The following is a 144,179-nucleotide window of genomic DNA, read 5'->3' as shown; positions in this document are numbered from 1 at the left end:
CCCAAGCAACCCCCCAAAGTCAAAAAGCTCTTACACAACCCATGCTTTTCTTACACCTTTAGCCAAAAAAGTCCAAAAGTTCTTACACACCCATCCCTCTCTCTCCCATCCATCACCCATCACTCCCTCTCTCTCTCTCCCTTACAAGTCTCTCTCTCATTTCAACTCTCCCTTAAGCAATTCCATACGTATGAGACCCTCTCCCATTTCTCCCAAGTTTCAAGTGTGGCCCATTTCCTACCCCTTCATCTCTCATCTCAACCATCCATTTCTCATCTTCCTCCATCAAAGAGGAGCTCAAGGAGCTAAGGAAGCCAAGGGAACAAGAAGATCAAGTGGTGGGTGCCTTGATAGGGTAGATTTTGATATTTTTAAGATGGGCCAAGTGAGGCCAACCGATCAATGGTTTGGATCTCACTTTGGACCCTAAGATGTGGCCGATGGCCCACTTGGATCATCATGATCATTCCATGATGGGGCCATTCTCCATGGACCCCATCATGATGTTTATTTCCTTACATGCTTAGGGTCATCTAGACCGTTTATTTAAGTGGAGAAGGGATCTCCACCGTTGGATTTCAATTCCATGGACCCACTTGTAATGGGACCACTTGATGTATGATTTAGTGCAAGGGAGGGCCCATAGTGCCGGGGTCCCTCCATCACATGGTCTCACTCTCTATCTCTCTCCCTTTTATCTTATTTATTTTTGTTTATTTTATTTTTTTGTAATAATGAGGTTATGTGGCCCACTTGAATGGACCCCACCAAGAGGTAGGTATTTTATCCAAATCATTTAAAAGTGGGGCCCACCTTATATGTGTAGTTCCATGCCATCCATCACTTGGTGGCCCACCTAAGCAGGGCCCATCTCCCAGGGAATATGGAACGTCCAGCGTCCCTGGACGCTTGCTGGAAAGAAACACAAGTATCAGCTTTTTTTTTTTTTCCAAACTTTGGGGTGGTCCATTCATGTAGGCCCCACCTTGATGTATGTATTAAATCCATGCCGTTCATTCCTTTCCCAAGATGGTTTTAGGCGTTGAACCAGAAGGTGGGATCCATCAGACCTTCAGGCGGGCCATACCATAGCAAATGGTGGTTTTTACCATTAAAAACTTCCTTGATTGGTTATACATTGAAATATGTCCAATATTGGACTTGTTTTGCTCGTGGTGAGCCATGGAAGAACATTGGACGGCGTAGATTCACTGGATATGGACCCCACCTGCGAAATCCCTACAAAAACAGAAATCAAAAAAAAAAAAAAAATTTCAACACAGCAGCCGCTGCTGCTGTGTCAGGCGGCAGCAGGCGCTGCCTGCGCCAGCGTCCGGGCGGACGGACGCGTGTACAGCCACCCACGGCTGTAGCCGTGGGCCCCACCTTGATGTTTACATGTCATCTAACCCGTTCATCGGGTGGGCCACTCTCTGAAGTGGGCCCACCCCAAAAACCAGCGTGATCCAAGACTCAGGTGGCCCACACCGTATGAAACAGTAGGATTGAACCTCTACCTTTGAAACCCATTTGGGGTCCACAGAAGTTTTGGATCAGGGTGAAAATTTCTCCCACCCTCTATTAAGGCCCACTCGGCCTTGTCAACGGGTCGGATGGCATAGAAACATTGCGGTGGGCCCCACATGGAGCCCACACAGATGTATGTGTTTTATCTCCACCGTCCGCCTGGACGGTGGAGCCCACTGTGTGTGTGTGTGTGCGCCCGTGTGTGTGTGGGTGCGTGTGTGTGTTGGTGTGTGTATATATATATTTATATATAATATTATATTATATATAATATTATATGTTATATGTATATATATAATATTATATTATATATAATATTATATGTTACATATATATATATATATATATGTATATATATATATATGTGTGTATATATATTATATTATATATAATTTATTGATGGTGGGAGGCCCACCTCAGTACTTGTGACCCATGGTTGAGGCCCACTTTGATGTATATATAAGGCCCATTTAATGTATTAGGGGCCCATGGGTCGAGGCCCATTAAGATGTAATGGGGCCAATGAGTTGAGGCCCATTTGATGTGCATATGGGGCCCAATTGGCGAGGCCCATTTGATACATATAAGGCCCAGGTGAGTAGGCCCATTTGATGTACATATGGAGCCCAACTGTCGAGGCCCATTTGACACGTGTAAGGCCCATAAGCTTAGGCCTATTTGATACGTTCTAAAGCCCACGGGTTATAGCCCATTGCAATGAACATAAGGCCCATTGGTGCGGCCCATTGATGTGACCCACTTAATGAATATAAGGCCCATGTGATTTGGCCCATTTGATGTATTTAAAGCCCAATGGGATGTACCTAAGGTTCATTGCAATGTGTAGTCCCAACATGATTTATGTAATGATGTTTACGTCAGGGCTATGCCTTGGGAGCAATGATGGTTTGACGTCCACATTGCAAGTATAGTGTGGTTAAATGTCCGCATTATGACTTTTCCTAGGGCCCATTGTTAGGCTCATACGTCTGATGTGTAGGCCGTCTAGGCCCATCTTTGTTATGATTATCATCCATTCTACATAGCATGCTCAGTTCCATGATTCATGACCATATGCATCATACGTATGCTTGATATGAGAAATGACTGATCATCGCACATGCCTTCGGGCAGATTGATTAGGGGCTCCCGTATAATGAGTGTTGCCCTACATGAGCGCACGATACGCGCAGGATTGCTGCATGACTGAATAGTGTGATTCATGCATTCGCATTGTATGATATGGTTACTGTATGCCCTAGCGACATCAAGGCCGTAGCCTCCACAGACGTATCGTGGTTGGCAGGATTGGATACCGGAAATACTGTTCTACATGGGGTGCGATAGATATCCCTGGGTGAAAGTCCCTAAACCCTTATGGTACCAGGAGGTTGCTCCAACGCTGACCGAGTGGATGCATGAGCGAGCGTGGGCCAGAGGTTCCGCTTTCCAGCGTGTCGTGGTCGGTTGGAAGGGGGTGCGGCCTTACACTTGCCCGAGAGTAGGGGCAATGCTAGGTTGGTTCGACCAGCTCGAGGAATGGGTCCGCTATTGACGAGCCGAGCCCGATATTGGCAGGCGGATAGCGAGGTCTTTTCCACTCACCTTATTGCGCGCGATGGGGCGGCAATCTGGCTTAGAGTGTACTAGACCCCGGTGATATTCCAGATTTGAACTATATTGACATGTGGACTTAGATGAGGATTTGTATGCTTGACTTGCATTTCGCATTGCATGGCCTTGGTATGGCCGACATCATTCCTTGCACCGCATGGCCTTGGTATGGCTATAGTATTCTTGGCATTCATCAGCTTGTTCCGCATTACTCTGATACTGTATAGCTGCATTACCACCTTGAGCATACACTTTCACCACCCTCTAAGCTTTCTATAAGCTTATGCACGACTGTTGCGTGCAGGTGACGTTGGATCGCAGCAGCGCTGAGGCTTAGGCGCGTGGCAGATCATTTTTGGAGTTTTGTTCATCTTCATTGTATTTCCCTTATGCTCATTGTACTTGTAAAGTTTTTTATTATAGTGGAAATGTGATGGAGTTTTTGGTTGTTGTGTGTGGGTTATGCCTTTGGTTATGCTTATTACGAATTAAACTGATGTTGAAAATCCTCCTTGTAGCATCCCAGGATCGGAATCTGGCGAATGGGCGCTGGGAGCCGAGAACGGGGTTCTACGGAGGCTGTTGGCGCCAGATTCGGCGATCGGGAATTTTGTGAGCCCGGTCTCCGAGTTTGGGGCGTGACATACTATGCCACAGACATGTCTCCCTGCACCAAGGTCTCAAACTATAACGCTCTTTGAGATAAATGTGGTCAAAAAAGTACTGCTGCTCGAATCGATCAATAAAATCCTCTTATGTCCACAAAAAATTAGGCCCTGCAACACGAGTAACAAAGGTCCACTAGTGCTCAGCCTCACCCTAGAGAAGAAATACTGCCAACCGGACTCGCTGTTGGGTCGTACATGCCATAGTATCAAAAATCTTCTCCACATCGGAGCGCCACCTCTCGGCTGTTATCGGATTTGGCTCGCCCTGGAAATGTGGAGGATCGAGATGTCGGAACTCTCGAAGAAGGGCGCTCGCGCACTCTTACTCTACCTGTGCTGGAGAAATAACTGGGTGCCTACCCTATCCCTGAAGCGCAGCCGTCACAACCTGTAACATCTGCTATAACTGGGAGGCACTCACAAGTACGGTCGGATCCGTACCGGTCTCAGGTGGAGGAACAACATCCTCATGCTGGCGAACAGGGATCTCTGAGGGTGGAGCGGGAGTCGCTCGGGTCACTCTCCTAGGCGGCATGTACTATAGGAAAGAATAAGGATGCCGATCAACCTTGAGAATCCCTCGAATGCACGCACTTAGACCTAATTGTTTTAAACTCATAGCAAACATGTGATGTTGGTCTCGGTTATTTCCAACTTATGCTCTAATACCAACTTCTGTCACGCCCCAAACTCAAAAATCGGGCTCACAAAATTTTCTATCGCCGAATTCGGTACATGAATGCAATCAGTCATACCAAGGCTATGCAGTGCAAGATATGAATGTTATCAACCATACCAAGACTATGCGATGCGAGATGCAACTCAAGCATGCCAAACCTCATCCAAATCCACATATCAATGCAGTTCATTACTAGAGCATCAAATATCAGTATGGTTCTCATTCTAGATAATCACCGGGGTTTAGTACACTCCAAATGACACTACCCCTTTCCCAGGCGCATAGTCCAAGTGAGCATAAGAAACCTCACTATCTGTCTAACCAATAGTCTGCCAATACTTATCCAGCACGTCGATAGCGGACCCATTCACGAGCTGGTCAAACTCAACCTAGCAATGCCCCCTGCGCTCAGGCGGGTAAGGCCACACCCCTTTCCAACCGACCATGACACGATGAGAAATGCAGCCTCCTGGTATTTGGCCTTTGTGTGCCCATGTATCCACTCGCTCTCGATGTTGGAGTCATCCTCTAGTACCATCGGGTTTAAGAATTTTCACCCAAGGACATCTATGGCGCCCCAATGCCAGTAACAATATTTCTGGTATCTGATCCTACCATCCACAATGTGTCTGTGGAGGCCACAGCCCTGATGTCGCTAGGGCGTACAGTAATCACAATCACACAAATGCAAAGTGCATGAGTCACGCAGTCTAATCACGCATCAATCCTGTGCTTACCGTGCACTCATGTGGGATAACTCTGCCTATCAGGGAGTCTCATAACTACCTGCACTATGGCATATGCAATGGCCAATCACATCACATAACAAAGATACAAATGATGCGTATGAGCATGTATCATGATGCTATGCTATCACAAACTCATAATCGGCAATGGTAGCTGTTATCGGCAATCGATAATCAACCTCGACGCAAGGCAAGGTCTATAAATGGACGGCTGATGATGGAGCAATTAAAATCAATAGGGCCCAAGCGTTTGGGTTAACCCACTAGAGAATGATGAGAAATGCCCTAACAAGGCCTAAGGTAAGGTCACAATGTGGACGTCCAACCATCATTACCCATCAATGTGGACTTTTAACCAACATTACTCCCAAGGAATGGTGCTCATAGGGCCAATCATATAATGGGCCCACAGTCTCATGCAAGGGCCTAATACACTTCATCATAGGCCTCGCTTATGGGGCACATATGCATCACATTGGGCCTCACTCATGGCCCAATACATATAACATCGAGCCGTATCAAATGGGTCGAATCAAATAGGCTGAATCAACGGGCCAAATCAAATGGGTCGATTCAAATGGGCCGAGTCAAATGGGCCGAGTCAAATGGGCCAAATCAAATGGGCCGATTCAAATGGGCCGATTCAAATAGATGAATTTAAATGGGCCAAGTCAAATGGGCCATTCATCCATTGTTAGAGATCATTTTAGAGCATTATATATATATATATATATATATATATGTGTGTGTGTGTGTAATGAATCATATGCAAAGGATCATCTGGAGCATACTACACATAACAATAGTGATAATAATTCTCACAGTTAGAACTTAGAGGGCCCACCATAACATTTATTTCGCATCTAGACTGTTCATAAGGTCATAAGGACCTGAATTGTGAGGAAAATAAATATCATGTTGGTTCAAAACTTCTGCAACCCAAAAGGGGGTTTCAATGGTAGGCATTCAATTCCACTATTTTGGCAGTGTGGTCCACTTGATATTAGATCTACCTTATTTTTAGCCTCAAGCGTTAAACGAGCTGCCAAAAAGATGGACGGTTCAGATGTAATACATACATCAGTGGGTAGGAACCACTGTCTAGCCATCTGGACAGTGCCGCTAAGACCCATACATCATGGTGGTCCCTATGAAATTGAATGGACGAAGCAAAAGAAGGGTCCCCATCCAGACCGCTGGATGGTTTAGATTGGATGGATGGATGGTCCATGTAAGGAGGGTCCACCTGATGGTCATCCCATTTCAAAATGGGTGGGTCCCCACGTGGGACCCACCATATATTTATTATAATATATATATATAATATTATATATATAGCTAGTTTAGTCCAGCGTCCAGAGAGTCTGGAAGCTGGATGGGCGGTTGTGTGCAACGGGGTAGGTCTGCGTGGTGTGACCCACCATATATTTTTATATTATAATATATTTTATATTATATTATATAATATTATATATATATATATATGCATGTACATGTGTGTGTGTGAGAGAGAGTGAGGGGTATCAGCATCCAGCGTGCAGAGACGCTGGACGGTCAGCCTGATGAAACACATTCATCATGGTAGGCCCAACATGAATGGATGGTCTAGATGTAGTACACATCCATCATGGTAGGCCCCACATGAATGAACGGTTACACACATACAATGATTGGGGCCCACATGGTGGCCCACTAAAGCTTTGGATCGGCAGGTATTTGTGTTTTTACTTCATCCAGTCTAGGCCCATCCATTGGACAGGTAGTGAGGTGGGGCCCAACACATGGACGGCCTAGATCAGGTGGGCCACATACATCATTATCACATAATTAAAAAAAAGGTGAGAGAGAACAACGTGAAAGGGGATGGACCCCGCCACTAATGGGCCCACCCTTATACAATGCCTACATTATGAGGGTCCCACATCAAGTGAGCTCCAAAATTTAAATCAACGGTGGATCACCCACTTATGGCCTCCTTCTTTAGTTCCTTGGACTCCTATGCTCATTGACTTCTATTTTAATAGAGGTTGATAGAGAATTAATGGTTGAGATGGGAGATGAGAGGGTAGGAAAGTGGGCCACACATGTTTTTGGGAGAGAGAGCTTGGACGTTGGAAGCTCTCATGGGAGTTGGGAGGTTGCTTAGAAAATGAGGGAGAAAGAGAGGTGATGGATTCATATGGGATGGTGGGATGGGTGTTGTAAGGAATGGGGATGGGAAGGTATGGGTTTAGTTGAAAATTGTATAAAAGAGGAATGGGTGGAGAGAGAGAGTTGACTTGGGGAAAAGAGGAAATGGGTGCTTGTCCTTGCAATAGGGTAAGGTGGCATTGAGGTATGGAGGGTGCACTTGACTTGATTGATGGGATATGGTGTAGAGATTCTCTCAGAATTCACAACACGCGGCGTTTCTTCAAAATGAACGCAGGCCCACATCTCCTAGCCCGAGTATCGGATTAGTGCGCGAGTCACGATGTTGGAACCACAGCGACGACACGGTCGTAAGGGTACAAGTTTCGGGTTAAGCCAACTTTGGTACGTAGGACTCAGCTTAGGATCGCGTGCAAACGTCGGATACAGGTCAAGGGTTGCCGGAATTCAACTAGGAGAACCGCGGAAGCCTACGGAACAGTACGGACTAGGGTACGGGCCTTATAGTTGCGATGCAGTAATAACTTGGTAAGACCATGATCGAATTCTTAGGTAATGGGGAACACAACCTAGAACTACTCTAATGGTAATAGTTTGTCTGGGTTTCTAATTCAGCGAAGTAGGTTAAAGTGTTTTAAAAACTAAAGATAAAATACTAAAGATCCAGGATTCTACTTATAGTAATCACAATATCTCATTCATTGATTAAATTCTTATAACTCAATTAGAATCAAAGTCATATCCTATCTAATCAGAAACCAATCATCAATATCAATCAAAATATGATTTCGATTAAACGATTCTATCTTAAAGCATTCGGACATCAATCGCATGGAATCAAGAGCGTCTAAAGTACCCTTAGGAGACAATAGATCAATCAATTATAAAAATTGATTCATTCTCTAATTCAAGATAATCAATTGTTAAATCAAAGCATTCATTGTAATCATAGTTCACAACAAATTCAGAAATCAACAACTCAAAGACTTTAAAGTAAAATTCAAATCAATTTCAATCTACTATCATCATACAAACCATTGTTTATTGAATCAAATAAACTAAATATTATAATTAACTATAAGTTTCATCCCTTAGCCTTAGCTAAGAGATTAGCCTAGTATGACTAACATCTTTAAAAATCAAAATAAAAATATAAACTAAAAATCTACTAAAACCCGTGAAGAAATCAAAGTGAAAGTGTTAATGCATCTTATTTGTCAATCACGTGGGTCTATGTGTCAGTGAGTCAGTTGAGCCTCCATTAGAAGACAAGGAACACCAAAGATAAGACATGGAGCATCTAGGAGTGAAGAAACAAGTAAACATGAGGTGCCTTTATGTATCCTAACCTTAGACCCCTTTAATCCCAAAACGACATACCTCTAGATGCTCCATTCCTGATAGGAAAACCTTGTTTGATCATCTAAAGCCTTAGGAATTCATTTGAACATGTTCTGTTAGGCTTTAGAGCAATTTTAGGTAACTTTCGGTCCTATCAATACCCCCCTTGGGTCCCACCAAGGTGTTTAAAACAGGACATCAAGAAAAGCCCTTAAATTCATGTAATTCGGCTCAAGCCGAAGAGTTCTTCCAGTGCAACCGAAGCCAACTTCGGTCCGACCTAAGCTTAAACCTACAATTTTTAAAAATGACCTTGTCTTGATAATTTCGGTTGAACTGACCCTGCCCTGCCAATTTTGATCAGACCAACTCTATTTTCAGTCTAACCAAAGACTAGCCATTATAGATTCATTGGAGCCTAGCCATTATAGATCCGTTGGAGTCTTTTTCTTATAAATCTAGCAACTAGATCTTTATAGAGATGATATTTTTGTGTGACAAAAAGATCTAAGACTGTCACAATACTTTTAAATTCTTTTAGGTCTCACCCATTGAGATTCATGCCCTCTTCCAAGTTATTCATTACTTTATAAGCATTCAAATATTCCATTTGTGGAAGAACTTGGCATCTCACATTCTCTAGAGATTAGACTAAATCCAATAGGTGTATCATTTGTCTAAACAACCTCTAAAATGACCATCTATGTGAATCCCTACTAGGAACCTAATTCTATCATTAGTTGTAGGAGATTCACCCAACTCCCATCATCTTCATCACCTCAAATGAGCATCGCATGTAAGGTATTTAATCATAGAGCTAAACCATTCACTTTAAAGATCGAGGGAGCAACGAGAAGTTGATTCAAGGCATGAGAGAGTATTAAAGAAGCATCTTGAGAAGCCACATCAATGGGGCTCAATCATACAAGGTTGTCATTTATAGAGTCCATGTACACTCCTTCCTTTTATAGGATTAAGTAGAAGAGTTTGAATGTTAAACTCGATTAGGTTCTTGTGTAGGACCTAAATCAAGTCCTTGTATAGGCCACTAATTTGGGGGTGTATGTGTAGGTTCTTAGATAAGATCAAGGTACGTGGCTAGCCTATAAAAAACCACGTAAGTCTCTGAGGGAGCCGGTCCATATGTAGGATTGTAAAGGTTAGATGTGAACCTAATTTAAAACATCTAAGATAGTGAATACTGGTACATTCTAAGAGAGAGTGCATCCGTTGATAGTGGACTAGGAAAAATGAACCACTATACATACTTGTGTTTGAGATTATCATTTCAGCACATTTCTAATTATGCTTATATGATTAATTAGTATTATATGTGCATGATTAAATGAATGTTATGATTGAAATTGTTAGCACATCCCACACACATGTACACTATATTTTATAGACTGGTTGCTTAAATTGGAATATCTATTGTAGTTTATATGATTAGACCCACTTATGGCTTGAAAACTTTAGTGTTAATTGCCATAATTGATTTGAATTGGTAGATTGTATAATTAGGCAATTAGTTTTAAAATTTACATAATTTTTAATTGGTCCTATTCACCCCCCTCAGGATATAGCCACTATCCTAAGCTCTGACAGGCTTCTACACATAGTCGTGGTGTCATATCAGACAACTCCACGTGCTCCACCCAAGCTTTCTCTCTCCCCAAAACTTAAAAGATGATTAGGAACATCCTAAAGACCCCTTTAAATAAATCAGGAACTCCATCTTTGGCACTGACTTGAAATTTTCACAAATCGACTTTGAATTTACACAGCCACTCGCACCTTCGATGATATCTTAATGGCATCAAGCTTCCATCAAACAACTTGTTGATGGCATCGAAGATCTCCTCGAGGGATCGAGTAGGAACATAAAAACTGTCTAGCAACTATTTTTTTAAAGTTTGAAAGTTTATCAATGGGATCGAAGCTCCTCCGATGGCATCGAGTAGTGAGTCTAGAAACTAATTTAAAAAATTCATGAATTTCTCAATTTGTACTCAAGGGATTAAACACCCATCGAAATCCACTTGATGGAATCGAACTCCCATCGATGGGATCGAAAGTCTCTGAATTTCTTTTGTTTGTAACTTTGCTTTGAATCTTCGATTTTTCTTCCTTGTTCACTTGAGTTCTTCAGTCCTTTGGCACTTTAATTCTTTCTTCATGACCTTGAAATATTCAATTTTTCATTGTCTTCTTCTGAGCTTTAAATCATAACTTTAAGCACATAACTAACTTAGACTCTTAAATCTTCCTGTCAATAGAAAACATACTCAAATAGGCCATATTAATATGAGTTTACATAGGAAAGCACTATGAAATAGAAGATATTTATACAATATTTGAGCCTTGTCACCCATCCACTATGAGGACAATCATGTGAATAATTTGGGTTACTTTTCACAATAAAAAAATATGTTTTTAAGGAAGAAGTTTATTCGATTATGTATTCCAATAGTTATACATCATTAAGATTTTTGGAAGATCTGAAATAAGAATTCCAACGGCCTTACGCTTTGAAATGGGGGAGGACACCTTAGCTACTAAAGCCATCCATCTATTAATAAGTTACGTGAAGGTCTCATTGGATTTATGCATAGTAGCATGCAGATCGGCTAGACTCTAACTACTAAATCCCAACATATCCTATTGCAATAATGTTATTTAGGGAAAATTGTGATTAGAGAGAAATTTCCCTCTAATCCTAATATTTTTTTAGGAAAATGTATGGTAGTCTACAAGACTACCAAACAACTCAAGCACAAGAATAAGCCTAAAAGGCCACTAACACTTCTAAAGCTAAAGAATAGAGACCTGGCATGGATATAATTTTAGAAAAACACAACAAGGAAACAACTTTAATATAAATATTGGCGAGTGATTAAACCCAAGGGTTCACAACCCCAAGTGCAGGGTTGCGATGCAGTAATAATTCAGTGAGAAAGAGGACGAATCCTCATGGAATGGGGAATACAACCTACAACTAATTTAAAAGTAATGGTTTGTCTGGGTCTTAATCTAGCGAATTTGTTAAAGGTTTCAAACAATGAATAAAAGACTAAAGATCAAGGAATCCACTTATAGAAATCACAATATCTCATTCACTGACTCAATTTTTATAACTCAATTGGAATTGAAGTCCTATCCTATCCAATTGGAAGATAATTCTATTAATCTCATCATCAATAATAATCAAAACATAATTTCAATTGAACGATTCTCTCATGAAGCATTCGGACATCAATCGCAGGGAATCGAGAGCATCTAAAGCACCCTTAGGTGACAATATATCAATCAATTATATAGATTGATTCCTTCTCTCAATCAAGTTAAGCAATTGCTCATTCAAAGCAACCATTATAACCATAGTTTACAACGAATTAAGGAAATAAACAACTCAAAACTTTCATAAAGTAAATTCAGACCAATTCAATCTAATATCATCATTTAAACCATTGTTATTAAATCAATTAAACAAAATAATGCAATTAACTATAAGCTTTATTCCTTAGCCTTATATAAGAAATTAGCCTAGCATTGTTAACATCCTAGAACAAAAGAAAAACATTAAAGACAAATTAGAACTGAATAACTGAAGAACTATGACGGCTCCGTGAAAGCTCCGCTACCACCATCTCTCTCTCTCTCTTAAGCCCCAATTCGTATCTAAAATAGTTTAAAATACCCCTTTAAATAAGAAAAATTCGCACAAATTTCAGACCGAATTCAAATTATACACTTTTGTTATGCTTCGATTGCACCAACGATAGCCTTTGGTTGCACCAACTGGATTTTTTTAGTCGCATCGATGATAGCTTTCTGTCGCATTGAACATAACTTCAGCCACACAGAGTGAATTTTTTAGTTAAGGCCAAATTTTTTCAATGTACATCTAAAGTCTCCATCTCCCTCAGGTCACACTAAACACTCCTTCGATGGCATCGAATATCTCTTCGGTCAGACCCAACTTCAAACCGAATTAACTCTGAAAATCATAATTTCTTACTAGATTATTTTGGGCACCTTTGGTCGGATCAAACTAACCTCGAGTGGGACCAAACAGTTTGTTATATTTGTTATTGAACTGTGTGATTTTTCAGCCTTTTCTCCATCCTTTGTACTTGTTTTCTTAAATCTTTAGCACTTAAAATCTTCAATATTACCTTCCAAACATCCAATTCTTCACTTGATCATTTTTTTATCTTTAAATCATCCTTTTAAATACATATTCAACTTTATCTTTTGAATTACCTCACATGTGTAAAACGTATCTAATTAAATCAAATTATCACCTAAATACAACTGAAACTAGTGCAATTGAGAAGATAAATATGCAATATTTAGGCGTTATCAGCAATCTAATATTGGAATTATAAATTAGGAGTAGCAATAATACTAGTAGACAACTTCTCACGAATGGAGTAACAATAAACCTATATATGCTTGTGCATGCATGAAATATTGAGTTAGAAGCAATGTCTATAGCAGCTTGATTGATTGTCACAAAACAATAAAATCGATAAAGTCACGTGAATTCCAAAGTCCTATAAAAGAGAACGAAGACACATAATCTCACTAGTATAATGTCCCACACATCAGTAATTAACTCAACAAAAGAATGCACCACAACTTACTGTTTCTTATTCTTTCAAGAAATTAGATTACCACTAATAAACATACAAAAGCTAGTAGTGGAATGTCTATCATTGTTTAACTAATCTATAATATAGAAGCACTAACTTAAAGATGGCCATGATAATAAATATATATATATATATATATATAATAAATAAAACACCATTGTCTGTGACAACCATGAGTTATCGAAGAATGCAGTGAACCACCTCTAAGTGGTAAGCACATGGAGTATGGCGTGACCTAACGCACAACACTAATAGCAAAGGAAATATTTAGATGAGTTGTTAACTGATAGATTTTCCTACCAGCTAATGATACAAATCGAATCCTCTAATGTATCAGACTCTTTAGAGAATAAGTGATGATTTACTTCAAGAAGGGTTTCAGTAGGGCATGTGATTATCACGGAAAAGATCAGGAGTATATTTTCATTAATATAAAGATGCTCTTGTTAGAGTGAGCAACTTCAATTGAAGGAAACAATGGAGAGGAACCAGATATTTCATCTCAAAACAAAAATAAAAAATAAAAAATAAAAAATCTTTAAACTAAATATTTTACCATTATTATTACTAGTGACAATGATGCCATCAACATAAACTATTAGCGCAGTGAGAGATGACATGTTTTTCTTTATAAAAATAAATGATCTGAAGCACAATGCTAAACAACAATTTGAAATTTTGCATTATTAAAATGCTCAAACCATACACTAGAAAATTGCATAATACCATAAAAGACCTTTAACTTACACACCTTGCCCTAAAAGCCTTAAGTTCAAAAACCAGGGGAAGGATCATAATGGAGTGCATTCTGATGTCAAGTTGATGAAGAGACCAATGCTAATAGGCGGCCAATGAAAGAATGGCTTAAACAAAGTTCAACCTGGCCTTGTAATGAGTTATAGATCCATCATTATGGTATTTAAGGGTATAAACCCATCTACACCATACCACATGATTGTCTACCGGCAAGTCAATGAGTTCATAATTCCCTTAATTTTCAAGAGTTGTTCTCTTTTAAGATAGCTAGCGACCTTCCATGTGTATCAACCATAACGCCTGCCACTTTGGAAGGAACCATGAAAGATGAAATAACGTATAAAAAGAAATAGGAAGAAGGAGAAATCAAATACTAGGAAATGAAGTTACCAATTGGATGAAAAGTACTTTTGCAATATCAAGTAGGAAATAAAATCACCCACTTAGCTTTATGAATTGCAAGAGGAAGGTCAAGAGAAGGAGAAGAAACATCAAGTTCTAACACTAAGTCATCGTATAGGGAGTGAACAACACCTTTTGAGTTAAGTATTAGTTCCATCATCTATAACGGAAAGAGGAAAAGACAACTAAGAGAGAAGGAAGAAGACCTCATCTCTAAGAAGAAGGGAACACTTCAAGGAAGGTGGCATCTTTCGAACATACTATCATTTTTTTGTAGACAATAACACTTTATTGACATGGAGTTTTACACGCTATGAAACGGGCCCTCATGCGTCCAATGGCACCATTGCACCTGCCCAACTCATCACCATTTCACTTGCACCAACATGTTGGCTTTAGGTTTATTCATTAAGGGATAGATCATTTGGAAGAGACTCTGAGCCATGCATAGAGCCCCTAGTGCCAGACTACCAAGGCATGTACTGGGGCTATGACCAACGAATCTCTCATATTTTGTCATCTAGTCATGAGGCATCATGTGTTCACTACCTCTTTCACAAGAAATCCAGACCCCATACGCCTATAAATACCCCCTTACACTCATTGTGAGGAGATTAATTTGCACTAACTCAGATTCTCTTAAATTGTAAGGGATCTCAAGCGCAGACACTCACCAAGGTGAACCTCACTTGCCTAAACACTACCACTCCCATTAGGAGGGTCTTGCGCCATGTGCTAGGCCTTTGAAGGGAAGTTAGGGGAGTCATGCACTAGGCTACTAAAGGATTGGGCTCTACGCCAAGAGCAGACCAATTATAGTATTTGTGCCTAGCTAGATGCGAAGTACTTCCTCAGCTCATGTTCAAAGACCATGAGCACAAATGACTTGAGGCCAATCTCTCTCTCTCTCTCTCTCTCTCTCTCTCTCTCTCTCTCTCTCTCTCCTGCTCTCAAGCGTAGACCTATTGCATCATCCATGCCAGGCACAAGGAGACTTGTCACTAGATGGAGGGTGCTAGAGGGTTGATCTCTACTTCACCTCTAGCATGTGAAACTCATGGCATTGTTGGACCAATCAAGCTTGTGTATGATAAGGCTATGATGAGTCCCTCTTAGCCAAATCGATGATCCAAATGATCTAAAGAGAATGATTGTATATTAGTGTTAATAAAATTATTTTGTATATTATGTACTATATAACATAGTAGTTTACTCTGGTTTTAGCTTTTACTTAAGGGTTTTCCATGGGGATATAATTAAAGCTCTATTTTAGACCACAACCTACATTGTAACATGTTCTCAAATATTAATGAAAGCCACTCGGCATGGCATATTTTAGGCACATATATATCTCACATATCCTTATGAATGGTCACAATCACTAATGTTATTCTAACATTAAATCCAAACAAAGAAAAGACTTTTTTTGGTTATGAACACACTTGTATCCCTTTTTACTAGAGGCATACTTAGAAAAACACATTTCATGGCATCCCATTAATCATATAGGCAACCAATAAATCTTGGAAACTACAACTACCATTTTAATCAAATGGACCTACGACAGATGATGATTTCTACATTGGCCAATGCCATTTTTTTAACACACTCTCACACCCACACACACCACAATGGGTACTCAAACCCATGACCTCTGTGTTGAAACTCTTATGAGTCTACCGCTGAGCCAACACCATTTCTTGAGGTGTATATAGGTAGAAAATTTAAAGTTTAATAGCAGAGCTGTTATAGAATGTGGGTAATTCATGACAAGTATATTCCTTAGCATTATTATGTCTAAAAACTTTCTCACAAGTCTTAAAATTGTGTGTGGATGTAGTTACAACAAAACTAAACAAGTGAATGAACTTCACTACTCTTCATTAGATAAATTTGAAATGGTCATCAATTGATCAACTAAAACACTTATATCCAAATACAAAAACTAATATGCAACTCCAACACATCTAAATTAATCAAGTCAAAAGTCATAACAAACTAAATGTTATTGACAGGATAAGAAGTACAAAAATGCTTAGACAATTAGCAAGATTCACAACGAAGTAAACCAAAAAAATAAAAAATAAAAACACTAAATTTATTTGAAAATAAAATACTTAGAGAATGAACTAAAAAATACCTTAAACAAGAATGCCAACGACGAACTCTATCCAACTCCGACTGTAACACCCCAAACTTTTCAATACCTGAGTATTGAAAGCTCTTGAGTGTTACCATGAAATTTAACTTATTATGTACGTACATACGATACCAATCTAACTATGCTAACCTTACATCTATTCTCTAACATAAATATGACCGTTGAGAATAATCTCCATTCATAGATCAAGCTATCTGACTGTTGATTTTAAAATAGGATCATTATATACCTAAATATTCTCACTTGTCTATTATAACCAGTTGCTCAGTCAAATATGCACTGCTAGATAGAGACATCTAACCGTTCATTTTGATTTTGGACCACCCGATCGTAGTAAACTAGCTACTCGATCTCTACATCCGCACGTACACATATCAAGTTAATATTTTGATCTGTTCATCTTGTTCATCACCTATGAATATGCTTAACTCACTATCAAAACTACAATATGAGAAACTTACACATGTGAACAAGATACTCGAATCTAACGATACACATGTTCTACCCCCTAATTACTCCATAAACCCACCTTGTGTTCTTCCGTTTACAAAACTAGTCATACCTATATACACTGTTAAAGTAGCAACCATCAAGTTTTTCAATTTAAACATGTCATCTGACCATTCATTGTGTGGTTTGATATATGTACATTCCTGAATTAATTTGGTGAATAACTCTTTATTCATAATGATTTAGATATAAGTCATTTTGTAAGAATTACTTAGAAATATACCTATAAGTATTTAGAACCATTAGATATTTCAAAACTCTCATTTCAAAAATAATTATGAAAATGCCATTAACCTATGGCCTGAATTCTAGATCACATGGTTCCCACGATCCATTTGATGTGAAATTTTATATCATTCTTATATATCATAAATTAACCATACATGTCAAATTTTGGCCCTTAAAATATTGTAAAAGTGACCTAATTGACAAATTAGCCCCTTAACCGTTGATTTTAATGTCCATCAAGTAATGAAACCTCGTGAGTAGTCATAGTAGGATATTTTCCTTTATATAAACCACTTAGATTGCCCATAATATGGATCAAGTACAAAATATGAAGACCCCACTTTGGTAGATTTTTCCTTAGGCGTGAAGTTATCCTTTCAAAATTAGGCCCTGATCATTAAGTGTGGACTGTTAATTGAGATCAAGTTTGTTTTGACACCCGTTAGGAGAATTTTCAAGATTGGCCAATCTAAATTTCAGATCACCAAGAAAATCATATACCCCAGCTCTATTCGACTACCCTGATACAATGGACGAATTAGATTTAAAAAAAGATCGTCGAAAAATGAAAAATTGGAGAAACTCAATCCAAGTGTGATGTGAAACACACCACTCTCATACATCCACTCCCGGGGGCGTGCGTTCCCCTATCTATTCACACACCCACCTCTCAAACTCCAAGGAGAGAGAGAGAGAGAGAGAAAAGAGAAAGTGAAAGAGAGAGAGTGTGAGACCCGTATCCTAGACCGTACCATTTCGAAGGCTTCTGCGATCCTCCCGGTCGATTTCCGGCGACCCACGATCTATAATCAGTATTTACACGTAATCCTGAGTCATATCCCATATTCCAGAGTCGACTCAAGCCAAGGCTTGTACCCTTGCGACCGCGCCGTCGCCGCATCTCAAGCGCCAATGCGATACCTAGGCCAGGAGATGTGGGCCCGCATTCAGTTCAAGAAAAATACCGCGCTTTACAATCCCAAGAGAATCCATCACATCAAATGTCAAGTACACATCCCATCACTCCCATCATAACCAACCTCCCTAAAGTCAACTCTCTCTCCTACACATCCCTTACATGTCAAGTACACCCATCACTCCATCACCTTCCACCCATCCCTCTCTCCCATCTCCTCTCTCTCTCTCATTCTCCCAAGCAACCAAACGCTTAAGCCTTTCCATGAAGAAGAGAGAAAGCTAGTGTGGCCCACCTTCCTACCACCTAATCCCACCCTCCAAAGATCATCTCAACCATTGAAATACATCCGTGGGAGCTCTAAAATGCATCGGTGGATGGAGAAGTCCATGATCAAAGGTAGGTGATTTTATGTTGTGATTTTATGACTTAAGGGCCCACTTATGGTGGGACCCATCTTGATGTTGTATAGGGAGGGCTCATAGTGGCGGGGTCCCTCCCCTTCATCTCTCTCTCTCTCTCTCTCTCTCTCTCTCTCTCTCTCTCTCTCTCGACGTGTGGCCCACCTGATGGTGTGGTGTCCGCACTGTCCAGCAAAGGACAGTGGGACCCACCAGACATATATGTTTTATCCACACTGTCCAGGCTATAGGGCCGGACCACATAATGAATGTGTTTTATCCATACTGGCCATCAGCAGTGGGGCCTGCCTTGATGGCATGTGATGGGCCACACGTGTGGGACCCACCATGCTGTGAGTATTCCCCCTGATCGTCCATCCAAACTAGAGATGGTGGATCCCACGCAGCTCAAAGCTGCTGCTTTGACGCCAACAAGCTCTGTGGCACCATAATGTATGTGGTTCTCCATCTGTCCATCCAGCAGATGTGTGGGGCCCACCCCACACGTGTTGCACGTGTGGGATGGGACCCACCTTGATGAATGTATTACATCCCTGCCGTCCATCCTTTTTGGACGGTGGGCCTCCCTGCCAAAGACATCAGCAAGTTCCATGAGTCTGACCATAAGGCTGTGTTACATCCAAACCGTTCACCCATTTGAGACGTGGGGCCCACCCACACATGTCACAAGTGTGGGGTGGCACCCACCTTGATGTATGAATCATATATCCACACCGTCCATTTCTGGATGATGCAGAGAGGAAAGGGCCGACCGTGATGTATTTTTCATCCAATCGGTTCAGCCAAATTGGAAAGGGCAATAGGCCAGGACGCTGTTTTTTTATAATATATATATATATATCTGGTGGGCCACACGTGTGAACCCACCTTAATGTATGGGTCTTACCTGCGCCATCTAGCAGGTCTGGAGCAATGTTGGTTAAATGTCCACATTGATGAGCGATGATGGTTAAATGTCCACATTGTGACCTTCCCTTGGGCCCTTTGTTAGACTGATTACCAATTCCAATTATCGAGCCTGATTATCAAGGCTGATTCTGATTATAGAGGCCGTTCCGATTATCGAGGCTGATTCAAATTGTTGAGGCCGATTGTCGAGGCCGATTTCAATTGCTGAAGCCGATTATCAAGTCCAATTCTGATTGTTGAGGCCGATTCCGATTATCGAGGTCGATTTTGATTATCGAGGCCGATTCTGATTATCGAGGCTGATTGTATAGGCTGATTATCAATGCCGATCATCGGTGCTGGTTGTCGATACCGATTATGTGTGACAGTATAGCATTATGATACCTATACCTTAGAGCCCACCTTGTGTATATATTGAGCCTCATATGGAAGTCTAGTTTATTGCGTAATAGAGAGGGTAAGGAAGCCCACTTATTGCACTTAGACTCGGATCTGCCCTCGGTGGGGGATATTGTGACGCTCCATCACTATGATCACATGTGGGCGGGCACCCGTGAGTTGACCCTGAGTGGGCAGGGCATAAGGACCTGAGCGAGCTACCAGTGATTGGCATACTACTGTGCACACAGTTAAGGCAGAACTTTATCCCACATCGGGAGCATCGTCCGATGTTGTGGTGGTTATAAGTTGGATTCTTTCCTTAACTATCGTGACGCATTTTAAATCAGTGAGCCTATCTTAATATTTGGACTAGATCTGCCGTCCTCTGTGGACCCTCATCATTCGTATGCATGTTGTGATGGATGATTGATTAAAGTAGATGTCATTGGGCTGAGATGTTTATGGGACTTCTTGTGAGATGGAGTTATCCCCATATGATCGCGCGATACACGCAGTTTTGATGTATGACCTATATGAGGTTGATGGTATTCGTGGCTCTTCAGAATTTGCATATTGCATTGCATCATCAACATCTGATATTTAACTCTCTATGATTCCGCATTTGTATAATCGATCTGTATTACATATTCTGATATTGAATGATTTATAGACTTGCCAATATTTCTACTTACTCTGATATTTACGTGCTTGGCACTTACCTTGTGCACACACTTACACCACCCTCTAAGCTTTTTATAAGCTTATATATGATAGATGCGTGCAGGTGACGTTAGGTTACAGCAGCGTTGAACTTGGAGCGTGCAGTGGTCTTCTGGAGCTTTGATTTCGATATATGTATTTCCCTTTCAGCACTGTATTTAACTGTTTATATTAGTGGATATGTGATGATGATGTTGCCTTTGTGATTTGGGTAAACTTGTGGTTATGCTTCTTATGAGACAAATGTACGTTGGAAAATTCTCCTTGTAGGATCCTAGGATCGAAATCTGGCATATGGGTGCTAGGAACCGAAAATGGGGTACTACGGAGGCTGTCGGCACCGGATTCGGCAATCGAGAATTTTGTGAGCCTGATTTCAGGGTTTGAGGCCTGATAGAGAGAGAAAGAGAAAGAGAAGTCTAAACGTCCATCATCTGCTTCCTTCTCCAAACATCTTGTATCTCCCTCTTGCTCAAGCAATGTCGTAATTCATGAAGAAGCTTTCCTACATGGATATCTACCTAGGGTTTAGATCTAAGACTAAGGTAAGGGATTCCTTTAAGCTTATATTAACTTGAGTTAGTTTGATTTATTTTGTTCCCTCACATCCTTTGAATCTTCCCGGCCACCATCAATTATTTATCCTTTGAGAATAATGGTTAAGGTGTGATGTTAATTATGCGTGATCTTTCCAAATTTATATAAGGGATTCCTTTAAGCTTGTATTAATTTAAGTTGATATGAATTATCTTACCTTTTACATGTTTTCATGATATTATGATTCTCTCCCTACAATTGTTAATTTACTACCAATAATTATTTATCCTTGAGAATTATGGTATGATGTTAATTACAAGTGATCTTCATTATTTTTGTGGGGCGATGGATACAAGCCTTGCCCTTGCCCTTACCAATTTTGTTGAGTTGGCCCTTGTTACTCTCCTCTTTATTGAGTTGGCCATTGTCACTCTCTTTTTTATTGAGTTGGTCGTTGTCACTCTCCTCTTAATTGAGTTAGCTATTGCTGCTAATTTTCTCCATATTTTATTAGTCGTGTGATATTTAACTTTATGGCTTGGGCATGTGCCTTGGAATTTCAAAACTCCCATGACTTAAATTATTCCTCTATAAATGCAAGTAATGTGTTAGAGGCATCACAACTAGTGATTCAAATATCTATCGTAGACGTAATGCGTTACGGATAGTGGCCCTCTTCATCGGCACGTAATTCCGTGGGTTGGTTAGCGTGGTGCACAATCGATGTAAGTAAATCTTCATGCGTATTACATCACTTCTCAGGATCGGATGTCATAAATAGTCGCTCCATGAATTCATTGTGTTACATAAATCTTTCAACCGTGTTGTTGTGTCACCTTGAGATATTCGTATAAATCCAAATTAATAGTGGACATGCCGGCTAATATCTGTAGTTATGGGATGCGGGTCGAGTCGGATTTTCTATAAATTGTATTCCGCATTGTGATAATCAATATGTATGATGAGTCGCACCCACTTTGCTAGGCATGCATCTCATGTAAGTTGTTTGCGCATACTGATATCCCTCGTAGTAGTGGAGTACGTGATGTATCAGAACTCTTACATTACTTTTATAAATCTCTTAAATTAATGTTAATTTTAAAGGATAATCATCACTATGAATAGGGCGTTAACCTTCTCCAATCGTACAGATGATGCAGGTGACGTATATATTGAAGACTTAGAGGACCATCTCCCTATAAAAGATTATACTGAAAAAATAAGAAGATATTTTATGAATTAGTTTTATACTTCCGCTACAAACTCAATAAATGTAATGATCTCCCATTAAGAGGGCATTTGATTATTTACTAAATTCTTTTACTCTAATGAAATAATCAATAAAGTCGATTTTATTCTCATGAATATTACCTTCATGAATATATCTGAATGTGATCTAAATGAAAATAATAATAATAATAATAATAATAATAATGTGTGATTTTTAAAGCATCCAATTTATACATTATTAACACCCAATTTTCTTGAGCACGGGTCTAAACTCTGGCCGTGAAAATTCGGGATGTTACATTAACGCAACAAGATGAGTAGATAAACTATCCACATTAAGTCCCTACTCATGGCTTGGTAGTAGGCTCACAAGAGTTTCAATACTAAAGTCATGGGTTCAAGTACCCACTATGGTGTGCGTGGGTGTGTGTAAAATAAAGAAAATAAAAATAAAAATAAAAAGTAAAGCTCATTAGCTTCATGACCACCACCAATTGTCTACTAGGTCTGCAGATCCTAAACTACACAATAAGATGAGAAAAATATAATAAAACAATATAACTGCTTAGCGAAGGTACTAATTGAAAGAAAAATAATATAAAACGATGGAACACAAAGAACATACGACAACTCAAAAGAAGTGTCAAGTTGGTAGGATCCTCTTCCAACAACTCTAGAATAAGACCCGCCAGCTAAGTTAACACCATGCGAGAAATGAGAATACAAAAGAAAGTTACCTCCTGACTTGTAATGTGATCAATGGAACATGAGATCATGATGTATGAGAGTGAGACGCATGGTTAGCAGATATACCTAATTAGTCACCTGATGTACCAGTAGAATATGTAAACGAATGAAGATCAGCGAATATCAAAAACTGCACTGGGCTGAGCTATACCATACTCCCCTACAACGATAGCGCTATGAACACCACTTTTAGGCTTGGGTCAGTGACAAATGAGAATGTTAAGTCAGAAATGAAGTCCCAAGTATGTCAAGGACAGACCACACAGTGAGCACACACTAATTTATCTAGATCAAAATTTCATAGGGCCACATGATTAGTCTTCTCATTATACCACTTTTCGCTAGACCGCTGGTATAATTAGGTTTGCAGCCATCTAAAAATGTAGAACATTCGGGAACGAAATTGGACGAAGACATCATGGATATACACCAATTGACTTCACTGCTAAGATTGTCAATGGCTCACAATTCAGAATATGTACTCTTTGGGGCTCAAAATTAGAATGAAGGTTCAAAGGAACTTGAATATATAGAGGTTTTTTTGTACCATTTACAAAAGTTCTCAAGAATCATGACTGATGGCATATAATGGTCAAGTTCCTTCCTTCTCTAACAATAGCAGCCACTACTATTGTGGCATGCGGAGATAGCGATTGCTGTTGATGTTGTGGCATGTAGTGTTAGTGAGTGATGCTACAAGATGGGTTTTGGTTCCCATTGTGGTGGTGGCAGTAGAGAAAGGAAGGAAGAAGAAGAAGAAGAAGAAGAGATGATAATTAGGGTTAGGTTTAGAGCTCTGATACTATGTTATTCATAGAAATGGACTTAGAGAGTAATTTCCTTGTAATCCTAATACAAGATTAGGAAAAAGTGTCATAATCTGTAGGACTGCCCAACAACTCAAGCACAGAACTAAATCTATACAAATTAAGCTCAAAAGCCCACTAATAAATAAGTCCTAATGTATTCTAGCACGGGTCTCAATTGGATCCCTAGGTTCCAAATTTGAGTGTTATCTTCTGTTTTGATGTAGGTTCGTTATTAAAATTTTGAGATCTACATTTGAGTCCAATCCGCTCATTCAATGGTCAATGGTCCTTGATAATCCCATTTGGGCTCATCAAATAGGCTCATAAACACCAGTAGAAAATAAGAAAGTGGTCCAGAACCAAAAGCCAATCTGGTCCCACTTGCATGGGAAAGCGAAGTTTGATGTGAGATAGTGGAAAGTCAGAACTAAAGCAAGTACTTTCAAAGGTCCAGGCATCATAAATAAAAGGCACAACCCAGCTAAGCTAAACTCAACAAAAAAGACATCAGACCCAAGTCCAGGCCTAATCCAATTGTTTTCTGGTCTTAAGGGCCTGTTTCAAAAAGGGATTTCGCAAATTCCTTTTTCGTTTGTCTACATTTCCATGGACTGGCGTGTTGATTCTATGTATGTAGGCTATTTACAGTCCATTTCAATAAGTGGGGACCAGACAGGTTTGAAAAGGTGCATTCAAACATTAAGGGGAAATGGTGTTTGGCTCAAACCTGGCATTAAGCTGTCGAAGGGATTCTAGGATCATTAGTTTCAGCTAAGGCATGTGCGTGCGGTGGCCTACCAAATGAACATCTTTGATCATCCTAGATGATTCACGTGATTTTCCGTTTTATTCCTCACCTCTACTTATTTCCTCAAATAAGTAGAAGTGAGGAATAAAACGGAAAATCACGTGAATTTGTATACACATGCATGTCTGTGGATGCATGCTTGGATGCCCATGCAAGACTCATGCCTCAGTAGCAGACTCCTAAAAGTTTTAAAAGGTTGTGTGTCCCAGTACCCAATGTGGTGTGAGTGTGTCTAAAAATAAAGCATTTGAAGCAGTTACGAGTATGTAACCCTATTAATTAAAGATAGGATGCTAACCATAGGTCTTGTCTTGGGTCAACATGGAATGTATCTTTCATCAAACCCCAGCAAGGATGAAGTGAAAAATACATAAATCAGCTCAATCCAAAACTCAGGTCAACCACATCACGTGAATTTAAAGGTTTTAGGAGCAATTTTACATTATTCCATTGATGTGCCCCATTTAAATCTTTAATCTGGCTAATCTTTTTATGTACATTTCAAATAAGGATTCAAACTTGATGGACGGAGTAGATGTACATATAACATGGTGGGCCCCACTGATCCTGGATTGCCTTTGCAGCTGCTGAAATATGTGTGGGACAATTCCAGTGCACATCCATCAAATGCATGCTGGATTGGCAGACGCAGACATTGGGAATGGATGCAAGTTTCCTGTAACATATGGTATGGAATTAATGCAACATAAAGCCCTGTGGGGTCCACTGTGATGTCCGTATAAAATTCACTCTATCCATATGACCTAAAAATAAAGCAGGTAAAATACCCAAGTAGGCCGCATCACGTGAGGATGCAGACACCACCCACGATTGAAACTTTCCCGAGCCTTAGCATAACCCTAATGTGCCACCCATGCATAAGGTGATTCCCACTTTAAAGGGAAAACACAAATATCAATCTCATCCAAAACTTCTATAGGCTTCAATAAAATTTCAATGGTGGCTATGTTCATTTTTCTTCGTAACATGAGCTGCTGGCACTAATGGACGGAGTAGATTTCATGAGGATAACACAGTGGGAACCACAGGGCTTTTTGTGAGGACGTGGATTGCCTATTTACGCTTGTTGGTAAACAATATCTATTAGACGACAGTAATTTGTGGGGTCCACCTTGATGTATGTGTCTTATCCATGCCATCCATCCATTTTTACATATCATTTTAGTGCATCATCAAAAAAATGAGACAGATCAAAATCTCACGGGAGCCACACCATAGAAACCATGGTGATTGAAAGCTCACCATTAAAAACTTCTTCGGGGCCACAAAAAGTTTTGGATGAAGCTGATATATGTCTTTTTCCTTCATCCAGGTCTGTGTGACCTAATCAACAGGGTAGGTGGCAAATGAACATTACAGTAGGCCCTAGAAAGTTTTTAATTGTGGGCGTTCAATCACCACTATTTTCTTACGGTGTGGTCCAATTGAGATTTCAATCTGCCTCATTTTTTGGATCATGCCCTAAAATGATCTGAAAAATAGATGAAGGGCTTGGATAAAATACATACATCATGATGGCCCCACAGAACACCATCCAGCGGCCACCTAGCTACTGAGAGCATCAGCAGGCAATCCATGTCCTTTTTGTCAGAGGAAACTCATCTACCATTTGAATCTACGGTTTGTACGTGTGATTTTGACAGGAATGGGCCACTAAGGCTTTAAGTAGAAGCCCTTTCCCTTTCACTTTTCTTTTTCCAAGTCTTCTATGAGGCAGCCTTTTGCTTGATTTTCACTCGTACATAAATATTACTGGGGCCTTCAAAAGGCCTTCAATCACTCCACCGCCCTTACCATTCCTTGCTTTTAAGTTATCTTTTGCTTTTCACTTCCATGATCCAAAAGTGAAGAGCCAACGTGGAAAGCTCCCATCTTCAAATCCCTACGTCTCAATGACCTATGAAAAAATGATCCGGTGATTTTAGTGTACTATAAGTTATGGTGCTCCTGGTTGTAATGGTAGAATTGAACAGTACATTCAATCAATCCCACCCGTCCAATAGGTCCAATGACCTTTCAAGGGATCCCATGCAAAAGTTGCAATTTATTTGATGATCTCGTCCATATGTAGTTGGCTTTGTTTGTCGGACGATCCCTTTTCAAAGACATGGATGGGATGGTTAGGATTGCCTGATAATAGTATTTCTTTGGTGAATCTTACAAGTAGATGGCTGTAATATGCTGGTTAGACCTACTTTTAGATAAATGATCTTAACCGTCCATTTTAGAGGCCACTGATAGGATGGTTAGAATGATTTGATCAATGTGAAGTTCACACGATAGGCTCTGAAATGTGTGATGGATGTAATGAACACTCCAGATTGATCAATCCGAGTATCAACCAAGTTTCCCTGCTGCAACGAGGACATTATAACTTTATAGTACTCTAGAAGCATTGGATGATTTTTCTCACTTATGTTATCTGCCCTAACCTCCTTACAATAATTTGAAGAAGGTTTTAATAGTCGTTAAAGAATAATACATGTGTTCACACACATGACTAGATGCATGTCCAATTAGTTAGTGTATGGGCCCACCATGATCTTTGCTTGACCTCTCATCTGTACGACAAGGTTGTCCCACTGTAAAAATGGGACACCTCGAATGTAAGGCGGACACAACTACCGGGTTGGGGACGCTGTAGAAAACCATGCATAATTACCCAAAAAATTCACATTCATATATATATGTGCACATTTAATGGCTGGATTGACTTGATTTTTTAGGGATATCTCATTTTGTGTGAGCATCTCTCTCAAGTGGGTCAAGCCATTTGAAATGGTGTAAAATCATGCCCAAAACATCTAAAAGTGCTCGGTGGGGCCTACTTGAGTTTTGCATATGATTGAAACTTGGTGTGACCCCTCATCCAAGTGGGACACATATAATGGATGGGCTGAATGTTTGAACCACTCAACAAGCCCCATAAATGATCGTGAAGATTTCACCGAGTGAATATCCACTCTAAATTGTTGTATGTGGTGTGACTCACCTAAGTCGTAGATTGGCTTGATTTTTAGGCTCGTGACCCACCATAACAACCTCATGGGAAGCTTCAGTGAGGTGTCCACCTCATGTTTTCTATATATATATATAGAGAGAGAGAGAGAGATGCTCACCTAGGCGAGAGAGAGAGAGAGAGAGAGAGAGAGAGAGAGAGAGATGCTCACCTAGGCACCTACACACGTGTCATAGGCGTCTAATCCAAACAATCCATGGTGATGTGGAATCCCATGAAATCCTAAAGGGAAAAATTTTACCCTGATCTACAATTCTGGTGGGCCATAGTAAAGAGAAATGAAATAAATGGAGGAAACTGTTTTCATTTCTCATGGCTCACCAAGTTTTGGATCAAAGTAAAAAATTGGGCCCATGAGGTTTCATGATCAAGTGCTTCTTCACAGGCCAAAGTTTTGGATCAAAATAAAAAAATTGGGCCCATAAGGTTTCATGAGGTGCTTCTTCACGTGGACTGTTCGGATTTTGGATTAACATCACCTATGATAAGTTCTCAAAAATAGTTCACAATATATATATATATATATATATAGAGAGAGAGAGAGAGAGAGAGAGAGAGAGAGAGAGAGAGAGAGCCAGTTGGACCATTAATTTATAGTCCACCTGGTGAATGACCCCGCCATGAGAATTTCCTCCATAGAAAACAACTTTTAACCATTGATAATTAACAAAATACAATTGTGGCCCACTTGGCAAGTAGATGTGGCTGATGTTTATACAAAATAATTCCAATGATTGGGCTAACCTATTCAATGGGTTGGATGTCTCACACACATATGAAAGGTTGGACTTAAAACGTCTATGTGTGTGTTGTTCAATTGGTGAAAATACTGCACCCTGTCACACCTACAACTGGGCCACCAAACGAACAGCAAACATCACTAATGGTGGGCCTCACATACGGAAGGTGTTCCTTGATCCAGAAATTCTGCATTGTTGCACTAACAATTTCAGGCAGATCATCAAAACTGCAAGCGTAACAAGTGAGTCAAAACGCAGTGAAATTGTACTCTGCCAGTTACGTTCTCTAGATCAATGTAAGATCCACTTCACTTGATATACCCCAATGGATAGATGATGTATGGTTCTCATTTTCTGCGATAATTAATGATCTTAACCATTCGGAAGCTGGACCTGAACAGAAACCGTTGAGCATTCCATGGTTTTATCTATCTATTGATTAAGTGTCTGGGTTTAGTTGCAGCAATCTATACTTTGCTCATGGACTATTTATACTGTGGCCTACCTATTGAACGATTCTGATCACCCAATAAAATGACCCAAGTGGCGATGGAGGAACTAGCAGGCTACATATATATTGGTAGTCCGCGGACCACTAGAACAGGCCTCTCTTTAATGAGAAGATTGGCACTTTAGAATAAAATGATATGATCCGTGGCATGACAGTATAGAATGAACGGTGGAAAAGAATATCGGCAACAATCGTTGAATTGAAAGAGTCTACAACTGGAATTAAATGTAAAATAAGGGTTTATCATTCAAGAGGAATGATAGGATGCAACGCTGTCAATCAGACCTCTTGATCGAGTGGATTAAGTGTTACCCGACATGTGAAAGTTGGTGGGCCCTCTTGACAGTTTCTGCAATCAAATGTTATCCGATAACACCTAATCGGCTTCCCTCTGAACGACGTGGATTAGGTGAAGCAGATGTAACTTACCGGGGGGGATGAGGCCCTGACCGTGGGGCCCATCTTGATCGATGTTTTCTATATCCATGCTGTCCATCCGTTTTTCCATATCATTTTAGGACATGATCCTGAAAATGAGCCAGATCTAAATCTCAGCTGGGCCACAAATTAGAGTTGAATTTCTACCATTAAAAACTGCATAAAGGCAACAAAAGTTTTGGATCGAACTGTCATTTATGTTTTCCCTTCGTCTAGGTATGCGTGACTATCAAGAGGTTGGACGAAAATTAATATTAAAGTGGGTCATAGGAAGTTTTTAATGAGGGGCATTCCATCACACTATTATTTTCCTGCGTGGTCCACCTCAGGTTTGGAACTACCTTATCTTCATGACTATGTCTTAAAATGAGCTGCCAAAACGGATGGGTGGCTTCCATAGATTACATGTAAATTGAGGTGGAGACGAAAAGTCCTGTGATTGGAAAAATCCAATGTCCATCGTGAGTTTTAAAAGTTCATTGTAATCCCATTGATTTTTGGGATATGACTTATCCACGGGATGGCCCACCTTCGAATGAGGCCCTGATTGTGGGGCCACCTTGATCGATGTTTTCTGTTGGGGAAAAAACACAAATTTCGGAGACCCGGTTATGGAATGGACTAACTCAATCGGCACCGTCTGAGAGTCCAAGGCAACGTGTTGGACCGAGACAAGACAAAGCCTAGAGGAGAGACTTAGGTCGGATTCCTGGGAAACAAATCCCGACTGAGACTTTAAGAGTCAGGAGCCATAGGCAAAGTAAGACACATAAAGTTGGCTCGGTTAATGAGGTAGTAATGTCTAAAGACGCCGATTGAGGCCCTAAAGCTAAAAGCAACCTGACCGACCATAAAACCGACCCAAACAAGGCCGGTTATAGTGTCAGTTATTAGATTAAGGAAAAACGTCGGCCATAAACCGATCTTATTCCGTCCGACAAGAGGCAGAAAGCTTTATCCTTGCAGTCAGCCGAGACTCGTCTGTTACTTGAGTCGGTTAAGGCCGAGCCGAGCGAGGAAGAAACGGTATAAGCTTAAATACCGTTCTGAAAATCTTGTGAAAGGATTCTTAATCTCAGAATCAAGAAGCATCCGTAAGTAGATTACGACTAAATCAAATCTCCTAGAAATCAGGGAGAGAATCCCTGTACGGCGGGATCGTCCCTCTTCTATAAATGAAAGACACTTTAAGGGTGAAAGGTACGCAAAAACTCTCTCCCATAAACCTTCAATACTATAAGACCCAGATTCCTAGTTTGACTTTGGCATCGGAGAGTCCTCTGCTCTAGCTAGGGTCTCCTTTGTCTTCTTCCTGTGCAGATACTCGAAGGTCTAAAGAGGGTGGACCAGATTTTTGCATCAACAGTTTAGCGCCGTCTTTGAGAAACGATACAAAAAGTCGTTTTCCAGGCTCTATCCAGAAATGTCAAGTGAGCGTTAATGGCAAGAACAAAAAAACTGGTCTTAGCGAACCAAATGAGGCCGATAACGCTGGACCATCAGGTCTAGACGGAGCCCAAGGAACTCAGAACCAACCTGACAATCAACAAGGTTCCGTGGCTCGTCCTGCAGCATCTGCCGCAACTAGGAATACCCAACGGAATCGAGGAAATGGATGGTTGGATCGGGAGGTCCAGGAACTCAGAACCGATATAAACGTTATGAAACAAATGTTGAAGCAGATGCACCGTCAACAGACTCAGCAGCTTCAACAAGAACAGCCAATGAATATTCCGCAACAAGTTGTCGACCTTCATCCCACTGCCCTGCGATCGCTGGCACAGCCAAGTCAGCCCCATGGGCCGTCCGAGTCAGCGTCCGCTCATTCCGCGACTGTCGTGCTACCTCCCACTGATCTCCGACACGAGATAGATCGGAGGAGGCGCGGCCGGCCTCCGGTTGAAGGGGTGGCAGAAAGTAACGAGCCTTGGAAAGCTGACCTTTAGGACTTTAAAAAAGAAGTGCTAGAAGAGATGGCGGACATGAAGCATAGTCAGGATGCATATTCAACCAGGACATAAACAAAAACGTCCCCGTTCGTCGATGAAGTGATGCAAGCTCGGCTGCCGGAAAGGCTTCGCCTCCCACAGATTACACCTTTCACAGGAAAAACCGACCCAATTGAATACATCGAATGCTTCCGAACGTACATGAAACTGCATGATGCCTCAAATGCCATGATGTGTCAGGCTTTCTCCCTCACCTTAGCCGATGTAGCCCGACTTTGGTTCAAGCAGCTGAAACCAAAGTCCGTTAGCACGTTCGCAGAACTCAGCGATGCCTTTCTCACCAATTTCATTAACGGGAAAAAGAAGTTGAAGCCCCCTGCTCATCTGAACAACATAGTTTAGAAGGAGGGAGAGCTACTGAAAGACTACATTAAACGTTTCAATTTTGAATCACTCCAAGTTCGGAAACATTCAGAGGAGACGGTACTCAATTTCATCATGCAAGGCGTTAGGGATAAGTCGTTTCTGACATCCCTGGACAAGAATCCGCCTGAGACTTTGGCTAAATTCATGACTCGGTCAGATAAATACGCGGACGCTGAGGAAACACGAAACTTGGGTGAGGCCGCCCAGAACGTAAAAACCCCAGCCAAAGAGTTAGCCAAAAAGGAAGTTGACTCAACCGGAGGAAAGAAGCATAAGGACGACCGAACACGCGATGAACGTAAGTCGGGCAAGCGACCCGACTGAAGGTTTCTACATACACCCCGCTTAATGAACCTCAAGAGCAAGTGCTGATGGAAATCAAGAGTGAAGGATTTGTCAGCTGGCCGAATAAGCTTCGGAGTAATCCGAACCGACGGAATAAGAATAAATATTATTACTATCATCGCGATCATGGCCACAGTACGAGTGATTGTTATCACTTGAAGGAAGAGATCGAAAGGCTTATCCGAGAAGGCCGGCTCAAAGAACACGTCGAAAGAACCGGGACAGCAGAACAACGCTTGAGGGACAACCGACCCACGGAGGAAATTCGGACTATTGTCGGTGGTCCCCGCGGCGAAAGCGACTCAAATAATGCTCGAAAAAATCTCGCCAAGAGCATCATTCGACCCGAGTCTGAGATCCTGATCATAGCTCGGCCTTCGAAGGAAAAGAAGAGAGAAAAATATTGCATCTCGTTCACCGATGAAGATGCTCGAGGCATCCATCATCCTCATGATAATGCATTAGTTATCACTCTAACCATCGCAAACCGAAGGGTGTTCTGCATACTCGTCGACACAGGATCATCTGCTGACGTACTGTTCACTCAAGCATTCGAAAAAATGGGTATTGAACAATCGATCTTACGGCCGGTGCGTACCCCATTGATCGGATTCTCGGAGGACAGATAATCCTAGAAGGTATCATCTCGCTGCTACTTACTGCTGGAAACCCTCCGCATCAAGCGACAGTAATGGTCGACTTTCTGATAGTCGACCAGTCGTCCGTTTATAATGCGATACTTGGACAACCCTCTCTGAGTCTTCTTCAAGCCATGGTATCCACATACCATCTCTCTATGAAATTTTCGACTGAGTTGGGAGTAGGAGTCGTTAAAGGAGATCAGCAAGACGCAAGACGCTGCTACGCAACAGCCGTAAAAGTCCCGACCGAGGTATCAATGATCGAGTCACTGGATCTCTAAGTCAAAACTCACGAGCGAGGGCAACCGGTGGAAGACCTTGTTTCAGTACCTTTGGTTGAGACTGACGGATCTAAAACGGTACAAATTGGCTCATCTCTGCAATCGCTATTAAAAAACAATCTAATAACCCTGCTCCAATGATACGTTAACGTATTTGCATGGAGCCATGAACACATGCCAGGAATTGACCCATCCATTATCACACATTGACTTAACATCGATCCGACCTACCGGCCGATCTGACAAAAGCGACGTCCGCTTGATCCTGAAAGATACGCAATCATTGAAGAAGAGGTTAACAAGCTTCTCAAGGCCAAATTCATAGAAGAGATATACTACCCGGAATGGGTAGCCAACGTCGTACTTGTGAAAAAAGCCAATGGGAAGTGGCGTGTCTGTATTGACTATACCGACCTAAATAAAGCCTGCCCAAAGGATAGTTTTCCTCTTCCGAGGATCGATCAGTTAGCGGATAGCACTGCGGGGCACGAACTTCTTAGTTTTATGGATGCTTATTCAGGGTACAATCAAATTGTAATATATCAGTCTGATAAATCTAAGACTACCTTTCTCACCGACAAAGGTCTTTATTGTTACCGAGTGATGCCGTTTGGTTTGAAAAATACTGGAACAACTTATCAAAGATTAGTGAACAAAATCTTTGCTCGGTTAATCGGCTGAACCATGGAAATGTACATTGATGACATGCTCGTCAAAAGTGTGCATGTGGCCGACCATATAGCCGACCTAGAAGAAATGTTCATGATTTTACGCAAGTTCCAAATGAAGTTGAACCCGAGCAAGTGTACCTTTGATGTGAGCTCTGGAAAATTCCTCGAATTCCTAGTCAGCCAGCGAGGAATCGAGGCAAATCCAGAGAAAATTAAGGCATTACTCGACATGGAGTCTCTGAAAACTATAAAAGACATACAAAGATTGACTGGACGAGTAGCAACACTCAACCGTTTCCTCTCCCGAGCCATCGATAAATGTCTCCCGTTCTTTAAATGATCGAAGGGACGACAAACGGTGGATTGGACGGAAGAGTGCGAAGCAGCGTTCTAGCAATTAAAATCTTACCTTGGATCTCCGCCTCTCTTATCGAAACTCGAGCCGGGAGAAGCCTTGCTGTTGTATCTTGCGGTGTCCAAGGCTGCGGTTAGCTCGGCACTAATACGGGAGCTCAAAGGGAAACAATTGCCGGTTTACTACGTCAGCAAAGCACTACTACCGGTAAAGACGAGATACCCACTCCTGAAAAAAGTGGTGTTGATTGTCTCATCGCAACGACTTCGGCCATATTTTCAAGCTCACACAATTATCGTCATGACTGATCTCCCACTACGTCAGGTCCTAAAGAAACCAAAAGCTTCAAGCTGACTCACGAAGTGGGCGATTGAACTCAACGAATTCGATATCCAATTCAAGCCGAGAGTAGCAGTTGAGGGGTAAGCCGTGGCCGACTTCATTGCTGAGGTGACACCACGAGCAGATTCAATGACTTGGAATACCGAGCCTACTGAAGAATTGACGACCGCTTCTCCCAAGTCAGCGCCCGACCCAATCCCCTGGAAGCTGTATGTCGATGGCTCCTCCAACTCTAACGCAAGTGGGGCAGGAGTAGTGCTAGAAACTCCTGATCAAACCTACATGCAGTATGCCTTAAGACTTGGATTTTAAGCTTCGAACAATACAACAGAATATGAAGCTTTATTGCTCGGCCTCCGACTCGCGACCGGTTTGGGCGTTACACATCTCAATGTTTTTAGCGATTCACAATTGGTCATCAATCAAGTCGCTAGTGTGTATCAAACATATAAAGAGCAATTGAAAGCATACGTGGAGAAAGCCAAAGAGTTAATCGATGGATTCTAACAGTGTGTGGTTACTCGGATCCCTCAGACAGAAAATGCCAAAGCTGATCTATTAACAAGACTTGCCTCAGCCGACAAGGACGACATACCTAGGTCCATTCCAATCGAGTACGTCATGAAGCCGAGTATCGGTGAACCAGTTAGCTCGACCATGCATACAATCGATTCGGAACTCATTTGGCTCGACTCGATTATCCGATATCTCGACAATGGAGAGTTGCCCGAAGATCACGCCGAGGTTCGATGATTAAAGATCTGAGCTTCTCGCTACACCATACTCAACAGGGTGCTGTACAAGAAAGGTTATTACGCTTCGTTACTACGATGCCTAAACCCCAGTGAAGCCAATTACGTACCGTGAGAAATATATGAAGGAATATGTGAAAATCATTCAGGAGGACGATCACTCGCGCATAAGGTTCTTTGTCAGGGGTACTACTGGCCGACCATCCAGTACGACGCTCTTAAACTCGTCCACAGATGTGACAAATGCCAACGATTCGCAGCCATTCCGAGGCAACCCCCGGAGGAGCTAACTCCAATGACTAGTCCTTGGCCCTTCGTGCAATGGGAAATCGATATTATCGGACCACTACCCATGGGAAATGGACAGACCAAATTTGTTGTCGTAGCAGTGGACTACTTCATAAAGTGGGCCGAGGCTGAGCCACTGGTAAAAATAACCAAGCAGAAGATCACAGACTTCGTATAGAAGAACATTGTCTGTCGGTTCGGGATACCCCGGACCATTGTTACCGACAATGAGAAGCAGTTCGTTAATAGGAGATTTCGTGAGATGTGCGATAATCTCGGAATCAGAAATGTATACGCATCACCCCATCATCCTCAGACAAACGGACAAGTTGAGGCGGTCAATAAGATCATCAAATAGCATCTCCGAACTAAACTTGACTGAGACAAAGGAGCATGGGCCGAAGAACTCCCAAAGATACTCTGGGTATACCGAACCACGGTTCGAACCGCTACAGGAGAAACCCCTATCTCCCTCACTTATGTCTCGGAAGTCGTTACCCCGATCGAGATTGGGCTGCCCTCAGCCCGAATCAGTTCGTTTAACGAAGAGGATAATGAAAAACTCTTGGCCCTCGAACTTGACCTTGTGGATGAACAAAGCGAAAGAGCTCGGTTACGAACTATGCCTCGACAGCAATAAGTAGCTCGGTTTTATAATGCCCGAGTCAAGGTCAGACAATTTCGAGTCGGGGATATGGTTCTCCAAAAAACGTTCCTCAACACTAATAAAGTTGGTGCGGGCACACTAGGACCCAACTGGGAAGGACCCTATGTCATCTGAAGCACCATCCAACCAGGAACGTATCGATTGGAAAACTTAACCGGATAGTTGCTACCCCAACCGTGGAATGCCGAGCATCTAAAAATCTACTATCCCTAGGTTAGCCCAATGAAGCATCTAGAAAGATTCAAAACTAACAAGTATGTAAACTGAATCAAGATGAATAAAAGAAAACTGAGTATATTTATTTATCAGTACGTTTGTTACACTGAGTTACATCTTGTTGTGGCATTACATTGACAAAGTAAAAGGCTTAAAAGCAAAATGAAAGGTCGGCCATGACATGCAAACATCTTCTTTGGTCGTGGATACTCTTAAGCCTGCCCTGGAGCTCGGTCTGTTTGGAGAGCTGGTATGAGTGCCAAAAATGGAGCTGATGATGGTACCAAAAGAAGTGGTTCAGACTCAGCTACCACCATTGGGAGCAACCTCAGGAGCTGCTCGGCCTCGACCTCGACACTAGCCACAACATTAGCAGACTCGGCGCCCTCGGCCTCCATGCCTTCAGGACCGGATACATCATCATCGAATCCCGACATATCAAGGTTGGGAAAAGATTGCTTCATCAATTGGATGCAAGATGTATATCCACTCTAATATAAGCAATCCCTTTCTTCCTCAAACTCTTGGGATTCAAGAAAGGCCTGCACAGCCCGATTCTTGGCCTCCTTAGCCTCCGTAGCCTCGTCGATGGCCTTCCGAATGGCTGCCTCAGCCTCACCCTTGGTCCGAGCCAACTTATCCGCGCAAGAGGCATGAGCTTGACGAATTCGTCGACTCTCTTCTTAAGCCTTCGTCAGTAGCGAAGTCACACGAGCACACTCGGCTTTGGCGTCAGCAGTGGCCTTTCTAGCGAGTCCCAACTCGCCCGACAGAATTCCAGCTCGAGCCAAGGAAGCCTCGACCTTTGAGCTGTCTACTTTTGAGCGGTAGTCAGATCCGAGCAGGCCTTAACCAAACAAGGGGTCAACTGCAAAAGGAAAATGTGAGGCTAGACTGAGTCACCAATAGAAGAAATCACAAACACAAAAAAAGAGAGAAAAATCACCGACGTTACCTCAAGAAGTATCTTCGCCGCATGACCAAGAGTTTGCAGTGAAGAGGCGTTATAAAGACTAGTGAAGTCTCTCTCGCTCTCATGAGCGATGGCCCAAGGGATCATCCCCGATACTACTTGCTGGAAAGGTGAAGGCTCCTGTTGAGTCATCCTCCCTCCTGAAGTCTCCCCTCTCTGCTCCTCTCTTAGTTCCGAGACTCGCTCTGCAACGGGTCCCGGCTCAGAAGCCACTTGAGACTCGGGAGGAGCCGCTCCTGCCTCTTCCGCCCTCTTTTCGGGGTCAGAAAACATGACAACGGTCAGGACGACCGGAGCAAGGGCGATTGGGCGGATGGCTCCTTAGCCTTCGGAGCCGTCTTCACTTTCTTTGAAGGCCGAGGCTCCGACAGAAGCACCGACCTTGGAGGAGCCTTCATTTTTTACGCCGGTTTAAGAAAGGATCTAGCTTCAGCCATCTTTGTATCAGATAAGGAAAAGAGTTAGGAAAAATCCAATAGAAACGTGTCAGAATAAATAGAGGATACTGTCACAGCAGAGTCTAGGCCCGAGAGAAGAAGACGCGCTGGTTAAAGAAGAGCCTTCCAAGACCGATCCTCTGGACCTAGCGCCCTCAGATCCTTGATCCGAGCTAGAGCACCAGCTCCTAGCTTCGGCCTTCTCTTGGAGATATCTGCAAAACGCGTTCAGTCAGACTCAGGAATGTCAAAACAAAAAAGTATGGAGAAAGGAAATGCCGAGCCACCTACTTCAAAAAACACCCGGGGAATACGAGACTCGAAGAGCCCAGGCTCGGCAGTCTCCTAGTGACCGCATGCCCAGAACCACCTCTCTCTCCAGTGTTTGTTGGAGGTATAAGAGTCGGTTATTAAAGGACCGCCTTGTTTCGCCAAGCGCACAAGAAGTACCAGCCGGGTTGTTGAGGGTTTGGCCGTACTTGGTACAGATAAAAGAACTCGTCCATAGTCAGTGGGGGTTGCTCTGTCTCGACCCACAACACTGAACATCTGAACAAGTTCCTCCACCCGTTCGGCACTATCTGCCCAAGAGCGATTCGGAGTTGGGACAGAAAATTCCGAGCAACGGGTTGGAGGGGCAGACGTAAGCCACATTGCATTGCACTTGAAAAATTACGACCATCCCAGTAGGAGGATGGTCAGGCAATTCACTTGGAAGGGGGAGACAAATAATAACCGAGTTGGGGGCATGATACCTAACTCGAATCCTGTCTAAATCCGCTTCAATTAAAACCGAAGGGACCGGACCCCTCTGATCGTCTCCAACTTCTCCTCCCTCGGCAGCATCTCCCTCTTCATCTGACGACTCAACAGCCCTGGCCGACCTTCTGAGAGGAACCGATTCAGTGGTTTCTTCTAACTCCTCATCCTCTTCTTCCAAGTCATCCCCAGGAAAACGGGGGTTAGGTCTCCCAGGGGCAGTCACCAGAGACGCCCCTCCGCTAGAAGGACCTGTCGAAGCAGGACGTTCCGCTGAAGTTCCAGACGTTCTTACAGAGAACTGGAAAGCTTCATTGGCACTAATCGTCATCTCTGCCAGCAATGAGGGCGATTCCGAGACATTCCAGAGATGTCCCGTTTCGTCCTCATTACCAAAAATTCCTTCCCGGGGACTTGAAGAATGCGTTGCCATTAAAGAGTCAAAAAGAAAAGGGAGGGAAAAAAAACTCACCGGAGAGGCGAAAAGCGCACAGTTAAGGAAGTAAAACGGAGAAGACGTGCGAAAATAATGGAGGAAATAGCGAAACGCGAAGACAGGCAGGGAGAAGAAAAAAGGAAGAAGAGAAAACGGGAAGGGAAAGCACGCGCGAAAATGGGAAACAAATCCCGCTCTCCCCTTTTATACCCGAGCCACGTGGCAACGACATTTAAGGAGGAGTCAAATCGACGCCTGCTTCGACTCCCCCACCCGACACTTGGCACACGCCGACTAACACAAGTAACACCCTCACCACGCATTCGATACTCATAAGCGGACGAAACGTTCTGACGGCTGTCCGCTCGTGCAACCTCGAGAATCGAACCGACGCCAGTTAAGAACGACACAAGAAGCATTAAATGCCCCATCATAACCTTGGTCTCCAGGGCACACCGACTCAAAAAAACTCATTACTCCTTAGTGTCGACATAGCTAACACAAGGAGTAGGGGGCTTACTATTGGGAAAAAAACACAAAGTCCGGAGACCCAGTTATGGAATAGACCAACTCTATCGGCACCGCCCGAGAGTCCGAGGCAACGTGTTGGACCGAGATGAGACAAAGCCTAGAGGAGAGACTTAGCTCGGATTCCTGGGAAACGAATCCCGACCGAGACCTTAAGAGTCAGGAGCCATAGGCAAAGTAAGACACATAAAGTTGGCTCGGTTAACGAGGTAGCAATGTCGAAAGAGGCCGATTGAGGCCCTAAAGCCAAAAGCAACCTGACCGACCATAAAACCGACCCATACAAGGCCGGTTACAGTGTCGGTTATCAGATTAAGGAAGAACGTCGGCCATAAGCCGATCCTGTTCCGTCCAAAAGGAAACAAAAAGCTTTATCCTTGCAGCTAGCCGAGACTCATTTAATACTTAAGTCGGTTAAGGCCGAGCCGAACGAGGAAGAAACGGTATAAGTTTAAACACCATTCCGAAAATCTTGTGAAAGGATTCTCGATCCTGAGGATCTCGGGATCGGGAAGCATCCGTAAGTAGATTACGACTAAATCAAATCTCCTAGAAATCAGGGAGAGAATCCCAATACGTCGGGATCCTCCCTCTTCTATAAATGAGAGACACTTCAAGGGTGAAAGGTACGCAAAAACTCTCTCCCCTAAACCTTCAATACTATAAGACCCAGATTCCTATCCTGACTTTGGCATCGGAGGGTCCCCTACTCTAGCCAGGGTCTCCTTTGTCTTCTTCCTGTGTAGGTACTCGAAGGTCTAAAGAGGGTGGACCAGATTTTTGCATCAATATTTTCTATATCCATGTTGTTCATCTGTTTTTCCATATCATTTTAGGGCATGATCCTGAAAATGAGGCAATTCCAAATCCCAGATGGAACATAAAATAGAGTTCAATTCGTACCATTAAAAACTTCCTAAGGCCACAAAAGTTTTGTATCAAACTGTTATTTACGTTTTTCCTTCGCAGGTATAAGTGACTATCAATAGGTTGGACGGAAAATAATATTTAAGTGGGTCTTAGGAAGTTTTTAATGATGGATATCCAATCACACTATTGTTTTCGGATGTAGTCCACCTCATATTTAGCACTTTATTACCATGTCTTAAAATGAGCCGCCAAAATGGATGGATGGCATGGATATATATCATATAAATTGAAGTGGAGACCAAAAGATTACCATGTCTTAAAATGAGCCGCCAAAATGGATGGATGGCATGGATATATAACATATAAATTGAAGTGGAGACCAAAAGTTACTTTGATTGGAAAAATCCAATGGCCGTCGTGAGTTTTAAAGGTTCATTGTAATCCCATTGATTTTTTGGGATATGGCCTATCCACGTGATGGCCTACCAGGGGATGAGGCCCTGACTGTGGGGCCACCTTGATCCATGTTTTCTATATCCATGCTATCCACTCGTTTTTCCATATCATTTTAGGGTATGATACTGAAAATGAGGCGGATCCAAATCTCAGGTGGACCACACAATAGGGTTGATTTCCTACCATTAGAAACTTTCTGGGCACAAAAGTTTTGGATCAAGCTGCTATTTACGTTTTCCTTTCAGTCAGATCTGCGTGACCTAATTAACAGGTTGGACGGCAAATAAAATTAAAGTGAGTCTTAGGAAGTTTTTAACGGTGGGCATTCAATCACACTACTATTTTCCTGTGATGTAGTCCCCCTGAAGTTCGGATCTGCCTCATTTCTATGACCATGGCTTAAATTGAGCCGGCAAAACGGATGAATAGCATGGATATAAAACATATAAATTAAGGTGGGCCATGATCAGGGCTGGATAGGCTGTAGACCAAAAGTCACTATGATTGAAAAAATCCAACCATCCAGAACCCATCGTGAGTTTTGAAGGTTCATTGTAATCCCATTGATTTTTGGGACATGACTTATCCACGTGATGGCCCACCAGAACAACAGTTCTGATCCCCACACGTTTGCCATGTGCAAGATGAGATGGGCAATGCATAGTAATTTTATGCAGATCGCCTTGCATGAGCAGGATCCTTATCTTACATTGTCAGGACGAAATTGTATATATTTCAATCTGCAGAAGTGGGCCCATGGTCCAACAATCCTAGACGTTGTTACAAAGGCCCCACCGTGGATGCCTAGTACTAACAATCTCTGTATGAAAAATCTTCAATGGGTGGCCATCAGATGGACGGTTAAGAAAAAACAAATACATCACACGTTCATATTCAAATAATAACGGCCAAGAGCTTTGCTAAGCTCACATGTCAAGAGACCTGGGGTTCGTTTGGTAGCTTATATTTGGAATGAATTTGATACAATCACAATTATGGTAGAATCAAGATGAATCCAAATAGTTGGCAGTGTTAGCTTGTATTTGAAATTCACTGGAATTCAATCTTAAAATTTGTGAGCTTCTAATGAGCTCATGAAGTATATAATTGGCAAAAAAAGAGGAAATTCCAAGCCTCGAGGGGGCCACCGGTGTAAGGATTGTAGACATGTGATTCACCGACTTTTTTTCACCATCCATTTATATGGCCAATGTTTGAACAATTTCAATCATTCTATTAATGTGATTATAGTGTTGCAGCCGATAATTGAATTGTTATAGGGTATTATCTGGGTGTGCCATGTACAACGGATTAATAGCCTAGCAACAATTTTGTCAGACACACGGATTAATAGCCTAGCAACAACTTTGTAAGACATACAACTCCTTACCTTTAAAGGAGACTAACAAGTCATTTCACTCATATTCCACCTAAATCACAATAAAATCCTAGGATTTCGAAACATACCAAAATTATATGTTTCAAATATCTCCGATTCTATTTACCTCCAATGACATGGCGCCAAACAATAGATTTAAGACAAAATTCTCCCAAATCCTCTCAAATGCACTCAAATACAAGGTGCTAAAATGATCAAAATTAAAAATTAAAAAATATATATATTATTTAAAATATTGAATAATTGTTTGGTTATTTATCATTGAGTATGGCTTTAAATTTATTCAAGAAGAATAGCCTTTAAAAAAATTGCAATGAAATAAAATCTATTCTAAATTAATTACACCGTAATCAAAACTCGATACGAAAGTGTGTGTGTATATATACATATATAAACACGGGAATCATATCATTCTTTAATATTCCCCCTCAAGTTGGTGCGTGAAGATCCGTAACACCCACCTTGCTAAGCAAGAGATGAAAGTGGTCACGACCAAAAGATTTGGTGAAGATATCCGCAAGGTGTTGATTGGTGGGAATGTAAGAAATGTGGAGAACTCCATAAGTATAATCTTTTCACGGATAAGATGACAATCGATCTCAATGTATATTGTTTGTTCATGAAAAACGAAATTGGTGACTATGTGAAGGGTAGCTTGATTGTCATAATGGAGGCACATAGGCCAGGGATGTTGAACACCGAAATCTTATATGAGGGTTTTGAGCCAAGTGAGTTCACAAGTAGCATTAGCCATGGCGTGGTACTTGGCTTCGACAAATGACCAATAGACAATGGTTTGTTTTTTGGTTTTCCAATATATAGGAAAGCTCCCAAGCATTGTAAAGTAATTTGTAGTAGAATGACAAGTTTTGGGGCAACTGGTTCAGTCAGAATCACAAGTCAATAGTTGGAGGGAGCTATTAGAGGAAAAAAAGATGCCCTTGCCAGGAGAAGACTTAAGATAGCAGAGCACCAAATAAGTACATCATAATAAGGCTGGGAAGAGTGTGATCAACTGGCTGGGAATATTGACCATATAAATAATGTCGGGTCGAGCCATGGTTAAGTAGACGAGGCATCCAACAAGACAGATGTTGATACATGGAGGGATCTGGAAGAAGAGTGCCAAGTTGATCTATCAAACACAAATTCTGTTACATAGGGAAAGTAACAAGCCGATCCCCAAGATGTCCACTATCTTTAAGAATATCGAGAGAATATTTGTGTTGACTTGGAAAATTCCTTTCTTAAAACAGGTCACCTCAATGCCTAAAAGTATTTCAGTGGGCTGAAATCTTTAATGTGAAACTTGGTTTGAGGAAATGTCTTTAAAGCTATAATAATGATTAGATCATTTACTGTCAGGATAATATCATTAATATAAACGAGGATTGTCGTGAAGAGAGGTCCATTTGAATGTGTGAATAGAGAATAAACCATTAATGATTGATGATAGCCAGCTTCTTTGAGTGGAGAAAAGAATTTCTCAGACCAGTTTTGTGATGCTTGGCAAAGACCATGGAGTGATTTGTTAAAGCGACAAACACATTTCTCCCCCTATTTCGGAAAATCGAGGGATCATCATGTAAACTTCTTCATGAAAGTCTCTATGAAGAAAAGCATTGTTGACGTCAAGTTGATTGAGTGGTCAATAATGAATGACGGCTATAACTAAGAGACAAAATATCGCAATGAGTGCAAATGTTTCATGAAAATCGAAAAAATCAATCTAATTGTATTATTTTACCATCAAACATGCTTTAAAACGTTCAACAATTCCATCAACGCGGTATTTGACTTTGTACACCCATTTGCACCAAATGGACGTTTTTCCTTGTGGGAGGTGTTGTAAGGTATAGGTATGATTCTGCTTCAATGCTTTAATTTCTGCTACCAATGATTCATGCCAATGAAGAATTTTAATAGTTTGAGAAAATGATATCGACTCATCATGAGAAGAAATAAAGGAAAGAAGGTTAACATGATTAGCTAAGAAACGAATACATGAGACAAAGTTTGATAAATGATAGAGAGTACCTGCAAAGGGCTATAAATGAGGTTAAGTAGGAGAGGATGTGAGCAGAGGGTGGGATAAACATAGTCATGGAGACGAATTGGTCGGGTTATGTTATGGGCGGAACGACGAGGATCACCAGGTGTTAGTGCATTGTTTGAAGGTTGAGGTTCAGGAGCGCCAATGGGAGGAATGGACAAGTGAGCATCTTGACTTTGGTCAGTAATAGGTATAGGAATGACTGGAGATGATATATCAGGTGTGAGATTTGTTTTCTCAACAGGGGAAGATAAATTCAATAAAGGTGACATCCCAACAAGTGAAGATGCATTTGCATTCTGGGTCATAAACTCGATAGCCATGCTGACCAAATAGGTAACCAACAAGGAAACATTTAGAGGCACGCGGAGCAAATTTATGTCAATGACTATGGATGATATGAGCATAGCATAAGCAGCTAAAATGCACACATAATATTTGGATGATAGATGTTTGAACAACATTTCATATGGGGTTTTACCATTCATAAATGAGGGCGGGTATCCGATTTGATGAGGTAAGTGGCTTTCAAGACACATTCCCCCTAAAAGGACTAGTAAATTGGCTTAAAAACGTAAAGCACAGGTAACCTCAAGAAGGTGTCGATGTTTACACTCGAAAATCCTATTTTGTTGTGGTGTTTCAACACAAGTATGTTGATGAAGGATGCCATGTTCATGAAGAAATTTTGCATGGAGTTGGAGAGGAATTCTATCCCATTATCAATGTGAATTTGACGAACATGGCATTTGAATTGAGTTTGAACTATTGCACATAAGTTATTTATATATATAAGAGTGTGTTTCATATTTGAAACGCATTAGACAAACCCAAGTGTAACATGAGTAATCATTGACAGTAGTGAGAAAATAATGTGCATTAATATCGGATGGTGTGAGATAGCCACCCTAAATATTAAGGTGAACCAAATCGAAAAGATTTGTGCTTCAAGTGTAACTTAATGAAAATGGATGATGATTAATTTGCTTAGCCCATTGATACATATCATAAGAACAAGGGTTTGTATTTAAAATGGACAAAATCTGAGATTAACACGATGCATACGGGTGACCATGATGCATATGTCTAAGGTTAAAGGTGAGAGATTGACTAGCGAGTATGGCCAATGGTGCAAGGACGGGGTGCGAGCTATAGTGGTAGAGAACATCTCGTACTTCACCTACTCCAAGCAACTTCCTCGAAGACAAGTCCTGAAAAATACAGAAGATGGGAAAGAAAATGATAACACAATTTGAACTTTTTTGCAACTTAACTAACGGACAAGAGATTAAACCGAAATTTTGGAACACTGAGAACATCATGGAAAATCAAGTATGGAGATAAAGAGATTTAACCGACATGAGTGATTGGGGTGACTTCTCCAGTTGGTAAAGTGATAGCAGAAGTATTTGTAAAGTTTGTAAAGAGTGAGAGATTAGGTGTCATGTGAGCAAAGGTTCCATTGCCAATTATCCAAGTGGTGAGAGGAGAAAAGTGGCCAAAAAGGCTGACATGCAAGATGAAGTGACCATGAAGTAAGAAGAAATGCACATGAAAAAATAGCCTGAATGGATGGAAAGAAGCACCGACAGCGGACGAATGAAATAACAGATCCAGCAATTGGAGCAATGTTGTACTACGTTGTATTAATGGGCTAACCAATGATATGCATATCTACATCTGCAGCTAACAGGCTCGATCATCAATCAACAAGCCTAAATACTTGACAAGTAAGATGGGCTAGGAACAATCTAGTAAGGATGTAACCCCCTGCAAAAAGAATACCGATGGTTTTGAATGAGCAATTAAGGCTTGTAAACCAATCCAATCCTTGTGATGACAAAGGCCATTTAATAGCCTTAAAATGATAACAGCCCACTGGTTCAATAAAGATAAAATATGGATTATATGCTGATGAAAAGGAAGGGGCGTTCTTGGTTGTTAGGCCCTAACATTGGGCTTCATCAACGAATGTGTTCACACCCCAAGTATAGGGTTGTGATGTAGTAATAATCTCGGTAAGACCGAGGTCGAATCCACAAGGACTGAACCTTGTACGTAATCTGAAAGTAATTTGAACTAGAACTAGGCAAAGATGTAATCTAAATCAAGGAATTTTAATAGAATAATGGTGAACTAATTAACTAAAACTTGTAGAATTCAAAAGTGGGAAACTAGGGTGCCAAGGATCCACTTGTAGAGATCAGGGAGATCTATGCTCGATTCATAAACACAACTAGAATCATAGTCTCATCTTCATCCAATTGGAAGATAATTCATTAAAATCCAAATCTGAACTTCCTTTAATCTAGTTTTCAATAGAAGATAGGTATGAGAATTAGAATTAATTCCATCACAAAACCATGTCCATGAGACAAAGTAAACAACAGAATTTACCAATCCACAACTAATCTAAGAGAATTGTGAGAGTTAGGGAGGATTCCATCATCCAACCAGGCCCAAGGGACGATGGTGAACAACAAGATTTCCTAAATTCACAATCTCAATAATGAAAAGAACATACTCAAAGCTATCGCAGATCCATTGTAATTTAAGTCACAACAAATCATTAAAAACTAAAAGTATTCCTTATAATCAAACTAGAATAAAAGAAAATTTAATATAAACATGAATCAAGCAATAGAAAACATCCCATTATGCTACAAGCTTCACCTCTTGGCCCTATCTAAGAAGTCATAGACATGATTTAACTAAAATCTCTTTATAAAAAAAAACATAAAGAAAAATAACTAAGGAAGGAAAGAGTTCCTTCTTTGTGACAGCCTCCCCACGCTTTCTGCTCTCCTCGATCCGTTGCTCTTGCTTCCGTTTTTCCCTTTTCCTCAAACCGGATGGTCGGTTTTATAGGCCTGAGAGGCTCACGCAGCATGCATGAGCTTCTGTTTACACAAGACAACTTACAGGGAAGGGGAGAACTTGCGTGGGAAAGAGGTGGAGCGGTCCTCATCTTCGATCTTTTGATGAATCAGCATCGATCATTGGCTTCATATGGGTCGATGTAGGCCAATATTCCAGATTTGAAGTGGATCCGAGTTTAGGGTGGACCACACCACTAATCGCCATGGCGACATTTTCCTTATTGCTGTGACCTTGAATGCATGCATAGATGCATGAAAATGACTAGGGTTTGGTCGAAACCTTCGTCCGGACAAGTTGGACAGGTCAGATCATTCATTTAGATGACTGTGGTGGGCCACTACTCGTCCCAACGGACGGTCGTCCGCACGGATGCAAGAGAAGAGAGAGAGTCCCTCTCGGACGTTTGTTTTTTTCCACACTACTGACTATGGTGCATGCTGTGGGGTCCACTCCTGATGATTATTTGAGGAATCCACTCCCTTCATTAGCTCTGTAGGGCCACGTTAGGCCATGGGCTGATCTGTCTGTTGGGCCACTTTCATAAAGATCCAATGGCTAAAATTTTATGTGTATGGTAACTTTATGGTCCTCAGGCCAGATATAAAGTTTCGAGCCAAATGGATGGTGGGAACCATGTGATCTTGTATTCAGGACGATTTTCGGGCCTCTTGGACTTCAATTACTTGATTTTCTCAGATCTTTAGTATGTAATATCCTCGATCTTGGTCCCCTGGGGTCCGTCCCTTTCCTTGGTAACTTCAGAGCGTTAAATCCATGCTTTTAGTATCTTTTTTCAGTCCAGGCTCCTAAATTCACCTTGCAACACAAACATAATTAAAATAGGTCGTTAAACAATATCATGTTTGTAAAATCAAGTAATAACTGGGGTCTAATATGCAATATTTGACCCTCAACACAATCCTCAACCAGCATTTTGCTAGTCCCGAGCAAAGTATGCGAAAAATAATTTAAGAATTACGGGATAATTCCTCTAAACCCGAGTGATTTTTGAAAAATAATTCGGTCAATAGAATTCTAAGATTCATGAATGGTGGGCATTACTTTCTCCTAGACTCAAGCGTATGGTAAACTTCATAGTCAAGTTCAAAGTATTAATCCATCCATTAGAAAAAAATTCTAAACATTGAGTTCCATGGGTGTGTAGTGCAACCTTGACTTATCACGATTAAAGGTCCAATCGTCAATTTGCATGATAACATTGATAACCAAAAGGAATATTCCGGATAAACGAACCTAAACCAAAACTTGCCTTACAGTTCAAAATTTTTATTATTATTATTTTTTATTTTTTTATCGGCGGCTTTCACGCCGTGTCAACCTTAGGGAATCGAATCCTCACTTATAGGGAGCAAACCTATGGTGAAGACCATTCGCCCAACCCTTTCCAAAGAAAGCTGTTTTTTAGCTGGGTATTGTTTTTTTTCCTTTAAACATGATAGGCAAATTCCCCAGGTTGGTTCCTTCCATGCCTAGTGACTACCAGGTTAACAATTCAATATCGAACTGAAGCTTTAACGTATAAGCTAGGTGTGACATATGAAATCATGACTCAATTAATGTTTAAAACTTCTAATCATAAATTAACAATTCGAACTTAACTATGAAATCTAACAGATGGCTGAATCCAAGAGTCATAAAGTACCAATATTACGTATCTTATAATTCTAAATCAAAGATAGCAGTCAAAATCATTCGAATTCACAAAATCTCTAGAAAATTTTTAAAAAAAAATTTCACAATTTTTGCTCAAGACCAAGAAAACACTAATTAGGTCACCTAATATCCCATCCCCAACCTAAAATCTACATTGTCCTCAATGTAAATGATATAAGCATGTACTGCACATGAGACAACGAAAGTAAAGGAGAAGTGATGGAAAGATAGTACCTGATGTCGAAATTAAGCAGGTTTTTCCAATAGAGATTTCAGCGGGAAGGTGGCTCGGCACGAGAGTTAATCCAACAAAAGCAAACAATCCTAAAACAACTGGGAAGTAAACTAACCTAGAATGACAAAAAGCAAACTACCCTAGTCCTATGAAAGCAATAAACCTACCTATACCTCCATCAGACTAGGAGATCAATCCCGGTAAATAGGATCCTTCAGAGGCATGGACATGTCCTCTGAATCAAATTTCTCAACTAATGGCTTTAATCGATGTCCATTTACTTTTTAAACTCATTGTCATTGTCTGGATTCCGAATCTTGACAGCCTCATGAGGATAAACATTGATAACAATGAAGGGGTCGATCCAACGAGATCGGAGCTTACCCGGAAAGAGATGTAACCAAGAATCATACAAAAGGACTTTACGACATGGCGTGAATGATTTTCGATGAATACGTTGGTCATGAAACACCTTCATCCTGTCTTTGTAAATTCTTGAGTTCTCGTACGCATCGTTCTAGATTTCTTCAAGTTCATTCAACTGAAGTTTGCGTAGCAAGCCAGCATTGTCCAGATTGAAATTCAGATTTTTGATTGCCCAGTAGGCTCTATGTTCCAACTCCATAGGCAAGTGGCAAGTCTTCTCATAAACGAGTTTAAAAGAAGACATTCCAATAGGGGTCTTAAATGCAGTACGGTAAGCCCATAAAGCATCGGTCAATTGAATTAACCAATCCTTACAATCGGGGTTAACCATTTTTTTCAAAATATGTTTAATCTCCTTATTAGAAATCTCAGCTTGCTCACTTGTCTGTGGGTGGTATAGGGTGCTCACCTTATGAGAGATACCGTATTTTTTCATTAAACTCTCGAATGGTCTATTACAAAAGTGTGAGCCCTCGTCACTAATGATGGCTCGAGGCATTCCAAATTGGGAAAGGATATTCTCTTTTAAGAATTTAATGACCGTGCGATAGTCATTGTTCCGACACGGAATCACTTCAACCCATTTAGTGACATGGTCGTAACAAGCAAAATATATAGATTTCTAAAGGATGGGGGAATGGTCCCATGAAATCGATGCTCTAGCAATCAAATGCCTTTATATTAAGAATGGGGTTCAAGGGTATCATATTTCGATGGGACAATGCTCCCAATTTCTGACAACGCTCACAAGCCTTGCAAACCTTATGAGTGTCCCTGAACATAGTGGGCCAGTAAAAGTTAGACTGCAGAATCTTGGCCTTAGTCTTTTTAGCAGAAAAGTGACCACCACAGGCCTGTGAGTAACAAAAGGAGATGACACTCTGATGCTCATCGTCTGGCACACATCTCCTTAAGATTTGATCTGGGTAATATTTAAACAAATATGGATCGTCTCAGAAGAAGTTGCGCACCTCGGTGAAAATTTTCTTCTTATATTTCGCAGTCTATTGTGTCGGTATGAAACCTATGGCAAGATAATTAACATTATCAGCGAACCAAGGTGAATGGGAGACTCTGAACTATTATTCGTCAGGGAACATGTCATTGATATGTGCCGTCTCAAGAGAATCAAAGGAATTAAGGCGGGAAAGATGGTCAGTCACTACGTTCTCTACTCCTTTTTTATCTTTTATTTCTAAATCAAATTCTTGAAGTAGAAGGATCCATCTTATCAGGCGAGGCTTAACATCATTCTTAGCAAGAAGATACTTGAGCGCCACATGATCTGTGTAAATGATGATCTTGGATCTGATCAAGTAGGACCTAAATTTGTCCAAAGCGAACACTACAGTTAAGAGTTCCTTTTCCGTAGTCGAGTAATTCACTTGGGCAGGATTTAAAGTCTTACTTGCATAATGAATAACGTAGGGCTTCTTTTCTTTTCTCTGGCCTAAAACTGCCCTAAGAGCATAATTAGACACGTTGCACATAAGTTCAAAAGGAAGACTCCAGTCAGGTGGCTGTATGATAGGTGCAGTAGTTAACATGCCCTTAAGCTTAGTGAAAGCTTCCTGGCATTATTTAGTCTACTTATATGGTACATCATTTTGAAATAGATTATATAGAGGACGAGAGATGAGACTAAAGTCCTTTATAAATCGTCTGTAAAACTCGACGTGTCCTAAGAAGGATCGCACGTCTCGTATGCTCTTGGGTGGAGTAGGTTAGAGATAAGATTGATTTTATCCTTATCTACCTCAATTCCTTTAGACGAGATGATATGTCCAAGGACAATTCCCTTATGAACTATGAAATGACACTTCTCCCAATTAAGTACCAAGTTCTTTCTTCACATCTTTTCAACACACACTTAAGACTCTCTAAGCACTCATTGAAAGATGGACCAATAATAGAGAAATTGTCCATGAAGACCTCTAGTTATTATCACACCATATCAGAAAAGATACTCATCATACATCGCTGAAAAGTGGTAGGGGCATTACAAAGTCCGAATGGCATCCTTCAGTAAGCAAAGGTGTCATGAGGACATGTAAATATAGTCTTTTCCTAGTCTTCAGGGGCTATCTGTATCTGATTGTAGCCCGAATACCCGTCAAAGAAATAGTAATAGGAATGACCAGCTAACCTTTTCAGAATTTGATCAATGAAGGGCAAAGGAAAGTGGTCATTCCTCGTGACGGTATTCAACTTCTTGTAATCAATGCACATTCTCAACCAATAGTAACTCTAGTTAGCATGAGTTCGTTATTGGCATTGGATACGATGGTGATTCCAGACTTCTTGGGAACTACCTGAGTTGGACTCACCCATTGACTATCGGATATAGGGTATATGATACCCACATCCAATAGTTTAAAAACCTCGACGTTAACCACTTCCTTCATGTTTAGATTTAGTTTATGTTGTGATTGCCGAGAGGTCTTCACATTATCCTCAAGATAAATGCGATGAGTACAAATCGAAGGGTCAATTCCCTTGAGATCCACAATCGTCCATCCAAGGGCTCCCTTATACTTAATGAGAGTAGATATGAACATACTCTCCTGTTCTTTCTCCAGGTGGGCAGAGATCACCATCGGGTATGTCTCATCTTGACCTAAATAAACATATTTCAAATCAGAAAGCAAAGGTTTTAGTCAAGCTTCGGTGCCTTGAGTTTAGACGGCAGAGGCACTTCTTCGATTTGGGGCAATTCTTCAAATTGTGGCCTCCACCGGTTAACTTCAAGTACCGATGCAGTATCAAGCATGACAACCATCTTCTTAATCATGTCATCATCGAAATCATGGGAGTGGGCCAGGCATATCTCTAGAGGGTCAGAGGATAAGGTCAAACGTGTCCTATCTTTCACAAAAGAGTCAATCATGTTAATGTCGTGGAAATTGTCATCATCCTCTAACCGTCTGCATGTGTTAAAAAAGATGTTTAACTTCAATATCATATTCCCAAAAGACATACTCATGACACCATTCCTGTAGTTGATAATTGCGTTAAAAGTGAAGAGGAATGGGCGACCAAGAATGACTGGAATCTGAGTGCTCATGTTGCTGATGGGTTCAATATACAGGGCGATAAAATCTAAAGGGTAGAAGAATCTGTCAACCTGGACCAACACATCCTCAATTATCCCTCTCGGTACACAAATAGAGCGATCAACAAGTTGTAATGTGGTTAAGGTGGGTTTTAATTCACCTAATTCTAACTGCTTGTACACTGTATAGGGAATCAGATTGACGCTCACTCCTAAGTCAAAAAGTATGTGCTCAATTCGATAGTTCCTCATTACACATGATATGGTTGGGCTGCCGGGATCTTTGAATTTTTACGGCACATCTTACTTTAGGATGACACTCACTTTCTCAGTCAAGTAGATTTTCTTTTGAATATTTTGCGGCCTTTTGGTCATGCACAAGTCTTTCAAGAATTTGGCATATGAAGGTATTTGTTTTACGGCATCAAGTAGAGGAATATTAACCCTCACTTATTTCAACACCTCTAGAATGTCCTGAGAGTTAGAGAGAGGTTTTAGTACAACCAACCGTTGGGGAAATGGAACAACCGGCTTCCCTTGAGGTTTTGGTTCTAATTCCTGTGGAGCATGGTTAGATCCATTATCTTTGTCCTCTTCCGGTTCCTTAAGCTTTTCAACCCTAATCGGAATAGTTTTGTTAATGATCTTCCTACTCCTGAGAGTGGTGATAGATTTAGCTTGCTCCATCTGATTTGAAGAGCTTGGGTTGCTAACTTCATATTGTAGTTTTGGATTGGGAAGAGGTTGAGCTGGGAGGCTCCCCTTATTCCCAATCGTATTTTCAGCCTTAAGTTCTTGCATCGCTTTTGTAAGATCTTGAAAAGCTTGTAGCATACCCTAATTGAAAAGCTCTTGCTTTTAAAAATGTTGTAGAACCGAGTCCTCTTGAGGTTTATCTTATTGTGGAATTTGATTAAATAATCCTGAGGGGTAGTAGTTTGTCCACTCCTCCAACTGAAGTTTAGATGATTTCTCCAACTAGGATTGTATGTATTGGATGTAGGTCCATTGAAAGGTCTTTGATAATTGTTCACGGCATTGGATTGCTCATTCAACACCCCTCGAAAGGCAAGTATTGTTAGACAATTTTCAGTTGTGTGAATATTGTATTCACAGATACCGCAAACAGTTTCATTAACCTTATCCTTCTTTAATTCCATGGCCTCGAATTTCCTTATGAGATTAGTCACTTTATAATTGATATCATCGTCCTCTTTCAGGATATACATTCCACCCCTCTCCTTAGATTGAGTCGGCCTAGACATGGTGCTTGATTTTGGGTATGTGTCCCATGATTGTGCATTTTCAGCAAGTCTATCCAAGTAGTCCCACACATCATCGACATTTTTATTCATGAATTCCTCATTGCACATTGTCTCGACCAATTGGCTTATGGAAGATGTTAGTCCATCATAGAAAAAGTGTGTAATGCACCACATTTCAAAACCGTGTTGTAGGCATGAACTGACAAGATCCTTGAACCTTTCCCAACATTGGAAGAATGTTTCATCTTCCTTTTGGGCGAAGTTCATGATTAATTTTCTAAGGGTGTTCGTTTTATGATGTAAAAAAAAAATTTCTTTATGAACTCTCTTTGCATATCATTCCATGTGACAATAGATCTAGGATGTAGTGAATGCAACCACGTCTTAGCTTTCTCTTTCAAAGAAAAGGGAAAGAGTTTCAACCTGACTGTGTCCTCAGACACGTTTGGAAAATATAAAGTGGCTATGATCTCATCAAACTCTTTCAGGTATATATGTGGATTCTCTGACTCAAGCCCATGAAATTTAGTATGGAGTTGGATTACCCCTAGCTTGATATCCATATGTCTCGTATTCTCAGGAAAAACTATGCATGAGGGTGTACTCACCCCCGCTGGTTGTAAATAATCTCATAAAGTACGAGGCGGGGGTGCTTGATGCACCTCATTCTCATCCTGGATGTCCTCCACCCTAGGTTGGGGTAGAAGATGTTGGTCTGCAGCCATTACTTCAATTAACTCTGGGGTCTCGAGCAATGTCTAGTCCTGCGATGAATAGTCAACTTATCAACCAATCTTCCTTCAGTCAAGAGACGTCGAGTGTTATCACGAACCCACTTCGACATGAAACACTCGCAGCCCTCAATTTAGATTCTAAACCTAAACCTAAAAGAAAGAAAGGAAATAAAAATCTAGAAAGAAAGAGAGTTAGAAAGAAGTTACCAAATTGGAGTCCCTAAGTTAAAACCTGTAAAACAAACCAAGTATAGGGTTGTGATGTAGTAATAATCTCGGTAAGACCGAGGTCGAATCCACAGGGACTGAACCTTGCACGTAATTTGAAAGTAATTTGAACTAGAACTAGGCGAAGATGTAATCTAAATCAAGAAATTTTAACAGAATAATGGTGAACTAATTAACTAAAACTTGCAAAATTCAAAGGTGGGAAACTAGGGTAACAAGGATCCACTTGTAGAGATTAGGGAGATCTATGCTCGATTCATAAACACAACTGGAATCAGAGTCCCATCTTCATCTAATTGGAAGATAATTCATTAAAATCCAAATCTGAACTTTCTTTGATCTAGTTTTCAATAGAAGATAGGTATGAGAATTAGAATTGATTCCATCACAAAACCATGCCCATGAGACAAAGTAAACAACAGAATTTACCAATCTGAGAGAATTGTGAGAGTTAAGAAGGATTCCATCATCCAAGCAGGCCCAAGGGATGATGGTGAACAACAGGATTTCCTAAATTCACAATCTCAATAATGAAAAGAACATAATCAAAGCTATCGCAAATCTATTGAAATTTAAGTCACAACAAATCATTAAAAACTAAAAGTATTCCTTATAATTAAACTAGAATAAAAGAGAGTTTAATATAAATATGAATCAAGCAATAAAAAAATATCTTATCACGCTACAATCTTCACCTCTTAGCCCTATCTAAGACGTTTAGTCAACCATAAACATGATTTAACTAGAATCTCTTTAAAAAAAAACATAAAGAAAAATAACTAAGGAAAGAAGGAACTCTTTGTGACGGCCTCCCCACGCTTTCTACTCTCCTCGATCCGCTGCTCTTGCTTCCATTTTTCCCTTTTCCTTAAACTGGATGGCCTGAGAGGCTCACGCAGCATGCATAGCTTCTGTTTACACAAGATAACTTACGCAGAAGGGGAGAACTCACGTGTGAAAGAGGTGAAGCGGTCCTCACCTTCGATCTTTCGATGAATCAGCATCGATCATTGGCTTCGTAGGGTAGATTTAGGCCAATATTCCAGATTTGAAGTGGATTCGAGTTTTGGGTGGACCACACCACTAATCGACGTGGCGACATTTTTCTTATTGTTGTGACCTTGAATGCATGCATAAATGCATGGAAATGACTAGGGTTTGGTTGAAACCTTCGTCCAGACAGGTTGGACGGGTCAGATCATTCATTTGGATGACCGTGGTGGGCCACTACTCGTCCCAACGAACAGTCGTCCGCATGAATGCAAGAGAGGAGAGAGAGTCTCTCTTGGACGTTTGTTTTTTTTCGCACTGCCAACTGCGGTGCATGCTGTGGGGTCCACTCCTGATGATTATTTGAGAAATCCACTCCCTTCATTGGCTCTCTAGGGCCACATTAGGCCATGGGCTGATCTGTCCATTAGGCCACTTCCACAAAGATCCAATAACTGAAATTTTACGTATACAGTGACTTTATGGTCATCTGGCCAGATATAAAGTTTCGAGCCAAACGGATGGTGGGAACTATGTGATCTTGTATTCAGAATAATTTTCAGGCCTCTTGGACTTCAATTACTTGATTTTCTCGGATCTTTGGCGTATAAATTCCTCGATCTTGGTCTCCTGAGGTCCGTCCCTTGCCTTGGTGACTTCGGAGTGTTAAATCCATGCTTTTAGTATCCTTTTTCAGTCCAGGCTCCTAAATTCACCTTGCAACACAAACACGATTAAAATAGGCCATTAAACAATATCATGTTCATAAAATCAAGTAATAACTGGGGTCTAATATGCAATATTTGACCCTCAACACAATCCCCAACCAATATATGAAAATCATGAAGTAGATTTGATAACAGACCACACGGTCGTGGCAGCAATGAAATGAGAAAATCATTTTAACAGGACCGATCAAAACAGATTGTATGTTGATCGGCAGAATCAACACGAACAATAAGAAGTAGAGATTTAAGGAATTGGCGCGAGCAATAGGCTTGTCAATGTAGGAGGAGACGTGTATAGATGTCACAACAGAGAACAACCATTGAATCGGGATAACGTTGTCCACTAAGGTAAAGGTTGCATAGCTACGAGTAACAGTAATGGATGTCAGACTATGTTGTGGGCATTGTAAAATTGTCTTGAGTTAGGGAATCAAAGACTCCCTAATTGAAATAACTTTTATATATGGTTTATGGCTGAAAATTCTAAGAAAGGACCTTAGTGGCAGAGAAGGAATGGGTTATGCATTATTCTTTACTCGCACTGACATGCAGTCTCTACTTTATGAGATTTTAGAATTTTTAGGAATTTTGAAGGTTTTGAATGTCTTTATTTAACTAACTAGTCGGTTGCAGATAATGACAAAAACTGACTCGAGAACCACTACTCAACCCAAGTTGCTACTAAGGAGATCACACTATCTCAACCTAGGTGGAAGTTCAAGGAGATGTTAGTTGCAGATAGAAAAGAGAAAGTAGAGGACGAATAAATAATAAACTAATACACAAATAAAGAAAAGAACATAATTAAATGACACTTAATTTATGATACACTGGCATCTAAGGATTTGATAACGTGTAGAGCATACAGTCAAGCATCACTTAAAACTGTAACAGGAGTATATGAGAAGGCAGATGTACAATATTTTTTTTAAAAAAAAGTAAGTAAAATCGACGGTCAGATCGTCGCTCATGCACGAGGAGATATAGGAGAAGGAGAAGAGGGCTACAAGACTCATAAGAGGAGATGATCGTGGATCTTAAGTCTCGACTCTACTCCTATCAACTTAAACCATAGAGATGAGTTGAATGTTTGAAGAGGCTAGGTTGGCATGCTGGGATGAAGTGGATGACTTTGATGGACACTCACTCCCTCTCTTTTGATCACTCTCTTTTCTTTACTCTCACATTCTTCTGTTTATACTCACTCCCACTCTCCTTAGGTAGAGAATTAATTCTTAGAGATGAAGAGGAGATGAATTGTTTTTAGAGAAGGACATGGCACTTGTGGTAATAAGTAGCAACTTGATGGCAAATTTACCATGTGGAGTGATTTCATTGGCTGAGAAATACATGGCATTATGCGATTGCTTTGATAAGTGGTAAAACAAGTAATTCAACCACTCTAGAAAGGTAAAATGGTTGTTGTACACTTAGGTAATAATATTATTGAGGCCCAACCACTAAATCTTCTCTACGGCTATCTTAGAGATCTTCTAAGAGATCCTGGGATCTTTACGGATACGTATGGATATGAGAAACAATAATATTGCCCCACCTTCACAAAATTTACATATAACGACCTCCAATGATACTTAGGTGATCTTCTGCAGGTTTAAATTGTTGAAATAGGTGTAAGTGCAATATTATTACCGCCTATGTAGATTTTTTCTTCATTTGATCATAACAGCTTGTGATACTTTCCTGATGTTGCAATATGTTTCTCAATTCTAAAAACAAGCTTAGGTGTCAATATGATTACTGCCCATATAGAGTTTATGTTAGTGTCTCGGTTTTGTCAATGATGTGAGGTAGGAGTCTTGAGTCGATTAAGCCTCCATAAAAAGACATTGAAGACTGAATACTCAAATATTTAAAGCATTAAGGTCAAACACAACAAGTAAAACGTGATGTGCATTGATAATCCTAGCCCTAAACCCCTTTAGTTCCAAAACAACCCACCCTAAATGACTTGTTATAAATAAGAAAACCCTTAGTCATCAGGTTTGTGCAAACTAAATCATATACATAAGAAAGATAACTCAAATGCACAAATTCGATTGATCTTTGATCAATCGAGCGAACCTTCAATCAGTCTTGATTGATGGAAGGCCCCTCGCTCTATCAATCGAAGATGGCTGAAATATTCTAGCAAGTTTTTTGCACTATTTTTGTAGAAACCTCGATCAATCAACATATCAAGTTCGATCGATTGAAAGTGCTCAAAAGTGTCTAGCAAGCTTCTTTCCTCATAATTGAATTAAGTTCGATCGATCGAAGGGGTCGCTCAATCAATCAATACTTATAAATCCATTGGAGTCTTTTCTTCATAAAACTAAAAACTGAATCATTGCAAAATTGGTGGTTTAAAGTGAAATAGAAGACCTAGTGTATCTCAATACTTTCCAACACTCCTAGGTCATCACCCAAAGAGATTCACGCTTTCTTTATTGTGATTAACCAATATAATGAGCATTCCAAGCTCAATTTAATGAGAACATGATATATTACATTCTCTAGAGTTTAGACTCCATATCCATAGGTAAATATTTGTCTAAATATCCTCTAGAATGCCCATCTAGATAAATCCCCATTTGAAAATAACTATCTCATAGTTGCTGGAGTTTAACCTCTCTCTCTCTCTCTCTCTCTCTCTCTCTCTCATTGCCTTGGTAGCATCATTGGAGTATCAAGTGTAAGATTACCGATTGAAGGAAGTGGAAGAAGACCAACTTTAAAGATCAAGAGAGCATAAGAGAAGCAGACTTAATAAGTGAAGACGCATCTTAAGTAAGGCGCTATAATGGGGCTCAATTTGATAAGTAAGGTTGTCATTTTAAAGTTGATATACTCTTTCCTTGTGTAGAATTGAGTATAGAGTTTGTTATCCAAACTCAATTAGATCCTTGTGTAGGACTGTCTCTAGCAGGAGTATGCGTACGTTCTTGTGTAGGACCGCCAACGGGCATGGGTGCATATGTGTTAGTCTTTGTGGGAGCCTTCAGCGAGAGTATATGTAAGTCCTTGGATTAAGACCGTAGTGGTTGTTGGTTACCCAATAGAAAACTACACAGGTGGAAACGTGGTCCACCGACATAGGTGTGTACATGTTCCACCAACACGGGTGCATAGTTGTAATGACCTGAGATTTTGGTGTGCATGCATGCATATGCATACATTCACACTTGCATTCATCTAAGTATTCATTTATAATCCTTCCATTTATTTATGCATATACGTATCCATAAAGTGCGTAAGTTATGACAATTGATATGCATGATCGATTTATTTAGTATGTATCATTGATTAATAATTGTATGGTTTTGGTGTATATATGTATATGTATATGTACACTCTGTTTACTCATACACTTAAGATCAATTGTTTATTCATTAACCAGCTCAAATCTAATCACGAAACATACACTAAACCCAAGCGTTTAGAAGCCATGTATGGTATGCAATCACCCACTTATCCATCCATTTATAGGATAATAGTTCAATCATTTAAGTCATTTATCTGATGATCCACCTATCAGATTAACAAAAAACACATCTTGCACTTATCTGAGTATGAAATTAATTGTACATTAACCTGTATATCAGATTAAACTCTTAATCGTTTGATTATTTTACTTATATCTTATCATCCAACCGTACATCGTACCTGAATCCGCCGATTGGATCACGCAAAAATCAAACAAAAATCACTGTGAAGATTCTCGTATTTCTCCCAACAAATTTATTGAAGTACTTCTTATATTGGAACATAATTTAACAAGTTTTAAAGGTTCATAAACCATATACGTGTTTTGGTAACAAACTTGTAATTTTTTAAAAGAGGAAAAAATCATACATATATCCATATGTACAATTGTAAATCTGATGCCCCATATCTCACAACCAAGTAACTCGTTCATAAAATTAATTATACGTCGACCTCTCTACTCGTTGAGGTGACATATGGTCCACTTAAATCTTATTTTTAATATATCACAACCATCCATTCATGTACGACATAACTCTCTAATGCAGCATATCTTAAATGTATATATATCATGGCCATTTAAGTTTCAATATTTTAAAGAGTTAATAGCATGTATTAAATATTATTTTTTAAGAAAAATATCAATATATTAATTAATAGTAAAGTTATTATCACGTGAGTGTAGGATTTTACGAAACAAAAGGCATGTACCTATAATAAAAAAATCAGTAATCTATACCATCAATCACAATTAGCAACCTAACCATTTCAAATCGTACGAGTTCTATTACAAGATCAATTGACCACCCGTTCATTAACTTAAATTAATAGAATGAAACCGTTAAATTCATACACAATATTAGCACCGTGCATAAAACTTATCAACTCACCACCCGCCACCCAAATTTATCCATCAACTCACACATCTGATCACCTATCCATTGTACATTAATGATTTTACATATACACCTATGTATACACTGCTCACATATAAGTACCATACACATGCACAATAAACATCACTTCATATATACATGTAAAACATTTTTTCTAATAAAGAAAACTAAAGGATGGTGGGTGTTTTACTTAAACAAGGTGCCATTTAAAGAAAACCTTTTTTTTTAATGTGTATATTATGTATGGTGGGACCCCTCTATTAGAAATATAGTCATGGGTGTAGGCACCAAAAGGGAAAGTGTGAGAAAAAGATAATAAAGAAAAAAATTAAAAAATAAAAATGATAAAATACAAAAAACTTTGTGAAGCTTTTGTCAAGGTGGGTGATCCATCCCTGATCTAAAATTTTTATAATTGTTGTTATTAAAAATTATTTTTTTATTGTTATAGTTAATTGATTTTAAATTCGAAATTGTAGGAATTTATTGTTTATCGTTGATATTTTTATTGTTGGAATATTCTTTTTTTTTTAAGATGGAAAAAAAAAGAATTTATATAATAAGATCAAAGTAAAATCTAAGTTAGATTCCTAAGTTATTGAATTTAATGAGAAATAATTTTAAATTATTTGAATTAAGTGGGAATTAAATTCAAATTTATTCTGAATCCTACTTAAGTTATATTTTAAATTAATTTCGCTGACGTAAATATGTAAAGTGACTCAAGTTATTAATTTTAGATTTTATTTATTTATTCAAGACTAGTTATAAATAATATATCAAAATAATTCATACTAATTAAAAATAATAATATTTATAATATTGGGTAAATTTTAATAATAATTAAAGTCCAAACTTAATAATTTTAAATAGTTTATTTGATTCAACTATGCACTCAGAAAATTTTACATATGGCATATGATTAACTAATTTAAACTTAGATTTACTTTTGCATTATTCAACTTAATTTAATTAATAGTAATTTAATTAGATTATGAATTTTATATATTTTATTATAATATTTGGATATAAATAATTTTTATTATATAAATTTAAATTCTGAATTTAATGTTAAATAAGCAAATAGATAATAACTAATTGTAATTTTAATAAATTGAGATTTAATCAATCAGATTTTAAATCTTAAAAATTAATTATTAGTATATATTTTCAATATATGTAGTTACCTAACCTTAATTGGTTGAAGTGTACTAATATAGGATATTGAATTAAGATATAATAATATCTCTCTTAATTCAACTATTATGGTTTGAAATAAATAGAAAGAAGAGAGAGAGAATTTAATTAATATGTTTAATAAATATTTTCTTTCAATTTATTAGAAGAAAGTAAATAATCATTATAAAATAATTAAATTTTATTCATATATTACTAAATTAATTAAATTAGAATTGTTAAGATCTAAATCATACGTTAATTTATTTATATTCAGGATTTAACATGGGTTACTTTTTGGAGTTCTTACACTTTGCTGATTTACAAGTTCATAAAGAAATTTTAATTCGAATTTAAATAAAACTAAAATTTTAATTTTAATAAATTAATTATTAAGTTATATTAAAAATTAATTCTAAAATTATAATAGAGGATTATCTCTATTGTGAAGTTAAGCATTTATTCTCATTATTTGCTTTTAGCCCTAAATTTAATAAATTAAATCACCACCAATTAATAATGTACGAATTCAGATTAAATTAATATTTTCTAAATTCTTAAGGTTAACATATTTGAAAATTTAAATAATTTAGATTAAAAAATAAATCATAAAGAAATTTTGTAATTCGAGTTAATAACTATCCAAAAAATTACACACGATAATCTTATGAGATTAAAACTGTGCCTCATTGAAATCCTAAAATGTATAGGGCCTCTTCTATAATATTTTTAAAAATTCAACAAATATCTTTGACTGAAATTAATTATTTTAAATATAAAAATTTTGAATTCTTAATTTATTTTGGAATTTTTATGTTGTCTCTTAAGAGATTTGTATTGTAATATATTTTTTCTACACACAATTGCACGTTAGAGTAAATCTCAAGAAAAACGGTGTGACAATATTTACAAATTAAAATTTTAAGTATTCGATTACAATAAATTTTTTATTTAATAGTTATCGAACCTTACAACGACTTCTATGCATAATTTGAGAATAACAAATAATATGTGATGTGATGCTACGTAGTTTGCAATTAACCTGCAGTGAGTTGCATATTTAATAATTTCGATTCGAATGGATGGTAATCACTCATATCATGTGCATATTTATTTTTAATTAAGAATGGTGGTTGGAATATTAGTGCACTGCCCTAGAGCTGGGGATGTCCGTAAAAGGCATAAACATGTTGGGTGATTGTGTCCCTTAAGTGAAAGACTCTAAAGCCAACAAGTATGGTGATTATGTTCTTTGGGTGGAAGACCATAAAGTCAGCAAGTAGGGCGATCGTATCCTTTGTATGAAAGACCGTAAAACTACTTGATCCTTTAGAATCTCATTTGTGTATAACGTATGAGTGCGATTTGTTGGGGGCCTTGCACAAAACCTTAGGATCTAGCCTCCCAAAACAAACCAGAATTATGGGATAATAAAGTAATGAAATAAATCAAAGCATAAACCACACCACATAAGAGATTTTTACGGGAAAAACCCTCAAAGAGGTAAAAACCATGAGACTTCATCCAGATCAACAATCCATTATGAAGTAGAACGTTACAACCTTTTTCACTCACAGAGGAGTGGATAAACAATAAGAGAATGAAAGAAAAACGGAGAGATCTCACCGATTACGAGGACGTGGAAGCGTTGAGATATAGTAGATCACCTCTACGAGCATAACCTCCCTTCCACAAGCTTCCTCTCTCTTTCTCTCTCTCTCTCTCTCTCTCACCTTTGATAGCCCTAAACCTTTTGACAAACCCTTGCAAAGCTTTAGAAAACCCTCTTATATTACCTCTTGCATACCCTAGAAAATCCTAGGAACCTCTTATTTATAGTTTAGGAAACTCTCTTTCGCACCCTTGTGAAAGCGGCCTCAAAATTCTGCATCCCGCATAAAATCAGACTTAAAACTGCGTAACCAAGACTGGCGGAGCACTGTTCACTCAACTGGTTGAGCACTGTTCACTGAACTCGTTGGACTTTGAGTCAAGTGACCCTCGACTAGTCGAGCACTGTTCACTCGACCGGTCAAGCAGTGCTCTCGACTGGTCAAGCAGTGCCGTGATTCCACTATTTGTGGCATCCGAACCACACCTCATCTCCTCTGACCTGAGGAGGAAAACCCCATCACGATTGTGTGCATGGATATACGTCAAAGTTATAACTAGAGCAGTAGTCTGACCAACTAACGTATAAATGAGTTACTATAAGGTATCGGTGAGTGGGCGTTAATGTAACATAGTTATCCACTTGGGTATGGTGTTGTAAGAGATGATAGTTATTTAATTTTGTTATTTATGGAATTCATAAAAAATATGACACTCAGTGCATCTTTACGATTCCAATATTACATTCATGTCATCTTTAAGATTTAATATTTTGATTCGTGATATGAACTTTAAAGAAAGTATTTTCATTATTTATACATTTAATATAAGTCTATAAACTTCATATTTTAGTTAGATATGATCCTATGAGTTGTTATGCTCACACCCACATTATCAGTGTTTTAGGGTTTAAAGATTAGTCATGGGTAAAGTGGAGCAAAGATTTAACTGTCCATCTAGCCATCATAATTTTTTCTATTTGTGCTAGAAAAAATATATGGCAAAAAACTCAGAAGTGAGTCTAGACATTGTATTGAGTGAAATTTTTATTATGTTGTGCCAGTTAATGTTTAAAAATTAAAGCATGACCTGGAATTTGGAATCGAGACTGGCCAACTCGGGCATTGAATTTCGGAGCGTGACACGTGTAGGTTCTTGTGTATGACCAAAGGTTTATGGTGAACCTATTAAAAGCATTGTAAATGTTAGAGGTAAATCTATTAGAAATCTACGAGATAGTGAAATCTAGTACATTCGATGAGAGTGCATCCGCCAAGAGTGGAGTAGGCAAGTAGCTGAACCACTATATATCATTTTATTTGCGATTATTAATTGTGTACATTTCTATTCATACATATGAGTTTAATTAGTTAAATTATATGAATGCTTGAATGGATTATATGTTAGGCATCTAATTGATTACATACACACAAGATATATACCTCTCATGGAGTCTCAACTTATTGTATCATTTGTAGTCTATGTAATTGGACCCACTTAGCTTGGAAGCATAAGTGTTAATTGATTTTAATTTACACATAATTTTTATGTGGTCTTATTCACCCCCCTCTAAGAATCAACCATAAATCTAAGTTCTACTAAGCTTCTGCATAGCGTGGTGTCATGTTAGACAACTAACGTAGTTCCAATTTATCGTCTAAATTTCCTTTTGAATTTAATGGTTTAGTCAAACCTTAGACCTTATTATGGATTTGGGTTATAGGATGGATGAGTAGGCTTAACAAGTGTTCCAAGCTCTTAAGTCATTCGTCTATATTCAAGATAAGTGCATGGTTTATTGGGGTGGGATGTCTACACTAACCAAGGGCACCAACTGGCAACATCTAAATCATGTGTTATAAGTTGGGCATGGAATAAACTAATGCTCTATCTTGAGAGGGAGTGTTGAGAAATACATTATTTATATTTTCTTATGTTTGCTTGTGTATATTTTGGTACTTGAATATCGTATTCTCATTTCATAGATATTGTTAGTCTTTGGGCTAATACAAGCAACTTTCCCTAAACTCTACTCTTTCCTTCTTCTTCTTCTTCTTTTTTTTTTTTTGAAAGTAAAGAAGATCTAACTCTCTTATTACTTACATAGGGCAAAGCTCGAAAGGAGTGCAAACAAAAAATGGAGCAAAACATCCAGAGAAAAAGAAAAGGAAAAGAAGAATAAAAAGAAAATAAAATAAATCCTACACTTCAGGCTAGGGAGAAGAGCCCACATCCCGGGCAAAGAATAAAACACCCACACCTTGGGCCAGAGAGGAGAAGGAAAAAGAGGGAAGAGAAGTCCATATGATGGTCTAAGAAGAAAAGCCCACATCCTTGGCCATGAATCAAACAAAAAGCTAACTCATTTGTTGTGATAAAGGTGATAGGGGGAGGCAAAATGAGCATTGGCTGGCTTCAGGACATGGCTTTTATGATGCCTTAAGACAATGCTAGCCTAACACCAAATATAAGAGATGAAGGGATGAATCCCACCAGCATATAAGATAAAGGGTCAGACAAAGTGGACAAGCACTTTCCATTATGGACTTGGATAGAAGCACCCGCAATAAAAACTTATATTAGTCTAGAAGTGTCCATAAGCAAAAAACTTTCCTCTTTCTTCTTTCTCCCTCATAAGTAAGGTTGACTTAAACTCTCCTCTTTCTTCTCTCCTCACATAGGATGGCTCCATAAGAATAACTATAAGTCTGTCCTGAAACCTGCTAGATGGTCATGACCAAATAAAGTATTGAGATCTATGGCTCAAACTTCTCCCTTGTCTAGTGGCCATTATATCTACTCTTAGGCTCCTAAGAATAACTAGAGGAATACATTTCTTTAACTAATATAAAGTATGATTTGAAGTTCCATATACAATATAATGCAAAATAATGAATGATTCGTTAATAATGATATTAAACGTCACTAACATAAGCAATGGTTTTCCAAGGCACAAATCTAACATGCAATTTATACGACCTTGAGTGACAATAATTTACAAGTAATTCTAGTTATAGATTTCTCTTTTATTTATAGGAACTTGACAATATCCACATGACCACATGAGATCCTTACTATCAAATTTGAATTTTAGAAAAAAATTAATTTTTCTTTATTTAAAAAACTTTAACAGCTACTTCATTCATGATAAAGTCTCAAAGGAAGTTTGCTCACCTTGTAAAAAATCAACTAGCTTACTGTAAACACTCCATCATACATGAAATGGCTAATTGCAGCAAGATCTAATAGTTGATGACTTTCAAAATTTCATACTTAAACCAAGCCAAAAATAAAGCACAAGCTAAATCTTAAGCCAAGCCAAGCTAAGTCCAATCCAATTCCAATCCAAGCCAAGCTAAGTCCAAACCAAGCCAAATCATAAGCTAAGCCAAATTAAATTTACAACCAAACCCTAAAATAAATTGAAGTCAAATTCAAGCCAAATCCAAGATGTGCACAAGGGAAGGTTTATCAAGGGAGAACACATCCAAAAGTTCACTTTCTTCCAAAAATATCCTTAGATTTCTTCTTAATTACACATTCTATCAATCCTAAAGCAAATGAAGGGATAACATGTGGTACCAAACCCTTCTTAGCCAATAAGAACCTTACATTTGTTATTTTTAACCCATACCTAACATTTAATTACACCATTACCATCCCTTCAACTATAACATGGGTCTCCCATCTCATTCTCTGCACACCGAAGAGAGGGAGAAAGGAGTGAGCTCATTTACACACTTCTTTTCTTTAAGCTCTAAAGCATACCCACCCAACCTAGCCACCTAACCTAGCCCAACCTATCCTAACTTAGGCACCCAGCCTTACCCAACCAATATCAACTTAGCCACCCAACCTAACCCAACCTATCTCAACCTAGCCTAGCCTATCTCAACATAGCCTATCCAAACCCTCCAACCAATCTAGTCAATCCAAGCCACTTATCTAAATCTGAGCTCATATCCAATCCCGTCCAATCCAATCCATTTGAAGCCATTATGCAACCCATACAAGTCATGTCAATAGTTTTGATCTTGCGGAGTAGGGTAATGATTGAAGATGTGATAATTTTTTTTAATTTTTTTAATTTTATTTTTTATTTTTAACGAAGAGTGTTGGGTCTCTTCTTCCTTCTTCCACATTTCCATTTTGTTAGTCATCTCACATGGTACATTACTGTTTATTTTTATTTTGCTTATAACTAGTTGCAACACTCACTCCCTTCTCAACCCTCTTGCCTTCTCAATACATCTAGATACATGGTCTGTGACTTGTCAGAATCCCGAATCCTGTCCATAAAAAACCCAAGTCGACTGAGATTTTCTATGTTTTGCTATCTCGACTTAACATTGCACTCACATCATCCTTACATTCCATATATCCATATACCTTGCATCCACTGTGCTACTTTATATGAGTGTATGCTCCACGGGTTGTTAGAACCACTCGATAGATAAATTAAATACAAATGTCCCAATTTGACATATGCATTATACATAAAAGTGTTATTTAACATACATATGGTGCACAAAACCTGGTATCATTGCTAGAATAATTAACATATGTTTAACATACACATTTATACTGTTAAAACTAACTCAACCCGACTTGACTCTACCTGACCTGATTTTAATTGGGTACAAGTTGTGGGCCCGATTCGAACCCACTAGAGCTGATTTTAACCGGGTCTGAAAGGTGAGACCCGGACCCAATCCAATTATCTCAACGGGTCCAAAAAGCGACCCGGATCCATTAAAAAATGGAATGGGGCCCGCAGCCGCTCGATACATCTGTACTAGGACACTGTGCTGGTAGAGTTAGATTTGAATTACTTGTATATCACGCATTCAATTTCTAAATGCCCGGGTATTATCTACCGCACTCGGTCCGCCGAGAGTCTAACGAGAGTCTTTCTCTTCTCATAAGCACATCCATCCGCCTCTGCTACCAACATTAAAGCAGCCTCCAGAAAGCGAGAGGGAGTGAGAATCATGTGATCATCCCTTTCACCTCACTACCTTTCCCTTTTTTGAAAAAACCAGACCCAAAAGAAAAACCCAAACCTCCTCCTTTCATCATCTTCCATCATTGCCTTTTTCTTTCATTTCATTCATTCTGAGAGAAGAATGAATGTTTAGCAAGATACAGAGGTATAGAGTTTGTTAGAGAGAGAGAGAGAGAGAGAGAGAGAGAGAGAATGGGATCAACAAGCGCTTCAAGATTCATAAAATGTGTGACTGTCGGAGACGGCGCCGTGGGCAAGACTTGCATGCTCATCTCCTACACCAGCAACAAATTCCCCACTGTATTTTTTCTTTTCGGGGTCTTTTTGTTTTCATTTTTTTAATCTCCTTTTTCTTTTCTTTTAATGGTTTCCTTTAATCTTCTCTGTTGTCAGGACTACGTACCAACAGTTTTCGATAACTTTAGTGCGAATGTTGTCGTCGAAGGGACTACTGTGAATTTAGGCCTCTGGGATACTGCTGGTATGATTTTGCCACTTCCCAATTGAATTTTGATTTTTTTTTTTTTTTTTAATTTTTGAGTATTTGAGGTTCAAAGTGAAGTGGGTTTCTCTTCTTCGAAAAAAACAAAATAAATGCTCAATTGGTTTTTTTTTTTTTTTTTTGGTATAGGAATCTTGGTTTTCCAGATTGATTTTTGGCTTTCTGGAAGGGTATCTCTTTTTTCTCTTTCTTTCTTTTTTTTTTTTTCTTTTGGGATAGGATTCTCAAATGTGATGGATTTTCTTGAAATTACATGATAAATTGGAATATCTGTTTTGAATGCAATTTTACTTTTTCTGTATTTAGCAAGAGGTTACACGTCAGGCTGTATTTTGAGACTTTCCAGTGTATTTCCGGCTAGTAATACCTTATACACGTCTCAAGTGGTCTGATTCCATTTCTTCTGAGGAAATCATTCCTCCAAATTCAAAATATTCCTTCCTTGAGAAAAACAGTCATAGGCATCTAGATACAGGGAAAGAATCTAAGACTCTTGACACCTCTTGACCGAGAAGGACAGTAGTTTCGATAGCAATCCTCCATGGGGAGGCATGAAGACATGTTAAATAAAATGATAGAGCAGTGTGACAAATGTGGTTTGAACAACAATATCGTGAGAGATGCACTAATGATATTATTGGGAGATTTTCAATATCTTGGAAGATTTTAAAATATTGCGTTTTCGTCGAGATATTATCATGAAAAATGGTAAAACCTTAAGGATCTTCTTATATTATTTATTAATTTAAAATAAAAATTTTTAAATAGTTTTACAAGATTTTTCCAAAAATATCCCGAGAAGAAACCTCAAAATTTGAACATCTACCGAGAAATTTTCGGGCAACAAGTTGCTAAGAAGGAGATTTGTCACTATGTGGTAGAGAGAGGGTTTGAGTCATTCCCCTCCCCTTAACCAAATACTTGTCCCTCAAGGGTTGAACTTGAAAAATCACTTCACAAAAGCAGGTCAATCTTCCATGTTGCATCTTCAGGTGGAGCGTCCATCCATTGGACCAACACCTGGTTAGAGCCTTGCTCCCCCATTTGACAACGCGTTGATCCTATAGATTGTGGAGATGCTTGAATCACTCTAATGTTAGTAAATTTTGATAATTCACTCGCCATCACAACATTGCTCCAAGCTTCTTTTTAAGGTAAGACACATGAAAGACTGTATGTAGTTTTGCACCCTCTGGCAGCTGCAACTCATAAGCAACTGGTCCGAAGTGCTTAATCACCTTCAAGGGTCCGTAGAATGTGGAGAAAGTTTCATGGACCTACACATAACAATAGAAGATTGCCTATATGGTTGAAGATGCAAATACACCCAATCTTCAACTTGAAATTCACTCAGTCCTACGTGTGTCAGCTTGTTATTTCATTCCCACTGCAGGTTTTCCTTCAACAACTGGAGAACCTTGTCATGAACATAGAGTTCAACATCTAGTTGATTAACTGGAGAATTTCCGGAGAGTAGCGGAGTCGCTTTGATGTATGCTGTCCATAATCGGCCTCATACGGTGCCATTTTGGTAGCTTTATGGTATATGGTATTCTACCATCATTTAACCAAAGGAATTCGACTGACCGAATGCTTTGGTCAAGCACCTGCAAAGCACCTCAAAATATGTTTCTAAAATATGATTAAGCACTTCTATTCGTTCATCTGTTTCTGGGTGGAATGTCATACTCATTTTTAGTTGTTTGCCTTGCATTCTCCATAGTTCCTTTCAAAATACACTAGTGAAAAAGAGCCTGTGATCGCTTATTATGAGAATAGGCATGCTATCTAGCCCGAAGATCTTATTAACAAAAGCCTCAGCTACAGTAGCTGCCAAATGTGGATGGGAGAGGTACGAAATGGGAAGATTTGGACAGCCTGTCCACAGCCACAGAATGACGCTATGCCCTTGATGTAACCTTCCATGAAGTCCATCGAAATCTCTGTCCAAAATTTATTTGGCATTGGCAATGGCTGTAGTAGACCAGATAACTCACATTTCTACATTATTAGTTATTACACTGATATACATATCATTCCACTAAGTAGCAACAAATGTCCTTCTTCATCCCAAGCTAGTTAAAGGTCTGATTGACCCTCTTGTAAGTCGTTTTTTGCAGCCTGAATGACTAGCCACGGTGGAATCATGCAACCTGCACATAATAAGCTCGAGCTTCAGGACCCTAGTTGAAGGAATCTTTCTTTAGTAAAGATATTAACAATGCACTTATTTTGCAGTAGTTTTAGATAAAATTTTGACGGTAACCAGTTAACCCGACAAATCCTCATGCCCTCAATTTTCTTAGGCACTAGTCAATTTTTTCACCACTCAAATCTTCTTTAGATCAGCCTTCACCCTATTGCAAGATATGATGTGAATGATCAATTTTGCTCTCTCAAAAGGAGCATTTGGACTTCTTCACATGCAAATGGTTGTTTTGCAGAATTTGTAAAGCTTGTCTAACATGTTCACATGTTATTCCCAGCTTGCAATATATGTCAAAACAACGTGAAAGAATACAAGAGAAAACTTCCTTAAATATGGCTGAAAGATACCATTCATTTTATTTTATTTTTTTTTCTTTTCACACACACACACACACACACACACACACACACACACACTCTCACCCCACAAGGGATGCTTGAACTCGTGACCTCGTGTTTCATTGTCATTCATTTGACATTGAAAATTGATTGGATATTTGTGAGCCCAAAAAGGCATCACTAGGATTCATAGTGTTCTTCATTGGTTTGAAATGCCATTTTATGGAACTTCGTCCTTCCTAAGGCCAATTTGATGGCACCAAGAATGAAGGTACAACTTAGAAAAATATCTTGCTTCATAGAGTTCATTGAGTAGCTCATCAATGACCAGAATGGGCACTTGTTGATAATTGACAATTTGACACATTCTTCGAGTGTCGTTCTTTTCTTTTACCATTAAGACTTGTGAAGAGTAAGGACTAATGCTTTGCGGAATCATCCCCAACTCCTTTTCTTGTACAATTTTCTCAATTTTGTTATTTTAAAAACAAGGATAACGATAAGTCATACATTAGCGGGTTTGTTACCAGGCTCCAATTCTATCCGATGGTCATGGTTGTGAGGTGGAAGCCCCCATGATTCCTCCAACACATCAACATATTCATTTCCTTTGCATTCTCTTATGCAAACAATAGAACGTACACATGATGCTGGCCCTTATTAAGGGTATGCGATTACTAAGCAACTCCGTTCCTATACTTTGGCAGCTGTATGGGTTATAATCTTCTCCTGCGTAATTCACTGCATACGAAAGATCGAAAAATTCTACCCCATTTCTCCTAAGGAGGCCATCTCTGGGCTCTGAAACTGCATCACACCTTCCATGGGCAGCATAAAGCAATTGACTTTGTGTAATGTAAAATATTTGTAATGTGATTGGGATCTTGTGGCACATACCCTGGCTAGAAAGTTTGCTTCCATCTGCCACCCGTTACATCTAGTGTTGCTTCTTTCAAGATTTTTAAAACCTAACTACTATTCTAATCCCAGACTGATAAAGTTATTGGTACTTCCACCATTAGGAGAATGGAGACTGGAAATACGCATTCTATTGGTTGCAACAACCAACACACATGTATGGATTTATTTGGTCACCCTTTCTCTTCTGGTTTGTCTGCCTCATGTGTCGGTTTATTGTTGGAGTCTTTTCATCCACGCCATTAATCATGGTTACTGCGCCTCACATTTGTGCTGAAGTGCAAATTTCTCATCACAATTGTAGCATAGGTGTGACTCTATCAATCCTCGATTAAGTTGTGTTTCCCCCATCTCTTTAATTGTCTTAGTCTGTGTAGGACCAAATTTGAATTGCATAACGGCTACAAATACAATATCCTGTAATATAGCTAGTTCAAAGGTTTGAATCAACAATGAGGGTTGCAACATTTGAACTCCTTCCTTTATTTTGTTTTTCGATCCCGCAACAAAACACCTCACCAGAGAAGGGTTCTGGAAGCTGATGCAGGACATGAAAATTATATATGATGTGCAAGATTTCAGGCTTTAGATCATAATAATTTAGAAACAATCACTATAATCCACATCCCACATAAAGTTAAGCATTCAATAAGGGGACTCTATGAGGGTCCAAGCCTACACATGTTAGGGCTGAATCAATTAAAAATTATAGACCAAACAATGCTTAAAGGATAGTAGATTCATCCACACACGCAAAAGATTATTTCCCAATCCAAGGGATTCTCACGTTTCAATTCGGGAAAACCTAGGGTTTCAAAAGTGGAATAAAACTTGGGGATTTGAGATGATCTAGGGTTAGGGTTATGGAAACAAGGCAAAAGAGGAGTGAAATAGAGATGAGAGGGAACTTGTAATCAGCCTGCATGTGTGGACAGTAAACCGGCCTGACGCACGTGCGTGGATGGCGCCCCGCACGTGTGTGGGGCTCACGAATCTGGAATTGGCCAGCTAGGGCCTAGTTGGCCAGGGATGGGTCACCTTCCCTCCAAATTTCAGGCCAAACGGATGATCAGTTTGAACATGGTGCTCCGCTGAAGTTTCAGCCCTCTTGCAAGGTTAGATTCTGAAAATCTGTTGTAGGGGAAAGATTAGCAGCAAACGTGGGTGGATTTGATGAGGGGATGGCTGTAGGAGATGAGGAATATGGAGGGCAGGAGATGGGGGCGATTTGGGACGGGTGTGGCTTCGCACCACGGTAGTTAGCCCTTCAAAGAAGGGAGGGTTTCGCACCCAATTAGGTTTCCATAACTCAGAGAATTAGAGAAGCAGGAAAACGCAGAATTTTATTAATCATCTTTAATGAGAAAAAAAAGACTACAAGGGGTGCCTATTTATAATAAAATCCTTTACCTCAAAACTCACGCCATGTGCGCGCCTTTTTATTTGGAGACGAAGTAATAAAAAATAACAACTAATCAAAGCAATCTAAACCGTCCATGATACTCCTAATAACAATAATAAGCAAAACCCAAAGTACTAGATTATTTAGAATAGTGGGCCACGGTCATGAGAACCCATGATGAAATTCACATGACTATCAGGTCCACTTCATTGAACCAAAACACAGTCCTCTAACTAGGAGGCCCTCCCTGGACGTCGTCATCGATCCAGATCGATGGTGGAGCTTTGCTTCTCCTTGCGTACATGCATAGGGGGGTATGCGTGTGAGCGTGATGTCCCCATCAACTCTCCCTAGGTATGAAAATTTCGCCACTGGCGACACAAAACTCCTGAACCGCTCCAAGATATCAGGATCAAGTCTCTGAAGCTCCTCCTCAGTGAGTTATGTACTGTTTGAAGCTGGGCGTGACTTCCACATGACCAGGAACTTTTGAAATCCGTCATTTGACGTCGATATTATCTGATGATTCAGGATATCCTCTATCTCCTCTCTGGGTGTGGGAAAGGTAGGTATGGGAGGTAGAGGCTGGGAAGATGGGTCGAGAGGGGGTTATGGATCAAGGGAAAGGTCTGAGGAATCAGGATGGTTAGGTGACAGGCTGGACAATGTATCAGTGGTCTCCTGAAATGCAACTAGATCCTCCACATTGACTGTGGAACTAATTCTCATGGAAGGTGGAAGATCTACCATATACGCATCGAGATTGTTTCGTTTTATAATTTTGAATGGTCCAGCGCTACGCACATGTAATTTACGAACGGCTGCCTGAAGGTACCGCTTTGGCCTGATGCGGACCATCACAGAGTCCCCTACATTGAATTCCTTAAATCGTTTATGTTGGTCAGCAGAAATTTTGTAATGTTCATTACTAGTATTAATCTTTCGTCTGATTTCTTGATGCAATGAATGAATGTGATGTGCAAAGGACTCTGCAGACTCTGATGGCCTATGGGACAGGGACATAGGGACAAGATTTATAGGCTTTCTAGGTTTATAACTAGTAATGACTTCAAAAGGACTTAAACCTGTGGATTTATTGAAAGAACTATTAAATGCAAACTTGACGATAGGTAGTGTAGTGTCTCACGTCTTGGTGTGCCCCCACACACACACACACACACACAACACCTGAGTGTAGGTTCCAGACTCTTATTGACCACCTCAGGCTCAGACAGGTTTGGTAGAGTTGCCCCAGGGACTAAATCAATGGCGTGCTGTATATCCCTCATAGGGGGAAGCTCATCTGGTAGATCATCGGGAAAGACATCACGACACTCATCCACTACCGGAATGGTCTTAGTGGGTAACTCTCCACTAGCCTCTGGTGCACTTTCCCCAGCCACAAGGGCGTGCACCATCGAGTTTGACTCAGTCTCTCGCTCAAAGTCTTTACTATTTAGAATATGGAGAGGTTTAGACTTGGACTTCAATTCCTCAACCAACCTCAAGTGATAAGAGAAAGGGAGGTATTTTTCCTTAAGAGTTTCTTTCATTTATCCCCAATGGACTATTGGGGGTTCCCTCAACCGCTCTTTCTTTCGCTCTACAGTAGCCTAAAACCTCTTTGCTTGGCCCACAAGCTTCATCTTGGCAAATCAGACTCGACGAGCATCTGACATGTCGTACCACTTAAAATAGTGGTCCATATCCACCGACCAATCAAGAAAAGCTTTAGGGCCCAAGTAGCCATTAAACGTGAGGGCGTCTACTCTAACTCCCTTGAGGAGTTGCGCATTGGGGTTATAGTGGTCTTGATGTCCATCACGGGATGGGTGCACGGGTGCGCGCCCATAACCGATTCCTTGACCACCTCCATTCCTTGGTCTATTCTCCTGACCACCTGCCTGAGATTGGGCATCTTCCCCAATGGTGGGGTTTGCCTGGGCGGAGGTTTCTAATTAGGTAATACGCACATTAATTTGTTCAAGGTGATGGTCAATACGTTGTTTCAGGCGCTTACCCAAAGACTCAAACTGCTGGGTTAGCTTGTCTATTGATTCTTGCAATTGCTCCATGTTTAGCGTAAGGTGCAAATCAAAACCTCGACCAGTACGTATGGGCATACAACTATTTTCCAACTCAAAGACCCTCTAACACAACTATATGCATCTAAATGAAACTAAATGATCCTACAAGAGTCTATGATGAGAGTTAATGCAAACTAAACGTGAATAAACCAAACCCTAAACATGCAATGCCTTCTCCTATGAGAACCCTAAGCTCTGATACCAAATTTAATGCAGGACATGAAAATTAGATATCATGTGCAAGATTTCAGGCTTTAGATCATAATAATTTAGAAACAATCACAATAATTCTACATCCCACATAAAGTCAAGCATTCAATAAGAGGAATCTACGAGGGTCCAAGCCTACACATGTTAGGGCTGAATCAATTAAAAATTATAAACCAAACAATGCTCAAAGGATAGTAGATTCATCCACACATGCAAAGGATTATTTCCCAATCCAAGGGATTCTCACGTTTCAATTTGGGAAAACCTAGGGTTTCAAAAGTGGAATAAAACTTGGGGATTTGAGATGATCTAGGGTTAGGATTATGGAAACAAGGCGAAAGAGGAGTGAAATAGAGACGAGAGGGAACCTGTGATCAGACCGCACGTGTGGACAACAAACCGGCTTGACGCACGTGCATGGATGGCGGCCCGCACGTGTGGGGCCCACGAATCTGGAATTGACCAGCTAGGGCCTAGTCGGCCAGGGATGGGCCACCTTCCCTCCAAATTTCAGGCCAAATGGATGATTGGTTTGAACACGGTGCTCCGCCAAAGTTTCAGCTCTCCTGCAGGGCTAGATTTTGGAAATCTGTTGTAGGAGATGAGGAATATGGAGGGTAGGAGATGGGGGCGATTTGGGATGGGTGTGGCTTCGCACCACGGTAGTTAGCCCTTCGAAGAAGGGAGGGTTTTGTACCCAATTAGGTTTCCACAACTCAGAGAATTAGAGATACAGGAAAACGCAAAATTTTATTAATCATCTTCAATGAGAAAAAAAGACTACAAGGGGTGCCTATTTATAATAAAATTCTATACCCCAAAACTCGCTCCATCTGCGCGCCCTATTACTTGGAGGACGAAGTAATAAAAAATAACAACTAATCAAAGCAATCTAAACCGTCCATGATACTCCTAATAACAATAATAAGCAAAACCCAAAGTACTAGATTATTTAGAATAGTGGGCCATGGTCATAAGAACCCATGGTGGGATTCACATGACGATCGGGTCCACTCCAATGAACCAAAATGCAATCTTCTAACTAGGAGGCTCTCCCTGGACGTTGTTATCGATCCAGATCGATGGTGGGGTCCTCCTCTTTGCGTACGTGTGTAGGGGGCGTGCGTGTGCGCGTGATGTCCCCATCAGAAGCCCAACTGTGCAGTTGTCAAAACATTCTAACTTGGCTAAATAATTGCGTACGGATCCTGATTGACAAAGCTGGGACAACACTCCACCTTGGTCCGGACCTTCATATGATGCAAACCAGGCACAAAGTGCATGTGTAAATTGCAGCAGTTCATCTTCCTGACCATTCACTCCATCAACCAGAGCCATGGAATTGCATCACCATTAAATTAACCGAAGCTAGACTAACCATTTGACCCTTAGGAATTGATTGATTCTTTAATTTTAAGGTTATTGGTACAAGGTAAGAGGATTGTTCTGCTGGTCGAATTTTCATTATCTTTTGGTTTGATTTCAGCTCTCATTGCTTTAATTTTTGGGTATATGAGTTTCCTATTAAAGTGAGTTCTCTTGCAGTAAAACGGTGCTTTTCGAATCTTTGTGCAGCACATGCACATAGAGATTTTATTCCTCTACATTACACAAAAGCAGGACACATTTCGGAAAGTTATGGTGATCTGTACCATTCATTGGGTTTGTCCCATTGTGAATGGGCCATTGCCAAAAATTACATTGCTTAGACAATCCTATCTCATTGGTGGTCTTTTTCTCCCATTTAATGCTGAATGAACTCTGCCAAAGTTCTTTTCCCCATTCCATCTGTAGGCCAGTGGTCGAACAAGATCATCCAATCAATGGAAAAGTTCTAGTTTGGCCCACTCATGACAGGGCCCACCAGAAGTTGGTCATGGATTGTGGTGCCACATGTTCAATGTATGTTCAGCGCACTGGATGAAAAATTCCTTGCTACACACAAAATAGATTTTCTCAAAAGATGCTCAATTGAATTTTTGAATTTGTGCTATTATTTTATTTTTATTATTGAAGCAAATGCTGATTTTTTGTTTTCTGTATAGGGCAAGAGGATTACAATAGGCTAAGACCTTTGAGCTACAGAGGAGCAGATGTTTTTGTGTTAGCTTTTTCGCTAGTTAGCCGTGCGAGCTTTGAAAATGTGATGAAAAAGGTTCTTATTTTCAATGCTGTTATCTTACCTTTTTGCTTTTCTTATTATTTGGGTTCCTGTAATGAATTTCCTTGTATTGAGCTGCTTCTGATGTAAATTCTACACAGTGGATTCCTGAACTTCAGCATTACGCTCCTGGAGTTCCGATCATACTGGCCGGCACCAAATTGGGTAAGTTGGAAAACCAACCAAGTTCAATATGCTTTACAATATATTGTGTGTGTGTGTGTGTGTGTGTGTCTGTGTGTCTGTGTCTGTGTCTGTGTCTCTGTGTGTGTGTGTCTGTGTGTCTTGTTTTAGCATACTTATGCATGATTGGAGATTTCATTCTATAATTTGCCATTGCCTTTTTCGTTCGATCTTGTCAGGAATCTTTTCATTGGTCACATAACATTGATGCAGGCTCTGCCGTTCAAGCAATAGGTTCTTATAAAATTGGGCAAACCATTTCAGGCACCTTCAGCTGTGTTTGGCTCAGGCTGTGAGAAAATAATTTGCAACTTTTGGGATTCTACTTCGAAAATCATGAAAGAAAACTCATATGGATATATTAGAAAGGTCTATTCTAATACAACAAATAAGAGCCCCACCCTCGTAATTTTGAAAATTTTACTGAGAATAGTTCGAAAATCACAAATTATCTTTCTCTGCTCATAAAATGGCCATGAGCTCAGTGCTACTTCAATGTCATTTTAATAAATCGTACACTTTGGTGTTTAAGAATAATTGAATAAGTAATATATACGATGATGTAAGTCAATAGTAATAGAAGGGGAATGGTATGGTGGAACTCAGCGAAGAAAGTTTAAACAGAAAATAAAAGGAGAATGGTATGATAAAACTTGGCTAAGAAAATTACTTTTGAGGCACAAACAGTAATAGTTTGATGCAAACAATGTTTTCTATATCGTTATCGTGTAATGTATTGCGCTCCCTTCAGATACGGATACATATCGGTTATCACATGGGATATATTGGTTGTATATCGCGTAATTTATTGCTATTGTTGGGAAACATTGGGAAATTAGTTGAATTTTTCAACGAAACTTTAGGGATTGTTAAAAAAGACACCAATACAAACTTAGAAAAAAAAAATCACAAAAAAAGTGCATATAATATTAATAGGTTTTCTTTGTATAGGGTCCTAATCCATGCATTGTTTGATGCAGTCACTGAATTGACACAACTATATTCATAGTCAATTTATAAATGTAAGAAGACATATACGGAAACACAAGCATTACATGCAAAAGCAAAAGAAGTAGAAAACTAGAAATATTCCAGTGGATTTCAAAAAAAATAAATTTTAAACATTTTTAATTAAAAATTTATTTATTTTTTTCCGAACATGTAGATCAGGTTATGTTCATGTTTGATTTCATGTTTGGACACTATATTGGCACCGATTTGGAAAGAAATTAATTTCCCCAATTTTCCGCAACTCGGCCCATTTACTCCAAATCTTGAAACCGAAGCTTCAAATCCATAAATTTTCTTGCAAAACATGAAGAATCATGGGTTTCTTATCATTTGAAACTTATTACAACATATAAAAACAAAAAAATAAAATAAATCATAACTAAACAATACGCACCTTTTAGAATTTGGCCCCAAGAAGCGTTTGATTGCTATTTCGGAGAAATTTCGAAGATTTTCTTTCAACAAGCTATAGTGGACTAGTTGAAATCACCTTACAATATATATATATATATATATATATATATATATAAGAGGATTTTCTAGACAAAACTGCACAGGTTTCCTTTTATCCCTCTCAATATCGTACTTGGTATGGATATATCGCACGATATTGCGATATTACGATATCGTGCAATATATTGCATGATACCATGAACAATGGATATTAAAGCTGGGTTTTATATCGCCAAGCTGGGATAACAGATATATCGATGATATCGCAAGATACTGAAAACACTTAGTATGGATATACGCACGATATTGTGATATCGTGCGTTATTACGATGTCGTTGAATATATTGCATGATACCATGAACAATGGATATTAAAGCTGGGTTTCGTATCGCCAAGCTGGGATAACTGATATATCGATGATATCACAAGATACTGAAAACACTGGATGCAAACAATAAATATATTTATAGCTGGAAGGAGGAAGAAAATCTATTCACCAGTGTCTTACTTCTAATTCTATCCTGAAATCTGTGTTGCGCAGCTTGTGCCATTTTCTCGTTGGAAGATTCTAATATCATAATGGATTGTCTCGATCTCAAAAGAGTCTTTTGCAAAATCTTGAACTCTATTGAGGCTTAAAATGGTCAAAGGGTTTTGAGTTGCAACCTTGGGTTGGTAATGACCTGTATCCATGGTGCTAAAGATGGGTTGAAAAAGCTGTGTTTTCTTTAGGTGATAGAGAAGATGAGCATTTCATGAAATAGGCAAATTCACATTTTTATCCAGGGTTTGTCTGTCATTCTTATGATATCCTGAAGCACTTGCTAAAAGGATTCAGGCTGCAATTGGTGTAGGGACAATATATTATATTGACTGTAATATACCTTATGATGGGCTTCTTTCTAACTGTGCCTTTATTTTAACTGAGAGGAGGAAGACGAGCTTTTTCATGCGACTTCTAAATTCTTTGAAATTAATTAACAATTATCTGTATCAAACCCCGCCTGGTAAAAATGCACCTGCTGGTCCCCAGCCTAGTTAAAGGAAGGGATGATGTCTGGTATCTAGCCTGTTCTCCAAGTTCTCTAAGCAATAATGAGAATTCCTCTTTCAGATATGGATGCTTAGCATGACAGGATTCTTTTAGCTGACCCCAAATTGCTGTGACAAGGCTGTGATGATAGTGATGTAATGATGTTGTTGGTGATGATGAAATCACATTATCATCAACACTTACATATATCAATCTCTGTTTCGTGCATGAAGATATTCAGGCTTCCTTTTGAGTTGCATTGTTTCCACTGTAGGTGTACCTATAACCAGAGTCTTTTATTTTGGCATCTTCTTCATTTTCCCTATGCACATTACATTTTTGTTGTACGAAATTTTGAGGTCTGTAGAGTACCTGGGTAATTTTATTTGCTGACGTTGGTACCTTATGTTGTTTCTACCATGAGATATGGTTACTAGATTTGTTATTTTCTGAACTCCTAGCACTTGTTCATGGTACTAAAAACTAAATTGTAGATTTTCAATTCATACCTCATTTTGGATAGTATCACACTGACCAGATACATTGCATTGTATCAGCCAAGTAGAAAGCATCATACTTGTGGGAGCATAGCATCAAACCATGTTTGTATGGAGCATTACACATGATAGGTTTTGGGAATTCACTCCTCAAAGTTTAAAGGATGTCTTTCAATGCATAAAAAAACATTAATACTTCATTCAATTATTTCTAGAAGTCTTTAGCATCCGTATATGCTTTTCCCATCCCATGTAAAAGAAACACTGAGATAATCTGAACTCTTCATTAAATCTAATCCTAACTATTTATTTGAAAGTAAATTGGCCATAACACACTCAATTATCAATTGATGTTTGAACTGCATGATCTTAGACCTGTTCGAAAGTCAATTCAATAGGATCTCAAATGGGTCCAGTCTTGTGTTGTTCCAACATTGTTTGACAGCCAAATAGTGGCCCATACAATTAGTGACGAAAATTATCTTGAATTAAATAAAAAATAACAAAACACGGAGTGTCACTAGATGGATAGACTATTGTTTGATCTAATTTTTGCTCATTGAAGGTTGCATCAATTCCTCTTGTGAGGAAGAACAGCCCTACAGTTCAGGTCTCTGGTTGTCAATTGGCATGGCACACCTTTACATCATTTCACTGTCTGCTTTAGTGGAAGTTGATCGTGTAGGTCTGTCTGATCCTCATGAATCTTTCTTGATCCCAAGTCATTGTGCATCATTCCTTTCTCTCTCCTTGTGGTATCAGATTTTTATTTCCATTTTAAATCCAGTAGGCAAATGCGCAATTAAAAAAAGAGTTTTTAAGAGAGAACCACCCACAGATATTTGGGTAAATGAATTTGAATAAGGGGTCGTTTGGATGCCTGTAAAATCCTTTGGTTGTAAGGTTTTCAGGTAAAATGTTTACAAGGTCCCTATTCATGGCTCAGTGGTAGACCCACTGTGTTCCAACACTGAGCTCATGAGTTTGAGTACCCATGTGGTGTGCGTGGGTGTGAGTGAGTGTGTGTAAAAAAAAAGGTAAAAGGTTTACTAGTATTGTTTGGATGGGAAAATTTCGGTGTAAGGGCATTTCCAAGTTGTAACACTTTACAAGTAAACACCCCACTTGTTTTCTGATAAAAAACCATGTTTCAAATTATAGCTAAATGGATTACATATGCAGAGACATCATACAGAGCAGAGCACAATGGTTGATACAGAACTAGTTGTGGGCCCTACCACCAGTTGGGTGGGCGTGCGAGTAAATGGTGGGCTGCTAGGGTGGGCCCCATTGTGATGTTTATGTAAAATCCATCTTGTCTACCAGGTTTGTCACCTCATGTTAGACCAAGGTCTCAAAAAATACTCCCATCCATAATTCAGGTGGACCACATAATTGGAAACAGTGCACAAGGCAACAATTGGCCTCCAAACTGTTTCCCTTGGTGTGGCCCACCTAAATAATGAATGGGCCTGATTTGTAGGCCCTAGGCTTAAATTTTGGTGTGACATCTAATGGTTTGAGTGGATTTCGTATAGTCATCACGGTGGGCCGTGTAAAAATCAAGGGTGGATATCTCTATCGCAACTGTTTTCTTTGGTGTGGTCCAACTGAATCCTGAGTCAGCTTAATTTTTTTTACTCTGGGCTGAAACTGTGATTACCCATCTAATGGTCGGAGTGGATATAACATACACATCATGGTTGGCCTCTCCAAAAATCAAGTCCGGCATCCCAAGGGAGATTATTTGTAAAAGATGGGAATTGTATAGACACAACTCTTGATTTTGACAGGGCCCACCGATCCACTCTGACCATTAGGTATTTAGTCCCATATTAGGCATAGAGACAACAAATCATGCTGACCCGTGATTCTGGTGGGGCACACCAAAGGAAATAGTTGGGAGATCGACGTCCACCCTTGATTTCTACAAGGGCCTACTGTGATAATTATATGAAATCCACTCTAACCATTAGATTCCACACAAAAATTTAGGCTGCCACATCCTTGATTCATTTGGCCACACAAATGGATACAGTTTGGAGGGTGAGCATTGCCCTGTACACTTTTTTCAATCATGTGGTCCCCCTAAATCACAAATGGAGTTGATGATGGGGACATCACGCGCACACGCACGCCTCCCCTACACACGTACGTAAGGAGGAGGACCCCACCATCGATCTGGATCGATGATGACGTCAAGGGAGGGTCTCTTAATTAGAGGACTGCGTTTTGGTTCGTTGGAGTGAACCCGATAGCCATGTAAAGCCCACTATGGGTTTTCATGATTGTGGCCCACTAGTCTAATTAATCTCGTATTTTAGGTTTTGCTTATTATTGTTATTAAGAGTATCGTGGACGGTTTAAATTACTTTGATTAGTTGTTATTTTTTATTATTTCATCGCCAAGTAATAGGTTGCGCACATGGCGCGAGTTTTGGGGTATAGGGTTTTCTTATAAATGGGCACCCCTTGTAGGGTTTTCTCATTGAAGATTAATAAAAATTCTTGCGTTTTTTACTCCTCTGTGTCTTTGAGTTGTGGAAATCCAATTGGGTGTGAAACCCTCCCTTCCTCGAAGGGCTGACTACCGCGGTACGAAGCCACATCTATCCTGATTCGCTTCTATCTTCTACCATCAATACTTTTCATCTCTTACAATCATCTATGCTTCAAATCCGTCCTTTATTGCAACAATTTTTCTCTTTACAGCAGAATTTCAGAATCTGGCCCTGCAGGAGGGCTGAAACTTCGGCGAAGCACCACGCACAGACCGCACATCGGATCGGCCTGAAACTCGGGGGTTTTGGAGCCCACCCCTGGCCGACCAGACTCAAGGAGTCAGTTTCCGGATTCGGGGCCCCCTCGCACGTGCGGCTAGGCCCCTACGCACGTGCGTCAGGTCTGGCCCGCTGTCCGCGCGCGTGGACTGTCGCTAGGTTCAGATTTCCCACCTCTCTTATCCCTCTTGTACTTATTTTCCATAACCCTAACCCTAGATTGCATTATTTTCAATTTGTTTGCCTTTTTTTTTTTTTTTTTCCAATCCTAGGGTTCTCTGAACTGAAACCTATGAATCCCTTGGATTAGGGACAGATTGCTGTGCATATGTGGATGAATTTACTTCCCTTTGAGTATCGTTTGGTTCATAATTTTTATTGATCCAACCCTAACATGTGTAGGTCTGGACCCGCATGGATTCCCCTTGATTGAATGTTGAACTTTTGTGTGGGATATGAAATTTGTGTAATTGTTTCTAGACTAACGTGATCTTAAGCCTGAAAATCTTGCACATCATATTTGAATTTCATGTCCTGCATCAAATTTGGTATCAGAGCCTAGGGTTCTTTTAGGGGAATGCATTACATGTTTAGGGTGGTTTGTTTAAGTCCATCATGCATCCAGTTTCATCATATATAACTGTTTATAAGTCCGTAGTTACTGATATTAGTTGCTGAAATTTCTGTTATCAGGAAGCTAGCAATTCGCATTGCTGTAACTTTCTGTTATTCTCTTATTTTGACAACTATATTGCTGGATTTTAGTAGCACTGCGTAGTTTCCCTCATATAGAGTCTCGTAGGATCATTTAGTCCCTTTAGTTGCATATAGTCGTAGTGGAAAGTCTTTAGGTGGAGTTAGCAGTTGTATGCCCACACGTACGGGTCGTGGTTTTGGTTTACACCCTGCACTAAACATGGAGCAACTGTAAGAATTAGTGAACAAGTTAACCTAGCAGGTTGATTCTTTGAGTAAGCGCTTGGAACAACGCATAGATCAACACCTTGACCAATTGAATGATTGCGTTAGCCAACTAGAGGCCTCCCTCGGGGCAAACCCCACCATTGGGGAAGATGTCCAATCTCAGGCAGGTGGTCAGGAGGTTAGACCAAGGAATGGAGGCGGCCAAGGAGTTGGTCATGGGCGCGCACCTGTGTACCCACCCCGCGAGGGACATAATGACCAATATGACCCAAACGCGCAACTCCTCAAGGGAGTTAGAGTAGATGCCCCTACGTTTGATGGCCACTTGGACGATAAAGCCTTTTTAGATTGGTTGGCGCATATGTATCACTATTTTGAGTGGTATGGCATGTCGGATGCTCGACGAGTCCGATTCGCCAAGACGAAGCTTGTGGGCCAAGCAAAGAGGTTTTGGGCAATGGTAGAGCGAAAGAAAGAAAGAGTGAGGGAACTCCCAATAGTCAATTGGGGAGAAATGAAAGAAATATTAAAGAGAAGTACCTCCCTTTCTCTTATCGCTTGCATTTGATTGAGGAGTGGCAGTCTCTTTGATAGGGTTCCATGAGTGTTGCTGACTATATTGAGAAGTTCGAAGAGTACTTGACCCGCTGCAAGGTTGATGAGGACCCCGTACTCACCCTTGCTCGTTTTAAAACAGGCCTCTGTCCTGACATTAGGAGAGAATTGCTCGCCAAAGATATAAACACTATTGAGCAGTTGTATCAAGTAGTGTTAGATGTCGAACAATACCTCAAGGTATCTGTGGGAAGGCGATTTGACTTTCGCGATCCTAGTGCTAAGGCCAACCCCTCTGGGGCTAAACCTAACACTGGGTACCAGAACAAACCTTCCAACAGTTTTCAACCCAGGCCCAAGGATGATAAGGGTAAAGAAATTGTCGAGTCTAGCTCACGTGGAAGTGGAGCAACCTCCAACAGTTTTCAATCCAGGCCCAAGGATGATAAGGGTAAAGAAATTGTCGGGTTTAACTCACGTGGAAGTGGAGCAACTAGGTGTTTTAGGTGCCAGGGGTTTAGTCACTTTGCCCACCAGTGCGGGCACGAGAGAGGGCACCAAAATATTCCTTATTGATGTGCAAGTAGAAGTAGTGCTCCCAGAGAGTGACATTGAGGAGGAAGAATATGAGCCAGTAGAAACCCCTAGTGATGATGAAGAGGGGGCGCAAGAGTCTGCGACCCTCGCAGTTGTTCGTTGTGCCTTTGCTTAAGCTAAGAATATTGACGATTGGCGTCGTAACACGATCTTCTATATTTACGCTAAGTGTGGAGAAAAGAGCTATAAGATAATCGTGGATAGTGGTAGTTGTACCAACGTGGCATCGATTAGCAATGTGATTCGTTTGGGCTTAAAGCTGGAAGCCCATCCTCAACCCTATAGTCTCCTGGGTTGATGAAACTTCCATTCCAGTCTCACACCGTTATCTTGTTCCTATTCAGTTTGGATCATATAAAAACACACTTTGGTATGATGTTGTTCCCATAGATGTTGGCCATATCATTTTGGGTAGACTGTGGCTCTATGACAGGGATGTTACCATATTTAGTCGTTCAAATGTGTGTATATTCTGATTCGAGGGCAAGAAGGTCAAGCTAAATCCACTGCCACCCGAGAACACTACCGGAAATGAGTCCACCACACAGAGTGGTGTGAACGGCTCAAAAGAATTGAAGGAGTCGAAGTCCAAGTCTAAACCTCTCCATATTCTGAATGCCAAAGACTTTGCGTGAGAAACGGATGCAGACTCGATGGTGTACGCCCTTGTGGCTAGGGAGAATGTACTAGAGGCTAGTGTAGAGTTACCCATCGATACCATTCAGGTAGTGCATGAATTTCGTGATGTCTTTCCTGATGATCTACCGATGAGCTTCCCCCTATAAGGGATATACAACATGCCATTGATTTAATCCTAGAGGTGACTCTATTAAACCTCCTGCATTACAGAATGAACCCAAAGGAGCATGCTGAGTTGAAGAGGCAGATTGACGAGCTCCTAGAGAAGGGTTTCATTCGAGAGAGCATGAGCCTGTGTGCCGTGCCCGCCCTTCTTACACCTAAGAAGGATGACACATGGAGGATGTGTGTTGATAGTAAGGCCATCAACAAATTTTCCATACCGCGTCTTGATGACATGTTGGATATGATTGCCAATGCTACTATTTTCTCAAAAATTGACCTCAAAAGTGGTTATCACCAAATCCATGTACGCCCTGGTGATGAGTGGAAGACGGCCTTCAAGATAAAGGATGGGCTATACGAGTGGCTAGTTATGCCTTTTGGGTTAACTAACACCCCAAGCACTTTCATGCGTGTGATGACCCAAGTGTTGAAGCCCTTCATGGGGAAGTTCCTGGTCGTATACTTTGATGATATCTTGATTTATAGCATGACCAAGGAGCAACACCTCAAATACTTGAGGCAAGTTTGTAGGATTCTTAGAGCCGAGAAGTTGTATGCCAACCTAAAGAAGTGTGCGTTTTTGTCTAGTAGTGTGATCTTCTTAGGTTTTATTGTGTTAGCTGAGGGCGTATCGGTAGATCCCGAGAAGGTCAAGGCCATCGTCAATTGGCCTGAACCCCATAATATTCATGAGGTATACAGCTTTCACAGCTTAGCCACCTTTTATAGGTGGTTCATTCGAGGTTTCAGTTCGATTATGGCTCCCATCATGAATTGCATAAAAAAAGGAGAGTTTCAATGGAAAAAGGCATCCTCGAAGGCTTTCAAAAAGATAAAGGTCAAGATGATTGAAGCTCCAGTCACGTGACTTCCGGATTTTTCAAAAGCTTTTGAAGTCGCATGTAACGCGTCAGGAGTCGGCATAGGAGCACTTAGTCAGGAAGGGCACCCTGTCGCCTTTTTTAGTGAGAAACTGAATGAGGGGAAACAAAAATATTCCACCTATGACAGAGTTCTATGCGGTAGTGCAATCACTACGCCATTGGCATCATTACCTATTGCCGCAAGAATTCGTCTTATTTTCAGATCACGAGGCCTTGAGATATCTGAACTCTTAAAATAAATTAAACCCTAGGCACGCTAAGTGGGTTCAATTACTTCAAGAGTACACTTTTGTGCTTAAGCATAAGGCCGGTGTAGAGAATAAAGCCTGCTGATGCGTTGAGTCATCGAGTCGCGTTACTCAATTCCATGAGAGTCAAAGTCACGGGCCTCGAGCGCATTAAAGAAGATTATTCTGAGTGTCTAGATTTTGGAGTTGTGTACGCTTCGTTGTTAGAGAGTCCGTCAGGAGCTAGTAGTGAGTACTTGATTTTAGACGAATATTTGTTTATGAGTGACTGCTTGTGCATACTGTGCACCTCCCTCCGCAATTTTCTTGTCTGGGAGTTACATTCAGGAGGGGTCACGGGTCATTTCGGTTGAGACAAGACCATTGCCCTAGTGGAGGATAGGTTTCATTGGCCAAGCCTCAAGCGAGATGTGGCGAAAATTATATGGCAATGTTGTACTTGTCAACTAGCAAAGCAAAGGAAACAAAACACCGGATTATACACACCTTTGCCAGTTCCATTCATCCCTTGGCAGGACATTAGTATGGACTTCGTGCTTGGACTCCCCAAGACTATTCGGAAACACGATTCTATATTTGTAGTCGTGGACTGTTTTTCTAAAATGGCCCACTTCATTCCTTGTTTTAAGACTTCCGACACATCTCATGTTGCCAAGTTGTTCTTTAGTGAGGTCGTCAAACTACATGGGTTACTAAAAACTATAGTGTCTGACCGGGACGTGTGATTCATGAGTTACTTTTGGAAGATACTATAATACATGATGAACACTAGGCTCCAATTTTCTTCTGCCTATCACCCTCGGACCGATGGTCAAATTGAGGTGGTTAATAGGAGCCTAGGAAGTTTGCTCAGATGTTTAGTGGGGGAGCACACCAGGACATGGGATACCGTACTACCTATAACCGAGTTTGTGTTCAATAGTTCTATTAATAGGTCCGCAGCTCTAAGTCTTCTTGAAGTTGTTACTGGTTATAAGCCTAGGAAGCCTATTGATCTTGTCCCTATGTTACTGTCCCATAGGCCATCAGAGTCTGCATAGTCTTTGGCTCATCACATTCATTCATTGCATCAAGAAATCAGGCGAAAGATCACTACTAGTAATGAACATTACAAATTTTCTGCAGACCAGCATAAACGTTTCAATGAATTCAATGTAGGGGATTGTGATGGTCCACATTAGGCCCAAGCGGTATCCTCAAGGGGCCGTTCGTAAATTACACGTGCATAGCGCTGGACCTTTCAAAATTATAAAACGAAATAGTCTTAATGCGTATGTGGTAGATCTTCCACCTTCCATAGGAATTAGTTCTACATTCAATGTGGAGGATCTAGTTACTTTTTAAGGAACTACTGATACTTTGTCCAGCCCTTCTCCCACCCATCCTGATTCCCCAGATCTGGCTCTTGACCCATGGCCTCTTCCCAACCTTTCTTACCGGCCTCTACCTCCCACACCTAACCTTCCCACACCCAGAGAGGAAATAGAGGATATTCTGGACCATCAGATAGTATCAACGTCAAACGGCGAGTTTCAAAAGTACCTGGTTAAGTGGAAGTTACGCCCAGCTTTAGACAGTACGTGACTCATTGAGGAGGAGCTTCAGAGACTTGATCCTGACATCTTGGAGCAGTTCAGGAGTTTTGTTTCCCTAGTGGTGAAATCTTTGCAGTGGGGAGAGTTGATGAGGACATCACGCGTACAAGCACACCCCCCTACGCACTTACGTAAGGAGGAGGAGGATCCCACTATCGATTTGGATCGATGACGACGTCAAGGAAGGGCCTCCTAATTAGAGGACTGCGTTTTGGTTCGTTGGACTGGACCCGATAGTCATGTAAAGCCCACCATGGGTTCTCATGATCGTGGCCCACTAGTCTAATTAATCTTGTATTTTAGGTTTTGCTTATTATTGTTATTAAGAGTATCGTGGACAGTTTAGATTATTTTGATTAGTTATTTTTTATTACTTCATCGCCAAGTAATAGGTTGCGCATATGGCGTGAGTTTTGGAGTATAGAGTTTTCTTATAAATAGGCACCCCTTGTAGGGTTTTTTCCTCATTGAAGATTAATAAAAATTCCTGCGTTTTTTCCTCCTCTGAGCCTCTGAGTTGCGGAAATCCAATTGGGTGTGAAACCCTCCCTTCCTCGAAGGGCTGACTACCGTGATGCGAAGCCACATCTATCCCGATTCGCTTCCATCTTATACAATCAATATTTCTCATCTCTTACAATCATCTACGCTTCAAATCCATCCTTTATTGCAGCAATTTTCCTCTTTACCGCAGAATTCCAGAATCTGGCCCTGCATGAGGGCTGAAATTTCGGCGGAGTACCACGGACAGACCGCACATCGGATCGGCCCGAAACTCGGGGGTTTCGGAGCCCACCCTTGGCCGACCAGACTCAAGGAGTCGGTTTCTGGATTTGGGCCCCCCCGCATGTGCGGCCAGGCCCCTACGCATGTGTGTCAGGTCTGGCCCACTATCTGCGCTTGTGGACTGTCGCCAGGTTCATATTTCCCACCTCTCTTATCCCTATCGTACTTATTTTCCATAACCCTAACCCTAGGTTGCATTATTTTCAATTTGTTTGCCCTTTTTTTCTAATCATAGGGTTCTCTGAACTGAAACCTGTGAATCTCTTGGATTAAGGACAGATTGCTGTGCATGTGTGGATGAATTTACTTCCATTTGAGTATCGTTTGGTTCATAATTTTTATTGATCCAGCCCTAACATGTGTAGGTCTGGACCCACATAAATTCCCCTTGATTGAATGTTGAACCTTTGTGTGGGATATGGAATTTGTGTAATTGTTTCTAAACTAACGTGATCTTAAGCCTGAAAATCTTGCACATCATATTTGAATTTCATGTCCTGCATCAACTGATTTTGAGCCATTGGCATAACATGGGGTGACGCACCAAGTGGTCGGGGTGGATTTTACAAAAAACATCATTATGGGGCCCACTTGAGCCACCAAACCATTTGCTTGCATGGTCGCTATGACAAAAGGTAATTGAATGATAGTTATACTGATAACGAGGTAGCTTCTTGGCAACCTTTCTGAAAAAGGTACCGGAATGTAAATTACATATTAATTTAGTAATTTTTGATAAAATTCCAAAAAAAGGTCAAGCCCTTTTGTTTGATTTTAAGATTTTGGCGGGATTTACTGCTCCAAGCTCTCTGTGGTGTGAATAACCTCTTTTTACATGTAAATACTTTTACAAGTGAGTGAAACATAGAAATTTGTTTACCTGTGAATGCTTTGCCACTTAGAGCCAAACATGACATAATGTAAACAATTTACCTGTGAAACGCCTTATAGGTTTAAGTGATTGCAACTAAAAATCATACAAGCATCCAAATAACCGGTAAGGGCCCAAACAACCGGTAAGGGCCTGTGAGGCCATGACCCCTCAAGGATTTATCCTTAAATTCACTGTTTTGTTGAGGAGTTCCAAGGTCAAATCCCATGCACAAGAGAAAATTGCAACAGCTCTAGCATTATCTGATCTTAAGATCTTAACACTGACATTGTACTGATTAACTACTTCAAATATTTAAGGAACTTCACTTCTTAATTTTATAAGGTTAATTCATATCATTTAGAACAACAACAGTAACAAGTCACATGGTGTATGAAGAAGAAGGAAAGGAGGATTTTGAGAGAGAAGAGGTTGCATAGAGATTAAATTTTTTTCTCGCACTCTTACTTTTCATTGCATACCCTAAGCAACATAAAAATGTATTGTGTCCCGAGGGAGCTCCAAACATTACACAACCATATAAAATAACAGTAAAATACTCCACAAACACCCCAATATCCAAATGCATGCTTGCGCACGCATGAGGACATCTCGTACAGTCCCCCTCAAGCTGGTGTAAAGATGTCATGGATACCCATCTTTCCCATGACGTCAAAGCAGATTGTCACTTCATCCACGGGAAAGTGTCTAGTAAGGAAATTTGCATGCTATTTGTCAAGTCCCAAGATCAATTGGCAGGTGTATTCACTAAAGCTCCGAGTTGTACTCATTTAGATCACCTCTTTGTTAAGCTGGGCATTCATGATAAATATGCTCTAGCTTGAGTGGGAGTGTTAACGGATGTGGGCTGTACAGCTTTACCACTATACGACCCACTTACCTCTAACTTCTAGCTCTTGCATTTTATTACTAGTGATTTGGGACATAGTGCTACTTCTTCTTTTGTTATTAAAGGGAAAATTTGTCATTATTAATTTTATGATTTAATATAGAGGAGAGGTGGGGGCGTGTGATGCAACCCTAATCCTCTCTCTCTCTCTCTCTCTCCCCTCTCTCTTCTTTCTCTATTTGGCAATCACATTTACAGAAGACATTGATAGATGAACTCTTCAGAATCCTCTAGAAGCTCTTTTAAATTATATTGAAACAGTAAGAAGTAAGAACTGAGTCATACAACACTATCTAGATGCTCATGACACACGCACACACATATCCTCTCATTCGTCCATATTTACCTAGTGTTTTCATTGAGAATAGATGTTCCAATGGTTTGCAGATCTTCGTGAAGATAAATATTATTTGTCTGATCATCCGGGCTTGGTTCCTGTGACTACTGCACAAGTATGATTCCTACTCTATGTTAGCATGCACCCCTGCTAGTTTATTGTTGTTGTTTTATGAGAATTATTCAAGGTCTAGACTGTAATTTGTCCAATCATTTCTTTAAGGGTGGCAACTTATCCACCATCACATGGCATACATGTATTTCACTCCAGAATGTCTAAATCCTGTGCTCTGTTGTGAATGATGTAGCGCAAAAGTCACACTGATTGGATGATTTTAACCATTTGGCATCAATTGTCGAGTTTGGACCCTCAACCATTTTCTTTATAACCGTCCATATGATGACTACCAATTGGACAGCTTTGGATTGCACAGTAAGTATTTCTCAGATATGCTCCATCCATATTGGGCCTCAGACTTTGGATGATCTGGATTGACACATGTATTCCCAGTGGATGAGTTCCTACCATCAAGGAAATGGTGGAAAAAACAAACAGTAGTGATGCCTGTCATTTAAATGTATGATAATTTCTGTTGAAGTCATAGTGGTTCTTGTTGATTTCAGGGAGAGGAACTCCGTAAGCAGATTGGTGCTGCTTATTATGTGGAATGCAGCTCGAAAACCCAACAGGTGCCTATAAATAATTCTTGTTTCCAAATGGTTCTTCCATATTTTTATGGCTGTGGCAATATTTAAATAGTGAATGGCGTGTAGGGTAGCATTCACCCCTTTGAAGTGTGAGTGTAGTGTGAGCTATTGGTACCTCTGGATTTTTTATTTTATTTTATTTTATCAAGGTTGTGCTTGGTTGCACCAATTTCATGATATTTTGCACCAAATTAGACTGGTTAATAATGATATTTAATGATATTTGGTGCAACCATACACAAGCTAAAGTAATAGGTAAGGGCATTCTTAAGTGTAAATGCTAAAGAAAGAACAACGAACCTGATTTAATACTGTTACTTGTATTATTTTACTAAAAGCATTGAAATGATTAACTAATTATTAAAAATAGAAAAATATAGCAAATCAATGAAAACATTAATTAATTTTAATAGTATAGTGAAAAATAACTTATAATGTGAGCTACGCAGTGTGTAGTGTATGCAAATTATCATGCAGTATAGGTTATATGTGACTTAAGCTATTTTCATGAACTACATCGCGTTAAGGCTAAGTTACGCTACGTAGCGTAAGCTACACACTGCATGGAATAAGTTATTTAAAATACTGGGATATAGTTACTTAGCTCTATTTAGTCAGTGCTTCTTGTTGCTAATACAATGTCGAAAGTTCCACCCAATCTACAGAATGTCAAAGCAGTTTTCGATGCTGCAATCAAGGTAGTCATTCAGCCACCATCGAAACAGAAGGAAAAGAAGAAAAAGCCACGCCGCGGATGTTCATTACTGTCAGTACCTTCATTAATAATACTTTTTGATGACTTGCATCTTTATAGTGCTTCTAAGTGTATATTTCATACAATTCCATATCCTTTTCTGCATCTGGATAATATATAATAATGTCCAGCAATGTCTTTTAGTGTGTTGGAATCCTGCATGTAGGAGTTACAGGGCCCTGCTCAGTAGCAAATGTACAGTTTAATGATACTCGAAATTCTGTATATTTGAGAACATGGTTTGGTGAGCTAAATCTGATAGGCCCCCACACTAGAGATGTAAGGCCCTGAAAATCTCCTGGATTGGAAAATCCCGATGGTTAGGAATTGGGAGCTTCTAATCTGGAAGATTTTTTAGGCATCCCTGACCCACTGTGGGGCTGATAAATACAGCATGTGGGCCAATAAGAGATGGTGCCACATGTATGGGATCATGCATCTCTTCAAATTTGTATGTTTGTTGGTAACCATGCCCCATGTGATTCCTTGTCCTGTATGAATTACCTCTTAGAGGGGTGCAACTCGGGTGGGTGGGTCAGGTTGAGGGTCGACCTGACCCCCCAACCTCAACAGGACCCAACCAGCAACCCAACCCAACCTGAATTCCAACTTGAGGTGCCCAACCTGAACCCAACCCGAAGTCTCTATACTCAACCCAACCCGACCAGACCTGTCCCAACCTGACCCAAATACTTGTGATTATTCCCAACACGACCTAACCTGATTTGAACTCGCTCAACCCAAACCCAACCCAAATTCCAATTGGGTTGGCATTTTTCAATCTGAATCCAACCCGAAGACTTTGACAACCTGATTTAGTCGGGTTCGGGTACCCGAACCCAAGTTGCAGCCTACCTGTTACATGCCACTTAATTGCTGTCCACTTCAGTGAGGTCTCTTAACTTGTAAGAGTATTTTAGATTTTCTTGTTGTAGTTAAATCAACATGAATCTTGTTGATGAGAGTGCCATGTTGCAGTGAAAAGCAATGCAATTTTATGGGAGGAAGCTATTTCATGATAAATGGATATACTTTTTTTTTTTTTTTTTTATTTTTTAAATAATAATTATTTTTTATAACTCCGCTCAGTAGCAATTTCATCGCGTGACAAATGAAGGTTGATATCAGGTTGGCAGCCAGCCGTTGAACTTTTGGAATGCTAGGCCGACCCAAAGTATTGATGTGACAAGAATATCATGATGATGATGAATCTTTCTTTTTCATAATGATTAGTAATTAAATAACATATTTACTTTCTCTTAGTGGTATACTTTCAAGGTTCTCTTTATTTAATGATAGAAAATTCTCTTTATTTATATCATCAGGTGTCTGCATTAAGTCTGAACTTTTTTACACTTATTATGGATGAGGTGTCTAGTATTTAGGAAAAAGGCTACTTGGTTTATGTTGTTTGTGAATGATCTGATGCTGATCGACATTGGGTGAATGCTAAGTTGGAGGTTTGGAAGATACTTTAGAGTACATATATTTAAAAAATTACCATAACCATGAGAGAATTTGGAACGCAGCTTTAGGAGGAATACTTACAAATAGAAGGGTTTAATTAAAATTGATGGCTAGGGGATTCCAAAGCAGCATGTTCTATTACCTTAGCTCTATAAGTCAAAAATATGGAGAGATTGATGTTGATGTGCCCAATAAAAGTTAGAGCCATCTGTATGAAGTGAAGATGCCTCCAGAATTTTGTGTGATCACAGCACCTTTGGTACATGGAAGCATTGTAGGAAACATTGGGGGAATATCACGTCTCGTCTAATGTATCACTGTCTGGGGGAAACATTGGGAAACTCGAGGAAAATGATGGAATTTTTTTTTTAGAGCCATGTGTATGAAGTGAAGATGCCTCCAGAATTTTGTGTGATCGCGGCACCTTTGGTACATGGAAGCATTGTAGGAAACATTGGGGAATATCACATGTCTCGTCTAATGTATCACTGTCTGGGGGAAACATTGGGAAACTTGAGTAAAATGATGGATTTTACTTTTTATTTTTTTATTTTTTTTATTTTTTTATTTTTTTATTTTTTTTAAAATTTTTATGGAACTTTAAGAGGTGTTAGAATACATGACTTCATACTCAAAATAAAAAAAAATATATTACAAAGAATAACTATCCATAATAGTTGTCCATTATTTAGGAGACGAAACTATGCGATGTCAGCCATAAGTGGTGCAATTATATCCAAAATGAGTTCATATTGTTCTAATCTCATACAAGACAAGTAATAAAATACAAACAATACAACCAAGAACTAAAAAGAACCACAAGTACACCTTGGATTCAGATCCAGATGGAGTTATGATGTGGCTTGTAGTCATCGACCCTATACATGCAGGGGTGGGCATAATACTGCTGCTCCACATAACTATAGTACAATGCTCAGATCATGAGTTGATGATACCAAACACTGTGCTCTTTATCATATTAGACAATCTTCACCATACTGAATTTGTATGCCCATTGGATACTATAGACACCATAAGTGTCACCACCTATCGTGGCTTGGCATCATCACTCTATCCATGTCCTGGGTACATCTGTGCATAGTCACATCCATCTCTATATCCATAGGCGTACTATTGACCATATCCGCGGTTGGATGACTGTGAATGTGTGTTGTAGCTGTTGGAGTCAATCCCATAGCCATATGAGCAATATCCATAATGCAGCATGGAACTGGAGCTCCCCTACCCATCATTGATGTATATGGATTATGGAACCAATGCTTATTGCAATAGCCCCTAGATGTTGTGCCCTTCATTAAGGAGTCAAAGGAGTTGTCTTGAGGTCTAACTTCTTCATCCATAACTTAGTTGCGTCAGTGCCCATGGCTATACCTTTGTCTATCGTTGGATAAGGTTGTCAATATGCCTCATAAAGTGTTCAACATCCTCCCCAGTAATGGATGCATCTCTATTGACCACCATCAAGTTTAAGGGGTGTGCTCTTGCTCTCTTTTACTGTCTGCTTATAGCTAACTTAGTCAGGTCTCTATAAATAGGCTCTAGTATGGAAATCATGTCAGGAGCCTTTTCTTATGATGTATTGCTCAGGACAACCAACTCTACCCCCTTTGGCCCAACACACTAGCCCTCTTATCCCAATCCAACCATTTCCGAGGAGGAAAACACTGCTTCATGTCTGACCTTATGCTTGCTAAGACCATGGTATTAAAAGACATCTATGTACTATGGCCGCAAGGACCGTTACATAACAGTAATGGTGGGACCTGTTACGTGATATAGCCATAATGTCTTTTTTTTAAAGGCCTGCAATGGTCCGATATGGAGCCGATGCAGTTTCTTCCATACTTTTTTCTGACCGTTATAGGGCCGTAACGGCTGTTACGACCCACATTGTAAAGGCCATAAGGCTGGCCGTTACAGCCACTGTTACTGTTACTGAGTACGTTGGCTAATGCTCCATAATGTGATGAAATTTGTGGCTAACCTTCTTACCCCTAGCTGCACTATGTGACCTCATGCTTTTTTCTAATAGCTAACAACAATCATGTGTGATTGTAGATAAAGTTTGTCACTGCTCACTACCCTTGCATCTTCAATCACTCTCCTAAGAGCTGGCCTCTCTCTTATCACTTGAAGCATGAAATTGTGGGGTCCAGTCCATGTAATTCATAAACTCCCATGCCTTTAAGAATGCATTCCCATTATCTGTGGTCTGGACTATGTTTGCCACCCACATCTCTTACATGGTGGTTTTAATTAGTCAGTATATGTATTTTGCATCCTTAATATTGTTGAATGCATTGATGGAGTTAAGAATTATTTTCCCCTCTCTTGACTACATCAGAAAATTTATAATGGACAATCTAGTGGATGCCATCCATCCATCACGCACTAAAGTAGCCCTTTTAAGTGTCCCATGTCGGCTCCATTAGAGCTATTTTATCCTCCATCTCCTGTGCTATTGGAGGCTAAACACCTGCACCATGCACTTCAGTAATCTTCTTAAAGTGTGGGATGACAACTAGATTGGTTGGTGCATGGTTGTATATGAAAAGCTTGGAAAATAATGGAACCAAACGGCTCCCCCACATTCCCCTACTCTAAGGATCCTTTAGGTACTTTTGGTTCGCACCGTCATTTCTATATTATGATAGATCTGTTGGTGGATCTCACACTCAAGTGCTTCAGGTACATAGCAGACTTAGCCTCCTTAATGTTCCAACATGAAAAGTTTCAATCCCTGCTGTCCCAGTAGCCCATCTACTGCTACTACTCCCACCACCCCATTCCTCCACCTCTCCCTACTACTCTTCACCCCCTACTGTTGACACACCTTACCGCTTCCATCAATCAATTGCCCATACTCAAAGCTAAACTCAACCTATTGCATTGGCTCCCCATCTCATATTGTCTGCATAGAGTTGCAAACAACCTGTCGGTGCTATTCCTCCGCTCGAGGACACATGGATATGCAACATCATTGTACTCGGCACTCACATCCTCCTCCACCTTCTGAAGTCCTCATATGGGACATGGTAATTCCTCAATTTCCTTGTCGTGTGTAGTCTGTGTCACTCTACTCCTAATGCCAGAACATTGCACTTCCTTCATATGCATTCTCATCTCCATCGGAACATTGGTCAGTCTTTTGTGTTCTTGCTACATGCTTGCAATAGTTAAACTCCCACCTGTACTTGTTCCCCTCAAGTGGCTTATCATATTGCCAACTAATGTCAGGCTGCCTTATGATTGTTTGGACTACTTGAACAATGAGAGAAGACAATAAGAACATTAAAAATTGCAATTAATATTGTTTGTTATGCTTTTATTTCTTAAATTATTTTAATTGACTAAATATTTCTATATTTTCAAATAATTAATATTATTTAACGCAAATATGTCGTCTCCCTATTACATACTTATTATATACTAACTAATAACAAATTTTTTAAAAGTTTTCATTTTTTTAATATATTTAATAAATAAATAAAATTTTAGCACACTGTTTTCTAGAAATAATGCACTAATTTATTCATTGCATATCTATATATTTATATTTATTTTTAATTACTTTGAATTTATTAATTTTTTTTAAAGAAAAAAGAGAGTGGCAAGTCTATGGTTTGCCTACACTCATCAACATATAATTTTTCCACACTTGGATAACAGTTTTAAAGGGTGAAAAGGGAAGAAATTTGGATTTACCCAATTTCTTCAGTTTTCCACCTTCAAAATTTTAAAATTTTTACTTCAAATCCATGTTCATGCATGAAAGTCATGCATGGATATGGATTTTAATTAGTTTCTACCTAATCCGTTGAAAAAATGAATTTAACCACTTAGTTCTAATGAAAATTTCCAAATGGGTTCGTGCATGTTTTTGCTATCCAATCATGATTTGTCCACAAAATTTGTGTTTTTATGCAACTTGAGCCTAGTTGTGAAAGCATGCCTATGAATAAAATCCCCCAAAAAATCTCACCAAAAATTGTTTTATTCTTTTTATTTAATTTTGATCTTTGGGATTTATCTTTTATTGTCTCTAAGTTCACACGATTTTTCATTTATCGTCAATACATGCAAAGCGTGCTTAGATTGATACATTACAACTATACAAAAGGGGTTGGCATGATATGTCGCAATATCGATCACATCATGATATATCATGTGATGTTCAATATATATCGACCAATCCTAGCTATTTTTGTGAATAAAACTTGATTTCATATCTCCAGGGTGCATTCCTAATTACCACATGCTACTTAAACTCAAGGGAAGTTTTTGACGGGTTTTCAAGTGATAATTTTGGGCACAACGTTGGGTTAGCTGAAAAGCAACATAAGTAGAGAGAGTGTTGTGGATGAGGATGTTGAGATTGATGTGTGGGAGGACTGGGAAGGATAAGAGTCAAGATGAGGTCATCCAACACATCCTAGAAGTAGCTCCATAGGAGATAAATGATGGAGAGCATTTGAGTGTAAGGCATATTCATAGTGGCCTTCGCCTGATGAATGGACAAGATCTCACACACGTGTGCCCCTTTGGCATGTGCCATGGATTGCCAATTCGATCTTGAGTTGAGTGAATTGCTTTAGCATTTCTGTCCTATTTCATAGTCTTCCAAAACAACTTGGGTTTTCGATTTTGGTGACTGATCCATCCATTCCATGCTTTGCCACCTCTGATTTCTCTCGGCAATCGGTGGGGCAGTAAATGTAAGATTTAATTTCCTGTTCTCAGGGAGCGTTTGAATCCCAACTGTGACGCCCCATCACTGTGGTCACATGTGGGCGGGCCCCAAGATGGCTGGTAGGCTACTGTGCTGGCAGGCTACTGTGCACACAGTGAAGGTGAAACTTTGTCCCACATCGGAAGTGTCGTCTGAAGTTGTGGTGGTTATATGTGGAGTTGCCACCCTATACTGTATGAGGCCTTTTGGGGGCGACCCCGAGAACTAAACCGTGCAGGCTGTGCCCAGAGCGGACAATATCATACAGTGTGGGCGTGAGCTGTTAGAAATGGTATCAGAGCCGAGGACGGCTTTGCCCTCGGTGGGGGATATTGTGACGCCCCATCACTGTGGTCACATGTGGGCGGGCACACGTGGGCAGGCGCACATGTAGGCGGGCCCCAAGATGGCTGACAGGCTACTGTGTGGTTGGCAGGCTACTGTGCACACAGTGAAGGTGAAACTTTGTCCCACATCGGAAGTGTCATCTGAAGTTGTGGTGGTTATATGTGGAGTTGCCACCCTATATTGTATGAGGCCTTTTGGGGGCGACCTCGAGAACAAAACCGTGCGGGCTGTGCCTAGAGCGGATAATATCATACAGTGTGGGCGTGGGCTGTTACACCAATAATAGATTAGCTATATTTCATTGTAGTTTACTTTAAGACTGTGCAAATTACCCTGTGCATTCATTACTTGGGCCTCATTTCAGAGTCATAGCATTTTCGAGTCTTGAGTTTTCTCACGGAAAGCTCAGGTATACAGTTCTCATATGCAGGACTGCAGTTAGGTAAAGGAGAATGGTCTGTTGCATCCTACCAATTCACCATACACCAAATATCTTCCAATCCCAAATTGAAGATCCTAGCCACAAAGCCTCTCTTTCTAGTTGAATATGGACCATTTCTGCATTTCCCATAGTGAACTGCTATGAAAGGTTAGGATTGTCCTGCTGAGGAGATAGGACATTCATGTTTGGTCAGAACATCCAAATGAATACTGGTCTTGATTACCAAACCATGGACCCTAGTCATATGAACTGATCTTAGCAAACCGTGCAAAGCTTATCTTATAATTTCTAATTTGATTGTTTTCTTCTCATCCTCTATGTTGTTTGTTGTAACAGTGAGATGAAATCATTCTCCCAGCCACCATGCATTTTTTTAATTACATATTCATTACCATTCATAATTTGGGTCGGTATAAGAAAAATCTATAAGATCCATCTTTCATGCATTATCTGATACTTATTGGTTGTACTCAAAAGAAAGCATCGTTCAAATCTTCTTCTTACTTCTGTCACAAAATGCATCACCTAGATATTCCATCATTGACTTTAGCAGCTCAGCCTTTTTATTTTCAAAATTCAAATAGATCAGGTTTTACTAATTTCCTACAAAATCTTTTAAGATTGTAGTTTCAACATTCTTAGCTTGTAGTTCTTGGTGATTACAGAGAGAAGATGTGGAGAATTCTCTGGTTTTCTGTGTTCTATTGCTTTACCCCGTGGGTTTTAAATAGAATATAAATGATATACATGGAAAGTAATAAACTGCTATGGAAAGTAAATCAATCAGGATAATTAGCGGGAGAGATTGATTCTCATCTTTACAAGAATAGAAAGACTACACCTATCTACAACTATCAACCCCCCTCAAACTGATGTGGGTGGCCAGCCAACGATAGTTTGCGAACCAGGAAAGAGTGTTTGGCAGTTGTTATTATCTTCATAAGAATACCCACAATCTAGTCTTGAGACGCCATGTGTAGGATAGAAATAATTCCAAACTGAAACTTCTCTTGAATGAAGTAACAATTAACCCCAATGTGTTTTCCCTTCTCATGAAAGACAAGATTAGAAGTAATCTAGACAACGCTGGTGTTATCCATGAAGTGGAGTCCAGGTATCAATATGAATCCCAAAATCTGAAAGTAGGCTTCTTTGCTGAACTTTTTCACTGCATGCAAAAGACATAGCTCTGTACTCAGCATTTGCATTAGACTTGGAGTCTGTTGGTTGCTTCTTACACTTCAAGATATAAGTGAACTGCCATGAAACATTCGGTACTTCACAGTAGTTCCAGAGGTGAGGGTACATCCCACCTGATCATCATCGGCATAGATAACAAGCTCGAAAGGAGATGTAGATGCAAGAACAATGGCTAATCTAAGGTACCTCTCAAATATTGGATAATCCTTAAGACAACAATCATATGCAAGGTATGTGGCTTGGTAACGAACTAACTAACAACCTGTACAATGTAGGTGATGCCAGGTCTGGTCATTGTCAGGTAAACAAGACTGTCAATTAGGCAACAGAATAGAAGCTGCTCTAAAAGATCACAGTCTTGTCACCATATTGAATATTCAATTCCATTGGTGTTTTAACCATCCTTTAATCAGAAAGGTGTGCATGGTTGATGAGATCCTAGATATATTTTTGGTGGTTGACAAGTATACCACGATCTATACAAGAAATTTCCAATCTAAGGAAGTATGTATGGTGGTCTAAATCCTTCATGGATGACTGTATAACCCACTGAAGCTCTGTGATTTTGGTTGTGTCACTGCCAGTTATGAGCAAGTCGTCAACATAAACTAGTAAAATAAAGGCAGATCCAAATCTGAGGTGGCCACACCACACAAAATAGTGGTCATTGAATGACCACCATAAACTTTTTTGGGGCTACAAATTTTTTGGATCAAGCTAATATTTACGTTTTCCCATCCAGGTTTGTCAAACCTTATGAACAGATTGGATGGCAAATAAACATCACAGTGGGCCCTAAGAAGCTTCAATGGTGGACATCATTGCCACCACGATTTCCTATGGTGTGCTACAGTTGAGCCTTACATCTGTCTCCTTTTTGGGCTCATGCCCTAAAATGACCTATGAAAATGGATGGACACTGTGGATTGGTTGGTGTACCACACACCAGCAACCTGGCTGGTGTGGGTACGTGTCGTGTGAAGATGAGCACTGGCTCTCCTCGAGCTCGAGTTGTGCAAACAGTTCAAAGGAGATCAAAGTTACATGGGCCTCACAATAATATATTTATTATATCCACACCGTTCAACAATTTGGAGAGATCATTTTAGATCATGAGTCCAAAAATGAGTCATATCCAAAGCTCAAGTGGACCACACCACAAATAGCAGTGGGGGGCAATGATTCTCACTGTTAAAACATTCATAGGGCCCACCATAATGTTTATTTTTCATCCAATATGTTCATGAGGTCACACAAACCTGGATGAAGAGGAAAAACAAATATCATATTGATCCAAAATTTCTGTGACCCCCAAAAGGGTTTCAATGGTAGACGTTCAATCTCCCGCTGCCTTTTTCAGTGTGGTCCACTTGATCTTTGGATGTCTTATTTTTAGGCTCAAGCCTTATGATGAGCTCGCTAAATGGATGAACGGTTTGGATATAATAACATATACCTCATGATGGCACCCAAATAACTTGGTGACGTCAACACACCATCAAGGTTAGTGGTGTGCAGTACATCAGCCCATCCGCTTCCCATAATAAAGGCTCGAGGGCCTTTTTTTTATTTAAAAAAAAAAAAATAAATTATTTTTTTAAAAGCAAAGAGGGTTCCGGCGTTCCGAAACCCTAAAATCTCTCCCATATCTATCATTTGGCTGAGGATTTCTTCGGATTTCACTGACAATTTCTCCGGATTTTGCGATTTCAACGGAATTCGCCCAAATATCTCCCAAATAAGAGATTTTGTTTGCACTAACCTACAAATGACGCTTTGATTGGAATGGCCCACCAAATGCATCTTCCGATCAGGGTGATCTCCTCTACAGGTACTGAAATCTACCTGTCGAAAGTTTTTCTTTTCTTTCTTTTCTTCTTCTTTTTTTTTTTTTTCTAGATAATGATGTTGTCCCAACATCCTGGAGTTGGCTACAGTAGCCCCTGCATGTGCTGTAAGTCAAATTTCTTGAAAAAACAAATAAAATCCCGATAAAAGTGGTAGTATCGTTGATATTGCACGATATTTAGCGATATCGAACGATATTTGGCGATATTTATCAATATATCGATCGATACAAAGTATTTTATAAAAATTTTCAAATTTTTAGTCTCTTCTGAAGGGTTTTGTATCGTTGGACCGCGATACCGATAATATTGGCTGATAGTATCGATATTTTGAACACTAGTCTCAACTAGTATATCCATCATATACTTTTGTTGTGACAAATTAATACCCACCTTGGATCGCGCTACTTTGAAACCTAGGAAATACTGGAGTCTACCCAAATCGTTCATGTAGAAGTGCTTTTGAAGAAATTCCCTCAACTTTTCAATGCTTGCATAATCATTGTTTGTGATAACAATATCATTTACATTCACTACTATCACAATGATACCTACGTAACTGAGCTTCATGAAAATAGAGTAATCAGCCTAAATCTGTCTCATGCCAGATTTACACACTACTGAACTTGTCGAACCAAACTCTTGGACTAATAAAAAAGAGAGTAGATATTTAGATGTAGAGAAAAATAATGGCAACAAGACTTGAACCCATTTTGTTACCATGTTCATTGAGAAAGAAGAAATGATGGAAGGAGTAAAGAGAAAAGAAGACAGAAGGGGAAGTGAAAGTGCATAGGAGAGGTGCTCACTAAGAAATGTGAAATAACAAATATGCCCTTCTCACTTAAATATTCACTCTAATCACCCTAATGCTACGCATAACTAGGGGTGTACATCGAGTCGAACCGAGTCGAGCTGGCCTTAGCTCTACTCGGCTCGGCCACTAGCTGACCTCAGCTCGAACTCGGTTTAGCTCGGTCCTTGAGCCTGACTAGCCGGCTCGGTTCGGTTCGATCAGCAACTCGGGCCAGTTCGAGCCGAGTTCAAGCCAAGATTGTGCAACATTTCCACCAACACGCGGACCACACCTTCAAAATCCCACTATTTGTAAAACAATGGTAATGGTTTTACAGGTATTTTATCAAACACATTCTGAGCAACATAAAAACCAAGAAAAAATGGGTATTTGTTTCATGTACTTACCTTCCTTGCCACCAGCCATACTTTGTTGGGTCATTTCATCAAACACTTGGTGAGCAACATCAATATTAAAGGGAGGAAGACCGAGGTGAGCGCCTGAGAGAGGAGGGAGAGACTAGAGAGAGAGAGGGAGGAAGACCAGAAGAGGGGAGCTCGAGCTCGGGTTAGGGTTTAGGGGCGCCGAGTAAGGGAAAGGGCCAAAGGGGTCAGGGTTCGTGCGGCTGGGTGAGGGAAAATGAGTAAAGGTAAGTATTTTATTATTATTTATTATTATTATTATTATTTTATTTTATTTTAAATTTTTTAATTTTTAAAGGATATATATACCCTTGCACCGAGTCGAGCTGAGTTCGAGCCGGATTCAATCCGAGTCGAGTCGAGTCGAGCTGCGGCAAGCTCGAACTCGTTTTCTAGCGAACTCAGCTTCGAACCGAGTTGAGTCGACCGAGCCAACCGAGTGTACACCCCTACGCATAACCAACAAAAACTATAGGAAATGCATGTGAACTACTTAATGGACAAGTTATAATCGTCCTCCTATCACTCACCAACAAGGTAGGCCACATGATCATGACCATTCATCACAGTTCATCAACACTCGTCCAAGTTTCCAATCACAGTTAATACCAAAGCATATATAAAGTGGGACCCTAATGACCCTGTTCCATTCAGCAATAAAGGTCACCAACGACCAAATTCCAGTCAACAAATCAATTGAGTCAGATTGGCTTGGAGGCATGCATAAAGCGAACAACAACTCATTCTTCTATGCCTACTGAATTCTTGTTTCCACTTTTTCCTTTGAAAAGTATTGGATATTGAGGGCAAAATGATTGTTAGAAAAAGGAGGCTGCGGGTGACATCTTTCTTTGTTTTTTTGTGGTTCTTCCTATATAGTTCACTAACCCAGATTCGACTTGTTACTGGGTCATGTCGACTGGGGACTTGGTGGATTGACCAGGTGGCTCAAAAAATAAGTCCATCTTTGGTAGACTCCTAAAACTGAGTTCCATCTCATTTAGTTAACAGTAACATTTGTAGGCATCTACAAAACAGGGTAATTCCTGTAAACTAAAATGAGATGAACTCAGTTTTAGGCACTCTGTGTGTGTGTGCGTGTGCGCGCACGCGTGTGACTCTAATCATCAATCCGGACAGTCCAATCACTAGTATTATTGGGAGCAAGCCATGGTGCAACATTCATGCTGATTGTACAATCATAACCCTTTGAATGAGGCCAATTTTTGTTAATTGCTACTTTTTATGAGCCATTGATCACATGGTTAGAATCATCCAACTAAAGTGCTAATTTCTAATCATAAGCATTACAAAGCATGATCTATCAGATAGATGGTTCAAGATGATGATTAGGCCTATGTTGTTTATCCTCTTAATCTCAACTGTCCATTTTCCATGTTATTGATCGGATGCGTAGGATCATCCGATTTGTGTGATTTTTGCAGCATGGCCTGTCCCTAGTTGTATGAAAGACGAGATCGTCTGAATTGATGATTGGACATGCCATCTGTGACTGAAAAGCTTTGGGAGGGAGGGTATTTTTTCTTCTTCCTTCACCTAGTCACCCAGTTGGTGATTGAGTCGAATTGACTTGCTGGGTTGGCGAACTATGGTACTCTGTACAATAGCTGACATTGCGTTCCCCTTGATATTCTCATTTTTTTTCCCTTAAGCATTCTCATTTGCTAACCTCACCTTGATGGCTTAATTAGAACAAGTTGCCTTGTGGCATGATTGCAGGAATGTCCTATGCGGAAGGAGCATAGTGTGCTTCAAATGAAGTCTACTCGTAATTATATCCTTGACACATATAGCTACCCTTAAAATATGTGGCCTGCAGCATCTCCATCATGTTTTCATTAATGGGTTTGATTCTCATTTGGTGTTTTGTGTTTATTGATTTGTCAAAGGCTGCTTCCATTAGAAATGAAGCCGTTTATTCATCTTGAAAATGTACAAAATGTTGAAGAACAATGTTTGGGCAGGTACACATGTTTTAGCTAAATGCCTTTGGTGCGCCGTTCTTCTCAAAGCGATGACTATTCGTCATTTTACTGATTAGATGCCATGTTTGAAATGTAAAGCTGAAAAGTGGACTGAGAAATGTACTGAGGAATATCCTCAATTCAGTGATCTGACAGACAAAGGCCATCATCCTGAGAGTTTTCCCTGTTTCCAAATTTTAAAGGTGGTAGTATCATTTCTTGTATCTATTTGTATTTTCTGATCTATTCGTTTTGATTACATGAAAGTTGATGATTACACCTTCCCTATTGAATATATTGTTAGTACTGCTTAGATGAATCATGCAAGGAGAGGTTGTGCCCACATGGCACTTGATCTGATGGCGTGCAATGTGTAGTTCTAGAACTTGGTTACTCAAGTTGAAGTCGTCCGAGTCAAGACTCGGAATTGAGTCACTCTTGTCAACTTCTTCTCTTTTACACAAAGTTAGAAAGGCGATGAGTTTTGACTCACGGAACTAAGAAAGCAAATGGTTAGTACCAACACGGAAACATGCTACATGCTGGGAACTAGTTTGTTTTTTTCTCTTTTATATATTTTATGATATTTGGTGCAACCAAACGCACCCTAAACTACCTGACTACATGTAACATTAGTAGTTTCGGTCGAATTTTCCCATGCAGGGCATTTTAAAACTGTGCATGCATATCACGGATAGGGTTTTTACCTGTATTCATCATTCAAGTGGTGTGATCAGTTGGGATTTCACCCACATTTGTCAACCACCTAGGGCATTTGTTATTATGTTAGTAGTCTGCTCCCACTTAACTCCTTTGTGTCTAGCCTCATAGAAGATATCATATTAGGGATCCTGTAGGCAATCATGATGACTTTATGAAATCCACTCTTTATATTTGTTGCGCCAGCTCATTTTAGGGCATCATCTCAAATTTGAGGCAGTTTAAAAACCCTTCCAGACCATGACACTGGAAGAAGTGATGGGCTATCCATCGTTGAAACCATTAATGGTGCCCTTCTCTTTTTTTGCACGTATCATGTGCATGTATGTAGCCACACCCTTTACCTTCTCTCTCCTTTCTCTCCCCCGTTCTCCATGTGTCGCATCGTGCCATGCCCCAGTTATAAATAACTTTAATTTGATTACAGAGTGTAGGCAGGTAATGACTTGATTTGAGTTTTTTGACCTTGTTGAGTACTTAGTCAGGTTTTCAGGTTCTTGAACTGTGGTCCTGCGCCGAAAATCTCCTGGACTTGAAGGTCTTGTGCATCCGATCTTTGTTCTCCTGCAGAGTGCGGACCATTGCTGTATTGTCTTCATGACTGTCAATTTACTGGCAATGTTAGGAGGGTCATGATTGCAAAACATGGAGTATATGTCCATCTGTGGAGCCCATCAGGTCAACAGGCCAGATTGATGTCACCAAGTTTTGTGGGCCCCACCATGATGTATGTTCATCCATTTTATGAGATCATTTTGTGGCTTGGGCCAAAAAAATGAGGCAGATCCAAAGCTCAAGTGGACCACACTATAGAAAACAGTAGGGGTTGAACGCCTACCATTGAAAACTTATCGGGGGACAAGTTTTGAATCAAGCTGATATTTGTGTTTACCCTTCATCTGGGGGACAAGTTTTGGATCAAGCCGATATTTGTGTTTACCATTCATCCAGGTCTGTGTAACCTTATAAACAGTGGGCCTCATTATCCCCACTTCTTTTTATGGTGTGGTCCACTTGAGCTTTGGTTCTGCCTCATTTTTGGTCCCATGCCTTAAAATGATCTCACAAAATGGATGGACAGTGTGGATATGACACATCATGGTGGGCCCCACAGAACTTGGTGTCGTCAACACACCACTGAGGCCGGCACATCACGCAATCTGCTTCCGACTTGTCCAAACCTAAAGCTGGACGATATTGTTGATATTCTTTGTTGGAGGATATTATGTCTTCTTTCTCATGTCTTAGCATATGCTCCCATCTTTCCCTCCAATGTGTCAGTTACGCAGAAGGTGGGCCCCACCATTATTACATGTCAACTAACCCAGCTGATCAGGCCATGAAAAAGGTCGTAACTCATAATTCATGATCAACTGGGTTAACCCAGTTTCACCCATAAACTGGACCCAACTTGACTTCATATTTAATTATTGTAAATTGAAAGTATTATGAATGTAAACAGATGTTTAAAATAGTTAAATTTAGTCAAGTAATATATAACATTACTCTAAGTGAGTGTTTAGATGTACTTCCTCAAGAAGGGGTTTCCAGAAAGGGGGATTGAAACCTTTTTTTTTTAGTGCCTATTGGTTGAGCAGGAGATGAGATGGAGGTTTGTGAAGTGCATCAAAATCATTTAGGTCTCATTCACTTAGGTGGGCTGTTAATCTTTACATTTTTTCCCTTTCACTCGTAATCGGGACGAAGTGGACTTTAGGGGTATGATTAATTGAGTAATTGAACTGTGTGAATTGTTTATTAGATCATTATGTGAACCATTTTTTTAATAATTAAAAAGATCTCCATTTTAAAATTCTACAGGAATCCAATAAAATTTTATAATTACCTTTGGTCTAGCTTGGGCTAATAGATTGATTCATGCAGCGATTTGAACTTCGCTCCATAGAGGTATTTGTTCATTCACCTTGTATGTTAATAAGAGAAGCGGCTTGAGCTGACATAGGCAATTATCTTCTATCAGCCAATTAAACTCAGCTACTAATCTGTCACCTCTTTAGTTATTCATTCGAAGAGTTGAGTGTATCCAAACAGGCCATAAGGGCTCCATTGGGTTGATGGGTCTGGTAATAAATTTCTCAGTGACTCATGTATAATCTCTTCTGCCTAAGTTGACTCAGCTAAGTTTCAAGGCGAAGCGGTTGCATACTATTTATAAATCTTCCTTCCTGAAGATGTGTCTTTAAGCATGGAGATTTGGATGTTAGAAAAGGATTTATTTTGACCAGGGACCCAAAGGTCAGCCTAACTATCAATGACGATGAATAAAGGATATATCAACAGCAATACATTCCAGGGGTCTCTGCATTCTTGTAATGCAATCTGCACAAGTGGTATAATCGGGTTGTGCGCTAGAGAATTTCATTAATGATTATTACACTCCAACAAATGAACGATACAAAGAACAGCTCACCGTAATCAAGTCCCGACAGTGAAGATTCTTGTGGTGAATATTTCACTTTGAGGCTTTCTTCAAAATGAAACTTGGAAGTCGAGTGTTTTTGCAACATGGGGACTTTGATGCAGGCCATATCAGCGCCAAAAATTTATTTAACCTTGATGCCCAAATGGCCTGCAATCTAGGTGCTCAACGGCCCAGATTCTCGGGAGATCCATGTGAAAGTTGTCATCTCTTAATGTTTGGTATCTCTACAAATAAGAGTTTATTGGCTTATTTCTGAAAAAACACAAGCTTTTAGACTGTTTGGTAAAAAGTATAATTAGAATGCTTATTTGTATAGAAAGTAGCAAATAAGTTCGGATTTTATAAGTTGGGATGGGGTTACTTTTTGAAAAAGGGCTTATTTGGCTTAAGTAGGTAGACATTTTACACTATTTTTTAGACAAATTTGTCCTCAAAAGTTTCCAAGTAATTTCCATTTACCATATTATCTTCTTTTTATAATTTTTTCGAGGTAGGCACTCATGGCAAAATTACGTCCCAAATGTCTTAAAATATGAAGATAGTAGTCATCCATTTTTTTAGTCATTTAGGGCATGGTTCATCTACAGTGAGATCCACCAAAATAACTATTTGGATTACTCTTATAATAGAGTTGTTGTAATCTTTAAAAATGAAGTCAACTACCCTTAAAAAAAATCTTATTTGTTTGGACCCGTGGGTTGTGATTGTCTATAAGCCAATTGGACCACTTGAATGTTTCCACGGACGTGGGCCCACAAAAAGTTCCTTATTTGGTTTGTTTAGCTTCGATGGTAAGTTTTTATTGGTATTCACATCACTCATCCATAGGCTCACTTTTGATGTATCAAACCATATTGGAATGATGTAAAATCATATCCATTTGAAATCCCACCGAATTATCTTTTAAATGAGTCTAAGATCATGTAATTCTAATACCACTAGATTTAAATGTGATTAAGTTAATGAGGTTGTGATGAGATTCAAGGATATTCTTGTCATTCTAAAAGTGTTATTAAAAAAATGGTTAAATTAGAAATAATAGATGGATAGGATTACTTAGCATATCTTTCCTTAAGAAAAAAAAGGGTTTCTTTGGCTTTAAGAAGAGTATATAACTAAATGTAATCTCAAAATTTTCAACTGAGTGATTGTGGGTCTTTTCTAAAACACGAGTTTTATCTTCATTCCACCCATGAGCTGAAGGAATTCATCTTATCGACAGTCACTCACCCGAGGATCATCCTTTATTGAAGGTTTTCCGTGATATGTTGCTTGAGTCACTTGCATGGATATTAGGAAAATAATGAACTAAACATATTCTTTTTTTTTTTTTTTTTTTTTACACTCACCCACCCACATGGGCACTTGAACTTAGGATATTAGTGTTGAAACACAAAACGTTTACCACTAAACCATGCATCAAGACCTAACTAAACTTAACCTTAGCCATTCTTGTCGTAGTTCGTCTCGAATGGGCATGCATGACAAGCTAGGTGGAAACACAAGTCCATCCACAATTTCCACTGGTCTTGCATAGCTAATTAGAGATTATAAAAGTTGAATAGCAAACATTTCTGTAACGGAATGGCTACGTTGAGCGGGTTCAAATTGGTCTTAAATGTATGTGGTTGGTTTAGCCACTAACAGAGCATATTGTGACTATACTAAGGAATTAGCAATTCAGTCAATTGAATTTTTATTTTTTTATTTTGTCCCATACGCTACTTGATTGATTATCTAGATCTGTTGATGAAGTTGGTTGAATAGTATACATCAGATAGAAACTTAAGAGGCATGATCAACGATGCAGATTTCATGATGAAGCATACATTTGCTAATTTGGAAGTTATTGTTTATTTAAAACGTCTACGAGTTTTTTTAAGCTCTCATGTGTTTTTGGTCTGGAGTTCAAGGAATCTTATTTACATTTGCATTGGGTTGCTGCCCACTTTTCAGATATACAAGTCAATGGCGATATCCTGCCTTGTTGATGCTCTACACTGGGAACACGCACAATCCATCTCTCTTATTATTTTTAATGGGTGTAAATGTGCTAGTTGGTCGGCCCAGCGAAGGTCCAACCCATTTTGAGTCGGGTTTGGTATGAGACTCGAGGCTCCATGGTTGAGTATGGATTTAAGTTTTAGGCTCATTTACTAGTTGTGTTGGACCTTGCACCCACATAAAAGGTCAAATAAGTAGGCCTAGTCTGGTCTATATTATTTAAAATTTGTTTAAATGAATGAGTGTGGATGGTAGGTCCGACTTAACTATAGTGCGTTTTAAGTTAGGTTGGCAGTCAACTCAGGTTTTTATGTAAGGCCCGTTTGGATGCAGTCAAATTAGTAGTTTTTCCTACTGATAGTAACAATTAAGTTACTTATATAAGATAAGTAAATTTGGTTAACAAATAATTATAAATTACTTTAAAAAAAAAAAAAAAAACTGAAAATAGGTTAAGCATTTCAATCTTCTTCTTTTTTTTATTTATTAAAAAAATAAAAATAAAAAAATTTATAAATATATATAGGCTTTTTACTTTTCTCTAGCAGGTGAAAAATCAAGATGCTATCAATCGGGAGGACATGCACGCATGAAGGTCCATTAGGTTTTGTTGGGACTTTGATTTCACTTGACTCATTGGATTGTGCGTAGGGCTGAAAGTCAGGTGGGTTGGGTTGGGTTGGTGCTCAACCCTAGCCCAACCTAAGGTTCCTATACCTCAACCATCACCCAACCCAACCCAACCTTGGGTTGGGAATTCTCAACCCCAGTCCAACCCGAGCGGGCTTGGTCGGGTAGATATATGCTAATATTTTCGTTATTACATTAGTTTATTATATTTTCAATACATGTCTTATTTTTTGTACCTATAATTTTATTTATTATACATGTAATTATTTATTGTAAAGAAGTTCATTTTTACTAAACAAACAAGCTAAAATATAGGACAACTGCTCCTTTAAACGTCGTATTGTGTATCAAACAATTTATTTGGGAGAGAGAAATTTGGCATATCTTTTTAGCTTGAGTCATCGGAAATGACATGGACCAATGAAACCTGATGACATTGGAATTTCCCGTATCTTCAACACAAACGATCCGCACTCAATTATAACTAATTTATAAGGAACTTATATATCGATCGGGCTCAAGTTGCGTCAGGCAACCTGAGACCTCAATCTGAGCCCAACCCAAGTTTTATCGGGTTGGTGTTTGAATGGCCCAAGCCTGAGACCAAACCCAATACATCCTGCCCAAGCCCTACCCAATGTCGGGTCAGTCGGGTTGAACCCGCCCAACTTTCAGCCCTAATTGTGTGTTTGTTTGGTGCCATTTTTGTTGGAGTGTTACATAGCCAAGGCTAAGGCCCATTTGTAAATATTACAGGCCTGAATTACCTAAACATGTAAAGGCCCTAAACCAATCCATTAGTGGCCCCATTGGTAATGGGTCAATTACATGTGGGGCCAGTATCAGGCTACGACTATATATGTTGCCCAATTTTCAGGCCTGAGATTATAGGCCCGCATAAAACCTACATGATGCAACAGTCCACATCAAAGTGGCTCCACATGATGGGCAATTAATAATGGTGGGCCCCACATGATGGATGATCCACATTAAAGATTGGCCCTAATGATGTGGCCCACATCTAAGGTGGGTGTCCTACATGATGGACTGCCCATATCGAAAGTGGGGCCCACATTATGGACTCTCCACATTGAAGGTGGGTTCCACATGATGGGCGGTGGATATAGAAGGTGAGCCCCACATGATGGATAACCAACATCAAATATGGGCCCTACGTAATGGAAGATACACATTAAAGGTCGGCCCCTAATGATGAATGCTGTCCAAGGTCAGCCCCACATGGTGGACAACCCACATCAAAGGCAGGGCCCATATAAGATATGGTTCACATAAGAAGTTGGCCCCACATGATGGTCAATGGATGCGAGGGTGACCAAACTAACTCAAGGGATAAATACTTTTGATGTTAGTAACCAAACATGTTTTTCTACTTTTTAGGTGATTAGTATTTTGTCTACGACATAAACTTATCTACTAAATAAGTAGAAACCATGATAAGCTAGTAATGACCTGTAGTGAGACCGGTTGTTTGATCATCTTGATTTTGATGGTAAATTTCTATATAAGCCGAAAACAAATATTAATAAGATATAAAAAGAAATAAAGTCAAACAAGCCAAATTTTAGAATAAGGGAGAAACTGTGGATCACCACCTGATTTGATGGGGACTACTCCCATTTCATTAAATACGTGCTTACACTCCCTTATCACAAAATTGATTTGGAAGCTAATATAAAATAAAATGATCTAGAGGTCGAGTATGTAATAAACGGATGTCATTTTTAAAGGTTGTTCATATGCTAGAATTGCTATTCGCAATCAACTGATTGGCTTAATGCATAGATGTTCAAGTTTTAAAAAGAAAAGTGATGTGCATGAATGTGTTGAAATAAAATTAAGAACAAGTAATATAATTAGAACTAAAGAAGATGCAATAACATCAATTCAAAAGAAATCTAGAAGCAGATTGATCTCACTTAGATATGCCCATCCTCACTATAACCCTTCGTTAAGTTCCTCCTAAGTTGCTCAATACGCTTCCATTTTGGTTGTTGGGAATTTCCTAACATTTTAGAGTTTTAGATGTGTAGATATCCTAATCGACACGGAATGATTGATCGCATTGGAGTTGAATGGATTGCAACTCTTAAGAAATCTTAAACCTTAAAACCCTATCCAAGTCCATATAAGTCCTTGTAAGTCCACCCAAAACACCCCAACCCAATTCAAACCAACTCAAAGCTTTATTGTGAAGTATGATCAAAACTATTCTAACAGTTAAAACAAAACATTAATAGTTGAAAATTATTTTAAAGCCAATTAAAATCTTTCAAGTACTAGGCTAATGGAAAAACTATTTGACAAGTTTATGATTTAATCTGATCACGCCTAAACAAATTCCATGATAAACCTAGTGGATTCCTTATTAGCCCAGGCAAGAATCAATAAACCTTGTGGACCTAACTCGCATCATCCACTTTTAGTGGCCTTTAGGAAGTATAGTAAAGTGAGCTAAAGCTGGCCTAAGATCCAAGATATTTATAGTCCTCATGTCTAAGGATTGACCCAATAATGTGCATCATTAAGTCATTGATTTCGTGATTACAGTTTAGGCTATGGGCCTTCAAACAGTTAACTTGAACTTTGATCCACCAATGTGTAAAGGTCCATATAAAGATACCATATCTACCGCACTCTTACACTTTTGTGTAGGGTAAAGGTAAAAAGGCATGACCAATACCAATCAGTTCCCAATGGTGGAGATTGTTCATTCTAAACCAAGTCAGTCCCCTCACCTAGGATGACTATCATCTCAAAGATCAATGTTCATAAATGTGTCCTAAATATTTATGTTGATCATATCTCATCAAGGTATTGATATCGATGGATCACGACTCTCCTCACTCTGTGATCAATGTGTCTACTTTCATGTTCTAAGGACCAGAGGATGTACAATGTACTTTTCTTATGACATAAAGAATAGAAGATAAATGCAACAATAGATTTATCTAAGGTACATATAACATATGTCCAAGAGGGCCCATGGTCATCAAGAAAACTTGGGAGAATTTATGAATATATTAGAAAGATTAGAGAGGTAAAGTTGTGGTTGTTGTGAAATGACTTGAAGTTGAATTTTTATATAAAAAAAAATGGACACTTTAAGACCCTTTCATAAATAGACACAGGTATTTCATGATGTATTTTGATTTAATTGTAACGTTCTACCACCCTTTGAATTCAAGTTGTTATGCTTCCAAAGGTATGATACCTATTCACCAAAAGTCACCAAGATTCAAAATCAAGAGTCACTAAGCGCCCATATGGTTACCACCCAATAAGTAACTTTTCAACTTATTTTAAGTATATAAGTTACTTAAAAAAAAAAAAAAAAAAAAAAAAAAACACTTGACTTTGTTTGATTATTAAACTTAAATAAATAACTTATAACACAAAGTAAATTATTTGAAGTCAATGAATTACTTTTAGCTAATGAGTTGCTCACTTATAACTTTGTTTTGTTATTAAACTTAAATAAGTAACTTATAACAAAGTAACTTAATTTCTGAAGTTTTCTTATTTTACTTTTCAACTTATAAAAACGTAACTTTAACCACGGTGGTCACTGTGAGCAGTCCGCATGTGCTCCAACTCCACCAACTCCAAATTGATCAATGCTTCATCTTATTTTAGGGTGTGGGTACGAGGTACATTCAAATCTCAAGTAGGCCATGCGACTTGCAATAGTGGGTATTGAATGCCCACTATTGAAAACACACCAATTCTCATGTGGCTCACCATGATGTTTTTGAGAAATCCACTCTGTCCATCAGTTTTTCCATTTCATTTTAATTGGTGTGTACAAATATAAGGAAGATCCAAAACTCAGTGAGCCATAGAGCATGAAAAAGTGTTATTAAATCCCCCACCTTAAAATGAAAGAGCTTAAAAAATTGGAGTGTTCCACCATAATATTTTTGAGAAATCCACCCAATCCAACATTTTTATCAGCTGGTGGGCCCAAATATAAACCAAACCCAACAATCAAGTGTCCCACACTACTTGAGGCCGTGGCATTGAAACTCCATTATTGAAATAGTTACGACGCCCACATTTATTTTTTAGAAATATCCACTTGTGTTGACTAGTTTCTTCATATGATCTTATGGGATGGCAATGACCCTATGACCGGTTTGTATAGCATATAATCAGCATGGTAGGCCCAGAAAGATTTCAATGGTGGTATTCAATCTCCTTTGTTTCCTTCAATGTGCCCTATGTAAGCTTTCAATCTGCCTTATTTTTGGCCCACTACGATGATGATCTAGCAAGTTAACAGATAAATGGGGCGGTTTTCTAAGAAGCATCATGGTGGGCCCTAGGCATGTTGAGTTGGGTTCACCAAGCAATTCATGTCCACCAAGAGGAGAGGAAGAAGCTTAGGTCAGCGTAACAACATGTTCAGTCAAGCTGTGGGGGTGGACCCACATTACTATGTGTTCTACATATGCTTACCATCCATCCGTTTTGTCAGCTCATTTTAAGACATGAGCCCAAAAATGAAACACATCCTTACATGAAAAACTTACGGAGAGCCATAAAAGTTTTGGATTAAGCTGACATTTGCCAATAAGTTCGATGACAAATAAACGCTACAGTGAGTCTTGAGAAGTTTCTAACAGTAGGCGTTTAATGATCATTTCCAGTGATATGGTTCACCTGAGATTTGGATCTGGTTCATTGTTTAGCTCATGTCCTAAAATTCGCGGCAAAGGTAAGCCTCATTGTGATGGCATTTCCAATGGGTGTTTCAGTAGAAGAATGTGCTTTTTAGGTGAGGTATTTTAAAAATATATTAATATAGTTAACCAAATATGCATGTCAGCTGATTAAGTAGAAACCAACGTAAGTTACTTTATTATTATTATTATTATTATTTTTAAAGCTTGTTTGTACACAACACTATCAGTTCACACTTCACTGTTAGCCACCCCCACTAGTAAATCGATACCATGATCTCAGTGTTGAAACCAGGTATCTTTCACTCAGTCTATCACTTGAGCTATGGATCAAGGTGTACCAACGTAAGTTACTTGAGGCAAAAGTAACTTATCATTCAAATGAGACTGCAACAAATCTCAGGACAGTAAGGGCTTGTTTGGTTGAATGTATTAGGTGGTAGTAGGTGGGATTGAATTACAAATACCATTGGACTACTCTCATGTTCTATTTGTTTTCCTCCTTGGCTATAAAATTGGCATGCTTTGGAAAATGAACCATAATACTATGGATTTAAGAGTACTAACAAGAAACCCTCCAAATCCACGTAGGATTCGATATATATTGCCTCCATCTATGCCATGGTTTTTGCAAATCCAACAAACGTGAGCAAGATATATGGGTCCCACCATGATGTATGGAGTTTATCCACACCATCCATTCATTTTTCAAGATCATTTTAAAGCATCAGCCCAAACATCAGGAAAATCAAAATCTCATATAGACCACACGACGCAAGGAAGTGACGATTGAACGCGTACAATTGAAAATTTCTTGGAGGCTTTAGAAGTTTTGGATCAAGTTGATATTTGTGTTTTCCCTTCATCTGGGTTTGTCTAACTTTTTGAACAGGTTTGATGGAAAATAGACAGCAAGGTGGGCCCTAGGAAGGCATCAATAGTGGGCGTCATTATACCCACTGATTTCTGTTGTGTGATCCGTGTAAGCTCTGGATCTATCTCAATTTCGGGCCCATTGCAAAAAATGATGTGGTAAAACGGATGGATGATGTGGATATAACACATACATCATATTTGGGTCCGCATAACTTGGTGTACATAAGTTGGTGGTGGTACCTGGCATTTCCAAACATACCATAGAGAGGGATGAATCTCCACCGCTTCCACAGTTCAATCCAAACACGTTTGGAGGTAAAATCAGGGATCTATTTTTTCATTCTCCCTCTTCCAAACATGAAGCAAGATAGCCACCAAGCCATGGGATTCCACGGCAAACATGACACCTTGACACCATGTAATTATTGCATCGTGCCAGTTCCATCCCATCTAAACTCATGTACCAAACACCCCCAAAAGGTCATTCAGGCCCGGCCATACGTGGAGTCGTTGCTCTTGCGTCAGTGGTAGTAGACTCACAGGAGTTCCAACAAAGTCTAAGGGCTCAAGTACCCACAGGTGATGACGTCCCACCTGTGTGGGAATGCATATGAGTGTGAAAAAAAAAAAAGCCTCGTCGTACTAGAGTTGCCGGAGCAACTCAGCTCATGCCCCCATCAGTGCATCTGAGTTGAAATATTAAAAAAGAAAAGCTCGTCGTACGAGAGTTGCCGGAGCAACTCAGCTCAGGCGCCATCTGCACATGGTGGGTCAGACCATAAAGTTAACCTGGCGCTAGCAATCACTGGTCTACTCATCAACTGGGCCATTCTTGTATAATTTTAAAATACTTTCAACTGTTTATTCAACTTTCACGTGAGGGTGAACGGACATACCCGAATTTTGCACTAGACCAATTTTATTTTGGAGTTGCATGGGTACACGTGACGTGCCGGCTGATGAGTTGGTTACATTCACGGCTAGTAATATGGTTAGTAAAGGTGTTGCTCTCAATTCAATCAACTTAGGCTGTACCTGTGAGTAAAGGCATAGATTAGATGTGTCTGAGTTAGATGGACAGCCGTGCTAAAGTCTGTTTAATTCGAGAGATAATTGAATTGTTGGTGTCTTGTACACTGAGGTGGACAGATTTTAAGCTGAATATATGATTTAAAGTCCTCTCGGCCACTAATATTACTCTCCGTTTAACTGATTTGTGAAAGAAAAAGAGACTAATCCTTCCAAATGAGTTCTTTTTACCTTGTGATAACATACGTGAGTCTATGAACTTAAGGATATTTTCTTTCAACATGATTTGATACTGCAGTTCAACAGTAAAAATAAAGAAAGAAGATATAACTCAAAAGTTTTCTTTTATTAATGATTTTTATAATAATGACACTTACGATAGGCTTGAGTGATGACGATTCGTTCGTTGCTCGATTGGTATTGCGCTTCATAGTGAGATGACCGTGATATGCGGGATGGATGTTTTTTTGTTGCTCCATCAGAATTGGACATCATGGCAAAACGATTGATGGAAAGCAGATCTTTGACAATCTATTTGTTGCTTGATCAAAATTGGGCTTCAAGGTGAGATGAACGGTGAGGTGACAACCCATTTATAGTCTCAATCGGAACTGAGCACGTGGTGAGATGGTCATGAATCGACCAATCATTCGTTATCTTGGTATAGACCGGACTTCATGGCGAGATGGCCAGCGGAATCACTTAGTACATAGCAAGAAAGTCTCGCAACCTCCATTCAAAAATGAGTGATCTTCCTTTCAATCCAGTAGGATGCCGTAGATGAAAGGTGGAGAAATGCTAAACACTAAAAACTAACAACCACATGCCATGAGTAGCAATGGGGCTGAAACAAAATTAAAATAAAATAAAAGAATAAATGTTCATGACTAATAGATAAAATAAGAGTTGTTTGGTTATATTGGCATGCGGCCAGAAGCTCTCCGTAGTGTGCTATTTATATAGACTTATAGGAGGTGGTGGCCTTGCATAGTCTATGTAAATCTCTTACTCTCACATGCATCAATTGAAGTCCTCACATTTATGAACTTCTACATTAGAAAGTTGTTGTTATCCTTACATTACTTGACTTTGTCATCCATAGAGATTTTCTTCTGGCAAAGTTCTAACATCTAATACCTGTCCTCGTTGATGAGATTCTGACAATTAACACTGAGAGAGAGACTTGCCTTAATGAGACTTTTTGCTTTTGCAAAGAATACTTTTGATACAACTCTAGCATTTAATGTTCTCTCTCACTCACATGTGCACGTCTCTAACTCCTCCTGAAGTCATCTACACCACATATGACATGACTGCCATGTGATATCTTCTGAATCGTTTGATCTAGTCATGCTAGATTAGGTGTAAACAATGATAGAGGATACAAATAAGATTTTGTCCATCATTTAACGCGTAGTATCCATACAACAACATCTCATTGATGCAAGTAAGTGTGTCAAAAATGGGTATAAACAATGCCCCATATTATTATTATTATTATTATTATTATTTTTACATTTAAAGAATATACTCGAAGAATGTAAAGATACATTAAATAATAACTTTTTATCTTTTTTTTTTATACCATTCATAACAATTTTATTATGCACAACCAATACTATTCACAACCAATATTCACTCGACAATATTTATTGGCACTATTAATCAGTCATTAATATTCATTGGCACTATTCATCGATCAGTACACTATTCATTAGCCAATACTATTCACCAAACCACTATTTAGGCTGACACTATTCATGTGAGCACTATTTATCAACCAACATTACTCATCGGCCACTATTCATCAACCAACACTATTCATCTGGTAGGTGTCACTATTCACACGATTGATTGCACCATTCATTCGGCCGACAACGCTATTCATCTAACCAATTTCACCATTCATCAGGCCTTTTTTTAAAGCTGCCAACGATATGAGAGGTTGCCCTCGGGTCTATTTAACAGCTGAAGATTAAAGTTGTGGCACTAGAGGTACGAGAGGTTACCCCTTGAGCAAATCAATGTCGATATAATACTACCCCCAGAGTATGAGTTATGGGTCCATATTGGTTGTATTGGTCGTATGATCGACCATTGGTTGTCATTTCTCAATTGGTTTGAAAAATGATAATTTGATTCACTAAAAAAATTGTATCTCAAATCGATTTTCAGGAAGTTGTATTCTTTCCATCGACCTTTAGATACACTCAATCAACTTTCTCTACAATTTTAAAATTTGTCATATGGAAGAGAAAAAGTCTATGAGAAAGTTGTCTAGGAGTGCTCATATGTTATTTAAGGTGCATACAATATCCAGTGAATTGTTGTTGGAGGATTATCTAGACTCATGGATTCCATGTGCTAGGAGATGATTGTCTTTTAAGGTAATATCCTTCTGCATATGCCTTCCTTGGTCTTTTGGCTTCTTCCTGAGTTTAAATATTCTAACCATATTATCGAACTTCTAGTTGTACACGTGTCCCCCCAGGTGTGCCAGAAATAATTATTTTTAATTCAATCATATTAGGCCACACATGTGAGTGAGGGCCTAAATTAGATGTGTGTGTCTGTGAGTAAGATGTGCCGGCATGCTAGAGTTTGCCTGAATTAAGAGTTGATTAAATTGTCGGTGTCCCCTTCACTAAGACAGACATATTGGAAACTATACACAAGATCTAGTGTCCTCTCAACCACCGATATTATGCTTCGTTTAAGCGATTTGTGAAAAGAAACGAGGTTAATCCGTCCGAATGAGTTCTTTTTGCCTTGTGACAATAGAAGTGATCTTACGACCTTAAGGACCTTTTCTTTCAGCATGATTCACTATCGGAGTTCAATAGTAAAAATAAATAAAGAAGATATAAGTTAAAAGTGTTCTTTTATTAATGATTTTTTACGATAATGGCACTCACGATCGGCTTGAGAGACGTTGATCTGTTCGTTGCTCAATCAGAACTGAGCTTGGTAATGGGACGATCATGATGTGCGGGATGAACGTTTGTTTGTCGATCAATTGGAACTAAACATTGTGGCAAGACAATCAATGGATGACAGATCTTTGACAATATGTTCGTTGCTCAATCAGAACCGGGCTTTGTGGCAAGATGGTCGATTAGGTGACAAATTGTTCGTGGTCTTAATCAGAAATGAACAAGTGAATCAACCATCTGGTTGTCATCTAGTGTGAATCAGACTTTGTGATGAGATTATTGGCGGAATCACCTGTTATGTAGTAGGAAAGTCTCACAACCTTTTATTTGAAATTGGGTGATCTTGCCTGCAATCGAATGAGATGTCGTAGATGAAGGGTGGAGAGATGCTAAGAACTAAAAACTAACGATCACATGCTATGAGCAATGATGGGGTTGAAATTAAAATAAATTAAAAGAAAACGAAAAATGTTCATAGCAGATGAATAAAATAAGAGTTGTTTGGTTGTACTGCCATACAACGTAAAGCTCTTTGTAAAGTACTATTTATATAGGTTTCTAGGAGGCGGTAGGCTTGCGTAGTCTTCAGTATCGTGAAAGATATGGACTTTTGGCTGTGTAATGTAAGCATAGCCTATTGCATACATCCATGTGTACAAGAGATATACTCTCATGTGCATCAGACGAAGTCCTCAAGTCTCTAGACTCTCATATTAGAAAGTTGTTGTGATTTCACTTGGCTTTCACATTTGTATAAATTTTCTTTTAGCAAGACTATAACATCTAATGCTAGATAGAAATATCATATTCCGGTATTTAATGCTGAGAGTAACTTGCTTTAATGAGACTTTTTACTTCTCAATATAGTATTTTTTATATGACTCTAACATGGAGTGCACTCTTTCTCATGCACACATTTCTAACTCCTCTTAAAGTCATTTACACTGCACATAGCATTGATTGCCATGTGACAACTTTTGGGTCATTTGATTTCCCAAATTAGGTGTAAACAATGCTGGAGGGCGCAAGCTGAATTTCACCCATCACCTAGCGCGTAGTGCTAACATGTGAGGATATCTGATTGGCCCGTGTAAGTGTGACAAAAACGAGTATAAACAGATGTACTAATGTACAAAGGTTTGATTGAACGTAAACAGGTGGCCTGCTTGCTTGGTGAACGGACGGCCGTGATCGTTTCAACCAGGTCGTCTTTATCTTAGAGCCACCTCATCACTTGTACACAGCTTAAATGTCTTAAACAAGTATACGTGACACACTGGCACATGAACTGGGTACCGAATGTTTCATTTATGAACACAATAAAATATTAGGTACATAGAACGCTCTATCGGCACAGGTACTTACCATCAACACCATAGGTAACGGTTACACTAGGCTGGTGTGGGCCCTGCGTAATGTGCGGATGACATTGAACCCGTCTACCAGGTTTGATCCAACCAGCTCAAAATCGGTCAGTCCAATCACCGGGTGCGCTGCAAGATAGAAAACTCTGTACAACTGCAAAAGGAAAACCAAATTCGAGTGGCGGGCCCTACAATCCACTGCGTCCAAAAGATGTGGCCCATATTGATGATGGAGATCAATGCAATCATAGTGTAGTGTGGAGCCTACTACTTGGATCTGAAAGGCTATTTTTTTTTTTTGTCGCCGATGTGGAGCACCTGATGTTTGGATCATTTTGAATTTTAGGGATTCTTACCATCATGGCTAGGCATACATTTTGAATAGGCTGGATGTCGTCAAACACCAGTTGGAGCTCACAGTAGATAATGCGTTTTGCCTCTGTCTGCAATAAATCCTGACAACGTGACAGCCCACCAAGTAAAGTTTGAAAGCGAATTGGCTGGTGTTACTAGCTGGTGTGGATACGTGTTGTGTGAAGGCAAGCGCTGACGCTACTCCAGTTCTGAGTTGTAAGACCAGTTAAAATGAGATCAAAATTACATGGCCGTATTTATTATATCCACACCGTTCATCCATTTGGTGAGATCATTTTAGAACATGAAAATTAATCATATCCAAATCTCAAATGGACCACACCATATATAGCAGCTGGCATAATGATTTTCATAGTTAAAACATTTGTAGGGCCCACCATAACATTTATTTTCCATCCAATTTATTTATAAGGTCACAAAGGCCTGGATGAAGAGGAAAAGCAAATATCATCGTATTGATCCAAAACTTTTATAACCCCTAAAAGAGTTTCAACTGTAGATGTTCAATCCTCACTGCTTTTTTCAGTGTAGACCAATTGATCTTTACATGGCCTTATTTTTCAGCTCTAATCCTTAGGAAGAGCTCGCCAAATGAATAGACAATTTGGATATAAAACATACCTTATAACGAGACCCGGAACCAACAGGAACTTGCTGATGTCAATACATAGCTATATAACTGGTGTATGGCACACGGGCTAATCCGTTGTTTCCCTGAAACTCGTGTCGGAACCTATTCTAGAATGGAAGCGGATTGACTGGTGTACCACACACCAGCTACATAGCTGACGTATTTACCTCAGCAAGTTTTGTACCTCGGATAATGAGGTGTATGTTATATCAAAGCTGTCCACCCAGTTGACAACCTTGTCTTAAGTATTGATTTGGAAAATAAGATAGGTCTAAATATCGATTGGACCTCATTGCAAAAAGTAATGGAGAAGTAGGGGCATGGGAGTTTTTGATCAATATGAAATTTGTTTTTTTTCTTTCTTTATGCATTTTTTACCTTACTAACATGTTGGATGAAAAATAAATGTTATTGTCCATTTGATCTTTGGATATGATTTATTTTTACCTAATGTTTTAAAATGATCTTGAGGAATGGATGAAAGGTATAATATAATAAATACATTATCGTGGGTTACGTTACTTTGATCTTCTTTGAATTGTTCGTATAACTCAGATATCGAGGAGCGACAGAGCGATGGCGCTCGTCTACACCAGCTGCATGACTGATGTGTGGTACACCAGCCAATCCGCTTCCTTCCAGGATTACGACGGACAAATACAAACAGGACCGTACCTGACCTATGATGATCCCAACAGCCCACCTTTGTGCAGGACCTTGGGTGTTCCGTAAGTACGCCCTCTCCTGCATGACACATGACAAGATGTTCATGAAATCTTAAATGGGCTAAGCCCGGACTGACAGGTTCTCAAACAAAAGGAGGACTGTTACCGTTGGTCTTTACGGATGAATTATTGGAAGAAAAAGAAAATTTTATCTTAAATAGCCCTTATTCAACTCTATACATCAACGGTTAGGATCATCAATAGGGGCTTGGATTTGGTGAGGCAGGGCTAACAATGTAGTGGATAAGGCCCAGACCGTCGGGCCTACCTCGATGTATTTGTTGTATATCCACGTCGTCCATCCGTTTTGACATATCAATTTAGGATATGTTCCCAAAAATGAGATAGATCCAAATCTCCGATGGACCACACCACAGGCAAACAGTGGTGTTTGAATGCCCACCATTTAGAACTTCCTAAGGTCCATGTAATGTTTATTTGCCATCCAACCTGTTGATAACGTCAAACAGATGTGGATGACAGGAAAACACAAATTTCATCTTGAGGCCCATGTTGATGATGTGGTCCACTTAGATTTGGATCAGCCTCATTTTTGGGAACGTGACCTAGATGATCTGAAAAAAAAGAAAAAAGAAAAAAAAAGACGGTGTGGATATATAACATGTACATAGAGGTGGGCCTCACGGTCAGGTCCTCATCCACAAACTGTTGTCCCTGCCTCACCGAATCCCGCCTCCCATCAATAAAGTGGAATTATTGGAAAATAGCTTATGTAATATGGTAATGAAAAATATGGACGATTCAAATTTTTGGATCAATCGGTAAGTGGACCCCACTGAATGGCAACTAGCGGTGAATCCTTGGCCGCACATAGGCAAAACTAACTCCACTGTTGCACGGAACCAGCTACACATGCCCTACTAAAATTAAAATTTGGCTTACCCCTTCTCTGATTTGATCCATTCATTTTAATCGAACAGTCGTGAACTTGAATGAGGATTTTTCCTACTTTCTATTTGAAGTTCTCAGTGACCCATAACTATACCAACATTCTATATTAATTCTTAATTGTTTTCTAATGTGTGGTCCATCTATAATGGGTTTTAGGGGCTGTTTGATTTTTAATTTCCCTGATAAATACAGGGAAATACATCCCTTTTACTTACTCCACCTTGTTTGATATTAGCAGGAAATTACGTTTCGAAAAGCGGTCCATATAATACCTTTTGGAGTCCTCCAGAAGCTTTCAATGGTAGGAGTTCAATTTCCGTTGTTTCCTGTATCGTGGTCCACTTGATCTTTGGATCTACCTCATTTTTTTGGCACATACCATAATATGAGTTGGATAAAGGGATGGACGGTGTGGATAAGACACACACATTATGGTGGGCCTCATAATTTAATATTTTTTTTCTCGATCGATGTGAGGAGTGCTATAAATGAAAGCTGGTGGTCAACGTCACCTTAGAAATCAAGCCAGAAATACATAGGTAAATAATTATTACCCATTTACCTTGAATTACATGTGTAATTAGAAAATCAAATAGGCCCTTACCCTCAAACTTATGACGACAACATGAAATTAAAACCTCTTATATACGAAATGGATGAATTTGCTTCAAGACAACCTAGTGGGCCCCATAAAAATCTCGGAGCACAATTTCATCTTTATGAAGTAAAAAATGCGCCTTTACGACATTTGCTCCTCCTTGCGTTACTTGTCTTGGAAGGAGAAAATGAGTTTAAAAGGGGTATTTTTGGTCTCACAAAAATAAGAAAATGGCCCACTTTTTGGTCGGTCTGATCTGTTCATGTGATTCGGGGCTCCTTGGGTCATCGAAGGGCATCAATTTCATCTTCATCCGAGATCGTTGTGGCCATCAATAGAGATAACGGTGGTCTTTTCTCTCGGAGTTGTTTCCTTTGGTGTAATCCATACTTGATGTTTTCTTCCTTCATTTATGGGGCCATGCCTTGAAATTCTTCCATCGAGCTAATGGTCGTTCCGAATTTCAAAGGAGATGCACCATGAATCCCAAAGAAATGGTCCAAAAAGCTACATTGACTCTAAAAAGGTCAATTTTGTTGGCATTTGAGTTTATTTTTGGTAGTTATGTTAGGGAGAGGGGAGCACTAACCTTGAAGGTATTTAAGACCATCGTTCCACCCCGCAAGACCCACTCAGGTGAGCATTTGATGTCATTTTGTCTATTACGTAATTTATATTTTCACGGGGGGTGTACTCTTACACAACAATTGTCCCTTTCGTGGGTCCCACCATCATCATATCCTTCATTGGGCAACATCGACAAAAAGATTGGTGTAACATTTATTATATGTGTTTCTTATATACAAAAATTGATCCATTCCAATAGGGATCTTGTCAAAGCAGCACAATGGAAATCTTAAAAAAAAAAAAAAATGCACATCGGATATGGATACATGAATTGGGGATGGCAAATATTCACTGAGGACCTTCATTATTATTTTTTTTTTTTGTGGATTTCTGATATTCACAATGGTCCGTTGATATTCACTATGGACCATTGATATTCACCTTAGACTGCTGATATACATTATGGACTATTGATATTCAACTTGTACCATTGATATTCACTATGCTCTGTTGATATTGGTTATGGATCGCTAATGTCCATAGCAAACATCAATAGCCCACAATCAATATTAGTAGAGCACAGTGAATATCAATGGTCCGCAATGTATATTAGTAGTCTACAATGAATATCCATCCGATGGTACAATTTTTTAGCGAATATCAATGATTCATTGTGGCGATCTTAGTGGAAATGCAAAAATTATATCCTTCGAAATGACGATTGAAATATGTTTTAGAGTGCTATACTTTATTCTAACTCTACTAGCCCCAGCTTTTTTCCTTTCATGTACATTGTGTCTCTCTGACCCATATGTTGCTATTATAATGGAATGCTAGTATATGAACAAGAGAATTAGTCTTACAAGGGTGGTGATTCTAAGATGGATATTATGAACAAGTGAATTAGTCTTACAATGGTGCCAATTCTAAGATGATCATTATGAGTAATGAAATTAGATACGAGGAGCTCGTATCTAATGTGCATAAGACTATGAACATAATACTCGAGGATTACGAGGTTAAAATGAATGTTATTTACACTTCGCTTAGCAATGTATCTCTTTGTCCACAAATTATCAGAGACAACAACGATGTCATGGCGTACATGATTATCTCCGACCATAATCCTATAATTCAACTGCCTTTGTTTATAGAGATAGTCAGACATACAAATGTAGTCAGAGAACCTATCTTCGTAGATTTGAATGAGCCAGTAACAAATGTGGACATCTCTATATATAGAGAACAATACACGGAGGTCACATCATCGAATCGTGTAGACATCGCTAGCCCATCAAGCAATGCACCTATTTAAGATCTAAGGCTTGATAGCCTGTACATGTTGAATTTTCACTCTTCGTCTCGTAAAGATTGCAATGACACCCCTAGCAGTTGGTGCACATGTGGCTGGCCTATCAAGTAATACACACACACACACACACATGTTCCATTGTTCAATGATTCCGATGCACAAACTTTTCAATTGTTAGATAGTAAAGACTATAGATACACTCCTTCACTGAAACATGGAGACATCCCTTCGGCATCAAGTAAGTAATGTACCCATTTAAGATATGATGACTGATAGATTTGATTCGTGGATTATTCAGTCTCCATCACATGAAGAGTGCACTGACATCCCCCACTAGTTGGTACATATGTACATGACTCATCAACTAATGCACTTATACATGTTTCATTATTCGAATACTTTGATGAGCCAAGTTTTCGATTGTTGGATAGCCAAGATTATTCGAACATCCCTTTACCAGATCATGTAGACATTCTTAGCACAACAAGCAATACACCCATTGAAGATCTGAGGCTGGAGACGTGTTAACTCGTCACTTTTCATCTCGTGAAGAGTGTACTAACAGCCCCACACCAATTGGTACAGATATACCTAACCCATTAATGTACACACCTATACATGTTCCGATGTACGGCAATTGGGAGTGGCCATTAACTTCACAAAGGCATACAATAATGGATGTCGTGGTTACACCATCTGATATGTTGCCATCTAACATACGCAATGAGTATGTTGCATTTGTTAACACAGAATATTCAGGATATCCAAATTTTGTTAACGATCCTACTGAAATAGTTGTTAGACATATGTACAGGGACAAGTCTAGAATTTAAGATGCTCTTTGCAAGTTTGTGATGCAAGAACTCTTTCAATATAAAGTTTTGAAATCAAACAAACAAAAACATACGATTATATATATAATTAAAAGTTATGGTTAGAGATTGCATACATCGAGGTTGGATGATGTTAACGCTTTCAAAATAAAGACATACATATCCAAATGCACGTGCAGTCAATTTGCTGATGCGATAGCTTATCTTTATACATATTATCCTCAAGCGGATTATACGGAAAGCGGTCAGTCATAAATGTAGAGCAGCTTATAAAGGGATGGGGAAACATCATCGACGGACGACCAATAAGACATGCAATGAGTTTGCGTTAGTAGCATGAGCAAGGGACTAGCATGCAAGCCTTCCGATATACAACATGAAATATTTGAAAAATATAAAGACAATACCAATTATGATAAGGCATATAATAGTAAGGAACTTTTGATTACTGAGGTTATGGGTTCATTCCCATATTCCTACGTTGTGTTGCCAACCTATTTTCATGAATTAAAAAACACAAATCAGGGGACGGTAACAAATTTATAGATAAACTCTGAAACGAGGTGCTTCGAGAGATGCTTAGTCGTACTCAGCCAATGCGTTAAAAGCTTTCAGCTATATTTTCAAAAAGTTTTATGTGTGAATGATGTCCACTTGAAAGGGAAGTATAAATGTGTATATTTCACCACTACGATGTAAGACGAGAATAACCACATTCTCATGTTAGCTTATAGAATTGGCGAGTTTAAGAATAGAAGCAGTTAAAATTGGTTCCTTAGAAATTGAGATGAACAATTGCACCATACGTGGATATTTTTATCATATCGGATCCTCATAAAGCACTAATCAACAAAGTGAAAGTTGTATTCCCTGAGGCATGCCATGGTTATTGTGCACATCATATCTTATCAAATATGATGCATGTATGTAAGGATAATAGGTTGAAAAAGTACTATTGGGCAACAATTAAGACGTGTAGGAAAATTAGATTTAAAGATGTCATGCATTATATAGCAACGGTCAACCCTTCTACATATAACTAGATTAATAGTATATAGAGCGAAAGATGTGCATCTGCATTCTTTCAAAGCAAAAGATATAACATCATAACAACAAACATAGATGAGAACATATATGCATTGTGAAAACACCCAATAGAACATCCGATCACAAAACTTCTTGATGATGTGAGAAAGAAGATACAAAATTTATTTATCGTAAGAAGAGAAGAAAAGAGAATTTAAAAAGTTCTTCTAGGGAAGCCAACATTGCAGAATCCAATGAGAAAGTGAACTGTAGTGACATGCTCACCACATCAAAATCTAGATACTTCGATGAAGAATAAATTTTGGATACAGGAGCTTCATACTGTATGAATCCTCATCGGAGTTGGTTTACTAGTTACAATGAGTGCGATGGTGGCCAGGTATTTATGGACAATGATAATGCCTGTGAAGTAGTTGGTGTTGGATCGGTACGCATCAAGATGTATGATGGCATGGAGCGTATCTTGAACGAGGTGAGACACGTTCTTGAGCTGAGGAAGAGTTTGATATCTCTTGGAGCACTCGAGGGGCTTGAGTGTAAATTCACCGGATTAAATCATATCCTGGAAGTTTCAAAGGGGGCACTCATAGTTATGAGACACAAATGAACGAGAACCTTTATATGTTAATCGGGAGCACTTCATTAGGTGGAGCTGTAACGTCAGTAGCGGATTCTACGTCTACAAGCATGTGACATGTATTTTTAAGCCAGATGAGTGAGCGAGGTATGAAGGTATTTTCTGACCTTTGTTTAATTTCGGTTTTTAAAAGTGTTGATTTTAGCATATGCAAGTATTGTATATATCGTAAAAAGTCAAGGTTGTCTTTTAAATTTGGAAAACATGTAAGGGCATTTTTTATTATGTACATTCTGATGTATGGGGGCCAACGCTTGTGGTTTCTGGTGGAGGATCGTCATAGTTTGTCACCTTCATTAACGACTATTTTAGAAAAGTATAGTTTTAATTTATGAAAAATAAATCTGATGTTTTCACCAACTTCAAGTAATAAAAGGCGATGGTGGAAAATAGTCAGGGTGAAAGGTGATGGTATTAAGGACGGATAACGGTGAGGAATTGAATATATATCGTAAAGATGAAAGGATCATGAGGCACAACACAGTACGCCACATATCAGAGGAGAACGGTGTGGCTAAGTGAATGAATTAGACTCTCCTAGAGAGGGCTTGATGCATGATTAATAGTGTTGGGTTGGGCAAGGAACTGTGGACTGTTACTTGATGAATTGGTCCTCTTCTATAACAATTGATTGTAAGATTCAAGAAGAAGTATGGAGTGGTCACCAGGTAGACTACTCGGGACTACGTGTATTTGGTTGCGATGCTTACTTTCATGTACCGTCAGTTGAGAATGATAAGTTAGACCAAATGGCTAAAAAGTATATCTTTGTCGGATATAATAGTGGTGTGAAAGGGTACATGTTGTATGATCGGGTCACACAAAAACTCATCCTTAATCGTGACGTCAAATTCGATAAAAGATCATTATTATGTAAGGATGAGGACAAGGAACCGAAAAAGTTGGTTGTTGACATTCAACTAAATAGAGATAAAACACAGGTAGATACATGTACGCAAACAAAGGTACAAGAGCAGGTAGAGCAACCACTGTGAGAAGGAATCCTCCGTGGGATTATATGTTATCGGCGAGATACAGGGATGACTCAAATATCGTATTTTCCCTCATTACAGATGAGGGGGATTAGTCTACTCTTCAGGAGGCTCTTGATGAGCCAGATGCCAAAAAATGAAAAGCAATAATGAATGATGAGATTGACTCATTGTACAAGAATGAGACATGGGAGATGGTGGAGCTTTTTGTCGGCTGTAAAGCGATCAGGTACAAGTGGATCTTCGAGAAAAAATATGATAGGTACAAGATAAAGTTGGTAGTGAAGGGATATGCTCAGAGAGAAACTATTGACTTCACGAAGATATTCGCGCCGGTTGTGACACAAATATCTATCATATTCGTGTTGGTCGTGGTTGCCCAATATGATCTTGAGCTGGAGCAAATGGATGTGAAGACTTTCTTTTTACATGTGGAATTGGAAGAGCATATATATATGAAACAACCAGAAGGTTACGAAATATAAGGGGCAGAGAACAATGTTTGTACGTTAAAGAGCCTACAACAGTTGCCTAGGCAGTGGTATAAAAAGTTTGATTATTCTGTGGCGAGTTAGAGGTTTACTAGGAGTGAATATGATTATTATGAATATTACAAGACACTAAGTAATGAGAAATTCATTATCCTGGTTTTGTATGTCTATGACATGCTTATCACAAATCATAACATGTCCGAGATCGACTTATTGAAGACTCAGTTATCAAAGACATTCGAGATAAAAGATCCGGGGGCTGCAAAGAGTCTTTTCGGCATTGACCTACATAGAGACATGAAAAGAAGCATGTTATAGTTATCTCAGGTAGAATATCTTGAGAAGGTATTGATGGCAGTCAGCATTCTCCACAGGACTCACTTCAAATTATCTTCATAACAATGTCTTAAAACTAATGAAGAAAAGCAGGATATGTCTTGTGTGTATTACCCAAGTGTTGTGGATTGCTTGATGTATGTCATGGTTTGTACGAGACCATATATTTCACATGCAGTGGGTATTGTTAGCAGATACATGTCTAACCCTGGCAAGCAACACTGGGAAGCAGTGAAATAACTACTTTGATACATTCGAGGTATGCAGGACTACGTCTTACCTTTTAAGAAATTAGGGGCCAAGTTAGTAGGTTATGTGGATTTTGACTACATGATTAGTGTGGACAATCGAAGGTCGACTTTTGGTTATTCGTTTGTACCAGCGGGTGGAGTGATCAATTAAATATCGAAGCTTCAGTCTGTGGGTACTCTTTCTACAACTAAAGTTGAGTACATGGTAGTGATAAAAGCATTCAAGGAAGGTGCTTGATTGAGATGGATGATAAATCAGTTGGGGCTTCATCAGGAGGCCGTGCCGGTCAATTGTGATAGCGAAATGCAATCAATTTGGCTAAAATTTTTATTTATCACTCACGTACTAAACATAATTGATGTGCGTCATCATTTTATCTGACAAGTACTTGAGGAAGGAAGTGTGACTCTAGAGAAAATTCACATAAGCGTGAATCCGACTGACATGCTTACAAAGGTAGTTCTTATAGAGAAGTTCAAGTTATGTACAACTTCTTAACACTTAACAAAGGCGCAAAAGGAAGACAAAGTATGTACGAGAAGAGATAGCGGAGTTATGATGCAAGGCAAAATTAGGGAAGAGGATATGAAGCTATAAAAAATGAAGATTGAAGTATGGTAGAGATTGTTTTTTATGTCTTAAATTTGTAAACAATAGGGTCTGTCGATGCCATCGACAGACCACTCGATGCCATCAAGCAGATGATGATTGCATCGATAAATACTCGATGACATCGAAAAAATTCATAAAATTCATGTTTTATTGTTGGAATGTTTTGGTAATTTACTCTATGTCATCGATAAATGCTCGATGACATCTAAAAAGTCTGTAAAATTCATGTTTTATCGCTGGAACGTTTTGATATTTTACTCGATGCTACTGAAGGTATTCAATGCCATAAATTCCCATTGAAGGTGCCATCGAGTGTACGCAGAATTGCATTAAGTGTGGGATTTGTTTCTTATTCCGATTGTGATACTATATGGGGCTATATATATGTCGGATGTAATCGGGACTTGGGAATATATAGAGAGGTTCTAGGTTTTCTAAATTCGTTTATAAGGATTTCAAGGGTATAGCTTGGGATTGAGAGGTAGATTCGAGGCTTGTTCAAATCGGTAATCTCTATCTTGTATAATTTTTTGCTTTCATAGTGCCTTACTGTCACTTGTGTAATGGTTTTTTCTTGTAAGGGTTTTTTCACATAAAATTTAGTCGGTTTGTGTTTGAACTCGGTTGTGTGATTGGAGTACTTTGTTTGATTCATCTCTACGTGCTTCCACGGTTCCCAATAAGATCTCTCACTTGTGTCACATGCATCTGCATGTGGATGTAGTTCTTAAATAGAGGGCTTTTGATGAACTCAAATTTTCACTACGATGTCTAAGTTGTTCATCTAGGCTAAGTCAGGCTTGCTCAAAGTTGGTATAGCTTAAAAAGAAATTGAAACAAATAGACAACTAAGAAAGTGAATTTCTACTTTAAGCCATGTTTGGACAAAATGCAATTGAGTGGCGAATGCTAGAAAGTATTTGCATTTGCTTTTCCCTTCTTTATGGGTCCCTTTTTTTTTATTTTTATTTTTTTCTTTTGGACACAAAGTCAAATGGTGGAAAAAAATTAGCCCACTCTTTAAATGACAATTTTGGAGAGAAAAGTTTTCTTATATAGGATAGCAATCCGAGTAGTTACAAATACAAAATAAACTATTTTCCATAATTGTAGTTTTGTAGAATAAATAAATTTTGTTATGGAAAAATGGCCCAACCTACTATCCACAGGCCAGGTCAGGAAGTCAAACAGCAGGAGGAACTCGTAACCTGACCTTCATCCCCCGACCAAGGTCAGAGAGGTTGAGCCCGGTTCCCCAACACGAGATGGCAACATCAATCTACCACCCTTCACAGGGAACAACTGCCCACCTCGGGTAGGTATGATACAAGGCAGCAAGACCTGTACCCCGCTAAGTCCAACTTGACCTCGACCTTGTGAGTCAATTCGGATCAACCCAGGTCGGGGAAACCCGTCCTCCATTGGATCTGACCTGACCTTGACCCTATGAGTCTATACGGATCACCCCAAGTCGGCGTGACCCTAGGTCAGGGAAACCCGCCCTCCACTGGATCCGACCTGACCTGAACCGTGTTACTCCGCAATCCCAGTTGAAGATCTAGGAGGCTAATCCCAATTCGAGCCCATCCAGGATTCTAGCCAGAGATTCAGAAAAACCTTTCCGCTTAACAAGGAATCCGACTCTTACCATAACTTGTCCGTACCAAAGCAGGAGCGAGCCTCTACGCAACCGCCTCTTCCCACTTATAAATAACCATACCATTAATGGTGAAAGGTACGCACAATCTCTAGCTCTAAACCCCTAATATTCAACTAGACCCAAATTCCTTTCCTAACTTAGGCATCAAACGGTCTCCTGCTTAAGACAGGGTCTTCCTTGTCCATCCTTTGTGCATGTTCACCGATCCAAGGAGGGCTACCGAGATTTTTGGTCAACAAATGCAAAGAGTATGCATTTCTTTATGATAACGTCAATTTACCTCTTGTCATGTCAAGTCCATTTTAAAAAAATAAAAAATAAAAAAATCTCTTTTAGCTTCTTTGTTGGACATTGGCCTGTGAGTCTTAGGTGTGGGCAATACTAGTTGGTAGATCCTACATGAACAATCTCACTTTCTGTTTTATTTTTTGAAAATGATTTAATTTGAATTTAAAATTGAAGGAGAGGTCACATGACCTTATACATCCAAACTCCTCCCCTCCCTTACAAAAGATGGAGAGATTCTAACATACCCCACTCAAAATTATTCATAATCTTTTGTAATCGACCGCTAACTTAGTTGGCCACGATGTTTGTTGGCACGAACATTATGTTAGATCTCATGTATGATATGGATTGAGTATCATGCACATAGGATTTTTTAAATATTAAAAAGAAAGGAAGAAGAAGATGAATGGACTTTTAGTGAATTTTGGATTGTAAGTCACGGTGATACTTGGTATGGTACTCTTTTATGATTTTGAATTCAAAAATCATGGCAAGGGGATGTCATTAATGAAATAACACTGCGAAGGAAGATGTATTTTCATGAAAATGAATTCAAAGTAACCCTTATGGTTCTATAAAAAATCATTTTTAGATAATTTTGAATTATAATAATTCCAATAACCTCTTCTTTCATTCTTCTTCATTTTTTATTTTGCGTCAATTTTAGAAAATTTATAAAAGTTACAAATTTTTTAAGAGGTGAATTACAGAAAATGTAAATGGCAGGGGGTAAATTATAATAATGAAAAATGAAGAGGTGTACACTATGAAATAAACACCGGATATGATTTTTGGTTTTACAGGCTAAATAAAGGCTACATTTGTCTAACTTCGAAGAAAATGCCTATTATACCTCGGAGAACTTGTTTAACTATTAATAAAGTACAAATACATTTCTGGCTCTTTACTTTCATTCACTGTTTTTTATAAGCTTGTCGAATTTCAGAAATTATCAGTCATATTGGCTATTATGAAGAGCGAATATTGTAATTCCGACTATCAAACAGGCCATGAATACAAATTGCTGATGTAATATGCAATCCAAACAGTCCTTAAATACATATTTACGGAGACTTTTGCGTCAAAATCTCAAATCTCAATCCAAGTAGGTCCTGCTTTCGCTTCTAGCGGGACTTTCGCGCGAAGTTCCTGCGAAAGGATTCTGGGTGGGGCCACTGTAACGTTTGTGAGAAATGCAACCCGTTCGTCCATTTTTCGAGCTCATTTTAGGACATTCGACTAAAAATAAGGTGGACCCAAAACTCAAGTGAGCCACACGAGAGGAAAACAGTGGAGATTTTGTGACCACCGTTGAAACATTTATATATCTACAAAAGTTTTGTATCGGTGTAAGTTCCCGGTGTTTTCACTTTATCTCAGTGAAAACAACCTTATAAACGGTTTGGATGGCATATAAACATCTAAGGTGCAGCCTAGGAAGGTTTCAACGGTAGGCATTCATTTCCCCACTGTTTCCTCTCGTGTGTCCCACTTGAGTTTTGGAACCTCCTTGTTTTTAGTCTTATGCCCTACAATGAGCTCGGAAAACGGATGGACGGGTTGGATTTCCCACAAACATCGAAATGGGCCCCACCAAAATCCTTACGCACGAACTTCCTGCGAAAGGCTTTCGCAGGAATCCGCGTCAGTGGGAGGTCGTATGCGTGAACGGCCAGGATCTCTCCTGCGTGTTTTAATCTTGTACGTGGCCTGCAGCTGGTACGTGCTGGAGACGCATTGAAATTGATGCATCAACCAACCAGGTGGGTAGGACGGTCTGCCTGCCACTTTGCCTGTACGTGCGTAGGATGTGAGCAATGACGTTATTTAAGGCTACCGTCAGTTGGCACGTGTAATATCGAAATGCGGGAAACAAGCTGGATGCCATCAAGGGCCAGCTGGATTCATAAGCTGGCATTCGGTAAGGGCGGAAGACGTCAAAAGCTTCCGTTGACCCTGTACGAACCTGCCAGACTCAAATGCCGGCTCTCGTAGCTGGATTCGTTGTTGATCGGCTTGGCTCGCGCTTGACTCGGCAACAGCTCGGGCTCCAGCAAGCCGGCGTGGACACGACACCTTTGAAGGGGTAATCTGGAAGGAAGTGGAGTAGGTGCGGCCCTGACAGTGCGGTCCACCTTAGATGCATGTGTATTATATCCAGCCGTCTATCCATTTTTTCAGCTTATTTTAGGGCATTATTTCAAAAAAATAAAGTATATTTGAATATCAGGTGGATCACACCACAAGAAACAGTTGTAATTGACCATTAAAAGCTGTTTGTGGTGCACAGAAGTTTCGGATAAAGCTTATATTTGTTTTTACTCTTCATTCAGGTCCATGTGACCTAATCAACAGGTTGGATGGAAGATAAACATTACTTTGAGCTCTAGGAAACTTTTAATGGTTTGCATTCAATCATCCGTGGTCCATATGAGATTTGGATCTCCTTCATTTTTTTGGCTCATCCGCTAAATACGAGCTAAAAAAACGGACGGATGTATTACAGATAGATAACTGAAGCCAGTCCTACAGTCAAGTCCGAACCGAACTAGCTGAGGCCTGGGCCCACCTATCCACACCCATATTTAAGGACGATGCATTGAATTCATCACACTCCTTGCGACACATTTTACCAAGCGTTTGGCCGAAAGGTTGGGATTAGGTAGGATGATGTTCCCATGCGGGAATCACGTGGATTTTAAAATCTAAAACACACGTGGGCCCCACATCGATGCATGCGTTTATCGATCTCGTCCATCCATGTAAACCTTTTACACGTGATAGTCTGGTTATTTATGTGTACAAGTGAATGACATCAGTTGTGAATTTGTCCATTGATTACAATTTCATACTCCACCAAACATGATTTTACTTAATTTGGTGTTTTCAGTGATAAAAATTTTACCCCAAATATAGGATTGGATGGCTAGAATACGGAAGTATTTCCAAAGATACTACTATCGTGCAACAATGACGTTAATCCTATTTAATACAATTCAATACCATTCAATCCCATGCCCAGCTTGTTTCAATTAGGGTCCAAGTAGCATGCCCATGTAAATGTCAACTCACAATTACCAGCGTGCATTTTCATTTTCATGAGATGATTCACAGTAACGTTCCAAAAAAAAAAAACGACGTCAATTGTGAATTTGTCCGCTGATTACAATTTCATACTCCACCAAAGATGATTTTACTTAATTTAGTGTTTCAGTGGCAAAAATTTTACCCCAAATATAGGATTGGATGGCTATAATTCCGTATTTCCAGAGATACCCTTATTGTGCAACAATGATGCTAATCCCATCTAAAACAATTCAATACCATTCAATTGCATGGACCTAACACGCCCGGCTTGTTTGAATTAGGGTCCAAGTAGCATGCCCAGGTAAATGTCAACTCACAATTACTAATTCACGGTAACATCCCCCGAAAAAAAAAAAAAAAAAAAAAAAAAAGAAAAACCTTCCGGAACATAAGAACAAAACCATTACAATGGTCTCTAACGGTTTAAGCATAGCTATGATTGCCACAACTCATCTTAAATGTTTTATGTTGGGAAAAAATATACAAGTCCATAGACCGGCTTATGGAATAGACCAACTCTATTCCCATTGAGTACCAAGCCTCTACATCAAGAGACAAAGTAACCTCCAAGGAGGATGATGCAATTTTAAGGACACTCAGAGAGCCCACTTACGAGCCCTCTCAAATGGCTACATGTTACCGACCTAACTAATAGGCTTGCCATAAGTCAATTACGGATCTACCATAGATTGGCCATAAGTCGATTACAGATCGACTATAGATCGACCATAGCTCGATTACGGATCGACCATAGATCGGCCATAGCTTGATTACGAATCGACCATAGCTCGATTATAGATCAAGTATAGATCAACTACTGAACGATTCTCGTTAGGCCAAAGCACGATCATAGGTCAATAATGCTCCCAACTGGCTTACAAAGATAGTGAAGGCTGATTTGTCAATCATGTCAAGACCTGCCTGGGGTTCGGCCTAAGACCGACTAAAAGATTTAGGGAATACCCTAATGTCTTAAAAGATCTCTCCCAAGATTTTCAAAGGATAATATCAGATCCTTTCAATCTCAGAAACCAATCATCTCATGAAAATCCTGGATTACAACCAAGATATCAGAAGAGAATCCTCCTGAAATGGTATTCTAGCTCTCCTATTAATATAGAGGCATTTCCCACCGTCCAAGGTACGTTCACTGAAAAACCCTAATACACGATTAGAATTTCTTTTCTAGAGATCCTACCCTACTCATAAGATCTCGATCTTAACTTAGGCATCGGAGAGTCCCCTATACTAGCCAGGGCTTCCTTTGTTTATCTTTTACACCTGTGCAGGTCCAGGAAGGTTTACTGTAAAGGGTTTGTTAGAAAACTGCATCAACAGTTTGATGCTGTCTGTGGGATTTCAACGTCTTTTAGCCATCCCAACTCTACCAGTGAACCTCTTAAATTCAACATGGCTAACGGAAAGAAGAAAGCTCAATCCCCTCTGGTGGCAATTCCAATTACGACTCTGCCCGCACTGACGCATGTTCCGCGATCTGTGGAATGACCTGAATAGCAGGAGAGCTATCAGGGTTCCCTGCAGCATTAGGCCACTTTGGGTTCGAGCAGATGCGGTCAACATAATCATGGAAGGAATGGCCGATGGAACGCCCTTGAAAGGGAGGTCGGAATATGTAACGCCCTGAAATTCGGGGGTCGAGCATAACTCAGCTCCCGAGTTTCAAAACATCACTTATGCAACATATTTGATGATGGATGTATGTTGTCTATATGAGTACATAAAACATGGAATAGATTACGCCAAACTGCAAACATAATTCAGGGATAAGTGAAAGAACGCAAGCGGAAGACTTAAAGGAACATAAGTGTACATGTGCAAGTCCCTGAAATACGTGTACATGCTAGGTCATATTACAAGTGTTACTATCAAAAGTACAAGCATTAAAAGATATTATCTATTCCAAAAGAAACCCAGAATTCCTGCACATCAGGACATGGCTCACAAGAACCCACCTGAAAACTGCATAAAGGAATATGCAGCCTCATCATCCTCGAACTCCTGCTCTGCCTCAGGGGTCGCATCAACATCTGCAACTAAGACAGAGTCTGGTGGGTGTTTAAACACCGTCCCAGAACGTGGGAGTGAGTGATGAACTCAGTGGAACAATAAAGCAAAGGTTAACATGTTATCAATTCAATCAAGCAGTAATGATAAAGCAAAACAATCAAACATGTCCTAATTACTCTTGTTAGTGCAAGGATGTAGTAGAATGATATATGCCCTCGCCTGTACACCCTCAGCGTCTTCATCTTACGTTACGCATGGTATCACCTCAAGTGCTCCACCTCTTCTAGGCACATGCAATGCGGTGTATGAACATGATTTCCAAGTTGTTATTAGTCCTTTTCATACAGCAGGATTGGGAAGCTAAAGTACCTTCCTCATATCAATTTTCACATAGTGATCCATTCTAGGGTCGTCAGTCCTAGATCATCTCATACGATCATATGGTTTTAGGTCACTGCAAAGGGCTCGTCACCAATCAATGCACGCCTATCATACCTTCGTTACTACAATAAGGCTCGTCATCTCAATGCGGTATCCAGGTATGCTCGAGGTCACTACAAAGGGCTCGTCACCAATCAATGTAGGCCGACAGCACGAATATAGTGTCCCATACCACTATAATCGGCTCACGAGTTTAGTTACTCACTGGTCATTACGGGGAGGTTCATCACCCCAGCGTAGGCCGACAGCTCGACCACGGTGTCCCATACCACCATGTCCGGCTCATGAGTCTTAGCGGATCAAGGTATAACGGTTAACGGGATTTCATCGATAAGTTTGGTACCCTAGATTCAAACAATGACATCTATACATGGTGAACAAACATCGGACAATCGGGTTACTTGACGAGCTCGACTAGCATGAGCGCACGTTGGGTTGAACGACATAGAGTGTGCAAACACTCCGTGTGGCCAAACACCGCCGACAACTCTAATACACTCGGGTTCGTCAAATCACGTCCTTCGTGACGAAACCAACCTCAGTAACGAACTCAAGGCCGATTACCGATTTCCTGAACTATTTCATAGTCCTAAACACATTCCACTGCAACAGATATTCATATAGAATTCAGAACAGTAATGGAACAATAATTCAAATCATGTAGTATGTGAGCATTTGCAGAATATCAACTCAACATGGATTTACACATAAGTAATGCTTGAAGTTAAACAACAAAGAATGTGACTTGCATGTAGTAAATCATACACATCAATAGGAGAGTTGAGAATCACTCCTCAACACCCGTAATTAGGTTAATACATTACACTTTAGACCATTCAGACATTTCTACAAACACTTAGACTACATAGTGCAACATACATGACGTATGTTGGAATACACGCATTTGGACAATTCCTTTTGCCAAGGAGTTGACACACATGCAACTAGTACAAGTACATGACAAATAACCATGGCAAACACATGTTCATATTTTATACTTATACTATACTTTCTACATATACAAGAATACACAAATATCAATATAACACATACATATCAGGAATGCAAAGTAAACATAACATTTGGCATATGAAATTGCACCCACAATAAGAATAAACCATTAACTAGCATTGAAAGCCTTGAAAACCATAACCTATACGAATATAGTTCGCACCTTAAACTAGAAATAGTGCACCGAACTGATTCAGACGATATGTCTTCGTCAGCGGCGACTAGATAACCTAAGGCAAGAATAAAAATGAGCTACATCAACACATAGACTCTTCTAAGCTCTAAAACAGATTAGGGTTAAATTAACTTACCCAACGATGAACTTAGAATCGCCGGAATAATGATTCAAAGGTAATGGTTTAAGGATGTAGAGTAACAGGAAAGAATCTGAAGATGATTCACCAACTTCACTCTTACTTTCTCTCTCTTTTCCTCTCTCTTTCTTAGCTAGGGTTAGGAAATTCGTATGGAAAAGAGAGTGAGGGTTTTAACATCTATATATAAGCCTAACATTGATGAAAATAACCCCAGGGCCAAGGTATACTTAGGTTATAACCAAATCAGGCCTCTCTCGATCCAACGGAACACTTCCTGTGGTCCTTTTTCCACGTACGGTCGGACTTAAGCTTACTGACCATGGATCTAGGTCAGGCTGAGTTTTCGTACTGATCGGATTTAAAGATCAGCCATGGCGGACCACACTCAATTCAATGGTCACCGAAACTTGATTAGGTCCACAAGCATAATGACATGCCTGGG

General features: G+C 39.5%; 1 protein-coding gene and 1 non-coding gene across 3 annotated transcripts; both read left to right on the top strand.

Moving 5' to 3' along the window:
• Positions 1 to 54,200: 54,200 nt before the first annotated feature.
• On the top strand, positions 54,201 to 54,307 carry LOC131257232 (small nucleolar RNA R71). The gene has a single exon (XR_009177244.1). It is a non-coding gene; the product is annotated as a small nucleolar RNA R71 (small nucleolar RNA).
• A 14,430-nt stretch (positions 54,308 to 68,737) lies between these two features.
• LOC131255473 (rac-like GTP-binding protein 3) lies at positions 68,738 to 108,110 on the top strand. 2 transcript variants are annotated; one of them, XR_009176070.1, is made up of 8 exons: positions 68,738 to 69,173; positions 69,267 to 69,354; positions 78,585 to 78,694; positions 78,802 to 78,865; positions 93,219 to 93,283; positions 93,792 to 93,857; positions 94,524 to 94,641; positions 107,642 to 108,110. XR_009176070.1 is itself a non-coding variant. In XM_058256201.1 (8 exons), exons 1-8 carry the CDS (start codon positions 69,066 to 69,068, stop codon positions 107,679 to 107,681), a joined length of 642 nt encoding a protein of 213 aa, XP_058112184.1. In that variant the 5' UTR covers positions 68,741 to 69,065; the 3' UTR covers positions 107,682 to 108,110. The 2 variants fall into 2 exon arrangements, 1 of the variants encoding a protein (XP_058112184.1); XM_058256201.1 differs by having other exon boundaries at positions 68,741 to 69,173; positions 94,541 to 94,641.
• The last annotated feature ends 36,069 nt before the right edge of the window (positions 108,111 to 144,179 follow it).

The sequence above is a fragment of the Magnolia sinica genome, chromosome 9 (assembly GCF_029962835.1).
Source record: "Magnolia sinica isolate HGM2019 chromosome 9, MsV1, whole genome shotgun sequence".
In the NCBI taxonomy this organism is placed as follows: Eukaryota; Viridiplantae; Streptophyta; class Magnoliopsida; order Magnoliales; family Magnoliaceae; genus Magnolia; species Magnolia sinica.
The sequence above is the reverse complement of the archived record's forward strand: the minus strand, read 5'-3'. Positions and strand labels throughout refer to the sequence as shown.

Coding starts and splice junctions, on each gene's coding strand:
- LOC131255473 (XM_058256201.1), top strand. CDS start 69,066: ATGGGATCAACAAGCGCTTCAAGATTCATAAAATGTGTGACTGTCGGA. Junction 69,355..78,584: donor AGGCCTCTGGGATACTGCTG/GTATGATTTTGC, acceptor TTTTCTGTATAG/GGCAAGAGGATTACAATAGG. Junction 78,695..78,801: donor TTGAAAATGTGATGAAAAAG/GTTCTTATTTTC, acceptor AATTCTACACAG/TGGATTCCTGAACTTCAGCA.